Source organism: Solea solea, chromosome 10 (genome assembly GCF_958295425.1).
Source record: "Solea solea chromosome 10, fSolSol10.1, whole genome shotgun sequence".
NCBI classification, from domain to species: domain Eukaryota; kingdom Metazoa; phylum Chordata; class Actinopteri; order Pleuronectiformes; family Soleidae; genus Solea; species Solea solea.
Window position 1 is genome coordinate 22,402,729 of NC_081143.1, and position 142,617 is coordinate 22,545,345.

The 142,617-nt window shown below is 40.6% G+C and overlaps 7 protein-coding genes across 8 annotated transcripts; 3 read left to right on the forward strand and 4 right to left on the reverse strand.

The window, feature by feature from the left end:
* Nucleotides 1-10,803: 10,803 nt before the first annotated feature.
* krt15 (keratin 15) lies at nucleotides 10,804-12,998 on the forward strand. 2 transcript variants are annotated; one of them, XM_058640207.1, is made up of 7 exons: nucleotides 10,804-11,366; nucleotides 11,531-11,613; nucleotides 11,716-11,872; nucleotides 11,959-12,120; nucleotides 12,210-12,335; nucleotides 12,450-12,670; nucleotides 12,773-12,998. In XM_058640207.1, exons 1-7 carry the CDS (start codon nucleotides 10,881-10,883, stop codon nucleotides 12,870-12,872), a joined length of 1,335 nt encoding a protein of 444 aa, XP_058496190.1. In that variant the 5' UTR covers nucleotides 10,804-10,880; the 3' UTR covers nucleotides 12,873-12,998. The 2 variants fall into 2 exon arrangements, with proteins under 2 accessions (XP_058496190.1, XP_058496191.1); XM_058640208.1 differs by having other exon boundaries at nucleotides 12,450-12,685; nucleotides 12,773-12,926.
* Nucleotides 12,999-15,714: 2,716 nt separating this feature from the next.
* On the reverse strand, nucleotides 15,715-19,018 carry krt98 (keratin 98). The gene is made up of 8 exons (XM_058640209.1): nucleotides 18,642-19,018; nucleotides 18,120-18,202; nucleotides 17,840-17,996; nucleotides 16,887-17,048; nucleotides 16,675-16,800; nucleotides 16,105-16,325; nucleotides 15,977-15,987; nucleotides 15,715-15,867 (listed from the first exon to the last, which is right to left on the reverse strand). Exons 1-8 carry the CDS (start codon nucleotides 18,978-18,980, stop codon nucleotides 15,770-15,772), a joined length of 1,197 nt encoding a protein of 398 aa, XP_058496192.1. The 5' UTR covers nucleotides 18,981-19,018; the 3' UTR covers nucleotides 15,715-15,769.
* A 16,665-nt stretch (nucleotides 19,019-35,683) lies between these two features.
* Nucleotides 35,684-38,735, forward strand: krt94 (keratin 94). The gene is made up of 8 exons (XM_058641376.1): nucleotides 35,684-36,194; nucleotides 36,540-36,622; nucleotides 36,737-36,893; nucleotides 36,990-37,151; nucleotides 37,288-37,413; nucleotides 37,983-38,203; nucleotides 38,301-38,314; nucleotides 38,397-38,735. The coding sequence occupies exons 1-8, from the start codon at nucleotides 35,766-35,768 to the stop codon at nucleotides 38,444-38,446; spliced, it is 1,242 nt and encodes a 413-aa protein (XP_058497359.1). The 5' UTR covers nucleotides 35,684-35,765; the 3' UTR covers nucleotides 38,447-38,735.
* A 5,194-nt stretch (nucleotides 38,736-43,929) lies between these two features.
* On the reverse strand, nucleotides 43,930-55,705 carry smap1 (small ArfGAP 1). The gene is made up of 10 exons (XM_058641086.1): nucleotides 55,420-55,705; nucleotides 53,705-53,838; nucleotides 52,609-52,694; nucleotides 52,425-52,500; nucleotides 52,228-52,290; nucleotides 52,051-52,126; nucleotides 49,757-49,887; nucleotides 48,771-48,978; nucleotides 47,713-48,050; nucleotides 43,930-44,615 (listed from the first exon to the last, which is right to left on the reverse strand). The coding sequence occupies exons 1-10, from the start codon at nucleotides 55,535-55,537 to the stop codon at nucleotides 44,481-44,483; spliced, it is 1,365 nt and encodes a 454-aa protein (XP_058497069.1). The 5' UTR covers nucleotides 55,538-55,705; the 3' UTR covers nucleotides 43,930-44,480.
* A 374-nt stretch (nucleotides 55,706-56,079) lies between these two features.
* Nucleotides 56,080-61,224, reverse strand: cenpk (centromere protein K). The gene is made up of 10 exons (XM_058641087.1): nucleotides 61,131-61,224; nucleotides 59,741-59,842; nucleotides 59,587-59,643; nucleotides 59,239-59,302; nucleotides 58,961-59,007; nucleotides 58,764-58,846; nucleotides 58,497-58,595; nucleotides 58,037-58,172; nucleotides 57,867-57,920; nucleotides 56,080-57,128 (listed from the first exon to the last, which is right to left on the reverse strand). The coding sequence occupies exons 1-10, from the start codon at nucleotides 61,131-61,133 to the stop codon at nucleotides 56,973-56,975; spliced, it is 801 nt and encodes a 266-aa protein (XP_058497070.1). The 5' UTR covers nucleotides 61,134-61,224; the 3' UTR covers nucleotides 56,080-56,972.
* Nucleotides 61,225-67,945: 6,721 nt separating this feature from the next.
* Nucleotides 67,946-69,487, reverse strand: lbx1b (ladybird homeobox 1b). The gene is made up of 2 exons (XM_058640705.1): nucleotides 68,971-69,487; nucleotides 67,946-68,433 (listed from the first exon to the last, which is right to left on the reverse strand). Exons 1-2 carry the CDS (start codon nucleotides 69,296-69,298, stop codon nucleotides 67,946-67,948), a joined length of 816 nt encoding a protein of 271 aa, XP_058496688.1. The 5' UTR covers nucleotides 69,299-69,487.
* Nucleotides 69,488-114,242: 44,755 nt separating this feature from the next.
* Nucleotides 114,243-128,314, forward strand: slc2a15b (solute carrier family 2 member 15b). Its single transcript, XM_058640198.1, has 12 exons — nucleotides 114,243-114,378; nucleotides 115,637-115,735; nucleotides 119,279-119,439; nucleotides 119,523-119,647; nucleotides 119,886-120,031; nucleotides 120,394-120,526; nucleotides 121,134-121,321; nucleotides 123,346-123,456; nucleotides 124,634-124,735; nucleotides 125,445-125,520; nucleotides 126,863-126,990; nucleotides 128,075-128,314. Exons 1-12 carry the CDS (start codon nucleotides 114,334-114,336, stop codon nucleotides 128,312-128,314), a joined length of 1,554 nt encoding a protein of 517 aa, XP_058496181.1. The 5' UTR covers nucleotides 114,243-114,333.
* The last annotated feature ends 14,303 nt before the right edge of the window (nucleotides 128,315-142,617 follow it).

A 142,617-nucleotide genomic window follows, 5' to 3' on the forward strand; every position in this document is an offset into this window, starting at 1 on the left:
ATAGTATGTCGTCCAAAATGGGAGAAAAATGTCATAGTTAAGTATGTCTTCCAAAAAGTCACCAAATTGTCATAGTATAGTATGTCGTCCAAAATTTGACAAAAAGGTCATAGTATAGTATGTCGTCCAAAATTTGACAAAAATGTCATAGTATAGTATGTCTTCCAAAAAGTCACCAAATTGTCATAGTATAGTATGTCGTCCAAAATTTGACAAAAAGGTCATAGTATAGTATGTCGTCCAAAATTTGACAAAAATGTCATAGTATAGTAAGTCGTCCAAAATGTCACAAAAATGTCATAGTTTAGTAAGTCGTCCAAAATGTCACCAAAACGTCATAGCTGAGTATGTTTTCCTAAATTTGTCAAAAATGTCATAGTATAGTATGTCGTCCAAAATTTGACCAAAATGTCATAGTTTACTATGTCGTCCAAAAAGTCACCAAAATGTCATAGTTTAGTATGTCATCCAAAAAGTCACCAAAATGTCATAGTTTAGTAAGTCATCCAAAATTTGACAAAAATGCCATCGTATAGTATGTCGTTCAAAAAGTCACCAAAATGTCATAGTATAGTATGTCCTCCAAAATTTTACCAAAATGTCAGTATAGTATGTCGTCCAAAATTTGACGACATCCAAAACGTCGTCCAAAATGTGAGAAAAATGTCATTGTTAAGTATGTCGTCCAAAAAGTCACCAAAATGTCATAGTTTAATATGTCGTCCAAAAAGTCACCAAAATGTCATAGTTTAGTATGTCATCCAAAATTTGTCAAAAATGTCATAGTATAGTATGTCGTCCAAAATTTGACCAAAATGTCATAGTTTAGTATGTCATCCAAAATTTGACAAAAATGTCATAGTTTAATATGTCGTTCAAAAAGTCACCAAAATGTCATAGTATAGTATGTCGTCCAAAAAGTCACCAAATTGTCATAGTTTAGTATGGTGTCCAAAATTTGACAAAAATGTCATAGTATTTTAAGTTGTCCAAAATGTCATAGTTTAGTATGTTGCCCAAAATTTGACAAAAATGTCATAGTTTACTATGTCGTCCAAAAAGTCACCAAAATGTCATAGTTTAGTATGTCGTCCAGAAAGTCACCAAAATGTCATAGTTTAGTATGTCATCCAAAATTTGACAAAACTGTCATAGTATAGTATGTCGTTCAAAAAGTCACCAAAATGTCAAAGTTTATTATGTCGTCCAAAATGTGAGAAAAATGTCATAGTTAAGTATGTCGTCCGAAATTTGACCAAAATGTCAAAGTTTAGTATGTCGTCCAAAATGTGAGAAAAATGTCATAGTTAAGTATGTCGTCCGAAATTTGACCAAAATGTCAAAGTTTAGTATGTCGTCCAAAATGTGAGAAAAATGTCATAGTTAAGTATGTCTTCCAAAAAGTCACCAAATTGTCATAGTATAGTAAGTCGTCCAAAATGTCACAAAAATGTCATAGTTTAGTATGTCGTCCCAAAAAGTCACCAAAACGTCATAGCTTAGTATGTTTTCCTAAATTTGTCAGAAATGTCATAGTATAGTATGTCGTCCAAAATTTGACCAAAATGTCATAGTTTAGTATGTTGCCCAAAATTTGACAAAAATGTCATAGTTTACTATGTCGTCCAAAAAGTCACCAAAATGTCATAGTTTAGTATGTCGTCCAGAAAGTCACCAAAATGTCATAGTTTAGTATGTCATCCAAAATTTGACAAAACTGTCATAGTATAGTATGTCGTTCAAAAAGTCACCAAAATGTCAAAGTTTATTATGTCGTCCAAAATGTGAGAAAAATGTCATAGTTAAGTATGTCGTCCGAAATTTGACCAAAATGTCAAAGTTTAGTATGTCGTCCAAAATGTGAGAAAAATGTCATAGTTAAGTATGTCGTCCGAAATTTGACCAAAATGTCAAAGTTTAGTATGTCGTCCAAAATGTGAGAAAAATGTCATAGTTAAGTATGTCTTCCAAAAAGTCACCAAATTGTCATAGTATAGTATGTCGTCCAAAATTTGACAAAAAGGTCATAGTATAGTATGTCTTCCAAAAAGTCACCAAATTGTCATAGTATAGTATGTCGTCCAAAATTTGACAAAAAGGTCATAGTATAGTATGTCGTCCAAAATTTGACAAAAATGTCATAGTATAGTAAGTCGTCCAAAATGTCACAAAAATGTCATAGTTTAGTATGTCGTCCCAAAAAGTCACCAAAACGTCATAGCTTAGTATGTTTTCCTAAATTTGTCAAAAATGTCATAGTATAGTATGTCGTCCAAAATTTGACCAAAATGTCATAGTTTAGTATGTTGCCCAAAATTTTACAAAAATGTCATAGTTTACTATGTCGTCCAAAAAGTCACCAAAATGTCATAGTTTAGTATGTCATCCAAAAAGTCACCAAAATGTCATAGTTTAGTAAGTCATCCAAAATTTGACAAAAATGCGATCATATAGTATGTCGTTCAAAAAGTCACCAAAATGTCATAGTATAGTATGTCCTCCAAAATTTGACAAAAATGTCAGTACAGTATGTCGTCCAAAATTTGACGACATCCAAAACGTGGTCCAAAATGTGAGAAAAATGTCATCGTTAAGTATGTCGTCCAAAAAGTCACAGTTTAATATGTCGTCCAAAAAGTCACCAAAATGTCATAGTTTAGCATGGCGTCCAAAATTTGACAAAAATGTCATAGTATGTCGTCCAAAAAGTCACCAAAATGTCATAGTTAAGTATGTTGTCCAAAATTTGACAAAAATGTCATAGTTTAATATGTCGTTCAAAAAGTCACCAAAATGTCATAGTATAGTATGTCGTCCAAAAAGTCACCAAATTGTCATAGTTTAGTATGGTGTCCAAAATTTGACAAAAATGTCATAGTAAAGTATGTTGTCCAAAAAGTCTCCAAAATGTCATAGTTCAGTATGTCGTCCAAAATTTGACAAAAATGTCATAGTATTTTAAGTTGTCCAAAATGTCATAGTTTAGTATGTTGCCCAAAATTTGACAAAAATGTCATAGTTTACTATGTCGTCCAAAAAGTCACCAAAATGTCATAGTTTAGTATGTCGTCCAGAAAGTCACCAAAATGTCATAGTTTAGTATGTCATCCAAAATTTGACAAAACTGTCATAGTATAGTATGTCGTTCAAAAAGTCACCAAAATGTCATAGTTTAGTATGTTGTCCAAAATTTGTCAAAAATGTCATAGTATAGTATGTCGTCCGAAATTTGACAAAAATTTCATAGTATAGTATGTCGTCCAACATTTGACAAAAATGTCATAGTATAGTATGTCATCCAAAAAGTCACCAAAATGTCATAGTTTAGTATGTCGTCCAAAATGTCACCAAAATATCCTAGTTTAGTATGTCGTCCAAAATTTGAGAAAAATGTCATAGTATAGTATGTCATCCAAAAAGTCACCAAAATGTCATAGTTTAGTATGTCGTCCAAAATGTCACCAAAATATCCTAGTTTAGTATGTCGTCCAAAATTTGAGAAAAATGTCGTAGTATAGTATGTCATCCAAAAAGTCACCAAAATGTCATAGTTTAGTATGTCGTCCAAAATGTCACCAAAATGTCATAGTTTAGTATGTTGTCCAAAATTTGAGAAAAATGTCGTAGTTTAGTATGTCGTTCAAAATTTGACAAAAATATCATAGTTTAGTATGTTGTCCAAAATTTAAAAAAAATAGGTTTGGTCCTTCCCAGTCAAAAGTTTCAAGTTTTAAAGGTTCAATCCACCCAAAATCGGCAGCAAGAAGCAGGCACGAGAATTTTCTTGTTAATATTGTATCTCCCCTGCCAGGTAAGCATCCTCTAGACCTGTCACATTAATATGTAAAAAGTTTTTTTATTTGCCAATATGCCCTCCTAAAATGTATTCACTGAACATTTAATAACCTAGAATGTAATGTTACCCATGTCCACCAGGTGTCACTTTTGTATTTCTCTGGAAGAGCTGGGAGTCATGTCAGAGTTGGATAATTTCCTAAAGAATACTGAGCAAGTAACAATTGTTTTTTAACTTACTTATAAAAAAGCAATGATTTCCAAACAGCACAAAGACACAAGCCATTTTCTTTTTCAATTGTTAACAAGAATAGGTCAATACTGAAGCCATTTATTCAAAACTTTTCATACAGTCTGCACTACCAACAAGCATCTTGGTCAAACTATTAATGTCACCACCGAAACTCCTTCAAAATAAAACTTGTTGGATAATAAATTTGCAGCAATTCTACATCAGGAAGAACAGGGAGCATCAGATAAATAACAAACTTTTATTTTTAATTTTTCAACCTTTTTTTTTGTTGATTTTATTAAAGCACACGCATAGTTTGTCTGAATTACCACATCGATGCACCTTTTTTGCATTTGCAATTTTTGAGTCTTGTAAAATTTAGTTGCACCCTTACTATAAACCTGCCTTAATCCAAGTCTACAGCCCTAGGACTTCCTGTCTTTTGTTTCCCACACATTCCTGCAACTCATCTCTTCTCACCCAACCTGTCTTCTGTAAAGGGTTGGATGAAAAAAAGAACAACTGGAGTCTGTAAAATCTAACTGCACATACTGTAACTGCAACCAGTAACCTGCATTTACTCTCATTGTACAGATTGTTCTTGAATATACTCATCGGGCTGAATACCAGTCAGTAACAACACTCAGGATTTTTGAGTGCATAACTGAATGCAATTAATAGTAAAAAATAGTGTTTTTATTATTGATGCCATCTTGGAATCCTATGTATACATTTGTGAAGTTGCCCCAGTCTTTCTGAGTTGGAAATCCGACCTTGAGGGAGCATTCCAGTTGCAAGTCTAGGAACTTGGACATTCCTACTTCTGACTACAATGCACTGAAACCACCACAGGAGGATTTGACATGGTCGTTTTTTCAAGTTCTGCCTATTTATACAAAAGCAAAACAACCGAGTTGATAGAGTCTACATTTTTACGATCTCCACATTCTGCTGTCACATCTCTAGCGCTCTCACCAAAGTGAAGGAGTGGCACTGCAGAGTGTGTGTGTCGGTGTTTGTTTTGTGTCTTCCCTTTAGATAATTTCATGCAAAAAGAATTTGTGGTTAGGGAAAGCAAACTTTGTGACAGACAATGTGGCGGCATTGCTGCTCCCAACAAAAAGTATCTATCACACACTAAAACTAGTGAGTCTATTCAGGATTTTGTTTAAACCCAGGTAAAGGTAAATGTGCAACTATTTTTTTGCATCTTTTACTTCGCTCTCTTTTTAAATGAATTGTTTAATTTAAAGTTCTGTCCCAGGTTTTCGCAAAAAAACGCTAACGCTAACGGGCTGGAAAATGGAGCAGGTGGATTTTCCAGCCCGTTAGCCTATTAGCCTGCAGCTGCAGCCACTCAAGAAAACAAACTGCTGTAAAAACAAAACACGTCCTCTGGGAAAACACAAGCAACCCTAACCCTAATGGTGTGTTCCATTTACACCATAGGTTCAGAGTTCCGGTTGAGAAGAAGGAAAAAACACAAACTTATCTCTGGTTAGCCATTGTTAGCAAGACCAAGAGATAAACCTGAACAGGACTATGTGCATGACTGACTTATGTGAAACAAATAACACACATTCCCCGGGATCTTGTGTGTTCACTGATGCTAAAGGGGTGTAAGGGTAAGGGAACTAGAAAAAGTAAAAAAAAATTTCCAAGCCCAAACCCAATTGGCCGTTTGCAGCAGATTATGACCCATAGTTAAGTTTTTAAAATAGGTGCCCCCTAGTGGTCACAGACGCGACACAAACACACAAACTAGTGACAATCAAAGTAGTTGTTTTTCATGACTTTTTAAGTCTTTTTAACTGAGCTACAGTTCGGCACTGTTCAGTTTGATTCTTGTGTCGGACATCGCACTCATGACTCTTCCAGCAACGACACTCTCTGACCAATCAGTGGCCGGCAGTCTGGTGACGTCACATTTTTGTATCGGCTCAGCTCGCTTGGAACCTCGCCAGAGCAGCTAAAACAAGCACCAGGCACCAGGTACTATCCCTAATAGAAAAGCAAAATAAACTGTGCCCAGCCAAGTTGTACTAGAATTGAAAATGTGCCTTAACACTAATTAAGTTGAAAAATACACATGTTGTATATCTCCTCCCACACCTAGGGTTGTTTGAGTTGGAGAACGGTTTTGTTTTTACTATTGACACGAGTGGCAGCCATCTTATGTTCGTACTGATGATGAAAAACAACAGGAATACACAATTTTAAACCTTGGATTAAATAGGTTTTTGATCAGTGGGTATAACTATAAGAATGACCCATGTTATTGGCCAGCATTGCATTTGAACATAAACATTTCTACAAATAAATAAGTTGTGGTCCTGACCACAGACTGTATATAAAAAGTGGACATTTCTGATTTCAAAACAACCCCGATTGTTTTGAAATCAACAAAACAATGTTGACTAATTTGGGGCCCCTTCAGGTGATATCCTGACATTGCACTGCTCTCTGTAGTTCGACCTGGTGTCATTGCTGTGGGGCTGTATTGATTGTCAGTAGGGGACACGATTTTGACGTTATATCAGTGAAAGATTAACTTTACCTCCTTTTTGTTTGAGCTTGTCAAAAAAAAAAAGAATAGCTAAGCCACCACTGACTTACACTGTTGTGAGACAACACATGGTTATTACATAGGCCACATACAGAGGTATAACCCATAAATCTGCCCAGTCCTGAGTCTGGAATGATCTGCGCTAGCATATTCTCAATATCACTGCGTCGGTGTTGCATGAATTCAGGGAAGGGTGTGTGTCAGACTTGCAAAAACCTGTCTGAGCTTGTAATAGAATTAAAAAAACATTCACACACACACACTTAAGAGAAGAGGATCACTGAATGGGCTGGTGAGTCACTGCAGTGCACAGTATCTCATGCACAAAAGATAGAAGAGTGAGATATTGTTTAACGATGGCTCAAACATGAGCATCACACCCCTAGGTAAAAGCACACGTGTCTGGTTCTCAAGTCACGCTGCATTTTGAACATACTGTTCCACCTTTCACCATAAGCTGCAGGTATTTGTCTATGAGCCGCTTTATACTTGGATCCAAACGGACCTGTTGCACTCTCTCTGTAAGATGAAAAGTGGTTGCAGTGTGTGACACAATAAACATGTCAAACAGATGTATTGATATTGGCAGTGTTCCCACAGGTAGGAACACCCACACATGCCACATGTGTTGTGTAACGGATGTCAGTCAATAGATACCGGGGATAAATCAATGAGTCTGCAGAGAGGAATTGATTTTAATTCTTCTGGAAAGTGGAACGCTTATTGAACCTGTGTCAGTTTGCAGTATAATGGAGTGTTGCCATTAAAAACACAAAGACTCCATTCATACGCGTGTGTTGCTGTCCTGCACGTCAACAATCAGCCAACAATCTGACTGCAGCTGGTGCAAAAATAAACAACTGAAGAAACCTTCAAGCTGTTTTTAGTAGTAAGTGAATAGATAAGATGATTCCTTTTGGCATTTTGTTTGCATGTGCGTGTGCGCATGGAATTTTCCTCCCAGTCCCAAAAAACATGCAGAGGTTAACTGAACACTCTGAACTGACTGTAGGTGTGTATGTCAAAGTGAATGGTTGTTCGTGTGTTGGAGTGTGGAGTACCCCACCTTTCACCGTGTGTCAGGTGGGATCTGACGCATCACCCTGCTGACCTGCACAACAGTGAGACCTGATAGTGTGGCTCAGGTTCTCGAAACTATGAAATGAAAAAAAAAAGAAGAAGAGTTTAAGTACTTTGTCAAAACACCACAAATCTTATGCAAGAAAATTAAACAAAACACCCAGATCATGTTCTTGCTGCTGGGACAATACACAGCTATGGCTATTAGAGTCTGAATTCTATATTATCATGAGAAGTCTACATGATGTCATGTTATACTGTATATTCAAATGCAAAAAAAAAAGTTACTTTTGTTCTTGTTTTGGTGAAGTGTGTTTTTTTTTTTCTTTTAGGTACCAAACTAGCACACCCCTACAATAAAACAAATGCTTGTCATCATGAAAAAGGAGAACAAACACATGTTTAACCAGTAACAATAATTTGAGTTCCTTTCATGTTTAATGGAGCCAGGGACATGTTCAAGTGTAAGAGAAGGTCACACCCTTACTAAAAAAAGCCTCCATATCTTCCGCCGCCGACTAAAAACACATTTCTTCTGATATGTTGCTCCTCTTCCTCCTTAAAGTAAAGTAAATCTTTGATTTCTGTGTTATCTGATTTGATTACATGTGTCTTTACATGTGCATTCTGAATTCAGGGGGCTGTTATTAGAGTGTTCCAGTGGCAGTGGGAAGCCATTTGCACAAGGCTTTTTCAGTTTTGAATGGTCTGTCTCATGTTTGATCTTTACCAAAACACCACATGTCGTGTTTTGCAAACAGTGACGCTGAGAATGGGCCTATAGTCGTGCAAATATGGGGTTGATATTTTTCTCCCAGTGTGTTGAGCTTCAAATTCTGTGCATGGGTATTTTCTTGCAAAACTCAGTCATTTCATCGGTACAATGAGAAACACTGCAGAGAAAATGAATGCACATGAGTGAGACTCATTAGTAATCAGGGCGTTGCATTTTTAAGATTAAGGAGAACAAGGGTGTGCAGAATGACACAGTTTGTGTTCAGAGGTTTGCAAAGCAGCAGCTCAATTGAATTCAGCAGTTTGGAGTCATGTTACTGTTATTTGAAGTTTTCAGAATTGTGTGCATATTTTTTTCAAGGATGTCTGTGTCTAAAATGGGGGAGAACTCTAATTAACTCTTTAATAAATGCTCTGTTTAGACAGGTTTTTTCCATTACTACTGTATATCAAAACGTATATACAAAGGCTATAAGGATGTGCATTATAGAGTGTTGAGTATGTTTTTTTCAGCACATCCTGTAGGCAATCTGATTAAACTTTTTATTTTATTTTATATAAACACGCAGCAAAAATTACTCTAATTCAAAATCAGATTTAATTTGGAAATACGTCACATTTGAAAGTTCACTTGGCTCGCGACTTCTGCACTGGTATCACTAGTTAACCAAAACAATTAATTGGTACAATTAATCAAAAGTTTGACTCAACAACACATAAGAACATAAAAAAACACATCTTATAAAATCTGAAGATGTGACCTATATAGGAGTTGTGTATTATTCCAACAGCAATTTACCAAGGGTGTGGCACAGATCTGTGCCGCGTGAGAACTAAGGGTTAAACGAAATGTGGGAAAGTCTCGCAGCGTTCATCAGTTTACTGAAAACACTGCTGCCTGACGGCATAATGTGAGTCAAATCTTCTGTCACATCTTGTCTAAAAAACCTTGTTTTTTTACTGCTTATAAACCTACATAGTGAAACAGACAGTATGGGGTAATAAGATAAATGAGTTTCAACCTCACCAACGCTGCCACACCCATGCTGGGATGTGTGAGAGTAGAAAGTGAAGACTTGTTCTGTGGAGAAGGAAACATTAAAAACTGAGATTACAAGAGAAAAGTGAAGAAAAATCAAAGATATTTAATAATGCTTTATTACTGTTTTGCTGACTTTAATATTTATCCATACGTGAATAGTCGCTACTTTTGAGTAAAACTTAATGAACAGTGCTGCAGCTGTGTGTTGAGGTTGGTGTGTTTGTGTCAAAATGCTTTCACCAGAGAGACGAAAATATCCGCACTCATCTATAACTAGGGTTTGAAACTAAACAGTAACTTTGCAACATAATTTATAGCTTTTTAGCAAATGCATGAGATGAGTTTGCGACCTAAAAATTGAAACAAAATTGTATTACTCCAGGCTGGCTGTGTGCACATCATGCTCAAGTCATTTGTTCATTGAAACAGCTCTTTGTTCGATTCGACCACAGATAAACTGTATGTAATGTTACAAGAATAAAGCTACAAGCAAAAGATTTAATCAACTGGGTTAAAAAAAAAAAAGAACATCTAAATTAGTCTTCCTGAAAGAATCACTGTGGTTAGAGGAGAAGCAAAGGCAAAACAAGGAAGAACTTGTACTTGTTTGGGCTTGATGCACATGCCGATGTGCAATGCCAAGAACATGTAGGCACACCTGGAGCTTTCCAGCAGTGCTCTGCCCAGTCTTGAACAGAGCCAGGTTTCAACTGACAAATCACGAGAATCAGAGAGAAAAAAAGTGACTCAAATCCTGCAGGCTCTTGTTGCACAATGCAAAAGAGAGAGAGACCGAACCCTAACCCTAGCCCCAAACTGTGAATAACATGTAAACTGAATTACAACTAAGAAACGATTTCAAGCAAGATCATTTGGAGAGTAAAGATCAAGGTGTGTGAGAGGAAGTGAGCTGAGAGCCTGAGAGTCAAGTGAAAAAAAAAAAAACCTTAGATCACACTGATGCATTTATCAGTGTTTACCAGGCTTGTTGCCTTGGTATCACAGCCGGTTTTGCCAGTATGTCAGTCTCAGTCAGTTCAAGAATTATGGCTCAAACTCAAACACACACCACCCATATGTCATGATCTGGATTTAACTGAATAACTAACCTGAGGTAACACATGTAACAGGTGTGGCTGTCTCTTCATTCCATTTAAGGTTTGCAAGAATAAATGTAGGATTACTCCAACATTCTCCTCCTGGCTGTTGAATAAAATTGACCTAAAAGGGCGTGCGTGTGTGTGTGTGTGCGTGTGTGTCTTTTAGGTAACGCCCTCTCTATAGCTCTGCATGCCACCACCCATACTAGGTGCAGCAGCCTGGTGCAGGATATAAAGAGGACAGGGACAGAGCTCTGCATCTCAGTCCATCTCCTCTCCAGGGAAAACAGATCTAGTTTGCAGTCTGCCGAGACTACACCAGCCGTAACAATGTCAAGAATGTCTACCTATGGTACGAGTGGAAGCCTGGCCGGAGGCATGGGTGGAACCATCATGTCACGCAGGAGCCACAGTGTGTATGGAGGTTCAGGTGGTACTGGGGCTAAAATCTCCGTGGCCAGTTTTGGAGGAAGAGCAAGTGGTGGAGGCTACAGCTCTGGTGGAGGCTTCAGCTCTGGTGGAAGCTACAGCTCTGGTGGAGGCTACAGCTCTGGTGGAGGCTACGGATCTGCTGGAGGCTATGGATCTGCTGGAGGCTACGGCATGGCGGACAGCATGGACATTGGGACCAACGAGAAGGCCACCATGCAGAACCTGAACGACCGTCTGGCCACCTACCTGGAGAAGGTGCGCAGTCTGGAGAAGGCCAATGCTGAACTGGAGCTCAAGATTCGCCAGTTCCTGGAGAGCAAAACCGCTCCAAGTTCCCGTGATTACTCTGCATTTGAGGCCACCATTGCCGAACTGCAGGGAAAGGTATGTCACATGACTTCTGTCACCAGAATATTACACCGTTATTTACGTTGCAAGGCAATTATTATATGATTCAATTGTCTACAGTGTTAACTGCTCTTGTCCTACATTGAGTGAAAGACTGGCAGTGATTACGTAAGATGACACCTTGTTTTTTTGTCTCACAGATCCAGGACGCCACCAGTGTCAACGGAGGCATCTATCTGGCCATTGACAATGCAAAACTGGCAGCAGACGACTTCAGAACCAAGTATGCATCAGGATGAGAGGCAGAAAATGAAGAGAAATAAAAGCAGTGTATTGTATAGTTACAATGTATACATCAATATTAAGTGTGTGATCTGCCTCACAGGTATGAGAATGAGCTTGCCATGCGTCAATCAGTGGAGGCAGATATCGCTGGTCTGAAGAGACTATTGGATGAACTGACACTGGCCAGATCAGACCTGGAGATGCAGATTGAAGGCCTCAGGGAGGAGCTGATCTTCCTCAAGAAGAACCACGAGGAGGTGAGTTCCATACACAGAACATCTGAGTGAAAACGCATTGCAGAAATAAACCACATCCAGGTCTAAATAAACTGTTTATTCAATAGGAACTGGCAGCCATGAGAGGCCAGATGAGTGGACAGATCAACGTGGAGGTGGACGCAACGCCACAGCAAGATTTGAACGCTATTATGTCTGAAATCCGTGAGCAGTATGAGGCAGCGGCTGCCAAAAACCAGAGAGAGCTTGAAGCATGGTTCCAATCAAAGGTACGACTGGACAAAAATCTGTTACAATTAATCAACTTTGTTGATGTAGCCTAATGTATGACACTAATGTTCTCTCATGTCCACTGCAGACAGAGGTGCTGAACAAGGAGGTGGCAGCCAGTACAGAAAGTATTCAAACATCAAAGTCAGAACTCACTGAGCTCCGCCGCTCTCTACAAGGCCTGGAGATCGAGCTACAATCACAACTTAGCATGGTAAAAGAAAATCTCTACTCCTCTTTACCAATGCTTCCTTTACTTGTGTGTATTTTGTCAGGTCATTGACTGTGCCTCTTCTCCACTTGTGTTCTCCCCTCATTCCTCCTGCAGAAAGCAGCACTGGAAGGCACATTGGCAGACACAGAGAATCGGTACTCCATGCAGCTCATGGGCCTGCAGAACCAGGTGACGGGCTTGGAAGAACAGCTGATGCAGCTGCGTGGTGAAATGGAGCGCCAGAGCCAAGAGTACCAAATGCTGCTCGACATCAAGACACGACTGGAGATGGAGATTGCAGAGTACAAGAGGCTGATGGACGGCGAGGGTAGCAGGTAGGCGCAGAGAAGGTACAAAATATCTGTCTTAAAAAAAAGAAAATGATTGTATCAATGTAATGGTTTTAATGGACGCGCTTCTCTTCACTTTCACAACAGTGGAAGTTCCTCTTCTTCAAGGACCACAACAAAGGTTATGGTGGTCACAGAGGATGTGGTCAATGGAAAAGTGGTTTCCTCTACTAGGACCACCTCATAATCTGTTCCACGCAGCAAAAACAAGAAAGGCAACACCTGAAAGCCACAAACGAAACAGCAGAAACAAACACATCCTTCACATACACATGTGAATGCAATAAAATGGCTTTCATTTTGACAACTACAATTGGTTTGTGTGGGTTTTATTCCGAATAATGTGACGGTGACCGTTTCCTTGTTTTGAACTTGCTCATGTGTGACGTTACACGTTTTTAACTTGATCCTAATAAGGGTTGGTGTTGAGTGTTGGATGACTCTGAGATAAGATTATGTTGACAAACATGCGTAGAATGATAGCTTAGAAATGTTGTACCAACCACAGTATTAAGAGAGAGAAGAGAGAGTGTGAATTAAAGATAAGAACAAGCATTAAATGTTAATATATATATATATATATATATATATATATATATATATATATATATGTTATTAGACAAACCACCTTATGTGCAATAAAGCAGTTACTCTTGCAACAACATGTTAAAAGTCTGTACTGTTACCTCAAAGCAAAGAGGTCCTGGGTTTGAATCCGTTTGATTGGTATAGCCCACATTTACAATATAAAAATAGTCGTATTATTATGGACATATATAATAACAATAGTGGTACTAAATATGGAATTATGGATGTCAGTGATGGGGGTAGAAATGGGTGTCAAGCAGGTAGAACCAGCTGGAGAAGGGTTGTTTGCACTTTACTCAAGAATTATGGTCGCAAACTAAACGGTAGTAAGAGGCACAGTCAAGACTCTCTCTTTCTCTCTCTCTCTCTCTCTTTCTCTCTCTCTCTCTCTCTCTCACTCTCGCACCTACGTCACCCAAGTGTGTTGTGGGTTTTGAGAATGTCCCAGAACCTAGCGTAGCCATGACTCACAGGGACCTACAGGGGGCAATGGAGAGCACAAGGACCTTAGGGAAGACAAGTCAGTGAAAGGCATGATTAAACATGACTTTAGTGATGAATACAGTGATGAAGGGGGAGAGGAGAAGTGATGACACACTTTCTAATTTCAGTGTGTCATCACTCTAAGCCTGTGGCAGCATCACACGGAGAGTTTTTCGTGTCTGAATGGGCAGCAAACCATAATGGATGAGTCGTCGAAATCCATTAGTGACTCAGGGTGGGTACATGGTTTCCTTTTTTTTAGCTGGTATGGTTAACATTCACAAAGGCAAATCTCATAGTAAACAAATGTCACGTGTGCAGAAAAATCTGTTGCAATTGGGACATCATAGACAATCTGCATGTTAATTTTCATTTGCCTCACCACTCTGCTGATGATGTCCAGGAGGAACTGGAGCAGTGGATCCAGTGGTCCAGCAGGAGCGTAGTGGCTACCACCCCGAGGATCTCATCCACATTTCCCCAGTGAGGAGCTGAGTTAGTGCTGTTTACAGTGTCCATCCTACGGATCTGAGAGGTCCCAATTGTCCCTCCTTTGCAGGTAAGCACCCGCAACTCTCACTTTTCAATCAAAAACATTTTCTACTTCGTCTTTTTTTGTCTTTTCCAGAACTTATTGAAACATGTGTTTTTATCACATCTCAAAGTGAGAATGTGACACTTAAGTTGAAATTTCTCTAAAACTGTATACATTAAAAATGTCTGATTTGATCAATGTGCTGAACACAACTTTATCAGTCTTGTTCAAAACTAATGGAGAATTCTCTTCATACAGTTGCTTTAAGTCCAGTTATTAGGCCTTAATATGAGGATTTTCAATATTTACATGTTTTAATTTGGAACCCGGATATCGGTAGCCTTATCAATCAGCTTGATTAATTGGGTCACAGGCTTTTTACTTTAAACCCCCCCCCCCTGAAAATTCTGCATTAAATAAGATTGACCATGGACATACCTATGTCCGATAGCTTGACCGCAGTACCTTTGTGCATCTCTGGTGTTGGTATGGTAGGGTAGTAACAGAGATAACGTTTGGGATGGGCGGACATTAAACAGAAGAAATGGTATAAATGGTCCTAAACCCATACGGACACTCCAGGGTTCAGTTCCATTGGACTTAACCTTCAGGAACTCCCTGCATTCTAAGAGTGCAGCATTCTAGTTTATTAGTATTCTTACCTCTTTAAGATACAATGGTGCCTGTAGGCGAAAAGCAATATTTGCTTCTGCAAATGGATGACCATTTCACCATGGGCATTCATGTTTATTTACTCTGGAGGGGGACCTGCAAGTCAGCTCCCCCCGGCTGTACATTTGGTTAGCTTTTTTGTTTAAAAACTCACACTACACAAAGTAACAAGATATTGTTTGCAGTTCAAGGTGTGGGCTATAGTGTCAAGAGTTTTTAGTTCTTCAGTTTGCCTCTGAGATAAGTTGATGGGAAAGAGCAGAGGATATTAAAGTTTAGCTGACAAACACACAGCCTCAGCATAGCTGCTGTTGTAACTGGCACATTTGCAAATACTAAATGAAACATAATCCCTCTGGCTCTATGTAGACAACACATTTCAGCTTCACCTTATCTCTACTCACTTTATCATTGTCTACCTAACATTTTGATATCAACCAGCTTGATGCTAATTTTGTTATCATGGGCTATCATGTGTTTCTTTATAGAGTAGATTGATCAGACATATATATATATATATATTAGATACATTATAAAAACTGATTAAAGCAACTTAAAAAAACAACAACCCCTAAACATCTAGTTTTAGTTTAGACCTCTGGTCGTCTAACATCTCACATGGTGACTGTGACATACAGGTGAACTTCAGTACACAGTACTTGTTGGGTGGGGCCAGATATTTGTGCAAAACAGATTCACGATCCTTCAGTGAGGGACAAAGGTGACAGAAAATGATAGAGTTACACCACACTTGTATTTGAACTGCAAGATCTTTATTGGTTTTTGTAAAATATTCAAAAAAACCTTCACTCAATATCATCCACGTCCACATCAACAGTCTTGCTGCTCTGCACCACCCTTCCGTCCACGACTGTCTCCACCACTGTGATGACCTTTGTGACCACTGGAAAAAAACAAAGAACAAACCGTGAGTCAAGAGCGAACGTCAGACATTTGAGCCTTTGTGTTTTTTCAATAAGAAAATAAAAATATATGTGGATAAGTTCTCTTACCTTGTTTTGTGCTGTGATGAAGGGAAAAAGAAAGGAGTAAACATTAGTCTGGAACATGTACATGATACCATGAAAGGTTCTAAATTTGAGTGGAACTTTTAACTGCTGTTCCGTCCTGGGTGTCTCACCTGTCGTCCTCTCCGTCCAGCAACCTCCTGTACTCTGCGATCTCCAGCTCCAGCCGGGTCTTGAGGTCGAGCAGCATGTCATATTCCTGCTTGTTGCTGGCAATGGAAGCGTGGAGCTGGGACAGCTGAGCCTCCAGGGTGATGACAATGTCCTGGAGGCTTGCGAGCTGGGCTGCGTAGCGGGCCTGAGTCTCTGCCAGGGTGTTCTCCAGAGAGGCTTTCTGTTGGGATCAGAGGAAGCAGGTGATTAAAAACCCGAGGACGTTACACGATGCCAGTAAAAGAAAACTAGTTGTGGATAAACACATGTTTATCCACAAATATTCGCTAAATGAGGCAGTACATATTATGGATAAGCTGATTTCACAACCTGTTGAAACCTGTTTATTCAAACATAATAATGAGTGTTTACAGTCTTTTGGATATGTCAAATTCACTGTAGTCCCCTGATACTCTTGGGATGTGGAGGAAGGGTGGGAGGTTAGTTGCCTTCTACACGCTCACCATTAGATGCCACTAACTCTCACACACGGAATCTTTAACTGTAACCATGTTTACATGTTGACGTACCATGCTAATATGTGACTGAAGGTCGATCTGAAGTCTCTGGATGGTGCTCTTCAGTTCTTTGATCTCTGTGTGTGACGTCACCAGAGTCTCTGTGCTTGTGAGAACCTCCTGCTCCACCGATGCAATCTGGGCACAAAACAGCAAGTGTTACCTCACACGGGTTAAAACGATGAGTTAGTCAACTTAGAGGGGAGAACATTGTAACAGCTCACCTTGGTCTGGTACCACGATTCAAGATCTCTGCGGTTCTTGCCGATCATGCCCTCGTAGTGTTCTCTGATTTCTGACATGGCCTGGTTCAGGTCTACAGAGGGTGAAGCGTCCACAGACACGTTGACTTGGGCACCGGTTTGATTCCTCAGCAGAATCATCTCCTGCATAATTTAAAGGGGAAACAGCTTGAGCGACTGGTGTAATAACAACAAAAACAATTATTTTTATTGTTATTCTAGTAGCAGTTCCATTTTTAATGCTCTGATTGAACTATGGTTTGTAATTGTAGATCTTACTGAGTGATACTTGTTTTGTCCTCTGTTGATATGGTATCGTTTACTTATCTTTCGTTATATTGGGTCATATTATGTTTATTATGTCAACCCCTTTGAAATAGAGATGATACATCTTAAGGGATTATTCTTAATAAAAGAATTTCAAGTTGCAGTGTATGCATTCATTCCTTTGGCTTCTTTCATGTCTGTTAAATGTGTGTGTGTGTGTGTTTGTTCAGCGCTTCTTGTTATGTGTGTGATGGAAAAGCAGCAGCAGCAGCAGCAATGAGCTAATGGAAGAGGAGAAGAATAAGAGGAAGTGTGCAAAAAGAAAAGGTGCAGCTTTGTGAGAAAAGACCCGCTGTCAGACTTGTTTACACAAGCTTTAACTTGACACGGGATTTCCTCAGTGTTAGAGGTCATTTGTGTAAATGATGGCCATCTTAGGGAATGCTCACACTGAGGAGCTGTGTATTTACTTCCCTGCTGCAAAGATGAATGGTGTTGAAGTTAGACTTTGTCAACCAGTGTGGTGACATACTTAAAATTCGTGTGCATACATGTGCAAACATCCATCGCGTGGGTGTTGGCCTTTTGTGTAGTCGTACAAAACATGATAACAATTAGTCATTTACTGCTTGTAAAGCAGTTGTCAAAAACCAAATGCTCATTCTCACCTCTTCGTGGTTCCTCTTGAGCATGATGAGCTCGTCCTTCAGTCCTTCGTACTGACTCTCCAGATCCATTCTGATCAGGTTCATGTCGTCCAACAACTTCTTCAGTCCAGCAATGTCTGCCTCCACAGCCAACCTCATGGCCAGCTCGTTCTCATACCTGATGTGGGGGTGGAAAGTCACATCAGGTGAGAGAAGTTTGGGTAGGATGTGAACTGTTAGACATGAATTTACGACAATGCAAAGTTTCATTGGGGGATAACAAGGAGGAGAGTACACTCACTTCATTCTGAAATCATCAGCTGCCAGTTTTGCGTTGTCAATGTCCAGAACAGTTTTGGCATTCATTCTGGAACTGATACGAATCTGTAAGAAAGAACAACAAAGCACTTGGTAAGGAAAGTTTCAGTCAACCTCGCGTTTCATACAGTGTTCCTCTACACATCATCCTGACTGATTTGGGGAATTTAAAGAGTGAATTCCTTAAAAAATAGTTTTTCGAAGACATCAGTATGTGTGAAATTGTCATTGTCACCCAATTTTGGTCGTACATAAAACAAGTAGTGAAGTGAAGTAAATGAAGTAAAAGGCTGTGTAAACTTGAGGTACACAGCTCAATGATAAGTTGATGAGACACTACTGTAAACGAGCACTGCAGTCCTTATTTACTTCTGTGACAGCACAAAAACAGACATGGCCTACCTTCTACTCACACACCCATGCTAAACGAAAAAAATGCCAACATCGGTTTGATGAGAGCAAAATGAAACAGCACTGAAACACCACCATGTCTCCTTTTTTTTACCTTGTCCTTCAGGTCTTCAATGATGGCAAAGTATTTGGTGTAGTCGTGGGCAATGATGGTCCTGCTCTGGTACCAGTCTCTGATCTGCTTGTCCAGACGCTCGTTCTCCTTCTCCAGGGTGTGCACCTTCTCCAGGTAGGTGGCCAAGCGGTCATTCAGATTCTGCATGGTGGCCTTCTCGTTGTCTCCGACGTGCATGTCCACGCCGTCAGCCAGGTTGAAGCCTCTAGCAGATCCAAGGCCCATGGCCTGGGATGAGGAGATACGGGTGCCACGACCGCCTGCTCCACCATAGACACTCATGGTCTTCTGGCCGTAGGATCTTGAGATGAGAGACATATTGGATCTGGAGTTGATCTGCAGTTGAAAGCATGACTTTAGCCTCCTTCCTTTTATAGCTGGCAAACACAGAAAAGTGGGAAGGGCCAGAAAGGATAGTTGAATGAGAAGAATGCAACTGACATGTTCCCCCGTTCCTCTAATCACTCCATCAGTGTGGGTGTGGTGAGTACTGGGTAGGGGTACAACCGCCCATTTTTCAGGTTCAACTTGTGAGTCCACATTTTCTTTCTCTCAATAAAGGGCATTCCCCGACTACTATACAATCAACTTTTCATGGCTTAAGTCATGTAACTTAAGCCATTTGTGATAGCAGTTGGCCTTGTTTGGCAGCTTTCAGAGCAGGTTTAAAAACACACTTTCCCCCTTTTTGACCTGTGTGGTCACTGTGGAAAAAACATGCAAGGATGTAATGTTCTGTATGATCAGTGAAATTAGAATAAACACACACACGTACGCACATAGAACAGTTTGAAACGATGCATTCCTGTGGAAGAAACAACTGAGCTCACAACAGTGAGAAAAGTGGCACGTACCGGTGAGTTTTTCACCTTGGTGAAACTTGGGGCCAAAGGTTGAGGCCAAGACATTTTTAGGTTATATTTGTCTTGCCACAGATGAAAAGATCATAAACAATTATATTAGAATGACCTGTAGAATATTTCACCATCATCGTGCTTGTGTAAGTTACACAGGGAAACATTCTGAGCTATCTGTTCTGGTTTGGAGGGGAGAATTGAGAACCTGTGGAAGTATTGTCATGAAATGTGGTTTGTGATTGTTGTATAATGTGTTTTGTGTTGGACCCATCCAGTAATACATTCTTCAAGATGAATTGGACTGACTCTGATTTGCTCTTACCTCCAGTGTCATGTGTTTAATTTTCTTGTTTGTTCAATTGTGTTTTTCCTGTGTCATTGTTCATTATGTACTTTCCTCTGTCGCTCCTTTCCACCTTCTCAAACTCGTGTGGTAAACTGATCTTTTAAAACACGGCAGACACGTGAATGATCAACCAAACACAGGAATTTGTGGTATTAACAATTCAGGTACATCCACTAAACTCTTTCACAACATGTCCCTCGTGTCATACTTATGACCTCCATCTCACCACAAAACTGTAAGTTGTGTGAGAAATATCATATTGCACGATAATATCTTCAACGCACTGGACACTCGGTGAATGTGCTGGTTAAATGTGCAAACCAGTGCCTCATTATTTCTTAACTTTAATACTGAAAATATCCAAAACTGCCTTAACTGATGTTTCAGTGAATAACGCAAAGCAAACTGTATCTGATTGGACTGCAACATAGTGAATGGTTAATGTGTAGACAGGTACAAATACGATGGCTTCACTACACTGTAAATATCTAAAACTGCCTGAGGTGATGTTGAGAGAATTATGTGGGTGGACGTTGGTGAACAGGATGGCTTTAAGGTGTGTTAGTTTGTGGACAAATTGCCTCATACAGTACATTTACAAAAGCACAAAATACACATGAATTGTAAACAGTGAGATAAGGTAAAAGCATCAATAAATACAGTTTACTCAGTCAAGTCCTACTCCAGATCCTGGGGGATAAATAATTCAGATTTGCTGCTTGATAATCTAAACTTGTCTCATCACACATAGAGCGTATCAGGCCTCCACTGCAGCATCCAGGCAGACTGTGACATGGTTTCATAATCGTTTCTCGCGAGTCTCTCACAAGTATCACCTCATTAAAATGTACCAGAAAGCTTTATTAGTTTAAACATAATTATTGTGCGTCCTCCTCATCCTTGAAAAGATAATGATCCGGAATCTCTTTGAACGGCAGGCACGAGGCGGCTCAACCGCCTCTCCGCTTATGTGTCACACCGCATCACTCAGCGGCCACACTGATAAGGAGGGTGAGGTCTGAAAAAGCAATGACTGATGGTTTGTGACACTCGGAGAATGTCGCACTGTTGTTTAGTGAAAAACATAGTAAGATGGAGCAATGCATGACACCTTTTATTCCCATGACACATGAGTCTACAATTCGAAGAATCTCAGACGATTCTTCGAATTGTAGACATTTACTTTTCAGTGAGACAAACTTGAATTTTAGGTCGAGGAAAGGTGCTTCAGGTACCAGGGCAGGAAATATAACTATGTTAATGATCCATTCTTTTTAGTGTCACAGTAAGACAGAGGACTTGTTGCACAATGGCAGGGATTTATGTGTGTAGTTTTATTAGCGAGACAACCAGGAAACAGTTTGCTGTTGTAGTCAGTTTATTGTGTACTTACTTTTACTTAAGTATGTTTAATTTAAGATTATGCACCTCACAGTGTTTTAAAACACCTCTGTGACTGTTGTTAGTGTTGGTAAATAAAATGATGGCCCACAGAATTGACTATTTATGCCACCTTGCATTGCATTGTTTAAAAATGGGTTATGGTGTAGTCTGCACTAAAATGACACATTTTACCACACTAAATGTTTGTTGACATGTTCATTTTTGTCATTGCCCTTTAATTTGTCGATGGTTTAAGAACTAATTTTTGATTTATTTCCCCTCTCAAGAAAAATTTACATTTTACTCCAAGTAGATTTTCAATAAGCCGTTTTTTTACTTTTTCTTGGGTGGATTATTATACTTAAATTATTTAAGTTTATTATACTTGTTCTTTTAACCTAAAAAAAAATATTGTATTCTTTCCATCTCCGCTCACAATTATCCAAATTATCTGCCCAAAGAACAGGTCTAGGTCCAGTGTGTGAAATTATGGTGAATTTATTTTCATTTGGCAGCAGTTGAAGATAAAAAAAAAAATTATAATTACCTTTTTTTTTTCTTTCTTTAAATAAATGTACAATTGCCTGATTAAATTATTTTTCTATGAGCCTTTTTATAAAGTTCCATTGCACCTTTATTTGTACAGAGAAGATCCTTGAGATGAAACTCTCATCATGAGATCATTTGCAACAAATTTTGGCAGAATAAAAAAGAATGAAAACATACAAGCTCAAAGAAAATAATACAATTAACCACCCGCCATCATGCAGAAAACGACGTTGGAGGTGGAGCACGAATATCAATTGAATACCTTGTGTTTTCAATTGATATTCGGCCACCGTACAAGCCCTAATAAAATAAAATACAATTTGAAAACAATTAGTACTGGAAGAAGGCAGGGCGAGGGAAACATGCTAAGAGAAGCATGAAGAGTCTTTGAGCTGGTGTCTTAAATGTATTAACGGAGACCAGTCGGTGTAGTTTGAGTTTTGTTCTGGAGGTTGTTCCATTCGACAGGTTTGTAAAATGAAAAGGCACTAACTCAGTTTTTGTATGCGGGACAGACAGATTTATGTATTTCTGTGACTGTGTATGATAATGGTTTTTCACTTGTCTGTGATAGGAGGGGAGTTTATTACAAATATAGCTTCATAGATTAAAAATAGACAGTGTAACCTTTTTTTAATTTTTCAAAACAAAGCAACTTTCACCAACAAATGCTCGTACATTTTAAATTCCTAGTCAGATTAGTTTTAGGGTTTTTAGATTAGACTACAGGTTTACAACACTGTGCTTTTTACTGTATAGGATGTTTTACACATCGGTCTAATACTCTGATGTGTAACTGCTATGAGAATCTTTGACCCCCCACAGTCCTCACAGCCCCAGCAGCCTGCAGGTCATGCAGAAAACTGATCAGCATGATCGGCTTGTAGAGCAGGTTTTCTTCCACTTTACCTTAATCCTTTTAAACATTTTACAGGACAGTTTAGAAATCCTCTTTTGTTCACTGGGACACAGAGACAAAAAAGCTGCTCCTCACGCCTTCTCCGTGCTACTGCGACACGTTACAAATTTTTCCTTGTAGCTCATGCGATCAGCAACAGCCGTGGTATGTTTGCATGTGGTGAGGCATTTAAGGCGTACATGTACATTTTTCCACGACAGTCCACAAAAATAACTGCAATTTGTACGTTTTATTGCACAGAGAAAGTCAGCCGATTTGGCAAAGAGGTGAAGTGAATCAGTCCAAATGATCTGGTGCGGGAATATAAGAACCTGAGGGTGTACTGTGTCATGCTTTGTTTGTTTGTTTGTATTGACACAGATTGAATGTGCTATTGTGTGCAATATCCGCAATATTTTAACTCCATAAATGCACTTTATACAGCTGCTGCTCTTATCTATTTATTTTATCTGTCATTTACCTATATTATCATTATTTATTGCTTCCGTTTTATACAGTTTGTGTCCATGTTTTTGTATTTTATGTTTTCAGTTTTTAATATGTGCCTTGCCACTGAGAGTGTACCAGCTAAATTTCGTGGTGGAAGCACAATGACAGTAGAACTTCCTTATGTCCTTATGTCATTCATGTCAGTGCACAATACACTAAGCATACATGTTTTTATACAAAAAAGAGAGGACAAAACAAAACAAAACAATACAATACATGGAAATGTAACCAAAAAAGGCTAAATCACGTCATATTTGTTCAAGATGTGAATATAAATGACTTTTTTAAATGTTTTAAGATGTTTGTTTGTGTTTTACAGTGATACACTGGATACACAAGGGTTACACTACAAAACATGAAAAGCCAGCTTTACTTCTTTACAATGCAAATGACTTTAGATAACACTGAATATTATGCACTGTGTGGAGCAGGTGAGTCCTCCATGTGACGCTGTTTACTGAGTCTTCTTGTGTACATTCTGTGTAAAACTGGTTTTGCATATAGTGAAAATGAATAGTGATGCACTGTAAATTCCTCTTACCCTGCCGTGTCTTATCTTGATCTCATGATTTACAGCTTGCTCCATGTTGACTGGTGCATTTTTTTATTTTTTTTTGCATGTATATGTTTATGTGTATCTATGTGTTTATGTGTGTGTTCCTACTCGAGCCTCGAGGCCGGGTCATGTTTGTAAATGAGAACTGGTTCTTTAACATTTTATCTGGTAAAATACAGGTAAATGAGCAGGTGAATGAATGATGAGGACAGGTGAATGATGAGGACAGGTGAATGAATGATGTGTGTGTGACCTTTGGCCCATTTTGACTGATACATCATGTTTTTACATATTTTATTTTGTCAGCACTTTCATTTGCCTTCAAGCAAAAAACATTATTGTGTGTGTGCATGGCTAATGGGATGTAGTTGTTGTAACAACAACAACAACAACAATAATAATAAAAATACAGACTACTAATTAATATACTGTATTGTGCACCTGACATTTAAGATAATTATTTTTCAGATTATTATTATATGTATTGAGGGAGACAGTGCTGCCCTCTTCCCTCCCTATAAAGAACACTGTCTCAGAAGGACAAAGATTATTCTAAAGGAACCCTCTCACCACAGTTTCCTGTTTGACCTGTTGACCTCTGGATGCACTACAGGTTTATTAAAGCCTGGAAAACAGGTTCAGAGACAGAACCACCTTGAATTTACACATGAATTAACATCTACTGTGCATATGCTGTGCAATGTGTGTTTAAACACACATGCAAAATATATATTTTTTTTAACTTAACAGCTGCTTTAACTTAAGAGCCCATTCTTTTTTCTACTCTGTTTCTTATTTGTTTTGTTTTTTTAATCCTATTTTACTCTGTTTTTTTTTTCTTGTTGTTTGTACATGTGCACTTTTAAGGAAGTGCTCTAAATGTCTTTGTATCATGTATACAATGACAAAAAAGGAATCTTAATGCTTAAGGGATAAAGGTCAGTGTTTGTTTTGTTTTGTGTGTTTATTTTGAATTAGCAGTTAAATATCATGTTGTCCCACCATACGATGTACATTTGTATATGGCCATGGATGTGCACAGAATAGACTCCAGGTGACGCTCAAGCACAGGCTCTTTTTTACGCTCTGACCAGGTAAAGGTCCCTTTTGAAAGAAATGTTTTTCCCTAATGTTGAACTTTATTTTAAAGCTTTAAAACTTGAAAAGTTGCATTGCATTCTCGCAATAATTGTTTTTTTAAAAGTAATTTATAGAAACTTGTTGAGTAAGCCTATTAAACATCTGCATGAGTGTATGGTTCTTGAAATAAATAAATATAAAAATACATTTACTGTATGTGGTGTTTATATTGTGTGTTTTATTTAATGTATTATGTTGGTGTTACTTTGTTGTATTGTATCGTATTTTCACTTTATTTTAAGCATGTACAACTTGGTACAACACAACAGTTTCAATGTGCTATATAAATACACTTTGACCTTGACCTAATTACCTTAGATTCACCACTGTAAGTTGTTTTTTCTCAATTAATGACTATGATGGGTGTGTGCCTTTTCACTTAAACTGTGTGCATATCAATGCATTGAGCTATATTCTGAAAGTGAGTTGCAGTGAAGATGCAGGCGAGAGCTAAAGGAAATAAAAAAGCCCAAAGTTGTGTCACAAAGAATGGTGCAACACCATTGGATTTGCACTTCCAAACAAGTTCAAGCACGGCACCCTTTACGCTCAACACCCACACACCCACAGAGAGGGAGAGGGGGAGGGAGAGAGAGAGAGAGAGAGAGAGAGAGAGAGAGAGAGAGAGAGCGGGAGAGAGAGAGAGAGAGAGAGATCAAAGTGGACACACCTTTTTTTCCTTTGCTAACCAGAACAAGAAGTGCATTGTCTCTTTCTCCTGCTCACTCGGGCAGATTCCTTCAGTTGACACACACACACACACACACACATAGATTCTGCAGCACTTTGTTGTCAGCAGACAGATTACAGATATGTATATATATACATACAGTATGTTCTCTCCCACTGAAAAGTAAGTTTGTGTGTGTGTGTGGAATGTGCCCACAACATCCTCCACACTCATCTAATTACCACGTCCGTCGAGCAGGTTTCAACTATGTTTGTCTGCATGAACAACATTACTCCAAAAATAAAGGGTGGATTTTGATGAAACTTTTCCGGGGCTGACGGAGATGACGGTGAATGTGGATTCATGATTATGATTTCGTTGTTAAACTTGTACAGAAGTGTAATGCTGCCACACCAGCAAAATAAATACACATCAGTCCGTAACGATGTCAGAGAAAAAAGTATTATTCGGCCTTCTTTAAATTAGCAACTTACATTCCTAAGCACAGACCTAACAACTCAGTATAGACCAGTTGCAACTGGCAAATCATAAAGGCCTCTAGGCATCCGTAATTTGACGACAGAGTGTTCTTTATTAAATCTTTGTTGAATCTAACATAACTGGGGCAAAGGACCAGACATCTTGACCTGACGCCGCTCTCCTCCAAACCAAAGATATACCTTAACTCTGAGATTCACAGGAGAATGCCAGAGGATGTTTGGCATTGTCTCAGTTCTCTCCAGATCTGAGCTGTCTTCAATAAAGCTTCTCTGACTCCAGAAACTCCATCTTTGGTCGTCTCACTTGATCATCAAAATCTCCACAGGAATACACAAGAAAAGACAAGTGTGGACTTGGCAAAGGTTTTGCACAATTTCTCTCGAAATGTTTCTTATAGAAATGATGAATCAGCATCAGGCAACTGTCACACAGGGTAAAAGAACTAAAACACAACATCCATTATCAACATTATAATAAAATAAAAAGAGCAAAAGAAAGCACAATTGCAAAGAAGTCACTGAGTGACTGTGACGATCTTCAGCTCACTGTCAACACGTACACACAGACAGTTACTTGATCATCTTTGCATCGGTTCATTTCGCAGTGCTTTTGGAACGTGGTGATGTCATTGTTTGACTCTCGACTGTGGTGGATCTGATCGCTAACTAAAATAGATAAGAGCGATGATGTCACTTGTTCGCACAGAAACTTTCACAGGGAGCTCCCCCTCCCTTTGCTTCCCTTGGGCGTGGCACAGTGATTCACTTTGGGCCTGCGACAGAACGTGCTCAGTCTCCACGGGGAGCAGTGTGTGGACGATCACTAGATGGTGCCATTCATCAGAAAATCTCCTCCTCCACTCACACATCTGTGGGGCAGGTTGGGTTGGGAGTGGCTCTGTGACAAACACGTGGAGAGAGACGTATCTGACCTTTTTTTACTTTGTCTCCAACGTGACTTATAGCTTTCGTTCTGTATTTATAATTCTCTGTAGCATAGGGAAGTTCACAGTGGAATGAAGTGCATGTTTGTTTTGTTCATGTCCAGAAGGCAGCTTTAGTTTAATGTTGTTCACACGGAGTTAAAGGTGCAGAGAGTTAGTGAAAGCATTTACCCAGGACACTTACACTTCATTTGTTCTGTGTGAAATTCCATGAAGGTGACATCATATGACTCCTTTCTTCACGCTTCATCACAGTAGGTCTATCACTATCACTTTATCTGAGGATTGTGATGCAGTAATGATAATAGATTATTTTCATTTATACGGCACATTTAAAAACCATCCATCCATTTTCTACCACTTTATCGTCCACATGAGGGTCACGGGGGGCACTGTGTGCCAATCTGAGCGGACATAGGGCGATAGGCGGGGTCACATCCTGGACAAATCACATTTAAAAACACAACACAACACACATTTATAAAGAGGTTTGACAAACTTGGCAGAAACAGGTCACTCAGGGACAAAAACAAGGGAAACACGAACACATCGTCTGAAACACATTTCAGACGATGTCAATATAAATAAATGCAAATGACAATGTCACACGAGAGCAAGAGAGTGGGAGTTAAGGGGAAGACAACAAAAAAGGGGTAAAAGGACTAAAAAGAGGTTTGTGTAAAAATAGTTTTAGTAATTTTAAGGTGCTAAGAAATGTATTGTGTTAAAGTGTGAAGTGATAAAACTGAAGTGATCTCATCTCAAAGACAAAGGTACGGTGTTACCAAACACCTCAACAAATCATGTGAAGATTCAGCGACATTCTCACATCATGGTCTCTAAATGACCAACGATCAGAGTCACCAGAAACTGAAAACACATTAAACCAAAATAACTTTCACTGATGATAATTAGGGAGAATGGGAGGGGCTTTCGCTGCATATCATTACCCTTTAAAGGTGTGGTTGGTGATCATTTTCTGGAGCATTTTTTTACTGTATTGCTTAAAATCCTCTTAACTCCCCAATTGTAACCAATTACTTAATGCACTGGCACAAAAATTAAAAATGTCTGGCCTGTAAAAACAATCTTATTGAACAGCCAGGACAAATTCATTGGGTGGTGATGCATCAATCAAACGAGCATCTGACCCTTCCTCCCCCCGATGCTCGTAGCCCTCCCTGTGCACTAATCGCACATGCTCAGAAGACAACGCCAGAGACAGTTGCAGCAACGTTATGGCAGAAAAGGTGCCAGCAACAGGTGTTGGCTGCAAAAGAAAGACTCTTTGAGGTTTTTTGGGGAAAGCTACTGCCAAGAAAAAGGCTGATGCAGAGCGATCCAAGACCAGAGTGAACATAGGTGCTACGTTTGAACGGTGGTGACAACTGAAAGCCCAGAAAGGGCTGCAAAGGGATGACATGGTGGTGCTGTTTCTTCCGGACAGGTAGTCCAAGTAGACAAAAAACATTAGCGCCACTAGCAAAAGGTATAATTATTATTATAATAATAATAATAATAATAATAACAATAATAATAATAATAATAATAATAATAATAATAATAATAATAATAATAATAATAATAATAATGATAAAACAACATCTAAAAGAAAGTGGAAAAAAAGGGTATTTTAAAACATAATCTCTAAAAGGCAGATAAAGACACATTTAGTAATGTTTAGTCAGTAATGAGGTGCAGAGCCTCCGTCAGAGAAATGATATACTGGTAAGTTATCGCACACTGAAGACTCACATAGCTGAGCAGAATGTGATAACGCCTGTGCAGGGGTGTGGCACATTTTTGAGGCCTCTCCACACAGGGTCACATCTGTGTTTCATTGCAGCTCGAGCTGCTCTGACTTGCACCATTACTGTGCATCTGTCAGTCTGTGTCTGGCATTACAAGAGGGAGTGGGTGACGATTGTGCAAGAAAGAGCTGATTAGCCTTTCACACAGAGTGGATTCAGCAAATCTCATATCACCTTGGAACAGATTGACAACAACATTTGGTTCTGTTTAGCCTTTGCTGGCATTGATTTATGGCATTTTTTTGGCTTATTCTATTTTGTATTGTATTTCATAAATGGTAAATAGTTTGTATTCATGTCACTCTTTTCTAGTCTTTACGACCACTCACACCCACTTTACAATACAGTTTTACCATTCACCTGTTCACACCCACTCACTATGTGCAGTCACACACCCATCATACCCACTCACACACTGCTGGCACAGGCGTCAGGAGCAACTTGTGGTTAAGTGTCTTGCTTAAGGACACGTTGCCTTCTGTGCATAGACTAGTGGAGCAAGGGACTGAACCGTCAACCTTCCAGCTGAAGACAACACACTCCACTACGGAGCCATATTATATTTTTATTTAATTAATTACCTTTCTTGCTGATTCTATTAGTCTCACTGCTACCACGAATCAAATCTAATCTCATCTCATCATGTAGACATTCATTATTTCAAGATAGCCAATTATCTCCAAACTGGGTATTAAGGCAGGTTTTATATCTTTAATTATTATTATTATCATAATATTATTATTATCTTGTCCAGCACCCAGGGCCCAATGGCTCTTCCTACCACTGTCATCACAACTTTCATACAATGTTCCGCCGTGTAGACTCATGTCTGACACAGTGACTAATGTGATGAATGTAAAAAAAATTGTGCAATGTGACCACAGCGATAAAAGTACACATGGCCTGCGTCACACTTTCCACTTTTCTGTGATTGTAATTGTAATTTTCATCATCCTACAGTACTTTCTGGTCCAGGTAGTGATGTTGTCTTGTTTTGGTAAAAAAAAAAAGACAGTAAACTAAAAAGAGTACAAATGAAGAGAAAAAAAAGACCCCTTGGCCTTTATGCTGACTCTGTGACATGTGCCAGGTAAGTGAGTGCTAGGTACATGCCATCGTATTATGACATGCAATGACAGACAAACTCTTCATTACGGAAGTGAATGACTTGTGAGCGACATGAGAACACCGGCCACCTCTCATTCCCACCAACCACACACATGCATGAAATGAATGACGAGTGCAAAGTTACTCTTCTGAGATCGGGTGCAGGAATCCAGACCGTCCAGAGCTCAGAACAATCCAGATTTACACCAGAGCAGTGACTCATACAGTCTGAGTCTATGATGCCTATAGTTGCTAAGCTGCAAACAAACAGTGGATGATAGGATGCTGGCTTGAGCCCATTGTAACATCAAGGTGATATATACCTAATATTAGAAACAGAACAGCGTGGACTTCCTTTCATCCCTCCTCAAGCCTTCAGTCTTTGTTTTTGCACTGAACACAAACCTAGCAGGACAGAAAGAAGTGTGTATTGAGGTGTTGTTGTCTGGCTGCCTCACAGTGTAAATCACACAGGATTTGGAGACTGATTGATGACAGTAAAACCTTTAATTAATGCAGTCAAACTTGCCTTTCTTCCCGTCGCAACTTGAGACCGCAGCACAGAAAACTATCATTAACACAACGCGACACCTTTGCATGACTCATTACACAAGAATTAACAAGTTGCACTGCAACACACAAACAGCAGTTCAATAGGTGTAGAGTCCTTCCTGCAAATCAGTTATCAGCACAGAGGCCTGGAAGGAAAAAAAAACTAAAGGTTGCAGCCTTTTTTTTTTATAGAGGGACCTTATCTTTATTAATTCTTCACATATCTCAGTAAGCACTTGGATTTGAAGGGGGGAAAGGGTGGAGTGGTATTTCTGCCGAGTTTATTACCCATAATGCATAAAGAAAAACTCCTAACAAAAGACAGGTGGAGGTTTATAGGATATATTACAAAGACTAGAATATATTATAGAATAGGAGAATAAGAATAGGATATTGAAGAACTGCTTATTTAGCTGAAGATATAAGAGCATGTGTGTTTGTTTTAAGTTAGTGCAACTCTTGCAGGCCACTGTTTGTATTGGTTAAATATACTCAATACTTTGTTTTTAGGCCTGCTCAGCCAAAAACCATGACAGATCCATATTCTGGGCCTAAAGCTCTGAGTGGAATTTGTAAACACACGTGTAACTTTTTCACCACAGTGAATAACATTACAGTATATCCTAAGACAGGTTCCATTTATATGGAAGCCTAAAACTGCCACAGTTTTTCCACTTTAATGAGAGAGTTTGTTGTCCTCGTGGAGGATTCAGCATCTGCCGTCTGAATCTGAAACAGCAAAGTGCACAGAATTATACTGTAAAAATGTGCAGTCACAGCCCAAGGCATAAGTGAACTAAGCAAACAATAGCGTGTGCAGAAAAGGAAAAAACAACAACATATTAAAGAAATCTAGATATATTTAGATAACTCAAAAGTCTCATGTTCTTTGGTTTTATTTTGCACATCTGTTCTAAGTTTTGAAAACCAGAGCCATTAAGCTCGTCTAAAGTTCAGTATCACCGCACTTAGTGCTTCACTTGTGATTTCACTGCCCTTTAATGTTAAAAACAAAACCAAAACTGCACTCATTAGGAGTAACACATTTACATATCCAAGTTACATTTGTACCAATAATAGTCAAGTAGGTGGTGACAGGGCCCCAAATAACATTCAGCTCAGGGCCCGATAAAGACTTGGAGACAAGAAACGTTCTTGTTAATACGAGAAACCACTCTGTGTGCTTCAAGCAACACAGAGAAAACACAGGTAAGTTTCCTGCAGCTTCATAGAGGACACTTTCTCTATCAATCATGTGCATGATTCAGAAAGTTGGTTTGTAGTAAAAACATCCATTTGGTCTTTAACCATGGAGTCATCACTAAGCTTTGGCAACTGAAGAGTGCTTTTGTTTCCACCATAATGAAGACACAGCCGTGCTTGAACAAACACCTTTCTGTCCATCCCTGTTTGTCTGGACCCAAGGATTCAACTGCTTTGTCATGTCCAAAAAAACTAAGTTATTTTTGCAATGAAGCTCTTCTCTACTTTCCACTTGGTTTCAAACCTTTGTCGAGCATGATAACCACTACACCACAGAAACGGCCTTCTGTATCCATGAGACTGACACTAACTCAATCACAATGCACTGCAGCCTTGGTGATAACAAAAAAGATTGTAAACAATTTTGAGGTCGATGTAAAAAATTGCTGCAGCTGATTAACAGTTAGTGCTCCAGGTACAAAGACACCAGTGACTGAAGCAGTCTTTGTCCTTCCTCTGCATTCCTGGGACATGTAGCGGCACTTTCCAGGGTTTTGTGTATACCCCCGCCCCCCTTAAGCTCAAGTGGGATCTTTTGTTGTCTCAGTAAAGGGTCTCAGCGTAGAGGAGTTCTCTGTTTTCATACTGTGACAGGTCTGGTAAGACTGCACTTAACAGCGATCCAAGGCTACAGAAATACACAAGACATGACTAGATTAAGTCCAGCTGAGGCAAGAGTAACCCAGGACCCTAAAAGGCTCTTTTTTTTTTATTTGTTTCTACTCTCAGACCACAAAAGGCTTCAGCAATTATTTATAAAATCATAACATGTTACACGTTAGGAAGTTACTTCCTTTCCTAAAAAGGAGTTTTCCTGTGACATTGGGATTCATTTTTGCATCAATATCTGTTAACTGTGAACTACATGAACATCAGTCCATATCAAAACAAACACTTTTATTTTGAAATTCTGTGAAATGCTGTCACAAATGTTGTTAATGCAACATCCCGATGGATTATCGTGATTTTATTTTTAAGATCGTTCATCGCCCACCTTGACTGAACAGTTGCTTTGTTATCAAAAAGTTGGACTTTACTGACCAGACTTTGCTCAGTGGCTCCCAGGTCATTTGAGTTTGTGACCCCTGCTTTTCTTATTTCAACATTTTGGGAAAAGGTGCATTTGCCTGCAGAGTGTAAAATAATTGGTTTGATGCCACTCTTTTGTGTCTTTACGCTAAATATGAAACTAGCTTAGACTGAAAATAACCTGGTGCACTGAGTTTCTATATTTTTAGATATAAGATGATGACTGGGCTACACAAATTTTACGACTGTTTATTCAAACAGTCTCATAGCGACACATACAATCTTGACCTTTTTTACTAACATCTCCAACAGGAGCTGCCACATGTAGCCCAAGGTGTCATTAGGATTGTTTTTCAACTCATCTATTTAGAAGAGGCTTAAGAGTGAGGAACCACATACAGTTGTGAAATGAGAAGCTATTTCAAACAATCCTGGTTTTGGGAGTCAAGTGCCAAGTGACATGACTCATGTTGGAATGATGCTATGACTTAGGTCAGCATGCCGCATAAAGTGGCATGACAACATTTCTGGTTCTAAAAGTGAGGCACATAACATGAACACTTTACTTTGACTCCCAAGGTTCATTTAGTCAAAAAAACGCAATTCTGTCACAGACGACAGAAAACAGAAAAGACAATGTGACGCACGAGGCCCAGCACACACCAGCAGCAGCAGTTACAACTTCACCTCTTAGTTCCTGCTTCCTCTCCATAGTTACAGTTTCACAGGCTGATGGGTAAAAATAAAACTTTTGTCCTCATCGGAAGAGACTGAATAGCGACTGGATCTCATCAACGTCACAGAAAAAAACCGAAAGCTATTTCCAAAAACACCCAAATCTTCCTTTAAATATATAAGTTACTTACTTCTTAAATTGATTACAACACGGGGTGTTCACCAGCTCACCTGGTTGCTGTCAGTTCACTTAACTCTCTCTCTCCTACCTTCACACTATGATCTGTCGTGTAAAATTAAAGGTAGGGTTGGAGATCCTGGAAAAACAGTTGGATCAGACTTTCCTGCGAAGCTACGTCTCCAGAGCACAGGAACGCGTAATTAACACAGATTCACGAGAACTGCGCAGCATCTGTAACTTTCTGTACTTTTTGGTGACGGCACATTTTTTGGATACAAATGACAACTTGATGATGAAAAACAACAAATACTCCCAAAAGATCACAGAGACGTAAAATTAACCTAACTGTCCAGTGGACACAGCACCACCATGGCATCACTTGGCGGTAACTTTCCCCAAAAAAGGTCTTTCGCTTTGCAACCATCACCTGTTGTTGGCACCTTTTCTGTTATAATGTTGCATTATGACAGTATAAGCGCTGGCGTCGTCTTCTGAGCATGCGTGACTAGTGCACAAAGAGGTATACGTGCATAGAGGGGAGGGGGGCAGATGGAAGTTTGATTGATGCATCACCATCAATATGATTGGATGCTGTTTTTACAGACCTGTCCGCTCCACAGCTGACTGACATTTTTCTGCATTCTTTAATTGGTTACAATTGGGTTGTGAAGAGGATTTTAAGCAATACAATAAAAAATGATCTCCCACCCTACCTTTAAGGGTTAAAATGAAAAATAAGAATATTTGAGAAAAAGTTTTCCGGTTTGCGTGAAAATGTTTCATGAGATTTTCTACATGTGTTCTGGGAATAATCCTCTAATTTGGATTAAATCCATGTGTTTGCTTTACAGTGAGAATGTATATATTTTACATAATAACACAGTAATGACGAGCGACCAATCCCTGGTCATACACACACACACACACACACTTCAAAGGAAGCATGATTAACTTCTCCCTCTCAGAGGTGAACCCCTGTGCCTTCAACCCCCACACCAAAACACACACACACATACACACATTCTTGCACAGTGAGGACACTCATAGACATGATGCATTAACCCGCCCCTTACCCTAAACTTAACCATCACAACTAAAAGCCTAACCCTAACTTTAACCTACTACAATTAGAAACCAACATTTCTAAGTTTTTTGGTCCTCACAAAGCCATACAAGAACACACACACACTCACTCGGTACCCGACCCCCAGCTGACACCAGATGTTACAAGAGCCCAGATATTGGCCAGAGACCTCCTCCGAGATAAGACGGACGCGCCGTGTGCACGCACACACACGCACACGCACACACACGTACACACACGCACACACAGGATACAGGAATGAGGGGGGATGTTGTGCATGAAATGGCGAACAATGTGTGGCAGGAAAATCCCTTCACATGGGTTTGACTACAGATAGGAAAAACAATCATGGTTTTGTGATCCAACTTCTCATGCCGCTTCTCAAGTCAGCTATGATTTTTATTCATTTCCTGCACACTTGATCTGGGTGGCTGCAACTCCATGTACGTAACCAAGTGCCAAAGCTTGTAATTCAAATCACTCAGCACGTCACCATTTTTCTCAAAAGCATAATCGTCTTTGAGTGTTATAATACATGTTCCCATTCAAGTGTTACTCTGGTGTAAGGGTAACGTCTGACACTGATGAAAGATATTATTTGCTGGGTGTAATTATTGACTTATGGCGGGACACTCGCACAATAATTGCATCTTTTGTTTGTACAAGGATAGAAAATGACTCGTGTGCTAACTGCTTGTATTGCTAAGAATGATTGCACATATATGGAGTGCACAGTACCAGAGAGATCCTCACAGAACCACATACACTCACACATTACATAATAGTTCCCTCACAGGAGTGGAAAGAAACAAAAATCTGGTCACTGAAAGAAAACAAATGGAGGTTCTGCTGCTCAGCCTGTGGTTAAAGTTTAAAGGAAAACCCCCTCCTTCCTTCTCTGCCTCCCTCCTCCCACCCAGGCCCGCCCTGGTCCAGCACTATATCAGGAGCCTGCCTTCTTTATCAAACTCCACAGCCCTGCCAAAGCCTGCAGCAGTACAGTCCTTTCTCCTCTTGTCCTCTCGTGTCCAGCAGACAGTCGTCCAAGATGTTTGGAACCAGGAGCATCAGACAGAGCCAGAGCTACAGAACAAGTTCTGTTCCCATGAAGGCTCACAGTGTGTCTGGGCTCAGCTTTGCCCCACGCATCGCCTCCACCTCCGTGCGCACCGTCTCCTCTGGGTATGGAGGTGGCATGGGGATGAGCGGCGGTGGCATGGGCATGGGTATGGGCATGGGTGGCGGTGGCTTTGATCTGAACAGCGCCCTGGACCAGAGCTCCGTGCATCTGAACGAGAAGGCCACCATGCAGAACCTGAATGACCGTCTGGCCTCCTACCTGGACAAGGTCCGCTCTCTGGAGGCGGCCAACTCCAAGCTGGAGATTCAAATCCGAGAGTACTACGAGCAGAAAGGCCCTGCAGCTGAGAGGGACTACAGCAACTACTGGGCCATCATCAACGACCTGAAGGACAAGGTATGTATGCCAATCTCCACAGCCGAGACACCAGGAGACTCAAATGTTTGCATTGCGGTTAATGATTATCAAGGGAAGGCTTTGAAGGGTAGGAATGTAACCATTTAGCTTTGTCATGTCATCGTTATGACATGACCATTGAGCCGTAGCTAGTGATTGTACTATTTCTATACTACTTTGATGAAATGATTGTGCATGTGTGATTTCTCAAAGAAGAAAGTGTTTCACTGTAGACACATGTTAAGTTAGTTGTGCAAACCATTTAATGCAACTGCACCACTGCACCAATCCGACTGATTTGTTTGCCTTTATACCAACTACCATTTTTGCTGTTGTATTTTTCAGATCAATAATGCCACCATCCAGAATGCTAACATCCTGCTGCAGATTGACAACTCCAAACTGGCTGCTGATGACTTCAGGACCAAGTAAGAAAGAATCTGCTCACTCCTGCTGGGCTGCATCTAGTTAATGCCTAAGGAGGATGAGAAAATGTAGCAGTTGATGTTCACCATGTATTTTCTGTTCTCTTAACCTTTTAGATTCGAACATGAGCTGATGATGCGTCAGTCCGTCGAGGCCGACATCGCCAACCTGCGTCGTCTGCTTGACCAGACCACACTGACAAAGGCTGATCTGGAGATGCAGATCGAAGGCCTGCAGGATGAGCTGGCCTACCTGAAGAAGAATCACGCAGAGGTGACTTTGAGACTGGGAGCCTGCTTTAAAAGTCGGAAATTTGGTGTAAAAAAAAAGATCCTGAATGCTCACTTCATTCTCCCATTGGTTGTTTAGGAGCTGGCAGCACTGCGCTCTCAGTTAACTGGCACAATCAACGTGGAGGTCGACGCCTCGCCCCAACAGGACCTGAACAAAGTCCTGGAGGAGATCCGTGCCCAGTATGAGTCCATCACTGACAAACACCGTCGCGACCAGGAGGCTTGGTTCAACGAGAAGGTGAAATTACCCACACTTTGCAAATGCCTGGGTCTACACCCTCCACACTCCAACCTGTAATTAAACATAATCTTGTGTGAAAGTCAAACAAGCAATCACTAAGACGTGTAACTGCAACTTTATTTCTCTGCTCCAGTCGACAGTCCTGAGCAAGGAGGTGGCCATCAGCACAGAGACAATCCAGACGACCAAGACAGAGATCAGTGACCTGCGGCGCACACTGCAGGGCCTGGAGATTGAACTGCAGTCTCAGCTCAGCATGGTGAGAAAAAAAAACAAAAAACTCCAAACCATCTGTTGGCATCTCACAGAGTTTTCCTTATATGAGCAAAAATCCCCCATCCCTGTTTTGTCAAGAGAGTCAGCCAGTGATAGAGGATTGAAGAAGGGTGTTTTACTAAAAAAGAGAAGGGAGGGAAGGAGAGAGAGAGATAAGAATGATGGGAGATGGAGAGTAAAAGAAGGGAGGTGTCTCTGCTGAGGAACATATTTCAGACATCTGCTCAAATTCTGAAACACATAAAAGAGTGTGAAGAAAAACTGCAGAACTCTTGAACTGGACAGCTCAAAAAGTCCTACTCCCACCCACTTCTACTCCCTCTGCCATGCCCAGCTGGAGTTAATCATTTAAAACTCCCTGCAAGAGCTACACGCTGCTCCTGCTTAACAGTAAACACAGCTAGCAGCCAGAGTGGCACTCACAACGCTAAATTATTACTTTTAAAAAAAGGGAAAGTAGACATGCTTTTGTGTCTGTCTGAAATACATAATTCTAGGTGTGGCTGATGCATGTGCATGAACTGAGTTGTTTTCATTTGCCCTCTGGAACAGAAAGGGGCGCTGGAGAACACGTTAGCAGAAACAGAGAACCGTTACAGCAGCATGCTCGCCAGCTTCCAGAACACAATCAACATGCTTGAAACAGACATGGCCAATGTGCGCGCCAGCATCGAGCAACAGGGTCACGATTACAAGATGCTGCTAGACATCAAGAGCAGGTTGGAGCAGGAGATCGCCACCTACAGGAGCCTGCTGGAAACAGAGGAGTCCAGGTAGACACTGTGATACAGGAGCATTGGAATGATGCTGATGTGATTATTTGGAATTTGGAAATCTGACTCTCTCTACCTTTTCTCTCCCTCATCACAGACCAATTGGTTCAGGTACGTGATTTTAACAATGACATGACATCACATGACTCCAGTGTGGTTGGTGTAATAAAAGAACATTTTTTGTCTTTTACAGGCGGCTCAAAGACCACAGTCACAACCACCACTGTGCGTAGTTCCAGCTAAAAGGTCCAACCGGCAGAACAAGCTGTTCTCAGACACACGCAGACACAAACACACACGCCGAGTAATAAAAGCTGTTACACGAGATGAGTGAAACTGTACTGATTAAAAAAGAAAAAAAGAAAAACGAGATTTGTCCAGTGAAGTGAAGAGAAAAGAAGAAAAAGAAAGAAGAGAAGCCTGTGTTAAAGTTGATGTATGAAACATTTGTCATTCAGAAGAAGAACTGTCTGATGCTGTGTGTTTGTGTTTGTGACCAGTTTGAAGAAATAAATCTGCCGATGAACATAAATGTGTTGTTTTGTGCTTTGCTTTTTGTCTTGGGAAAAAAAAGATTTTTCTTCCCCCCCCCATAAAGCCACTCTGTTTACAAAGTTGTCATGGCAACCGCATTACATTCAGGGGGTGGGATATGAGGAAATGTTATGTTATGTAACAGGAGCTGCTCAGGAAAAGGGTGAACAATGGCTAAACAGCTCCAGGGTGGAAAGTGTGAGGGTTTAGGGAAAAGAGAGCTCAACTGATGCGCTCACAACTTTAAAACTACCAGAGGAAACTTTCAGAAAAGTTATGTGAGCAAACACAGTGAGTGGCCCAGAGAGGTTTCTCAAACAAGGCACACCCCAGCGGCTGACTAATCTTTGCCCTAGGTTTTTCAACAGCATTACATTAAGTCTGTCACCTAGTGACAGGAACACACATGGATCAGGGCACAAAACCTGAGAGGGAATGTAAACACTAACTAAACAAAGAGAGTCATTGTGGAAACGGCTGCTATCTGCACAAGCACTTTGGCCCCTTTTTATGAAACTCCTATCGATCGTGGCTGATCGAAGAGCAGTCCTTATAAAGGTGAGGGTGGACTTCCATCGGCCTGTGGTGACTTCATGAATGTTGTGAGAGTTGAAGAACTGTGTGTATGTGAACGAGAGGAGTCTTTGAGCCTTTGCATGCTACACAGGTCAGCAGTGACAGAGAAATCCTGTGAAGAATTCGTAATTCTCCCATGATGGTGTAATGTTGGTTTTGGAGAGGAGGGAGTTCATGGGGAGGATCAAATTGCAAAATCCAACTCCCCTCTGTGAAGCCTCACTCACCCATATTTGGACCCAGTTTGCTGCACATCAGTGTCTCCTGTAAAGTTACAATGATAGCTGATGACAAAGCCCTTCCAGTAATCCTTGTAATTAGATAAAAAAAAAAAAAAAAAGAGGTTTAGAGAAAGACGACGCAGCAACATCAGACCCAGATTTACCCAGATATGTGTTAACCCCTCTGGGCCTGTCTATAGCAAACTGTAAAACTGTAAAAATGTTCTTTGAAGACTTCACTCTGTGTTGGTGGTTTTCGTTTCACTGATCCTCTGAAGAAGACACTATAAATAAATGTCTCCTGTGCAGGAGTTGCCCACATATGGATCCGGAAACATCAATCACAAGACATGAGAGTTACAGTGGGAGGATTCATTTTTAATCAAGTCAATCTTTTGGCTCTAAAGCAAAGCAAGTGGGGCCGACGAAGAACAGACTGTGGCTACACACAACTACAACGACCAAGTGGTTGGTTCTCAACTACACTGTTAACTTGCTTTTACTGGGCTCTTTGTATGAATGATTACTGAACCACCTCCAATGCTATTGAACTGAAAATGGGAGAGGTTTGACTAATTGCTTAATTTGCAGCAGACCCTTAACTTGGCACAACATCGGTACAACGTTATAAAAAAATAAAAGTTTTGGTTAATCATGATTGGTAGATGAGATGAAAAGAGGAAAGAATAGGCCGACTGTCTCCACGTGGCCGCACAAAGGAATGAGAGCAGAAGCAGAGCCAATTTGCCAACAGTCATTGCAGTATTTTCTCCCCGTCTTTGGCTGTTTGCCGTTCAGGGCCTACAGCCTGAGGCCTCGGCACAAAGTGAGGTCACTTTGTGATGTTACACCCTTGATGTCATGAAATACTTCCGTTTAATTTGATAAGTGGCAAGATCACAGTGGGAACATGAAAGCCACCGTTGATTCTCTCTCTCTCTCTCTGTCTGTCTTGATAACCGTGATAGCAGCAGGAACTTTTCCATGATGCACGCAAAATTCTGTTGTGCAACCACAAACCCAATATTCATCTGTAAACGACGTGTTGTTGACAATTTAAAGCAGAGCCGCTGCACATGCACACACACACTTTACTGGGGACCAAAGTAGCTGAATGTTGCTGTTAATATCATTTCCATACTTTGTTTCCTCATCTTTAGGAATTGTAAAGTTTTCAAATCATGGGAAGATGCATAGGTGGGAAACAGACATCTCGGCAGGTGCAGGTGTACTCACGAGTGAACGGGTAAACCACTGATGAAGTGAACTGAGGGTTTTTAGGAATTATGTTAACTATAGCTGAATAGAAGACTGGAGAGAAACTCTGTGTTTCACTGTAACAGCAGCCAAAGCTGCACTGAACAGGGCAGCGTTATCAAAGGGGAAACACTCACTTCTTTTTTGAAGTGAAAAAGTGTTGAAAGTCAGACTTGAAAGTAGGTCTACTGTGTTTCCACTGTGGCATTTTACAACTCCAATTAATCTTGCATATCAGTGAAATGTTTAGTTAAGTATTAGTCATATCTGCAGCAGGCAAACCCAGAGTCTGAGGTCTGCATCAGCAGGAATGCTGTTCAGGGTCAGAAAGTCCATTATGGGTCTGGAGTGAGAGTGAGTGTGTGTGAGAGAGAGAGAGGGAACATTCTTCTTCACTTGGCTGGCGGACTCTATTCTTGACCAGTGTTAGGTTTGACACACAGGCTGAAAGGAATGCCTTGCCTCTTTGCTAAAGGCCCTGGACACTGCATGGCATCAGATCTTCCTGTGAAAGCTCCTGTGTGTCCAGGCTGCAGCGAGCCGTATACTGTAGGAACAGTTGAGAGTTAGAGAGTGGAACAAGAGCCAAACCATCTTTCAGGTCCTGCCAAGCGCTTACTTGTCCTGTGCAAGCATGACCAGTCACTGTCAGTCCTTTAACACTATTTTAAATACAGTTTAAAGCAATGAGTATTGTCTTTTAGTGTAATGTGGCTGTTGCTGTGGTCGTGCAGTGCGGGGTGGCTGTTCAACAAGTACGACGGGTTTGAGGAACCACACCCTACATACAATCACTAGAGCTCAAGGATCAGGATGTGCCTACATGGGCGGGGCTCTCGGTGCTTACAACAGTATTATAGTATCTGTGCTGCATGCTATTATAAAAGAACAAGCTTATACTTAGTATAGGTCTGATCTCGGTGTGGAGACGTTTCTTTCTTTCTTTCTTTCTTTCTTTCTTTCTTTCTGTGGTGAGTGCAAAACATGATTTTTGTGCAGTCACTTGGTAAGCCTCCCATGGGCTGGGTGGATGTGTACTGGAACATATCCCAGCATGCACTAGGTGGAGACACCCATGTGTTTAAAGAAATGCGTTCTGTTGAAAGCCCCATTTAGGAGCGTAAAAGTGAGAGCCAATGCTCGGTTAATAGAAACACAGATCAAAAGTGCTCGGTGGCAGAGTGAGGCACATTTTCCCTACAAAACTGCTACTGCTGATGCTCCTGTAGCATGACTCTGATTTTCCAATTTTTTTTGTGAGCCCGTGGCTTGTAATAAACTTCAACAAAAGGGCATTCATAGCACCGGTTGTAAAAAAATGTGGCAATATGAACCTGATGTTCAGTATGAGGTAATGCCACAAAAACAGCTCAGCAACAAGCACATATGGTGTACTGTATACCTAAATAAATAAAGCCAGGGCTGCTACCAATGAAATAAAACAGAATCGAAATTTTACTTTATAGTAAATTCACATTGGCAGTAAACGGTAAGAACTTAAAGCGTGATCTTGACTCTGCATGTCGAGGTGTAGGTCTCTACAGCGCCACTCCCTTCTACAAAGTTTAATACAACACTGCCCCCAACTGCTGCTCTTCACTTTACAGTCTGACTTAAATGCACATTAAAATTACCATTAACACACAGTGAGTGAAACCTGACATTCATGGCGGAAAACCCAAGTCCTTGTCTGCACATTCTCAACATCACATTCGTCTAACAATAGACACAGAAACCAAGCATAAAGCCACTTCTCTGCCATTTCAAAGTAACCTAGGCTATCAAAATAACACACCTATGATACAATGGGTCAAACAGCTGGCTGTGCACACACCTCGGTGCTTCACTGTGAACTCAACAACCAGGTGTAAGAAGTGTAAAAAGGCGACCAGTGTGTTTGTCTGAGAGAGGGAGTGGTGGAAAAGGGAAGCGGAAGAGTAGTCTGTAACCACACCTGCTGTCAGGACAAAGTGTAACAACCAGATCTGACTGAAGAGAAGTTTTTATTCAAGCTTTCTTTTTGTCTCTGCAAATGTTTTTGCTGTGTTCATGTACCAGTGTAAAACTTGACTGATTTTACAATGTGCAGGAAATACATAAATCAAAAGAAGCAATAAATCTGGGATGTTCTGCAAGTTGTGTGTGTGTGTGTGGCTTTTTGACAAAAGTTTTTCGACATAGTGTTTAACCAATTACAAATAGCTGCAGACAATTGCCCATAATTAGACTCCTAATAAAAAGCTGAGATACACCTGAAGAAAGACAGATGCTGCACCCTGTGACAGCCAAAACCACACAGCAATTCATCACACCTGGAATTAAGTCAGCGTGCAAGCAACTGCCAAAACAAACACGCAACATTGTTTCCCAACACCTTGGCAGCTATCAGAAAAATCTTACAAATGTGCACAGATTTATTTTAGTTTTATTTATGGATGAATTGTTAAATGCCCTACAAGCATTTCACTCTCTACAATCGCCTGCGTACGAAGAACAGAAATTCTTCATGGACCATGATGTCACAGCCTGGGTGCATGAAGACGTTTCAAGTGCAGTGTTCAAATCATTTTGGTTTGGTTAGGTTTGGGTGGGATTATGAAGCATTTCGCAGTGGGAGAACAGTGCCATCTAAAGGTTTGGAGAAACGATTGCTTACAGTAGGATGTAGGTGTGTTGAACTCACACGCACACACACACGCACACACGCACACAAACCTGGTGCCTTGCTCATGGGCACCCAAGCCATTGACCCACACCGTGATTTGAACCCACCAGCAGTTACAAGCAACCAATTCCTTTGCTCTTGGGTGTCCTGAATAATTTTTTTAGAGCTATGGGGTGTCGGGTACATGCTCAGGGGTACTTCTTTTATGATCTGGTAGGATTTGAACTGACAACCTTCCAGTTACAAGCCAGGTCCCATCTTCCACTTGCCATGGGCTTAAATGTAGTCTGGCTGCAGCAGTAGGACTTAGCACCTCAGTGGATCAGGAGAGTGTGAAAATAAATAGGCACAAGAAACCATGTTCTCCACCAACGCACTGAACGCACCAGTGAACCTGATCCTAAACAAAACCCCAGTCTGTTTACACCTGACATCAAAACAAAGACCCTGATAGAAGACACAGCAAAGCACAGTATTTATTATCACTTTAATTTTTATAGGGGAACCACAAGTACTTTAAAAGAAGGTTATACAGCGCTGTACATTCGGGGAGTAGTACTGACCGACTCCATAGTCACACAGTATCTTCTCCCTTTAAATACGATTCATTTAAATGTTCTATAATCTTATCATGATACAGTGATACAATAAAAGCTTGTGTAACTGGTCCTGCAGCTTTCCTGATATGTCGATATCATTTTTGTTGGGACTATTTTCTCTTTGTAGTTTCCAAAAAAGGAAAATTAAAGTTATGTTCAAAAACCATGTGACAGGCAGAAACTGCCAGGCTGTAATCCTGCACGACTCCCAATCCACTCACACAATAGAGAGAAAGAGAGACAGAGAAAGGGAGATGGGGAGAGAGAAAAAAAAAACCAAGATACAATTTTTCATGTTCTGAAGGCTGGTCTGTGACGGAGATGGACATCAGTTCATAGCGAGGGACAGAGAAGCACAAGATATACATTTGCACTTTCTGTGACTCCAACTCTTACTCTGCCCAGCCATCGACCCGCTTGAGGGCTCACTTCCATAGCTGTGTGCTCATTGTCTGGCCAGATCCAGCCGCTGCCCAGCCACCCATCGCTGCAGTCTGCTGACCGAAGGTCATCTGACCACCAGCACCATTCAGAGTCAAACCTGACATCTGCTGGTTCATCTGAGGGTGAGAGGCAGAGAGAGCAAGTGTGAGCAACACTGCTGGATGAACATCAAAGAAACCTGCGATTATTGATTTATGACACCCAGCTTGACTTGAATAATGGCAAGACTTATTGAGACATAATAACCTGCATTAATCACACTGCACATCCACACTTGTTGCCATTCCAAGTTTCAGCTGAGAAAATATTCAGCTCTCCAGGTAACGCCATTATTGCCACATTCCACAGCTTGAAAACTATGGTGCTCTCAGTAGAAGGATGAAGTAAAATGTATCTATCTCTGCTATGACTTACTATGAAACATCACATAGAGGAAGGACATTTTAAGTACTTGTAGTTGACCCATGTGTCGTCTTCTTTTTTTTATTTGACACTAACGGTTAATGACTCGCTGTAAAAGAGCAAACACAGGGATGCAGACGACACAATAGGGTAACAATTCCCACGATGCCACACTGCTTCCCTGCATCATCAAACTAGGTCTTTTGTTGTTGCCGTGATTAAAAAGAACCCACAATGGAGGAAAATTTGTAACGCAATTCCTTTCAACATCCCTGATATAAATCATTTTCAATAACAGGACGCACAGGAGGTCACGATGACCTTCAAGTGTGTTTTGGCCGTTGTCACCATGGAGATGCAAAATATTTTCAAAGCTTCTTTTTGCCTTCTAGTGGTCAGAGTTTGGTTTGCTCCACAAACAAATCTCAAGTTCAGATATTCTGACATCCTGTCTTGAGCTACATTGACAAAAATTAAAGTTGATTAATTGTCCAACCAGTTAATTTGGTCTGTGCTTCATTGGTCTGTGTAGATACAGTACAGTACAGTCTCAAACACGTTTTAAGTTTCTTTCCTTTCTTTGTTTTTGGTTTGGCTTTTATTTCCTGTTCTTTCTTTTGTAATGAGCACATGTGGTTTGCGTGTGCATTTGCTCGGTTTACCAAAATAAACAAAGTAAAAAAGAAACTGTTGATATGTCCTATGCAGTAACTGCTTACATTAAGAGTTTTACAGGGAATACAAAAATACCTTTTCCTAAACTAACTAGGAAATGATGTTATATATTATGTTATTCACGCAGAGACACATAATTGTCTTTGTGAATGTAATGGTTTCTGTTTTCATGGATGTTCCTGGTAATGTTCAAAACCTACTTGGAGATACAAAAATGATTTGCATCACTGCTCCACTTCTTTAAAAAAATAAATTCAGGTTTGTGCTGCCATCTAGTGGTTGTTTAACACCAAACCAACACAGTGTACAACATGACCTCTAACAATGCACCATTATACAAAAAATCATCGCAGCCGAGTGTGGACACATGTGAGACTAATCACAACCATTATAAATGCCACAGACTAGATTCAGAGTGTGTTTTATGATCAATATCCATCTTTTAAATGCTGATGACCTGGTTATTTTCAGTCCATGCAGCATTTATTAAAAGGTGCACTCACAGTACAGGTAAAGATTATGACATCAGATAGAACAGAGAGTCAAAGGCAGACAGGACAAGAAATGACTGAGCCCTGCTTTTTATTTTTGCGTGACTCTCCTCTCACAACGTGCAAGGAAATAAAAATACCTCGTCCATTTCATCACTGAGACGTTGAATGATGACAGAGCTGTTTATTGACAGTGCTGTAAACTTCATTCTCAAGCTAATACGCTGTGATGTACATTTTTAATGTGCTTTGTCAATGACAACCGTTCATTCTTTAGGGCTTTCTGCACACCTATGTACACTAGGAATGGGGCAGATTAACCAATAAGCAGAGACAAGCGGGGGCCACGGAATCATCAAAATACATCTTTGCGTGTCCGTCCATGACACCTATTCTGTGTATTTATTTGTGAGTTAATTAAAGATGTTAAAGTGGTTAATTGGTCAGCCTGCTGTCTAATTGCATCATGTTGTGTTAAATTGTACTGGGGAGTAAATTGTATCACATCTGTAGATGCTACTTATGATCCTTTAATTTATCTGAGCATTGGCTTTATCAGTTTATCAATATTTGTACCATATCAGCCGCAGACCAGAGATGCACAACCCTAACGTACACACACAGTGCATCTTTGGTGTGAGGAAAGAGTCGAAGAACCACTATCTCCACCACATAGAGAGAATGTATGCAGGAAAATAGTTAGGACAGTTTCACCATAGATACCACCATAACCACGGTTTTGTGATTCATAAATACTTCCTTCATGCAGTCTGTGAACCACAGACATCCACATGAAAGTGTCTCGAAAAGCTAAATGCTGTAGATATTAATAGTTGTTATTATGGGACGTATGAGGAAAAGCAGTATAAAGAAGCTTGAGGTGGCACACGATGAGGCATCAAGGCCGCTGCTTCAGGTTATCAGGTGGAAGAGCAGTTTTGTGAGTCATGTGAGGCACGTTTTAATGACTTTGTATCTACGCAACACACAAAGCAAAGCAGTTCCGTTTCGGTGTAGTGAACTGAATCATTACAATCAGTTAATTAAATATATTGGTTCATTACTTCATGCATGACCGGAGCACAGACTCCGTCTGACACGGTCACTGAACTAAAATATGGCTCATGATCGGCGGCTTTCAGCAATGCTGTCGCTACATACACCTCTGTTAAATATTGAGATTTTAGAGATTTCCTTTGCTAAATGTTGGTTTTTAACACGTTTTCAGGATTTTTCAGTAAGTCTTTTGTGGCATTGTTCGGTTTGTTTCCTGTGTAGGACGTCGCGCTCATGACTCTTCCAGAGACGACACTCTCTGACCAATCAGTGGCCAGCAGTCGGTTGACATCAGACTTTAGTATTGGCTCAGCCCACTTGGAACTTTGCCAGAGCAGGTACTTAAAAAAAAAAGCACCAGGTAACAGGTACTATCACTAATGGAAAAGCAAAATAAACCAGAGTAAAAAAATAGCATCATAAAGGCTTTACCCAGCCTGAGGAAGTGCTGATTTCCATATTCATCCACGCTCGGAAAACTCTGGGCAGATGCCAATATATGAATTGTATTTTATTAATCATGTGGTATATTGGACCCGTATTACTATTTTATTTATTCTGTGGTAAAGTAATAAAACTGTCTGCATACCTGACCCATGTTCCACTGAGTCTGCTGCCCAGGCTGGATGGCGTACATGCCCTGAGCAGGTAACATGCCTGCAGGCATCGCACCGCCCTGTGGTCCCATCATTCTTGGGGCCATGCCCATCACACCTGTAGCAGGTGCATTTCCCATGAAGCCATTGGGCATCGTCATGCCGACCATCATTCCTGGACTGGGCCCCATCATGGCTGTCCCGCTCTGAGCCATCATGGCACCCATGACTGTGGTGGGTGGCATGGCCGTGCCCATGCCGGGGAAGGCCTGATAACCAGCAGGGGCCTGGACAGGAAACTGCATCTGGGAGGGGCCCATGAACATGCCAGCTGAAGGGGGAAGAAGACGGATACGCGTGTTATGCTGTGTGAGAAAGAGTGAGGTTGGAAAATATTTTGCTATGCGAGACTAGATATTTGAGACACGTGTTTGTATTTTCGGCAAAGATATTAGGAGACATTTATGGAATTGTTGATGTAAAATGGGCACATGTTATTACTTGCTCCCTTTGGACCTTGCTAAAGGACATTCACAGCTTCCTTGGTGAGTTAAATGTTACCTCGAGAGACAGGAATGTCGGCATGAAAAAAAAAAAATGTCCAGGTACAGGCACTGATTCAATCTGTAGCTCGGGAAAAACAGACAGTGTCACTGAACAACTGCTGATAAACAATAAAGGTGGCCTTGAGTCTGTTCATAATAATCAAACCAAGCTCTTAGATTTTTGAGCTTCTTAAGTGTGAAGTGTCTCTGGTTTCTTTGCTCCATAAAACAAGACAATTGAGAACATGATTATTTCAAGGTTTGGGAATGTTTTCTGACATTTTATGGACCAAACAATTAATGCATTCATTGAGAAAATAATCTACAAATGTACTCATTAAAAATAATCTTTAGTTTAAGAAAAATATTAGGGGTGTTGTTTTTGGCCTACGCTCACCTCTCCGTGTAAAAATGTAGTAGTTGTTTTAAAGGGAAGTTACAGAACATCAACATGATAAAGCTTCTGCTTCTGTTTTTGAGACTAGTGAAGCATGACACTTCCTTACCAGGCGGCTGTGGGTGGGACATGTTGTTAGTTCCATAGAGGGACAGGATGGAGTCCTTGGACAGGGGCTTCTTGGTCATGTCGTCTGTTTTAGTGGTGCTGCTGCTGTCACAGAACAGGTCAAGTTCTCCCTGCGCCGACCCCGAGCTGGCTCCTACTCCTGCTGCTGGAGCTTGTGTCGGGGTGCTGGCCGCGTTACTAGAGCTCACCTGGGGCAAGGGAAAGAAATCCAGGGATGTTCAGACATGTTTTTATTCATTTAAACAAAAAAGAAAGAAAGAAGGGGAAAACAATCACCTGTTAAAACCTATAATGAATTAAAAGTGTTCTACCTAAAGGACTGCATAGAAAACAATCTTCAGCAATCATGTCTTGTATAAAAAGGCTAATAGTAATTAAATCTCCACCTAACAAAAATTAATTCTAACAGTACTCGCTGTCCCAAGGCAAATGATGATTTTGCTGCCTGCCCACTTCGCTATATATATATATATATATATATATATATATATATATATACACATATATATATATATACACACACATTTACATATACACACATGTGTATGTATATATATATATATATATATATATATATATATATATATATACACACACATTTACATATACACACATGTGTATATATATACATACATACATATGTGTATATATATATATATATATATATTCTCACTGTATATATATATATATATATATATATATATATATATATTCAAACACCTTTGTTGGAAATTATGAATGAATGAAACTCATGTACAAAATCATTGGTCTGTGCTTCTTTTCATTTGAGTTCATCCGAGTATCAGTGTTGCTGTCTTGTGGCCGCTGGTAAGTGTTCAACAACTTGTTTTTATTGCACACTTAATTTCAGTTTTGCAAATAGACCATCATTACAATTCAACCCTGCTGAGTAATATTTAGACGTTAGCACTAAATTAGGACTTGGGAGTTGCTACTCAGTTTTACCTGAGGAAACTGAGCTGCGGACGTGGACACAGGGAGGGGGTTGGATACCATGGGGCCGAATATATCCAGGTCATTGTTGTTCTGGCTTGTGCTCGTGCTACCATTGTTAGCTGATGACGCAGCTGGTGTGTCTGTGACAGAAAGGTGAAAAAATAAAAATAAAAACCATACAACACTAGGGAAAACAACACTGTGAAAACTCAGCATAACTCATGATTTTCTACCTGCATCCACCAAGAACTTGTGAGAAATCATAAATAAAATAAAATCTTAATACACAAACTACTGTGAAAAGTGGTTTGAAACCAAAACAACTTGTGCGTTAATATGGGTGTGTTTATTTATTTATTGAACTGCTTTTCCCTCCCACAGATGCACAACTGCCCGCACAGTGAGAATAATATTTAGTACAGTACAAAATGAATCAGCTTACCCCAAGTAGCTCATCGGCCACAGAACAAAAACAACAGTTAACATTCCACCCAAATAACACAATACCACTCTATGCCATTCAGTAACGTACATTTTATCCTCTTATCACTCTTATCTTAAATGAAACTGCTGAAATGAAGTGATAAAACAATGGATAAACAATAATCTGTAGTTTTACCCATATATATCATTATGAAAAGCTACAAACATAGGCCAAACGTTTGATAATATATGACCACATAACTACCACATGGACACTGACAGACTTGGTGTAAACCTACACTAAACAAACCAGTAGAGCTGAAACGATTAATCGTAGAATCGATTATTAAATTAATCAACAACTATTTTGATAACCGAATAATCGGTTTGAAGCTTTTTTCATGATTAAAACAATATTTTCCGATTTAAGCTTCTTAAATGTATTTTCTTCATTTCTTTGCTCTGGATAACAAATAAATCATTAAAAGTCAATGATTTTGGTTTGTGGACAAAACAAGGCATTTGAGAACAGCATCATTTCCAGGTCTGACGAACACCAATTAATCGATTATGAAAATATTCGTTAGTTGCAGCTCTACAAACCAGTATTTCCCCTCTAACTAGTGTTTACAACACCAAGACTCACTACTTTTCAATTGGACTGCCACACTTAAACACACAGGTCAGACCAAGACAAAAGTCAGAGTGACGGCTAATACCAGTAATCTACTGTGCTGGTCACCATAGACACATATCATAATGTATGCATCAAATTACTTCAAAGTGCAGGATAAAGAAGACTAGCTCCGAGTAATTCTGGACTCATTTCACAACGTATAGAGCTCTCTATTGCAGAAATGACAGAACAATATTAACCCTGGTCCCTCTCCTTGTCTGACACCTTTAATAGCCAGAACAAGTTTTCTTAGAAAGTAAATCCACAGAGTCGCCTTCAGCTAGACTCCTAAAACAACATTCTGCCAAGACTGAGTGCCTTGTTACTCGCTATGTCTATTGCTGTGTTCAAGTGGAACTTGAAAACTTGCGACAATGACATACACGTCGCGTTGGGGACATCCTGAACTTTCAGAAAAGGGCATTTCCTGTGGTAAAATACAACACAGTGAATGAGTATGAAGTCACTCATAGGTCTTTTTTCCTGATCTTGAAAGGCATAATGTTGCATATTCCAACACTGATCCTCCAAAATAAGGCATCAACAGCATTTACATCTAGATTTGCATCAACAACAAGAAACAAGAAGTTACTACTATGTCTCTAATGTTGAGTCAGCAGCTGCAGCACTTCCTCAAGCTGACAGTAGTTTCCTGCTACAAAGTGTATAGTGCAAAGCAGCAGGATGGGTTGCATAGTTTGCATTAAGATCAACAGACTTCTTTATAGCTCAGCAAACACCAGATTCAAAACCAGTAAAAGTGGCAAGATGTTTAGTGTTAATACTCATCAGGCTAACATGTTCACAGTGACAACACAAGCTGCAGATGGTAATGGTTACAGTTTGGCCCTGAATCCTGACCCTGAGCCAGTGTCAGAGCTCAATGCAGTCCTGCTCTGCTGCGTGTGAAGGCACAGTTTTACACAATCTCAGGTACAACATGATATGGGTGGAGACTTTCTGCATCCACCAAATACACAGCACGATACACTACACTGTTGTTTCTGAGGTAATAGAGACTCATTAGTTGACATTGACATTTACAGTATGTGGCACATAAAGTCCATAAAATGTTAGCACCAACTCAACAATTTTATGAAGTGATTCATTAAGCATCGTAAACACAAAACAATTTTAAGCGAGGGCCATTTTAGCCCGATTCCACAAACACACATATTTATAAGGTCCATTTCCGACTACTCACCAAGGCCTAGTAGGTTCACAGAGGGTTCTGAAGTCTTTGAGGGACTGATTTTAGGAACTGGCCGAGGTTCTTCACTCTATGAATAAATTAGAGTTTTAATAAGCAATTTTAATGGAGTACAACAAACTGCAGCTAAGCGTGTTTAAACAGCTCTACTAATGAGTGTAATTGTGATACCTTGTTGTAGGATGACACCTTGCTCCCTCTGTCTGTCTCTCTCTCTTTCTTGCTATCTTTTGGCTGAAAACACAAAAGGAACTCAACATGAACCACGGGTGTACGCAAGTGCGAAAAGCAATGATGGACAGCTGAACCAGCTTTAAGTTCAAATGTTACGTTTAAGCTTTAAGTTAAACATGTAAGTCTGTGCATACACTGCTCCCATTGGTCACATTCTTGCTGTAGTATTTCTTCTTCTCATATTTATCCCTGATAAAGAATTCCACAGCTCTGGGTCAGAGTTAAAGGAAAAAAAGAGGTGACAAACAAAGCTAAAATGCATGACTTTCAAATGTACGTCCATTCAGTGTAAGTGGGTCTGCTCGAAGTGAAGGATACTGGTCTGTTTGAGGTCTTCTGAAGCTATCTGGAAGGTTGGCCTCGTAGAGCTGCCTGGCCTTGGTGTTACCCATGTCCTGTATACTCTGAAAACAGTAAAGACAGAAGAGTTAATAGGACCACAGACGATTTTCCCTCAAGGCACGCTGAAATATTTAAAGGTCACCCCACTGAATTAAGACACGATTGGCTTGTTCATCATCAGCAATGCAACTATGACAGTAAAAACAGTGTTGCAGTGTTTTCTGTGGTTCCAGTGGAGCTCTTTGATATATGGGAAAATAACCCTAATGATGTTATCAAGGTTTTTGTTATCTTGGCTTGAGCCCTGTTGCAAACTGGGGGGCTTTAATGCAAAAGATGAGGATGTAAACCAGATGAAAAACAATATTCACTGTGCAATACGTTTCTGGGAGATCACCACATGCAACACCACATCAAAATATTAACTACTCAATATTCTAATGCATGGACAGGATGTTTAAGATGTGAATTATCATTACTGAGATAATTAACAGTGGAGTATAAACCTTGGGTTAAATATGCTGCATAACATGCATCCTAAATTGCAGCCTTTGCAATTTGATTATATCAATTTTGAATTGAAAATGGTGAATTATTCAGCCCTAATGCAACTTTTCATGGATTCTGTGTTAAAATGGTTTATATAGTAGCTGGGATATAATAGTAGCTTTCAAGTTTCACAGTTGTAATTATGATGTGGATGTTAATGGTTATTTGTAATGTGGAAACTGGTTATTATGGTGATGTGCAAACTACATGATGCAGCTGTCTGAAAGGCTATCAGGTTACAGTATGGAAAAGGAGAAGGCCATGGTGTGATTGGGAGTGAAATGTAAACGGAGTCAGCTTCTGCTGCACAACTGGAAGTACCACTCAAACTACTACTTCCTAGTACAACTACTGACATAGTTCAGAGGCACGGAGGCATAATTACAATGTGACAGATATGCAAAGCAAAAGGAGGCTGACTACACTTTTGTATGTCCTATAAAACAAAGATTTGACACCAGACTTATCGTAAACTAAGGCTCTGATAAATCATGACCAATATATAAAATCAACCACACAGTACCTGGATTTGGTCTGCGGTCCATTGGTCCAGGTTGACAGACTTCACTCTGGATATATGTACTCCAAGGTTCCTGTGGATGCCAGCACATCGAATGCAAATAAATACTCCCAGATTCCAGGATGCCCATCTTGGACCTAATAAAAAAGGGGGAAAAAGGGGGCAGATTGTGGATTTTAAAACAGAGAGATTTTTGACAAAAAAATCCAACAAAGTAAATAACTATTACTAAATAAGTAATAACTTATTTACACCTGTTCTACTGCTAATTAATTAAAATATCTAATTAGCCCATCACGTAGTAGCAACGCAAAGCATTTGGGCATGTAGACATGGTCAAGATGACTTTGAAACTGAAGTTTCAACCGAGCATCAGAATGGGACAGACAAGTGATATACGTGACATTTGAGTATTTTTATTAACTGCAGGGATTTTCATGCATAATGATCTCTAGCAGTTCTCTGGGTAAAAAAATACCTTGTTGATGCCAGAGGTCAGAGGAGAATGGCCAGACTGGCTTGAAATTATAGTAAGGCAATAGTAACTCACACAACTTGTGTATACAGAGGACCATTACTGAATACCCAAGGCATCAAATCATAAGACACCAGTTTGCATGGGACAATAAAAGCATGGTTTTTAATGAATTAATGACACATTTAATAATACATTCATGTAATTATTTAATGGTGTATTAATTTATTACATTTTGGTACTTTTAATCCTCCATAACACAGAGGCTAAGATATGATATATATTACAATACTTATTTTAGGAGATATTTAAGTCTCAAGACTACCATCACAGCATTTGCTGCTGTATCAATATTCTGCCATATTGTTGTTGTTTTTTTGGCACAAACCCAATTGGTAACACTATAATTATTGTATATTTATATGTATAACCATAATAATACTATTGCTATATGTGTAGTATTGTAGACTGCATCCACTTGCATTTGCAATTTATCCATGTCAGTTTCAACAGTGTTTGTACAGAAAAGTAAACCCACAGAAAATGCTCCCAAACTGTCAAACGCCTCCAACAGGTTGTTTAATTAACTGTTAAAGCTAGGGATGGTACGACACCACAATACCACTTTTTCGTGTACGATATGACACTGATATCACAAACTCCAAGTATCTGTCGATGCCAAAATGAGTCCAACGCAGTCATTTTTCAACTATGAACCTGTCAACAAAACGTGTGTGCTACTTCAAAGACACAATTCTCTTTCTCTGCAGCAATATTCAACCAAGCCAGGCGTATCCTTGTGTTGTACTGAGAACAATATACTCCTTTTCAAACATGTGAGAGATGTAAATGTGTTGTCATTGCAAATGTTGAAACGTGTTTGAAAAAAACAAACAAAAAAACTACCCATCTAAGAGTGACAATACATTGAGGAGCTCAGCTCGAGACGACAAACAAATTGCCACAGTTTTGTGTAACAGCAGCATCACAAGAAGACTGAGCTGAGGGAGAGGAGGGCGCTTTTGTGGCTTTAGAGAAGTTAGCTCGCTAGTTAGCCACTTCATTTAGCTTAAGGGGAAGACATGTCAGCTGACTAGCCTGAGCCACTAACAAACTAGCGGGTTAGCCTAGCTAGGCTAATCAACGCATATGTTTCATGTTGCTAAGCGTTAGCGGTGGATAGCTGGGGTGAAACAGTAAACTTTGAAAAGAACAAAAAACAACGACAAAAGGAGCGTCTCACCTTTCGCCTCGCAGTCGGCGCAGTACTTGTTGTCGTCCTCTCTCAGCAGTTTGGACAGGATGGCCTGGTGCTGCTCGTTCAGTTTCTGGGCCTTCTCTCTCTCGGAGCGGGTCGTCATGTTTGCGGCGGCTGTGGTCGCACTTTCTTAACTACGAAGACTGTACTATAATCCGTCTTAAATGGGAGTATATGAATGTTAAAAGACCATAATCAAAGGACTGGACGACTCCGAGTGGTCTATGAAAACACCCGGAACCGGAATCTTTCTCCGCCCACAGGAATTCTAGAGTTGACGCGGCGGCGGCTCCGGATTGGACGAGAGTGGTGACGTGGACTGACGCACAGTTAAAATGTGTGTGCGTGAATTAAGTTCTACACTGTCATCAAAAATTAATCATCTGCACTCAGTCAATCCATACTTCCTATTGATAATGTCTGAAATGCATTAATCTCCTGCTGAAGACCAAAACGAGCATCACAGTGAGGAAGAAAGGTGACTTTGAACATGGTAATGTTGGTGGTGTCAGACAGACTGAGCTGAGGATTCCACAAACTGCTGATCTACTGGGATTTACACACACAAGCATCTGCAGTGTTCAGACATAATGGTTTCAAGAAGGGGGGGAGCAGAGGGGTATGCAAAAAAAGCCTTGTGGAAAATCAACTCCAAATTAACTTTAATAAAACATGAACATTTTCAAGGACGCAGATAAATACTAACAGAGTACATTATTGAATGATGGGTCGAATAAAGACAGAAAATATGTAGTCAAGAAAAAAAATAGTCAACTCTTTTTGTACATTAATTAAAGTCTACATTTACAGGTTACAGGAAAAATACTTTTATCACTTCATCGTCTACTTCTGCTTTAACCTCGACATGCGGGTGGTGGGGCCACTGAAGCCAAACCTAGCGAGAGATAGAGACGGAGGCGAGAGACGGGGATATACTCTGAGCAGGTACTAGGTCGATAGTCCATCACAGGGCCAACATGGAGACGAACAATCATTCACTCTTACGGGCTATGTAGGTTGTCCAATTAAGCGCAATGCTTGTTTTTGGAGTGTGGGAGGAAACCAGAGTACCTAGAGAAAACCCACACACATAAGGGTAGAACCTTCAAACCCTCGGTCCCGATGCTGGTTCTTTTTGCTGCAAGGCAACAGTGCTAGCCACTACTCTACCACGTGGGCCCATCACTTCAACCATATAGTTTTCTTATCCATGGTTATTTTATATTTCTATACCATAGATACATACACAGTGCATTGGGGCTGCAATGATTGATGGATATACGGTTTAATTACTGAATTAAGGCGCACCATTTCGATTTTATTTTAAATAAAAAAAGAGATTTGAGGATGTGTTGTTTTGATTGATCAGTAATAAACATTATCATGAGCTGCATTCCTACAGTATATCACCAGCCTTGTTGCTTTCCCAGCACATTTTGCCTTTGAAGCAGCTCACACAAATATACACAACGACCGCACTGTACAAGCAGACTTCAATTAGGAACTAAGTGGTGTGTGTGAGATGGTTAATGCACCAGCTAAAAGAAGGTTTCCAGGCGGAGCTTAAAGTTATTCTCTTGGTGCCTCACTGCAACCCCATAGCGAAGGAGCATCTCCACATACGGTGGCCAGTATGTGTCATCGATGGTCACATAGGGGTCATGTGGTGTGTTCAGGGCCTTGTTCATGAGCATCTGCAGAGCAAAACAAGACAGGGGTAGACTGGGGCAGCTACAGTGCAAAATTGCTATTTTTCACAATTAGAATACTGTATTACTGTAAGAATATTATTCTTCCAATATACAATGTTTATTTCTAATGAACAGTAAATTAACTGTACCCTGCCTCTCACCCAGTGTTACTTACTTACAGTGTTAGCTTGGATTAGCTCTGGCGTGCCCCACATAAAAGATACATATGAATACATGTAACCCCATAAAAATATGTAGTCTCCAACAGGTCTAATAGGATGCTTTAAAAAAAACCAAACAAAAAAACAAATTGGGTTTGTTTGGACTTTGATCTTCCATTACTGTCCTGCCAGAAAAACGAAATCCTTTTAAGTGAAGCTTAATTTGTGTTTGAGTGAAACTGTTGTCTCAAAGGCATCCATCATCAAAATAAAACATCACAGAGAAAGCTGGTGCCTCTTCATATTACCAGAGCTAAAATATTAGACTGTTTAAGTAACACAACTGTAGTACGTAGGTTTAAAACAGAACTGAATGCACACTACATTCAAGTCATTGCCAAATGAGTTCACACAGTGCATAGCAGTGTTTTGTTTTTGTGTTGCCTGGGGACATTCCCACGTCACACGCAGGAAATTATTCAAATTATGTCCCAACTCACGGAGGCAAGATGGAAGGCATCTAAGCCAGCTGTGTGTGTGGATGCTGTAAACGCTCATTGTGTAGTGCATGAAAACTTACCTCCAGAATCTCATTAAGGGAAATCAAGTTTTCACTTATCTCCGCGTCAATGTTCTGAAAACAAAAAGAAAGCAGTAACAACACCCTTCTTTTTTTTTTTTTTTTTTTTTACATGTAAATAGGCTGTAAAAGTGGGTGGCAATCACCAAACACAACACAGGTCACTGCACCTTTTTCTTCTTGTTTGTACTGGATTCATTCTGAGGTAGGGGAACATGCTTCTCCAAGATGTCCCCCAGACACTCCATCAACCTCCCCTGGTAGGTCTTCATTTTCTGGATTTTTTCCTTAGTGTCCTGTAATACACTGTGGAATGCAATTTTTTGGGGCATTATCTGTCCACTTCACATTTCTGGGTTGGTTTTTATCATGTTTTGTTGCCTCTGGGGATACAGAATTATGAACTATTCAGTAGCAGCACGTTTTGTTGAACATAACCAACCAATTTCCTCTCTCGGGTATCCAGGTATTGATAGGGTCAATTTGGAAGTTGCACTTTGAAGGAGACACTTTTGGATCCACTATCACCACATGGACTAAAAGCTCACTATGTTCACAGCTTCGTCTATAGAACATGCTGTATAACTCATGACATGAATGAACCATCTGATCTAGTGCAACCACTCTCACCTGTGCTCTGATAACGTCTCCTTTTCCATTTTAAGTCGTTCCGCATGTTCACTGGCAGCTCTAAGCACCTGTTTCTTCTCCTCCAGCCACTTCTGTTCACTACAAAAAGAAAAACCACAAAGATCACATCCTCAGTCCAAACATGCAAAAACAAACAAATAAAAACATGTCAAAGGCATCTTCAGTCACTTCTATAATACGCTCATGTGCCCCGAGGCAGCACAGTCAGTTAGTGAAAGCCTGCAGTGTAACGAAAGGATTACGTACAGTTCTTTAGTTTCCCTCAGTTTGTCTCTCTTTGCTTCATAGCAGGAAAGAATCATCTCAAGTTCAGTGCACAGCTTGAGCATCTGCACAAAACAAAGTGAGAAGGATGGATTGCATAACCCCAACGATGCATTTAATTATAACACTTCATTGACACATATTCTTCAATGCCACACTTTACATTTTAACATACATACCTCTTCTTTCCCAGCTTGAAACAAAACTTCCGAGTTTGCTGCCAGCACTGAATATCACAAATTACGTGAACTCGTTAAAATGCACATTTAACAGCAGATATGAAAATTGCATAATTAATTGGAGTTAAGAGGCCTAGAATTGCAATTTGACATGGACACATGAAATCAGTTAGATGATTAAACAGTGACTGATTTGGGGTATTTATGCATTCAGATACATTACAGGTACATTGCATGATGGTTTCAGCTCACATCACAGTGTTAGTGGGGGGACTTACATTTAGGCTCAACCGCCAGCCACTGCTTCAGTTCAGCTTCTGTTACCACCAGTCGATTTACTGACTGTTATAGATGAATATACACATAGTAAAAACAGACAATATTGATTATTAATTTAGCTGACAACCAAAATAATTGTTAGTTGCAGCTCTAGTTATGAGCATGTACTGAATTGTAGTTTGGACTAATAATGGCTGAACGAAACAAAGACAATCAAAACATTTCCTTGGCCGGTGGACATTACGATAAATGTTCACCGTCATCTGAACTGTACATATCTTCAGATTTTCATGTGTGATCTGTGACTTTAGGAGGATACAGTAAAGAAATAAGTCAAGTCATCTCACCTGTTCTTGTGGCTTCTCACAGAAATCTGGTTCACACAGTATAATCTCATTCTGCAGCTGCAACACAAGAGACGGACCAGTTTTACAGTTTTACCTTAAACCCAAGGAACAGTGTGTGCACAGTGTGGATCATGAGAGGGAATGGAGAGATTACCTTCTCCAGCTGAGCAAATTGCTCCTCACACAGGTCCAGCAGCTCTGACTGAGCAGCCACTGACAGATCTGCTGCAGCCTGTCCACCCTCTTTCATCTCAGCCTTGAAATGCAAACACAAAGACTCAGAATCGCTTCTACCTACTACTTCACCCAGCAAATTCGCTTTGCATGCTCCGATGTAGTGAAAGGACTGATTTTGATTGTCTTTGGGATGGAGGGGTGGGCCTGCATTACTCTTCAAGTGAAGATTTTTTACGACCACAATTTGGGCTGAACAATTTATCGAAATTTTATCGAAATGGCAATACAGCCTACTGCGATTTTCAAATCACAGAATGTGTTTCAAAATATAATTTTAGATTAATTATTGTCTCGATCCATACACATCTTATTCTACAGACTGAAGAGAATATCTTTGTTTCTCACAGATCTGCACAAAGTAAATTTGCAATTCCTGTCAAAATAATCGTAATTTGATATCTATTCTAAATCGCACCAAAATTTACCAGAATGTCTGCAAATCACTGGTAAGATACTGATGCTGTTTCTTTTCATTTCTTTAGTGTTCTAATGTTGAAGCAACATTTTACATGTTTCAAAAGGCAATACAGGGATGAGTCAATTCAGTCGCATATCAGTTTGATACTGGACAAAATAACTCAATCAGTTTTGGAAAATTAAAAATAAATAAAATGCAATGCAATCAAAAAAAAACTCTCCATAACACAGAAATGCTTGATTAGGCACACACTGTAAAAATATAAATTAAATCATACACATTTTAGATAGATAGATAGATAGATGTTACTAAGTTGGAGCATCATGTTCTCAAAATGACTGATAATGAGAATTCATTGTTATTTTTTAAAATGTTATCTTCTGTGCCAAATGTAATACAAATATGTCAAAATAATACATATCTTGAAACTTGCATTTGGGTATAAAGTCAATATTCTGAACTTAAGTGTGTCCAAGCGGCAGCTACTTACGGTTGAAATACAAGTATAACAATATTATCCGACACAAACACTGGTACTATCAATATAAAATGGTCAGAAATATAAACGAGTATTGCTTTTACCACACTAACTAAAAGTTCTAGGAAAGGAGATAGTAGGAACGAATTATACATTAAGAAAAATAGCATTGTGCACAACGTGAAGGTAACATTTTCTTCGTCGTCCCAATTCACAGGGAAAACCTTCAACCACTATATTGTATTGGGGGATAGATTTGGGGTTACCCGCGTACATATCGGAGAAGTAAAAACGTATTGTTTTACATAAACAATGTAAATGTTTCTAACTATTGAATATGAAAATATCATACTCTGCATTATTATGCGCGTATCTTGACCGGAACTCTTGTCAAATAACGCGTATTCTTACCATAATGTGTCAAATTATCTCCACTGAACGACCCACAACCACTGGCCACTCCTTTTCAAAATACCGCCAACGCTGATGACGTCAGAAATGCGACAGCGCGGGTGCTGAAGAGCGCTATTGCTGCGCAGGTCTGCGCAAGAGCGCTGCATGATGTTTGTCAATGAATTAAGAACACTTCGTGTGGCTCTGTTGCAACGTCGGTTAAAAACAGGTCAGTCACAGTAAAACATCATGTTTTCTTCAGATAAAACACATCTGGTTTTTATTCTACATACACACATTATACACAAAGTTGATTATTACATTAACAAAGGTTTAACCAAGCAGGATGAATGTTATATAATACAAAAGAACCACTCTGCAGTTTAATTAACTGCATCAAATAATGCTGTTTGAATGAGTTATTTAACCAGGGAAACCAAAGAAAAGGCTCATTCACACTTTCCCTGCAAATACGCACAAGATACACAAGTTCAAGTTTTAAATGAAACTGTAAAAAACAAAAACATTCATAATATATAATGTTGTTTATTGATGATTTAAACTCGTCCAGAGAATAGAAATAACACATATTTTATAGATTTCTGTAAATATACAGTATATATACAATATGTAACAATATTATTTTTCTTTCTCTTGTGTTATGTTTTTTTCCTGAATTGTGGACTCCAGGGATAGAAGCAGTGCTGTAGGGCCACTGCTAATGGGATCCTATAAATAAACAAATACATACTTACATCAAGGGCCACATGTTGGACGAGTGGCGAGCACTGCTGCCATGCTGCAAAAAGACCCTGGTTTAAGAACCAGTCCGACTAAGGGCCTTTTTCCAAGGAGTTTGCCTGTTCCCGTTTGTGTGTGAGTGGCTTTTCTCCAATTTCCTCCCACAGTCCATAAACATGCAGAGGTTAATTGGACACTCTAAATTGCCCCTAGGTGTGAGAGTGAATGTTTGTCTCTGCGTGTTGGCCCTGTGATGGACTGGTGACCTGTCCTGGGTCTACCTCACCTTTCACCCTGTCAGCTGATTGACTCCAGCTCCCCCCGACCCTCATGTGTGAGAATAGAGCGGTAGACAATAAATGAATGAATGAATGAATGAATGAATGAATGAATACTTACATGATGACATAAATCTGACACAACCTGCACAAATGCAAATAGGGTAATTTAGCATGTTAACCCTTTTTGCTCCCTTGGTAAGTTACCACAACTCCTTATAAGGACATCCTGGGGGATGTTATATGGGATGTTTATTGGTCACATGTTTAGGCTTTAAATAATGCGTTTTTTTTGTTGGATCAAAGTTATGATTCATTTTAGTAGTAGTGATATAAAGTAGCAATACTTGTGCAGAAGTCACAAAATAGGCCTTTTTTTCTTTTCTTTTTTTCATAAAAACGATCCAGGTGAACTTTGACTTATTTCCAAATTTCAAAAATTCTATCTGATTTTAAACATTTTGCGTACTTTTTGCTCAGGTGTGTTTATATAGTTTTTTTCATCAGATTGTCTAGTTGTGCTGAAATAAAGGATATAAGTCTATAATAAGTCTATAATAAAAGCAGCTGGAATGCTCTGTTTTCTAAGGGTTAATAAAAGGGTTACACTTTTACTTTATCACATTTTCTTGAAACATAAGACACATCTTTGGCTAATTGAGTGTGGTGAATGAGGTTCACTGACGCAGAAACACCAGCAGGTGTCACTGTTTGCCTCTGTGGGTCTGAGTTTATGGTCCTCACAGTTTACAGTCTTCACCTGCACCTCCTCCTCCTCCTCCTCCACCCGCCTGTTTTTTTTTTCCATTTCATTTTGTCAGTCTGAACACTGACAGTTTTTTCATCACCACAATGTTTAGTCTGACACTTGATTTAAAGGATCAATGCGTCAGATTTGGACGTGCCAACAGGACGGGCATCTTATATCATTTCACTTATTTAACAACCTCGCTTACATTCATTTGTCCATTTATCATAAGTTTTTTTACACTATGAAATTAAGTTATCCATCAGTTAACTTCATCTCAGCTCAAAGGGTAGAACATTTTTGCCTTTTTTTTATTTCATGCACTTGACAATGATGACACTTACATGGCCTTTAATGACGTGTCATTTTTTGGGTAGGAATATAATTTGTTTTATTTTCAAGTCTATTTAAGTTTTTAATTCACATCCTTGCTGAAAAAAATACTGAGTTCAGAATGCTGGTGCAGTTTTAAACATATTCATGTTAGACCATCAAAAGAAAAAGCTGCTTCTCCTGAAAACTGCAAAAAATATCAGTTTAAGAAAGACTATGTTTTCCACACCCTTCGCCTTGTGTGACTTCTCACAGAGTCATTTAGAAGCTGTCTTATCATATTTAACCATTCTTTATTATAGTTATTATTATTATTATGCTGCCTCTTCAAAATATTAATCATCACACAAACTGAAGCCAGAGACTTGAAACACAGTGTCAGATTAACAATCACATCAAAAAGTGCCAATGTACGTATGATTGTTTTGTTTCTGCATTTTTTTTTCCACTAACCAACCAGAAATAACTTTATCTTCTCTTGAGCCACAGACTCAGACTTGGATTTGTTGTTGTTTTGTTGCAACCACATTAATGAGTGCATTTGTTAGTGCATTTGCAACACAATTAAAGGACCAATTCAGTCCAAACTGATTCATCCTGCAGCAAAAAACTGGAGAATATCATTGTGTTACATGGCCTGGTTTTCCTGGTGTAAATCCAAGCTCCATCCAAAAATAAAAGAAAAAAAGAAGAAGAAGAAAAAAAATCACATAGCCTGGATTATTTGAATGATCAATTAGAATTTGATTAATATGCAAATTTGCGAACAAACTGTTCCATTTGAGCCTTCAGCGCAGCCTAATTAATCAACAGTTAAAGGAAATTAATACATACATCAATTCTGTCAGGAACATGCTTAGTTCAATCGCCCGTAAAATTGAAGTTTGAAGTATTAACTGGCTCCACAGGAAGGCTATGATTAAAACTCTACAATTCAGCTCTATTTAGATATATAGAGTGATTTAACTCCAGGCAAATATAAAGCCATTTACAGATCTCTCCTCTTTTTTTCTTTTATATATATATTCAATAATAATAAAATGATTATTATTATTATTAGAAATAAATTGAGGGGTTGTTTGAGGCCTATGGATATACATTATTTTGAAATTTCCTGCAAAGACTGAGCTAATTAAGTCTGTGAAACGCTTAAATACTGTCACTCGGAGAGTGTCTTGATGACAGTGCCTTAATTTACACTTTGCACCTGAGACTTTTCCACAAGGTGCAAATAATAAAAGAGAGAGAGGGAGACAGAGAGAGAGAGGAGGGGAGAGAGTGAAAAGGGGAGGGGAAGAGATGAAAAGAGAGGGCTGCACTATTGTTTCAGTAGGGACTCATGCATCAAACTTCAATTTTCCGCACGATTGAAGTAGTGATTTTTTCCATCTTGAAGTGAAATACTGAAATACACTTAAGACCTCCAGATTAATTACCACGAAGTGGTCCCTCAGACTGTAGTATTACTTATCGCTGGGCCCGCCTGACAAGCCCTCATAAAATAAGCAAGTGGAATCCATAAACTTAGCCTGCCTTAACACTCTCTCCCTTCATAAATATGCTTGATTCAGAACAGGCTGCACAACACACACACACACACACACACACACACACACACAGAACAGACAGTGTTGGAATAAAGTAGGATACACTTTAAAAGAGTCACAGTCTTCTTTGGACGTATAGCTTCACAGTCAATGGTCTCTGCTGGTTTAACAAACACTAACAATTTTGCCTAATAAGTTATTGACACTAATAATAATCATTTTAAAAGGAATAATGGTAAGATAGTGTCTGCGTCTTATCCCCACTCATTAATTTTCTACTTTTTTTTACTACATTCTGTACACACTTCTTTACACGTATGTATATATGTGTACATATAAACACATACATACATGTGTGTATGTGTATATATAATATATGTACACACACATACGTTTATATATACTATACACACACATAGGTATTCATGTATAACTGTGTGTGTGTGTGTGAATATATATATATACACACACACATATGTATATCCATACATAAATACCTATGTGTGTATATATAAAATTAAAATATATATACACACACACACGTCTATATATATACATATATATAAGCGTATATATATAATATACATAATATCTTAGTGTGTATATATATATTATATATACACATATGTATACATATATAAGTGTATATACACACACACATACACACGCACACATACACACACTCATATGTGTATATATGTATATATATATATATATATATATATATATATATATATATATATATATATATATATATATATATATATATACACATAGCACACACTGAGCCTGTGTCTCTAACCCCAACTTTTTCAGGTCAATTTAGGCAGAAGTTTAAAAAAAGAAAAGCAAAGAAAAGCAAAGAAAAGAGTAAAACCAGATCAAAGAAAACCAAAAGAATGAAAGAGCAAACACTATAAAACATTTCACAAGAAGACAGCTCCACTTATCGTTTCCCTTAACAAAAGAGGGTTAAACGGGAGGTTGCCTTTTGAGTTCCTCTTTCTGGACAGTCCCTCTTTCTCTCTCTCTCTTTTTCTCACATCACCATGTTTTCAGCTTCATTAAACTCCTCAAAGACAAAAGAAATAAAGAGGCAGGAGCAGCCGCAGAAGGGGGGAAAAAAGATGGGGGGGGGGGGGGGGGTTGGGGTTCGAAAAACAACAACAACAAATAAACAAACAAAACAAAAGAGCTCCCTAACCAGACTTTGGCATAAACGCCACAGTCTCAACTCTTTATGGCTCCCTACTTAACATTAAAAACGCTCTCGACAAAATCCATTTCTTGTTTAGAAAACGTTCTTGGACAGAAGTCAAACATATTATTCCGCCGCTAAAAAAGCGGAGGAACACAAGCGGCTCACAAAAAAGGGGCAGTTTCATTGTAATTCATTGACTTGTTCAAAACGCCAGCCAAAGAAAGGGGCGAGACATTAATAGCCGCAGATGCCCTCATGAAGGGAGAGTCTATATGGCCTTTGTTCGCGCCCAGTTAAACTGTTTAAAAGGAGGGTTAACTCAATCCATCAAATTGTCTGAAATTGTGAGGAAATTTCAAAAACCATATGGCCTCCAAACGTTTGCGTCCTTTCTGTGCGGTGGGACACACTTGTCTCAGTATTGCTGCCTGCGGGGGACCGGCCCTGCTCCTTTGTGGCCCGTCCCATCAGGGAACGCTGCTCATTTGTCCCCACTTTTCATGCTTTACGCTCAAAATTACGGCCCAGTCCCGCAGAACAAAAAAAGGTCTATAAAGGCTCGGAGAAACTGGCCCAAAAACTCTGCGGTTTTGTGGCATCCTCCTTCTTCTTTTCTCCCCGCCCCCCCCTTCGGCACCAGATTTGTGTTTCTCACATAAATTTTTGCCACGAATGGAGAAACACGTCTAAGGGTCAAGAAGCCACGATACGCATTTAGGCGGTGAAAGGGGATGTGAGATTCCCGGCCACAAAATGTTTAGAGCATCACAGTAGAAAAGGACACAAAGGGGACAAAATAGTTCAGAATAATAACTCTAAACGGGCCGCTTTTCATGCGCTTACACGCCTGGATTTGGCAAAGAGAGCGTGTTTCTGGAGTTACATTTAAAAAAAAAAAAAAAACCAGAAAAAAAAACCCTTTTATAATATCACAATTAACCATCGGGGTCAATTCAAGAATTACAACATAAAAGGAATATTCAGAAAAAGCCATTTTATTCCCATAGTAGCCTATATACATTACAGTCTGTGCATTGGTTTTTCAAATAATGTCCTGATTTCAGAAAGGCACTTACAGGTGTACAAAACATAACAAATTTAGGCTATGACTGTAAATCTATTGTATCCAAACAATAAATCTAAAAAGTAGCCTTACAGCTCGTCAAAAACCACCGCAGTGTTCGTTAATTGTTGTTGTTGTTTTTTTCTTCCTCTTCTTCTTCTTCTTCTCCTCGCCATCGCGTGAGCATTCCCATTAAAAAAAACAACAACAGCAACGCACATACAGGACTGTGAGCGTCCGAGTTTGCCTTTCCGATCATCATCATCATCATCATGCACTGCAGCATCGGGACGCCAAATATGAAGTGAAGTCAGGGTGGGGGGGATACAGTCAGATGATGAGGAGGAGGGAGGAGGAAGAGGAAGAGGCGGCAGTGACAAAACTGACACAAAAGCGTTTAAATAAAAAAAAACAATAATAATAGAGTCAAAAATAAATAGATTATGATCACAAATCAAATCATGCATTCACATGCAAAAAAATAACAAGAAAAAAAAACAACACATGGGGTGTGTGTGTGAGAGAGAGGACAGCAGGCCCAAAAGCAATGAAACAGGTGTGTGTGTGTGTGTGTGTGTGTACACAGTGTAAATAATAATAATGATAATAATAATAATAATAACAATAGTCATGTAATGTTGGACCATATTGCTTTGATTGCATGGAGTAAGAGTTTGCTGTGAATACACTGTAAAATACCACTGCATATTTCTTTGTTCTGTGTTCATGCTTCACTATATGAATAGTTTTCTATCTGTGCGCGGATATAAAAGTCATTACATTTTGGTACATGTTCTGAGATATGGTATACAATATAAGCAGTAAGTTACAAGTCCTCTGTGGGGATTTTTTTGTTTGTTTTGTTATTTTTTTTCATAATCGTCTTTTGTGTTTCTCCACTTCTCAGCCCCACGCTGCGCCATCAGTCATCCACGTCAATCTCCACGTCCTCGTCCTCCGAGCACTCTTTACTCGTTGTGTGGTCCGAGAATGGAGACAGCGGCGACGTCCGCAGTTTCTGGGAGAGCTCGTGCTCCTGCTGGCCGACCCGCGCGGGGGACTCGGGGCGCGGGTGGCCCAGCGTGCCGTTGGCGCATTTCTCCAGGTCCGCCAGCTTGGCGAGCTTGTCCAATGGGACCTGGCCCAGGGCCTTGGCCGATTCCACGTCGGCCTTCATCTCCTCCAGGTCCCGTTTTAGCTTGGCCCTGCGGTTCTGAAACCACGTGATGACCTGAGCGTTCGTCAGGCCGAGCTGCTGCGCGATCTGGTCCCGGTCTGCGGGGGACAGATATTTCTGGTACAGGAAGCGCTTCTCCAGCTCGTAAATTTGGTGATTGGTGAACGCCGTCCGAGACTTCCGACGCTTCTTCGGGGTGGTTCTCTGTCCGAACAGAGTCATCCCGTCCCGGCCTGCAGTGAGGAAGAGGAGGAGGCAGGGTGAGAATCACGGGATTCAATTCACGCCTGCAGGTGCGTGTGGATTTATCTGCACCGCTGCAGTGTGTGTATGTGTGTGTGTGTGTGCGCGTGTGTAAGTAAGTGTGTGCGTAAAAGTGACCATTACGCAAAAAAAGTGAAGATGATCACTGAAACACTGAAACCTTCTTGGCCCTTATGGGAACAAGTAATTACAAGAAGATTACACAGACACCACTGGGAAATATTGAGCAGCAGACACACGAGGCCCTGATAATATTAAAGATATAAAAAAAACATGGCGATTTATTTCGTTGAAGAAGAAAACTAACGCCGGGTTTCTTCCATAAATGATCGCAAAAGGATCAAAAACGTGCTCTGGGTATGAAAGAATTAAAATAACATTTACATAAATAACAATAACATAGTTTTTATTTTCTACAGGCCCTTAAATAACATGTGTTAAATAACTACAAATGCTATAACTGAACATTTGCTTGCGGTATTTTTGAGGCATGGATTGAGATTTACCTTCCGCAGCCTGTAAAACGCTGACTTCCAGCCCCTTGAAGGTCTTGCTGGCGAGTTCCTCCAGCGCGCACAGCGGCGACGTCTGGTTGAGTAGAGCGCGGCTGGACAGAGGGATGCTGGACGGACGGTGCTTCTCCGAGGACGAGATGAGGTGAGCCGTGCCGCAGATCGTGTAGCTCCGCTTCACGGACGGCTTGTTGAGGATGTCCTCGATGCTGAAGGGGGTCAGCGGCTTGTTGGAGTTGGCAGGAGGCGGCAAGTGGTCCAGTGGACTTCGCCTCCTGTTTTCCACTGCATCACATTTGGCCACCTCTTTGGATGTCATCATTAGGCTTGTGCGCAGAGTTTATGCGGGACTTCGTTGAAATGATCAGCGGTTGGGGGGTAAAAAAGGGGTGAAGTCACATAACAGTTGGGAGGTTAGAGGAGGAAAGGGGGGAGGAAAAAAAAGAGGAAACAAAGGTGCAGACAGAGGACGAAGAAAAAGAAACTCTTATTCCAAAAGTGTGTCTCCTCGGGAGCAGCAAGTCCGCAGGAGTGAGATGCCTCCCTGAAAATGGCGAGGTCCACACAGTTGACGATTACTAACAAGTTACCGTCGATTGGTAGGTAATCAATTATCTCCAGTGGCACTTTCGCCCTCTTCCTTTCACTCTTTGACTATGTTGCAGTCCAGTGCAGGGCTTTTTGCGACTGGGGGTGTCCCATTAATTAGGACGCATGGCTGGAAGGAGGAGGAGCCCGGCGGAATTATAATGCTTTGTGCTCTTATCATCTTTGGTCTAATTTAGTCGTGTGGTGAGACACCAGAATAGGTATATGGGGTAAATGAGGGGAGGCAGGGAAAAGGGGAGAGAGAGAGGGAGAGGGAGAAAAAGAGGGGAGATGAGGGAGAGAGAAATCACAATCCGTAGCCTACTTAAGCGTTTTTACGCGGAAAAAAACTTTCAGTTTCAGCTCAGCAGCAGCAGGTGCTTCTGGTCCTTGATTTAAAAATGTGTTTTGGATTATCCGGAGGTTGTCACCAAATAAAAGCCATAGTCATAGTCAGAGAAGGATGTTTTTTTTCTTCTTCCTCGAACCCAAAGCGCGTGGATGATCCTTTGTTTTGTAGTGAAAAAAAAAAAAGGTAATGTAGAGATGCTGGCTCATATATCAGCTGTGACGATCAGCCTCCTCCTCTGGGGCGGGAGAGAAGGAGCAGCGTGCGTCCCTCTCAGCGACGCCGGGTCCGGGCCATAACTCAGGCGAAAGAGCTGCTGCTTTTATATCATCCGAGAAAATAGTTCATCTCCTCTCACACTCTCCCCGCGCGTCCTCCAGGTTTGACATGATGGCTTTATTCTGGTGCTGTGGCGTAAAAATCAACGACAGTTTGTTTTATTTATTTATATATTTATTTTACACGAACGAATTTTCAATGTAGGACTTTTAAAATATTATTATTATTATTGATTTTATTTTATTAATCGAGGAATGTAAAAGGAGAGTAAATACGTTTTTTTAAACATTCGATTTCAGTGTTAATTTCTTAATCTTTTATATGTGTAATTCGAACAGGCCTATTATTGTTATCATTATTATTCGATTGTTGTTAATGTTCTTTTTTATATATATTATTGTGTATTTCTTTCGTTTGTTTACAGTCAGTAACACCGTGATTTTACTGTAGTTTTACGCCACTGATGAGCAGTGGATATAAAACATCAAAAATGATGATGATTAGAGAAATTCACAAACGTATATTATTTATACTATATTTTATTTATTTCAATGTTTCGGGTCTTATTGCTTTTTTAATTTTTTTTTTATTTAAAGATCATGTGACTGTTATGTCAGAAACCTTCTCCACAGTGATTTTAATTAAATTCAAGATGTATTTTTCTTCTTATTATCACAGTTATAGCTGTGTCTGTAGTGTAGTATAATATGATCCAATAAAGATATTTTGATTTCGTTAACATCTGTTAATTTTCTTTACTATTACAGCTATAGTCTGCACATGTAGCACCTTTATTTTATCCAAACATTTCAACTTGATTTATGTTTTTATTATTATTATTTTAAATGAGAGAGAGAGTGTGTAAAGTGAGATCTTTGCTGGTTTTGTTTCCAGTTTAACTTGATCATGGTTATAAAAGCAAAAAAAAAAAAAAAATCAGACACACTTAAGCTAGCATACTTAACATTTGCTCTGTGTGTGTGTGGGGTTGGGGGTGGGGGAGTGGGTTATATCTAATTTCAGGATACATCACGTGTTCCTCTCAGTTTTAAAATATATATACGTATATATTTTTAATTTCCACATCATTTCTGCACACTTTGTGTCTGTACATAACCAAAATCCTGCAGCTGCAGAACTTTATTTTCCCCTCTATGCTACTTTGAAAACTAATGTTTCACTCATATTTGTTTTTATTTTCAACAACAGTTGAATCATCATTATTTTGTAGAAAAAAAAACAGATTGTGTCTCATTTAACACAGATGAGAATACACACTGAGGGGAAAACATGTATTAAATGTGATAATTAAATACTATAGTATAGTCAAGTAAATCAGTTTTAAATATTACTTAACTTAAATCGTGTGCACGTTTCTTCACTTTACAAATCACATGAGTGAGTGTGTTCCCATGCAGGCTGTGGAGGATCATGGTGCTGAGTGGTGCAGAGGCCTGTTTATTAAAGACAGATATTTGTAGTAGTGTGACATCATCTCTGTGTCTGCCTTGCCAAGGTCAACGACATGTCCTGCTCTCCTCCGGTTGCAGGACTTCATTTCTTTTTAAGATCCTAAACTGTGCACTGGAGAGCACACACACACACATACACACCATCACACTCTCTCCCTTTACTCACATTTGAATGAATGCATATATGAAAGAGGTTTAGCTAGTTTTTGAAGATGAAGCAGGTGATTTTGTAAGGATTTATATCCGCAATAAACCCTAAAACCTTCTGGAGGAGGAATCAGTCACATGTATTCACAGTGTCCTGTAGTCTGCATGCTCGGACATTCATAAAACAAAGTATCTAGAGATCACGACACCTCTTTGTCTCCACAACCAGGTGATGATTTAGGCCGGTTTTCCCTTCACAGCTGCACTGTGTTGGATTAAAGTGCCATCCTGCGATATTCTGTGACCTCACGCAGGACAGCGCTCACTGTGAGGCTTGGACTGTGATTGTAAGCTGCAGGGGGAAAACTGTCCACATAGTAGCCATTTTGTGAGTCTCTTCCCCCCACCACCCACAAAGATGGGTGTCATGTCTCCCTGTCTCCCAAAGGTCTGCCTGTTATCACACATGACACCAAATACAGAGAGAGAGAGAGAGGAAGGGAGGGATCGTCTGGCTCAGATGTGTCTCTCTCTGTGTAAAACATGTACTGTATAAATCACACGTCATTACCAGAGGTCACTGGCTGAAGGAACACCATTGGACGGTTTCATATAGCGAGGGCCAGTCTGGTTGGAGGAGAGTGGATTTATCTGGCAGTTGGATGTGTGGCAGCCATATTTTATGTGTCTGGAGATGTAATAACAGGCTTCATGACAAATCCCTGACGGGCCGGCTTTCCCCTCCTGCCTCACAGTGCTGTGCCCATAAGCAGCGCCATTATCACTGTGACCGCACTGTGCTGCGCTCTCTACAGCGCCACAAGCTCTTTGCTGTGACTTTCACAAGGGTCTCATTAAAGGGTCAGTTCACCAAAATCACCACAAACATGACCATGTTTATTTACGTCTGTCAAAGCCTGGACAGCTTCTGGTTTTGTGCAGGTCCTTCACCTCTGACCACTTGATCATGTGACAATATGGTGTCACCACAGACATTTGCAAAGAGCACATCCAAAATAGAATATAACAAAACAATGGGTTTTTTTTTATCTTATAATTAAAAAAATAAAAAATAAATAACACAAAGAGGTGTTTTTGCTGTAACAGTAGCAAATAATTGGCAAATTCACATGGTGAAAATTTAAAATTTTAACATTTTTGAAAATCAACACCAACACCTGAAAATATGAGTGGTCAAAAAAATACACATTCTTTGTTTAAAACATAAAATTTAACTACTTTAACTAAAACAAAAATGAAGTTGTGCACAATGTAGTTTTGTGTAGAGGTCTCTTTTAGAACCTTATTACTAAATTTTAACTGCACAGGTTCCTTTCTTTGAAATGCAAGATAAAATATGTTTATTTTCACATAGCTGTTTAAAACATGCAGTGAAATGCTTTGAATGCCAGTCTCACTCGACGCAAAACAATCAAAAATCTTGCATAAAATAGTTAAAATGAGACTAGAATTTGACTAAAATTGAAGTAAAGGGAAAAGAAGCCCAAGTTAAAACAAAACACAGAGTTTAGAAAAACAGTCATGTGCAGATGTTTTGTTAAGATTAAATGTCCAAGTATAACATAGAAGAAAACATAAATATTTCAGTTATACAGGAGAGCATGCGAGTAAAGTACATTTGCCACATACAGGATTTATTTGGGTGAACTGTCCCTTTAAAATGTATCTGCACTGATTCCTCCAAACTAAGCAGCAGTGGGTTTCTTTCAAAAAGTAAAAAAAGGTGACTCTCTGAGCACAGACTGAGTGAGAGTAAAGTTTGTGGGACACGCCAGTCCATAAATCACAAATCATGACTTTATCCCCGTGCAGGAAAAAAGCAAAAAAACAGGTGCACCGTCTGCCAGGAAACACAAGAAGCACAGAAGTTCCCCCATGGGGTCTGCGTAATGCAGAGTAAGTCTCTCCTTAAAGAAAGCCTTTTTTATGGTCTCTGGCTGTAGAGATAAACTCACTGACATGGACACTGCAGCACAGAAACACTCACTCACCGAACAACAGTCTGACAACGACTGACAGGCTTATTTATTTATTTATTTATTGTTTTTTATTTATTTATCCCCCCCCCCCCCCTGCCTCGTGATGGTAATAAAACCTGAACCTGGTCAGATGTGCTTACTGCGTCGCTGTCAGTCGTTGTACCTGCTGGAACAGTTGCTCGTGGGCTCTGCCAGCCCAGTAACAGACTGGCTTCACGCCCCTGATCATACTGGTGTGGTTTGGGGCCTGTACACTTGTAGTTGGCGAGGCCTGAACATACGCGGTTGCTAATTTACAGAAAGCACACACTTTGAAAGTGCACATATGTGGCCACTGGAAATGAGTCGTGTTTTCTTTTTTTTTGATCATCCTTTCCCAATCTGTTGTCTTCATTTAAAAGCGATCAGTTAAGCAGCAGTTTGCACACACACACACACACACGCTCTCTCTTCCTCCGTGAACAACTCGCCTCCTTTGCCCTCTCCACGCTCAAAGATCCCTCCACTGCACCGTGTGTGGATGCCACAACACGGCACCGGATAGATGCTTCATTTGAATGTGCTTCCTTTCTCATTTACACTTCACTATAAAACACAGTAAGCAGTGATGCTGAAGGATTGTGTTATTTGGGAAGGCCAGGGTGGAAAAGATTATTCACCGCCTTTGGTAATAAAAACTGCCAGAGGAGAACTGGGGAGAATTATGACAGCAATCCTTTAGTTTTTGTTTGTGGAGGCTGTGTGAGTGTTTTTTTTCTTATTATTTTTATTTGATGTAAACACTTACAAAGGAGGATAAAGAGACCTTGAGGTGGGAAAACAACAGAAAATCAAATGTGTAGTGTAAATACCAGCTGCATTGCTGTTGATTACTCTTATGTAAAATTATAGATCAAATTGTATTTTTGATTATGACTTGTTACTCACTGTTAATAAAAGCAGTACCGGTGATAACCTGTTTTATCCACCCTGTGATCTGAAATCAGGTTCAGGGAAGGGCGCGCGGTGTCACCGCCTTCAACCGAATCAGAGCTTATACTGTTCAAACATGTATTTAAAATAGGATAAGACCACAGGGCCACTCTAATTACATGAAGTAGCTTTGGGTTGAGTTAATTCAATGCCCATAGGGGTTTTTCCAATATGGCCGCATGGGAACAAAATGCTGACAGGTCAGCTGTTCTCTCTGTGAGGAGAGGAATGTCTCCTTTTTTCTTCTCCTCGCTCCCTCGTCCTCACTCCCTCCATCCCTTGTCAATTATTTTCCACTCTTTTCTTTTCTCACTCTTCTCTCTGTCACATCCCCACCCCCCCCAACTCCCCAACACACAAACACACTGAAGCACACACACACACACACACACACTCATGCACACACTGTGTCTTTGAGAGATGGCCTCTGTCTTTCAATTAGCCTGCAATGGCCCTCTTACAAGGCTGGCGTCTGGTGAGTAAGGCCCGCAGCAGATGCTGCCGCGGATTGGCCGTTCATCTGCAGCCTGCAGACTGTATTGAACACTCATTAGGGTGGAGCTGACTATTCATGACAGAAGAAGTGCCTTTGTGTGGGAGGAGGAGATGCTACTACATCAGGTTATGTTTACTCTCTTGTCCTCGGCGGGGTTTTTACTGTGCAAAGAGGGACGGACGGGGGCTCTGATTAGGAGGATAAACACATAATGAAGTGTGACTGTTTGACACTCGTCACTCGCGATGTGATTTCTTTATTTAAAGCTGCAGTGCGTCACTTTTGCTGATTTTTTTGCCGTTGATGTCATTCTGCTTCTGTTTAGTCTTTGTGAGGAGAAGTGGATACTATCATAGCACAGGAAGTGCTATCCCATTGATTTTCACCTCAGAAACTTTTCTTTATGTATTCATTTGTACACCCGATTATGCAAAGGTTTTCCATTAACTCCTCCTAACATGTTTGCACTTTACTAGTGTTATGGCGTTAAATTGAAAGATTTTATTGAAGGAGAACAACGCCTGAAATCTGGATTCTGGCGAGCAGCGTGCCGGGTCGGATACATACTGTAGTGGAAAACGTAAACTTAGTTCGTTAGCTGTAGGCAGGTTCCTATGGGCTTGACTCGTAGGTACTGTCACAATTCCTCAATCACCAAGGCAAGGAAGAGTCAAGTGAAGGTTTTGCACCTTTATTTCCACTTGCCGTGCATCCAAGTTTAATTTCTACCCTCATATATCCAAGCCTCTCTCGGATGAATGACGATCTATAGATTGAACAGTAACATAACGGTCAAAAACTCTTTTCACACCAAACCTAGCACAGCTTCTAACGGACACGTCAACCGACACAAAATGCTCGATATCTTCCAGCATCTATCATAGCTGTCAAAGGAATCACAGTTGATCACAGTGTCCATGTTACCCGTTATCGAATAAATTTAGTAAGTTTTAATAACATCAAAGGTTCACAAAGCATTAATCCTTTAAACTAACCCTAAACTGAATTAACTCAATACTGTCTCCTGCACATATAGTTAGTAAGATTTGAGATAGTGTATCCAGTCTGAATGTGTGAGTAAACTAAACGTTGGCTGAAGATGAGAATTTTATCTTGCACAACAAATTGAACATAAAATGAATCACTTCATGTGTGTCGCGTTAGAATGTCGCCGGGTGACACAAGATCTAAACACCACTAATACTGACAGAGAGAGAGAGTCATGTGGAGCTGAAATAACACAGAGCGCATCACAGTTGACACGTTTGCGCAATCACACTTTTTATTACCGCAATTACGCAGCGGTTCGTGCTGTCGGGAAAAATTCCCGCATTTTCTGAAAGCTGAGAAGTTGCACGTCAAATCCAACGTGTGGTTATTACGGTAATTTCACTCGCGCTGTTGCAGGAAACTGTCAAAACAGTGCTTTTGTCACCAGAGAGGAAAAAATGCCTGTACATAAGTTCCCAGTTTTTGGCGTGTTTCCGGACATTGAGACAAAAAGTCAAACAAATGTTATTTTTACATAAAACCTGGTGTTCGTGTACAACTACAGTGTTTTTACTAAACAAAACTTTTGTTTTTTCTTCATTTTAAAATGTTAAAACACTATTTTAACATGCGGTAAATTGTAAATAACTGCATTGAAAGTTACTCTGGGAAAATGGGCAAAATGACTTACTCACATGACATTTTTTGGCACTTTTATGGTTAAAATAAGCAAAAACACATTTTGAAGCTTAGGGTTAATCAGAATTGTGTGAACATTTGACAGTGGATATATATGATTATAACAGATATTTATTTATATTTAACAGTTTTAAATTGGATTTCTTGCTATGGTACATGTTATCATGTTTATCTCAAATATTGTAGGTCATCTCTGCTACTGGGAATCTCACAATCAAAACCATTTGAAATAAATAAAAAATAAAAAAAAGACCCAGTTGATCAAATCAAGCAGCAGTGTGGAATTGTTGGAGTAGTTGTCTTGTGTAGTGCGGTACTAAATATTTCCTTCCTCACTCTGACATTTCATGAGGAATTTGCCCCCGTTTTTAAAGCACAGAGGGGAAAAGAGAGCGGATGACGTCATTAAAGGGCGACCAAAATGAATCCATGCTTCTAATGGATTTAAAGGAGTGTTGGACATGTAATATACAACATCACTGTTGGATATGTTAATGCATAAATGTTACATATGATGTCTTTAAGGGAGAAAGACGGGAGGAGCAGGCAGACACTGGGAGCCCCCTGTTGAGCGCCAGAGCCACAAGCCTGTCTGTTACATTTGTGTATGATTTGTCGACTCTCTGTGGGTCCGTTCATGGAGCACCTGGCAACCCTGCACAGAGGAATACGGTGGCTGCCATGACCATACACCAACACACACACAACCATATGCCTCCATTGTCATTCCAATGAGCTCAGACAACATTCACTTTCCCCTCCTTTCAGCAAACACTATCAATACAAACCCCATGTGGAGGGGCCCGGGTCAAGAGGGAGACTCACTACAAAGTGGCTGCTGACACACACGGAGAGGCACAAGCAGGCGCGCACACACACACACACACACACACACATATACACCCTGCTGCCTCCCTCTGCTCCTCCTCCTCCTCCTCCCCCCTCCCCTCCTGAAACCCCGTAGGCTGGACTGAGGAAATGTGAATTAGCTTCATCAATGCAGAGGTTAACATTGCGCAAAGACGATATTGACCTCTTGTTGTATTCTTGGTTTGATGTCTTTCTTAGGGCCAAATGCTTATGAATAAAAATGGCAAGGGGAGAGGTTGACAAAGGGATTTGTCTGACTAATGCCGAGGGAAAACCCCTGAGGGAGAGCCTGGTTAAGCCCAACACCACTGAATCCCCCCTGCAGTATTATCAATCACAGAGCAGCTCACGCAGCATTGTTATTGTTTTTGCCATAATTATATCAGAACAGCTTTCATTTGTCTCTAATGAAAAGTGTCTGCATTCATCATGCTAATGCAGTGACAGCATAAATATTACGCACATGGCGACCTACGGTGCCTCCTTAAACATGCGCCCATTTAAAATATGTGTGGGGAAACATATGTGATGCCAGGTCGTGACTGTGTAGTAACAAAGCAATTTAATTTCTCTCTAATGTGTGGGATCAATGCAGCCATTTTACGGGCAGACGTGGTGGTGTTTGGGTTTTATGTAATGCTATGTAATATGCAGGAGCCAAATCTATGGAAATACATTTTCATGAAGCAAGCAACACTTCATGAATGGAGCAAATAAAATGAAGCACAAAAATAAAATACACAAATTGAAAATAAAATATCGATTTAATCATTCAAATATGTTACATTTTGTTTTTTTTGTAAAAAAACTTTTTGTTTGCAATGATCAGAATGACTCGTTTGCGCTCAATGATTTGTTCTTAGCGGCGTGGTTTTTTTGTTTGCGATTCAGACCATGGGCGGCCTCAAGAAGCTGCCTGCTGATTGGCTACTGCGTTTTGGGATGACAGCTCAATGGACCGGAAGTCGCCACGAAGGCCTTGGAGCCGCTGTCCATCTCGTCAAATTATAAATGTTAGGTACCAACAATTATTTTCGGATGTTGACGGGGAAATCTTGGGGAACAAGTTCCAGACGGACAGCGACTCAAAGCCCGCGACTACTTCCGGTCCATTGATCTGTCGCTCCAAAACTCAGTAGCCAATGAGCAGACAGCTTCCTAAGGCCCGCCCATGGTCAGAATCACAGACAAAAAAACATTGTGCAAACAAAAACCCAGGGAGCGCAAACACATTTCTGATCATTGCAAACAAAAAGTGTATTTTTAAACAAAGAAAATACAATACTTTTGAATGATTAAATCAATATTATATTTGTGTATTTTGATTTTGTGGTTCATTTTTTTTTGTTTGTTTCAAAGTGTTGTTTGAAACAAATCTAATTCCATACAAATCGAATTATTCTGGGATTTTTGCTCACACAGGTGAGTTTTTGTGTTTTTTTGGAAGCAAACAACTTTTGATTGTATCTGAACAATGACTTAGTTTTGATGAAATGATAATGGATAAACGAAAAGTACAATTTTGACACTATGTAATGTAATATCGGCCACATAGGAGTTACTGGAATATTACACCTGTGACCATTATTAATATTAGACATGTCGTGTTTTAAACACTGTAAATTATTCATATTCCTAACCTGGAGAGAAATATCTCACACATTATACTACAAAAGTTAGTTAAAGTAATTATGCAAAAAAAAATGTCTTTCTATAATTAAATAAATGATAAAGAGCCAATTACATTTGGATTCTTAGAAAAGAAGATGGAGGGGAGGGGGGGGGGAGAGAGAAAAGGCTTAATCCAGCATTTCCTGCAAACGGATTCAACAGAATCAGCACTAATTTTACAGCCAGTCTAAAGGGGCTTTGATGGCGTCGTCTATAAAAAACAGTTAATGGTAATAACCTTTGGTAAGAACATAAACAGTGGAAAACCCGGGGCGAGAGGGGTGAGGTAGGATCCCAACCTTTAACCCTGGTATAATTGAAAAGCATGTCAGTGCTGCTCGGTTGGTTTGTTGAGCGCGGACGTTTGGAAATGAGAGCTTAAAAAATGTAGCTTTGTGTGACCGTGTCCCGTGTGTGAGTGAAGATGCAGGTGGTCTGTCTTTTTTTATCCCTTCTTCTTCTTGATTTTTTTTTTGTGTGTGCGTGCAAACAAATTAAACACTGCACACTCCCACACACACTCGCCACATTATATGCTCCACAGGGCCGGGGCTTGTCTTTATGAGTTTATTAAAAGCGTCTTGTTTCATATCATGCTCTCGCAGCAAAGAACCATATACCCAATATATCATCGCACTGTTATTGTAGGTAATTAAGTCCAAAACTTGGTGTTATACAGCGCCTGTTGTGCATAAGCAAAATTGACCATTTTAATTGCAAAGGAAATATTTGCTCGCAGTTTATCTAGCGTGAAAGATAGTATTACTCTTCTTAATACTGAAGGAGGAGGAGGACCAAGAGGAGATAGCGCGGGCATTCATTATACTAACAGTCCCCCTTTAAAAATGAATGGTAATGAGACACAACAGCTATTTACTTTGCTTTAATGCTGTGGCAAGTGGCAGTGAAAGCGCCCTCCTCCCCTCCCTCTGCAAAAGCCCCCGCTGCTGCCCAAAGCTTTTTAAATCTTTGGACTTGTTACACTGCGAAATACAACACAGCATAAAAAATTTAAGAGATATGAGTCGAGCTCAGACGAATCCACCTCGCGCTGATTATCCTGCTAATCAGAGCAACACAGCATCTGGTTTCTATTACTACTACTGCTACTGCTGCTGCTAGTACTACTGCTGCTGCTGCTGCTGCTGCTTGTCACTCTCTCTTTTTTTTATTATCTTTACTGTTTATATGGACGGGGGAAAAAATCCACAACATCCTTATCTGTCACTCATCCCTTCTTTATTCTCCTCTTCTTCACATCCTCCTGGTTTTTCTTTTTTTTGGTCTTTGTCTCAGTGCTGTGCAGTATTTGTCACGCAGAGCCTGCATCCCTCTCTCTCTCCCTCTCTCTCTCTCTCTCTCTCTCTCCCTCTCTCTCTCTAACAGATGAGTGTGGCCTGAAGGAGGAGTGCTGCCATTCATCCAGATCTGTGACTGTTCCTGCCGTTTAAACCCGAGCAGGCTCGACTAATGCCCCTGCCTCACTTCTCTGACGCGCTGCTGCTTTATAGGCTTTGTTTGAGGTAGCACATTCACCCCCCCTCCATCCCCATCCATCTTTTCCATATTTTTCAACTCCTAATTGTGCCCACCCCTCCACCCCACCACCACCTCAGCTTAATTTCTGTCCTCTCATCAGCTACTTTTTCCTTCTCCTGTGCTTTCATCTCTTTACCTCCTTACAATTGCTTTCTCCATCTCCCTCCTCCTGTAAAAAGAAAAAAAGAGCACACACACACACACACACACACAAAGAGCGGAAGGAGGGGGTGTTAGACGTGAAGTCAGTGGCGTTGAGCCGAGGAGGACACACTCCACTTAGATAAATATCCCCATCGCTCTGAGCAGAGCCAGGGAGATTTATTCATCCGCCGAGCTGGCAGAAAATTGACTTGTTTCATGGGGGCAGGCTAGTGACGCATTGCCATGAGAGGCAGAGAGACAGGAAAGGAGGGAGTGAGGGAAGAGGAGAGATAAAGGATGACAATGGGGAGAAGGCAAGGCACATGGAGAGGGGAGAGAGAGAGAGAGGAGGGAAAGGAACACGGCGGAGAGAAATGAAGGGGAAAAAAAAACGGGGAGAAAGAGTAAAGCGATTTAGGGAGTGGGGAGGGAGAAAAACGATAAAGAGAGATGAGAGAGAGTGATGTCCCTCCCCTTGTACCAGAGGATAAAGCCAGTCGGGTGGTGAAACAGTGATGAGGGAAATGGTACAGCTGACATTTATATAAGAGGATATTGATGAAGCAGAGACAATAGCAGACTCAATCCACTCCTCCTCCTCTTCCTCCTCTTCTTGCCTCCCTTCTCTTGTTTACTACTTTTCACTCTTCCTCTGCTCGTCTCTTTTCCCTCCGTCTCCTTCAACTCTGTCTGTCTTTGGACTGACAAAGCGACGTTATTGGCCACTACATCCTCATTGAGAGAGAAGGGCCACAACCTTGGGTGACTTAAGACTACAACCGACAATGCATCACAGTGATAATCTCTTATTTCCTCCTTCCCACCGGCACCACACACACACACACACACACACACACACACAGGTGTGTGTCGCTATGCTTTTAAGGACTTGCACTGGCGTCCATTCATTTGGAGTGGGCCTAAACAAAAGCGGTATCCCTAAGCTTAACCATAATCACAATTCACAATTCAAATATTAGCCCTAAACTTAACCAGATCCTCAAAAACATTAGGTTCTGGACCAGGTTTTTCGTCTCTGTGAGGACTTCTGGTCCTGACAAGGTCAGTGTTTATGCCTGAAAAAGGTCCTAAAAAGGTAAAAAAAGAGAAGAAAATACAAGCACACACACTGGTCTGCGTGCAGCAGCAGCAGGAGCAGCAGGAGCAGCAGGAGCAGCAGGAGCAGCATCGTCCCTGAACAGGAAAAACTACAGTGTTCCTGTGTTTCATATTGCATCCATGCTAACACAGCAAATGGAGAGGAGACAAATGCTTCCTCCCCTTGGCTTTTCTTGAAGAGGTGTTGTGAATAGAGCTGTTACTGTGTGTGTGTGTGTGTGTGTGTGTGTGTGTGTGCGTGGGTGTATTTGTGTACGTGTATTTGTGTGTGTAAGTGCGTATGTGTTCTGGGAGCGATGGGGCATGGAGGATTTCTGCTTGTATCAGCACCTGGGCTGCACTGAGAGAGAGGTATACAGGGGAGAAAGATGGGGGAACTGGGAGTCTGTGTGTGTGTGTGTGTGTGTGTGAGAGAGAAAGAGAGGGCGATAGAGAGAGGTAAGGTGGGGGTGGCTAACATGGAGTGGAGTATAATTTAGTTGCACCGAAGCTCAAGGCTCATGTCAACCTTGGATAGGGACCCAGGATGATAATTTGAATTGGGAATTAAGTCACCAATCAATGGTTATATTTATGCTGAATCAGTGGTTTATTAATGTGAGAGAACTCAATCATCTGATTGTGCATGTGTGCTTGTGTGTGCGTGCATATGCGCAGGTGTATTTTCCTCCAGTGTGAGAACTGGCCCCTCTTCTTCTTTCTGTGTGATTACATGCAGATGTTTTATGCCATATTTATGTGTCAATGGAGTAATGCACTTTCTGCTGACGGAACACATCGCCCCAAAAACTGAAGTGCAATGATTGGTTTTGTCTCAGCCCCTTCGACCGAAGTGATTTAATACCGTTTGTGATCTGCCTGCTCAGTGGTGAAGGTTTGGTTACAGACAAAAACAACAAGACTTAATCATCGGAAAGAACGTGGTAAAAAAAAACAGGCCAAACAAAAATGAACTGCTTTGTTTAGTTTCATATAAAGTTCAGTCATGACTCATTCACTACAAAGTAGCCGTGTCACACTACGTCCTCTGCCTTTGTTCCTCAAACACAACAGTAATAATTCCCACGCAGCTGAACGGTGCCACTGTGGTTTCAAGGATAATAATCACCTTCGACAGCTGAGGTTATTTGGTTTTTGGACGCTTTTTGTCTGTTTGTAGTAAAGGGATTTTGGATGAAATTTTCTGGGGATGTAAGTTATGGCCCAATAAATGATTAGATCGTGATGCTGATTAAGGACACAGATTCAGGATTTCACTGTTAACCTTGTGAGACAGGGGAGTGACATGAAAACTGTGTGCGGCCTGTTTTGTGCCTTTTATGATTTTGTTTGATTTTAGCCAGACCTCATCAGACGAAAGCCATAGTTTAATCGTCATCTCCTCTGTTCCTTTGTTAACCTGGTATATACTCTCTCTCTAGCTCTCTCTAGCTTTCTCTAGCAAGTAAATGTGGTCAAGGGACAATTTTTTTTATAAGCAATTGAATATTTGGACCAAAACATCGTATCTTCATAAGGCAAAGTGCCTTAAAACGTCTTCAGTCAGAAACAAAAACACACATTTGCTGCCTTGAGCTAACACTAATGTGGACGCTGTCTCTAATTAGCAGCTTGTTACGAAGACAAATGCAAGATATAAGATTTGTACTGTTAATATTTATTGTGCATCGTTTCAATTTTAAGAATTACTACTTCTTCTTTTGGCCTAACACATGCAAATAGTTATTTGATGGACATTTACTGCCCAAACCTTGCTGTCACCATGACAACAGCAGCGTTTTTCATTTTTATTTTTCAAACCAAACATTTAGTTAACCATCAATTATATCAACATTGGAATAGGTTCATATTTTTTCAGAATAAAAGCGCTGAACTCGAGATATATATATATACATATACATATATATATGTACATACATACATATATACACATACATATATATATACATATACACACATACACATATATATATACATACATACATACATACATACATATATATATATATATATATATATTTTTGGAGATAAGCAAATAATTGAATCCTTTAATACCTAAGCCTCAAAATGTCTGCCTAGCCTTTTTTGCTTATTGTACCAATAAAAGGGCCAGAAAATTTCCTCTGAGTAAGTCTTTTACGCATTTTTCCAGAATACTTAGTACTTTCAACACCTGGCAGTTATTTACAATTTTTTTTTATAAAAAATGCAATTTGAGTGTTTTCCTTTTTTTTTTTGAAAAAACACTGTCCATGAACAAGAGATTTTGCATTTTAATTTTGAAATTTAAACAGTATAAAATGTATTTCCATTAAACTTTTTTGAGTATAAGTCTCAAAATTAGATTTTTGATAAAAAAATAATATGCTCTCTGCTCTGTTGTATATGTCAGTGAAATTACCGTAATAACCACATGGTTGGCTTTGAAGTGCACGTTCTGAGTGTTCAGAAATCATCGAATTCTTCCGATAGCACAACTCGTTGCGTAATTACTGTAATGCAAAGAGCGCTTCCCCAAACCTGTCACCAGCAATAAGATCAGATTTGTTAAATCATCTGCCGGGCCTGATACTGATTCAGGTGGGCCACTTTTGGCCCACGGGCCTCCAATTGCTGGCCACTGCTGCTCACAGTGCAACACAGGTTATATGTTAATAAAATGAACAGGAAAACAGTACAACTTGGGTTCATATCGTAGTGCACAATTGTTCCTCAAACTGCTGACCTTGCAGTCACAGCAGATAAATCAGCTTCCTTTGTTGTGTCACGTATCTGCAGCGGGCCACTGACAAGTGAAACTGGATACAAATACACCGTGTATAGCTCTTTACAAATGAGCCCAGCCTCAGTGTATCAGTGTTGAGGGTGGATTTGTCTTTGATGTCACAGCGGTGGTGAATTTGCAGGCCCCCTTTTTTGTGTGTGTGTGTCGAAGGGGTTCTTTTCAAAACTTTTAATTTAGGTACTTTTCCGTGCAGACAATGCAGCACCCACCATGTACTGAAGTGTGCTACCAGCCCAGCACCAAACACACACAACCTTACCTCTGATCTCATCTGGCACAACAATAAAACAGCCTCAAACAAACACTACACCCAACACTTTCATACAACCTCAGGTTTTCTTGAGTGGCTGTAAGGTGTGTGTGTGTGTGTGAGCGTGTTTGTACCTCTGGAGTCTGGACAAATGTGAGTGGCAGCCGTGTTGGAGAGGCACCGTGACCTTCTCTCTCTGGACTGTAACTCAATCAGAGCTCAAGGCGTGACACCATAACCCTGCGTGGCAGGAAGCGGCCTGGCTGCGCCGCTCTGCTAATGCCTTCACTAACGGCCGTGACCGCGCTGTGCTCATATCCCCCCCAGAAAACATATCTGCTCCACGGCCAGCTCCTTCACCAACCAGAGATAAGCCATGCCTTTTTCCTCGCGATTTGCCGCAAAATGTGTGTTCAGGACGACAGGTTCACAGGTTAACTTTTCTCAGGTTACAGGTTCATTAAGGGAATTAATGATGCGTCTGTGGCAGCTGGATTAAGAGAGTATCTGCTTCCCTTTCCTGACGTGCTCCCTGAAAAAGCCCTTGGAAAAACAATGTGTGCTATGTACAATTATCTTTAAATGGCTTGTAAAAACGGACAATGGTCGCTTCATGCCCTCGGTGTTGATTTTTCTCAGGCTATAAGACGGCTTTAGGTTAGGTCACTAACACTTGTAGATGTTTAGATAAGGGGAATTAGCTAATCTGATTATGTGGAGTTGATTACAGGCTCTAAATGGTGGATGCTGGCTGTGTTTCATCAGCTGCTGAGAGGAAGCGCACAACTTGTGTCACTGTGCTTACAATCACCTGCATACTCCCCCCTGGGTGTGTGTGTGTGTGAGAGAGAAAGAGAGAGAGAGTGAGGGTATTTCTGTGCTTGAAAACACCAAAAAAACAAGTCATTTGATATCAAATCACAGAATCTAATATTCAGAAATATCAATCACAATTATTACTAATATTCATACTAATGCTTGTTAGTCTAAATAAGTCTAAAAAGACACAGAGAAACAATTAGTCTGTTAATATTCAAAAAGCAACAACATTTCTGTGACAATGAATGAACATGGCAAGAACATATTGATCATAGCAAAGGAAGTATTTTTAAATCAATAGTATGTGGTTCTATAGCGAAATATGAAATGATAACTGGAATTATCGAGATCAATTTCGTTTTAAAGCAATGTTAAAGAAAAAAAAATTGCCATCCATATAATTAATAAGGCTCGTTATTAAAATGTTTTTTCATTCCCTAATGCAGGGGTCTGCAACCTATGGCTCCAGAGCCGCATGTGGCTCTTCACTGTCTCTGCAGTGGCTACCTGTGGCTTTGAAAAAACTATGTTTATCTTTATATATCTTTCTTTCTTTCTTTCATTCCTTATTTCTTACAAAGTGAATATTTTAGGGATCAAGGCGATACATGAAAGTGGTTTAATATTAAATATGTTATCTCCATTTTATGGCTCCAGATTACATTCCTTTGGGTGGAGAAGGGACACAAATGGCTCTTTTAATACTAAAGGATGTGAAATGTCATCATGAATATGTATGATAAGGTAAGATAATCCTTTGCATTGTATATTTTAATGTTGTAAATGGCATGTAAAATGTATTTCTATTGTTGGAGTTACACATGGAACACTGCAAAGATACATTTTTAGAATGGTCCATTGCATGGCTTGTTTGTAAGGAGTGGTCGTGCATGTGACTGTTGCATTTCTATCATTTCAAACCTGCCTCTCTCTCTCTCTCTCTCTCTCTCTCTGCTGTGTTATCCTCTGACCTCTGGCATCAACAGGGAACATTTGCCAGGAGAAGCACTGCTCACTGGATAGTTTCCCCCTTTTTTTGGACAAATCTCTGTAAACCCGAGAGATGTTTGTAGGTGAAAATCTCAGTAGATCATCAGTTTCTGAAATACTCAGTCAGACCCAGCACATCTGACACTGACAACCATGCCACATTCAAAGTCACTTAAATCACATTCATTCACCATTCTGATGCTTTTCGGCAGGTCATCTGTCATCTGTCTACATGCCTTAATACATCTTGCTGCTGCCATGTGATTGGCTGAACAATGAGGCAGTTGAAATGATGTACCTAATAAAATGGCCAGTGAGCGAGTGTATGTACAGTGTAATATCTATGCTCTTTGTATTTGTATGAGCAAATCAAAGCACTGCTACTACAACAAACAAAAGCAATCTGCATAAAAAGAGTGATATCATAGGAAATAATTGAGGTTTGAATTTGTGGGGGATCTAGTTTGATCGGTGGATGAATACGTATTGTTTGAGTGTGGATTTACAGCAGCGGGAAAGTGCTTTATGGCACCGACTCCACATAAACTTCACTGGAGATGTTCATCATAATAAAAGAACACGTCGCCCAGAGCAACAGTGTCATTCATTCGTGGGTTTTATTAGTTTGTAGAGTGGACACACTAATGGGGACATAGAGTATGGCACGGACACGCAGGGTTTGTCTACACATGAATGATCCTGTTATTTGCATTCATTCATTGCTTTTTCTTTGGCATTTTTGTAATTTGTTAGAAAAAAAAATTACAATTTTAACAGATTTTTTTTTTTTGACGTTAGTCCATATTTTTATCACTTTCAAACACTAAACTTTGCTCAGCTTCATCCTCGTTCAGCACTCAATCATGAATAATTAAAAATTAGCCATCAATTATTCTCAGGTATAAAAAGACACAAGCCCTTTCTGTGACATTATGCATGTATTTTATGTGAAATGAAAAAATCAGGCCGCTTGACTCATACATGTGGCAGAACAGGTGCAGCTTTTCTAACAACAGCAGCCCATTTTCTCATCTCTTCTCCCACAGAGTCAGAAATCGTGAGAGTAGGCGACTTTTGTCTTCCAATGAGTCGAACAATCGCGCGACCCTGCTCGTAAACGCTGAGGTGCCGTGGATAAAAGGAAAATGTCAAGAATTCACGTTTGGAAGTGATGGAGAAGTCTGGTGTGCTCTTGTGTGTCCGTGTGTTGCATGTTATTTCAGACCGCCGTCAGGTTTTTTTTTTTTTGGTGGACACACATGCAAAGCTCTGAGTCAGATTACATGCGGCGGTAGCGGTGAAAATACATTGGGAGATATGCGGAGCTGTGCAGGCACGCACTCACACATACGAACACACATGAGCGCCACAGCAATGTGCTCTCTGACACTCTTGTTTATTATCATGGCTGGAGCTGGGGAAAGAGCTTAGTCGCAGGTCAGAGGTTGCGGTGGTGGGATTTCATGGATAACACAGTGATCGGGCCACTTGTGAGAGATCGTGGCCCCACAGAGGTGCAAAAACAAAGTAAATCCCGAATGGACACGCTGGACAAACACAAAGGAATAACTCAAGCGAACATCAAGAGATACACTTTGTTTCTGTCTTTCACCAAAGAAAAGTCCTGGTGGCAACTGGCCACGATGGCACAGATCACAATCACCTGTCAGTCACCCTGATGGTAAATGCTCTGTATTTACATTGATGACCACTCAAAGCTGCTTGACACTACAGTTTTGCCATTCACCCATTCACCACTCACACTTACATACAGTGTATCTAATGCAGCACATTTCCTATCGATCATCTTTCATATCCATTCACACGCTGCCGGCACAGGACACATCAGCATATAGACTAGCGGAGCCGGGAATCAAACCCACAACCCAAAAGACGACTCGCTCTACCACTGAGCTACCGTCGCCCCTGATGTCCGCTCATATTTTCCTTTAAACAGGAAGATAATTGCGATTGAAGAATAGCTGAAACGAAACTAGCGACTTTGAGACATTATCAAGTGGGATATAGACAAATGTTCCCGTTTTCAGACAGAGATATTTCTGCAGCCAGTGGAGTCGCCCCCTAGAGGGTATATAAATTATTATTACTTCCTAGATAACTTCACACGGCAAACCGGGAAGTAATCTATCTTATTTTAACCATAAAAGGCCAGAAAATGTCATGTGAGTAAGTGCTTTAGACAATTTTTCAGAATAACTTTCCATATCTGGCAGTTATTTACAATTTACTGCATGTTAAAATACTGTTTTAACAATTTAAAATGAAGAAAAACAAAAGAAGTACATGAACATGTTAAATTGAAGTTAAAATGAAATTGGAACAGTATAAAACATATGTAAAATAACAGTTGTTTGAGTCTTTGTTTTAATGCCCAAAAACAGGCCAAAAAAATGGAAACTTCTGTCCAGGCATTTTTCCAACTCTCTCCTCTCTGGCGACAAAGACGCTGATTCGCTGGCTTCCCGAAACAGCGCGAGTGAAATTACCGTAATAACCACACGTTGGCTTTGACGTGCAACTTCTCAGCTTTCAGACACGGTTGGAATTTTGCCGCGTAATTACGGTAATGCAAAGTGAGTCGTCTGCTATACGCTCGGTGTGAAAGGGTTAAGTCTGCGCATACGACACAGCAGCACGTCACAAAGTACGAAAAACAAGTGCAGAAAAAAGTAAAACTGTTAATAATATTTACAGCTCATATTTCCGGTCCCTGTTCTCCCGCAGATTTGCATGCGTTTGAGCTCTCCATTTGTCTTTGCCAGTGAACACAATTTAATATTAGTATAAATTACAAATGGAAGACTGATGTCCGGGACAGATTTTTCTTGCGGGAAGTTCAGACTCCGCCAACATTAATGTCCCCTGCCACTGTTGGAGGCATAAATCTCTTTTTCCCTCTTTTTGCCTTGAATCATATAGGGATATTGAATTACTCCCCTGCTCCGCACACATAGAGGCATTGTGCATTACATTGACTGATAAGCTGTCACCAGCAGTTTAACTTAGAGACATTCAAAGAGTAATACACCAGTTGAGGATAAACTAACCCCAGTCCCCTTAGAGTAAGCTATGGTGCTGTCACCGTGAAAAATACGACGGGGGCATTTCATATAACATGCAGCATCTGGCATCTGAAAATTGAGGAAAATACCTCTGAACAATGCTTGGTTTATGGCCGTTTTCACACCAGACGACAGTTTTACCCTTGATCATCAGGGGAACCTGGGGATCAGAGAACCACTGCACCATAAAACGCTGACATACAGTACAAGTGTCACTGTAATCTTTTAACTGTGGAAACTTAAGTCATTAATGTATTTTGTTTTATTGTCAACACTAATTCTGCGCACACGTGATGGATGACATCTTTGCCATATTTATGAGAGCAGCTAAAGGGGCTCTTTTCATGCTACAATCTGGGGGACGGCCATTAACGGTTGCAGTTGGACCAATGGAAGCGGGCTGTCGCTCACTTGTCGTAGTTGGCCGGGGAGCGCGCCGATCCATCACAGCAGGTTTGGCAGCAGTGAGGCTCGTGGTGCTGTGAGCCACAGCGCTTCAGGGTGGTCTGTCCAATTCAACATCTGCATGAGACACTCGGGCAGAGCAGCTGTGCACGGGCCTGCCTCTGTTTGTGTGTTAAAGTGCTGCATTGTTATTGTCTGGCCTCTGAATGAGACTGGAGACAATATTGCCCCATTAATAAAGCATTGCTTAGATTAAAGCACGAGGGGGGGGGAGAAAGTATAGAGAACACTTGTGTGGGGATCGAAAATTCTCTTATCATTTTTTTATTCAAGTATCTTCCAATTTTCTTTTTTTCCTCTTGGAACTTGATGGTTGCATAAGAGCAAAGGCTTATGAAGCCTGTGTGAATATATTTCCAAGCTGTGCCAACTTAACTCGCGCGGCACAGACACATCCTGCAAAGGATGGAGAACATTTAGAAGAAGTTATGTAAAAAAAAGACTGCTCGAATTTGCCCCGTGTGTGATTTTATTTGCACAAACAGGGTCTCGATCTTCCGCGGCAGGAAAAAAAAAAGGGGGGTGGGGGTTTGGGGGGGACAAACCTTGACAAAGGTTGACAACTGTGCATATTAAGCAGAGATAGCAGGTTTTTGTCACGACATCAGTGATAAGTCATGCACGTAGAGGACTTATCTTTTGAATATTTCTGCAAAGGATGAATTTGGTGTCCTTAAATCCAAGGCACAGTGTGACAAAGAGCCGCTTAAAGGTACGGCCATAAAAATGTGATATAGCAAAGGACTGCCACTGACTGAGAGGCTGAGGGAGGACATAAACAAGACGGATGCCCGTCCCCTTTAATATAACATAAAGACTGAGCTGGAGAAAATAAAACACCCCATTGTAATGAAATGCATTTACTGCAGCGCAGGCTTGAAATCAGGCAGAAGTGAGCGCAAACGTCAAAAGAGCTCTCCTGTTGAGCAGAGCGGCAGAATTAAGAGGCCTGATATCTAATCCATTTCCTGTGAAACCGGCGGTGTAGGGGACATCAAAGAGAGTTAAAGGGGATTCAGTGAGAGCTATTGGAGTGGCAAGACGGTGAAATATGGCACATTTGGTTTCTTCTCTCCCCCGGCACTGGGCCTTTGGAATAATTAGAGCCTAATTCTGTCTAATTAACGGACTCAATTACTCCTGAAGAAAGCTCATCAAAAAGATGGCGGGAAAGCAGAGAGGAGAATGGTAGTGTTTTTTCTTTAATTAATGAACTGAGTTGAATAACGGCCATGGAATTAAACATTTCCCCCAATGTGTATGAATTGCAAATTGGAGCATCGTTTTTTTTTTCCCGAGACAGGAGCCCAGGGGCTAACGCTGCTGTCAAGTAGCTCTGTAAAAAGTCAAAGCGCCGATGCAGCACTAACAAATTACTTAGGATTACCATCTTTAGCACATGCGGAGGTCCTAACGAATAGCGATGAATTAATATGCCGTCTGTGTTCCGGGGCTCCCATTGGCTGCGAGTTTCACTGATCCTGAAAGAGCCAATAAAGCAGGCACCAGCGTGAACTTTATGGAACACTTTTCTTCCTGTACAATTGGTTGTCTGTCGATTGCATATTTCACGTCCTTGAGACGTTGATGTAAGTCTTGTTAAATTACTCAGCTGAGATGGAGCTGTGCATACACAACTGTTTTCAGGGGTTGAAAACTTTTTATGTGCTATCAGGGCCGTGTGTCTTGTGTGTGCGCGAGCGTGTGTGTGCGCACACAAAGTGCTGTGCTGTGCTCAGCAGCTTTAAAGGCCCAAGGGTCGGCTAAGCTAACTCACTGCCTCAGCACTCTTCCGCTCAGCTCCTCAACACATTCGCTGAGGCACCGGGAAACAAACTTAAAGGCCCAACATTATCGCCCATATGTAGACAAGGAGAGAAACACAACAGCACAGGAGACATTTGTTTTCACCCTTAATGTCTAATTGAGAGGATCTTCGTCTTCACATTAGGTAGAAACGTACATCTGGCCAGGACAGTATTTTCAACATGTCATGCTTTTAAAAATATATATATATAGAATGTTTGTGTTGCTCTTTTGTGTCTGTATTCCTTTTTTCTTTTTTTTGCTGAAATTGCCCGGAGAAACCTCTGTAGTTTAATTGTTCCCATAACTCAAGAAATGGAGGTAGTTGAGCCGAGTTGAATTTCTGCTGAATTTAAAAATGTATTCACGTCGACGCAAGCGCTTTAAACTCTGTTACAGTACAATCGAATCCCAGTCATCTTTCTTTGATTCTTGGCTGTTGTGCATAAAACTGAAGAGATTGAAGAAAATAAAAAAAAGGGAACCTCAGCAAATACACACAAAGAGCCAGAGTCTCAGACTATATTATAATATTGCTCATAATGTTGCCCACCTGGTAGTAAACTGATTAACTTTAAGTAACAGTTGGTGTGAGTGGGATCCATAAAAGATTAAAGAATACTCTTTAATGTGTTGTTCGTTTAATGTAAATAGGATTAATTAACAAAGAGCAGAATATACAAATTCACTTTTAATCTTTTTTTTTTATCTGTTAGTGTAAAAAGTAAAATTTCCGTATAGTCTGCAGAAAATCAAACACAGTCCTGTTACCGGTTCATCACCAGAAATTCCCCAATAACGGTGTGTGAAATAATTTAATTGCACAAAATAACAGAAAATTATTGTAAATTCATAATATGATGAGGTAGACTAAGTATAACCACTTATCATTATATCACCCTGTATAAATGTCACTATACATTAATATTTTTACATTACACTTGGAGACACAATATGAGTAGATTTATAATTATTTACTTCAAAACAAATAGTCACAGAAGTCACAGTTATTACTATTATTCATTCACTAGGGCTATCACATTAAGTCAATTATTGAGTGAAATCATCCTTTTTACTTTAATATCACATATTTATTTATTTCTGAATTAAAAGTCCAAGGGAAATTACAGATATCACAAAAAAGGATTTCTTGCATTGCATGTTTTCCCTTGTTTCTTTTATCCCAGAAAGATAAAATCTAAAGCCTGAAATATTTATGACTTCAGAGTAACACTTAGCTCAGGATCTGAATAACAGAGTGAGGGGGTCCTGCCTCAGGATACTCTTTGCTCTACCACTTTCCAAACAAAATGAAACATAAATAGAGAGAAGGCAGAAAAAAAAAATGAAAAGCTGCCGTTAAACTTCTGAGAGGCATTTTCTTCATTTGGTGTTAGATGTGCCATGACATGCCTTGTTTACATTTGGAATTGGGAAAAGAGGACTTTCAGATCATCCAATTAAAGTTGTACCCCTCCAGAGACCCAATGCCCTTCCTCTCCTCAGCTTATTGGGCAGCACCCACTGAGAAAAAGCATTTGAGTGCATTAACAGTAAATGAGGCCAACTTTGTTTTGTTCATTAAAGCTCCATTCTGAAGATGGCAAAATTGATAATAGGCAGCCGTAAGTATTACCAAATTTGCACTCTTAATTTGAAATGTTTCATATTTTGGGGGGCGATTGGTGGTGGTAATTGAATACATCCATAAGAAGAAAAACAGATATTGTTACGGTTCGACTGGCAATATAAAAAAGACGTATGATAGCCTGCTATTTCAGCACTGTCTCCAATGATCATCGTTTAGGAGCACCTACTGTGTTTTTAATATCCTGTAAATCTAATTAAGAAGCAATACTGTGGTTTTGGGGTTGTGTGCAAACACGTATCGGCCCAAAACACAATTGTGAAGGTAGACCTGAAATTAGAAGGAAACTAAAAACCAACATCTAAGCCCTCATAATTGTTAATGTCGAGATGATAAAATCAATAACAAGGAGTGTTTATTCGTTTAATCACCTTCCGCTCACTTTGTTTGAAGTATGGACATCCCTCACGCCATTTTAAGGCAGCTGATGAATAGTTAGCAGGTAGATGGAGTATTCCTCAACCTAAACACATTTAAAACACTTGAGACAATGCAGATGGCTAGGGCTTCCCATCTGTTAAAGAAATGGTGCAATCTCAATCCTGAGGGTTGTTTCACTTTTAGACTGAATAGCATGTGGCAGGGCATAAACAGTATCCTAGCTTATAAAAGGCTTCGCTGGTTTTACCATTTGTAATTAGCAAAAAATAAACACCAGTAATTCGCCCCCTTGTAATAGCCTACAAGAAGTCATTAGTTCATCACATTAGTTTGTAAAGTTCAACGATAATTCTGGACGGTGGAGAGAGCCAAACATAGCTCTGACTGATAATGAGGCTCAAGTTAACCGTGTGCGTGCGTGTGTCTGTGTGTGTCTCTGTGTGTGTGTGTGCATGTGCACGTGCACGTGTGTGCAACTGTTGGCACTGAAAAATGTTATGACGTAGGAACCGGTTTGTTGGCAAAAGTGCTTTAAGAAACTTTTTTTTTCTCTCCCCCTACCTTATTCACACTCGACGACACAGAAGCAAAGACACACTAACAAGCTCACAGATACTCACAAAAAACACAAACACACTCGTACACAAAAGGGGCAGGTTCCACTGGGGGGCATCCATCTTATGGTAAGCACAGCTGAACCATTAACCTCATTAGTATAATGGTCACACATGAGTGGAATGCAGCCTCCATGCTTCATGATGGCAAATTGATGCTGATACACTCCTAATGTCGCTTTGATAAATATAGGCAGGAACAGGGAACTCACACAATACTGGTATATATCATTGTTAATGAAAAGAAACAACTGCCGCCATTAAAGTCTCCTGGCTGCTGATGGAGGTCTGTTTACCCACAAAAAAAATAGGTGATTTTTGATCTGTCGAGAAGATAACGTACAAACAGAATGTGATTAAAACGTGCACATAATGTGCTCAAATGTACGTAAACAGTGAATCCTTTAACCCTATAGAGATTCTCTGCTGCATTCACAGCCTTTCAAAGCCAACCGTGGTCCAGAATATTGAGTCAACTAAGAGCCTTAGAAAGACAGTCAGTGTGTCCACGGTGTGGTGCACAGACCGTCTGCCATGACGGGGAGTGCGTGGCTCAGGCTGCGTCCCAGTGTCCTGCAGGCACCCTGTTAAAAATGTCACTGCAGGGAACGAAATGGCCACCCCAGGGCATCATGGCCCCCTTTTTTTTTTTTTTTCACGGAGATGGAGCACAAATTGCATCCTGGCAGTCACGATGGCGCTCCAAATGTTAGATTTCAGTATCATTTCCTCGGCGCAGTGGCCTCAGAGAAAATAAATAAAGAATATGTTTATAAATATAAATACATTCAGAGGCGGCAAAACGTGTCCGATAGGGCAGTAAATGATAACACAGCGGGGAGTCATGTGGAATGTGTGTTTATCCCTTTGGAAGGCAATGACCTCTATCCCTTCTGACATTTACCCGTCGCCCATCCCCAGTCAAACCCCAGTATGTGTGTGTGTGTGTGTGTGTGTGTATGTGTGCGTCTTACTACTTTACAAGAAGCTAACACAACATGCCCCCGAGTGGTACCTTTTCCAGCTCGAGCCATAAAAACCACCAGCTTCAGCAGAATTTGGAATCATTCAGGATGAAACATCGGCAGTTCGGTATTAAGTGTTTTTGATAAATCACTTTTATGAGGAATGCTTGGAAAACAAACCGTAGATAAACTGCAGTGGGCAACGGCAAGTGAATTGCAGGAGAAAAATGTCTCCAGCACATTTGGATAGACATGTTCATTAGTCTTGCTTACTAACATATGGCATGAGGATGAAGCAGCGCTGCTGCTGCTGCTGCTCCAGTGAAATGTGTAGCTTAAAGATGCTAAAGCACTGGCTTCCTATAGGGAAACTCAAAGCAGACAAACAAGACAAAACAATAACAGTGGAGCGTGACATGGTGCGATATAGGTACAGGAAGTTGTTGTAGCACATCTCCTATTTGGTCTTTTGCCAAAGCTCCAGTTTGGGTCGGATCCCTGAAGCGTTAGCTTCGCACGTTCAAGCTGTTCCAACAGCCTGAGCGCTAACGGGCTAATGGGCTAATGGCTAATGGAAAGACTGCATCATGGGCTCTGTCTCAACAAACCTGCACAGTAACACGACACATGGCAACATGGCAACACAAACAGCGCCATCATTAATGGATCTGCGGGAAAACCAGAACTGGACAAATAAACCTGTTCTTGCAAACATCTGTCCAGCTCATTTTAATTATGCTCCACACAGTCCATCAGAACGCCACGGAAATGTGTCTGAGCTGAATTATTTACTTGTTTACAGTTCCACGGTTGATTTTGTTATCACTTCACAAGGTTCATGAACAACCTGGACACCTGTAAAAGGAGCTGAATGACACCGTTGTGGTGGTGAGAGGAGCTTTTGTGCGGATGTAATGTTTATTTTTGAGCACAAACGACGTTGCACTGTGAAGCACATTTAGAAAACTGGAAATACTGCTACGTTGGGGTTAAATGGAATGATTTCTTATTTTTCCACCATCAGCTTTTGGGCTAGCCTTTCTATAGCCTGAATGATGACGCTATAACCTATAACAGTAGAAAATAATTTACTGTTATCTTAGAAGCCATTACTTTTATGACCTTTTCACTATTTTGTGTCGACAGAGGGGAGAAAACTTGAAAAATGTTTGTTATTCATAACCAGCAATGATACATTTACTGCAAACATATAACTCCAGCAACACAGATTACCATAACCTAGTTCTAATTCATACAGTTTTCATTTATTTAAAGGTAACGGCCGATGTTCGTGAGTACGTATGACATCTCCTGAAATCTCTTCGAAATTCCTTCACTCATTCATCTTTTTCGTGGACTCAATCATTCACATATTCAGTGGCTCCATGAGATGAACACCGTTTCTCTGCACTCAGTGAGTGAGTGTCCTGGTTAAGTTGTCAGTGGTGTAAACTACTGCTATCTAGTGGTGTGAGGGTCCATTACACTGCAGGTGGAGGGTGTTTCTCCCACAGATGACCAGTCACCAGCGCTTCACTTTGCTTTGCTTTTATCTTGTGTTGTATGAGTTGAAATCAGTAAAGTAAAAATAAATAGGGTAGAGTGTCTTTATCTTCTTAAAATATATGCTATCTGCTTTCTTTTCTTTTCTTTTTCCAGTAACAGCTTTTGTCAAGCATTCACATACAGACAGAGGACAAACTGTATTTACATTTACTTGTTTGGGTTTATACCTTTTATCTAAAGAGATGTGTATTTTCATGACATAATAATCATTACTAAAAAAAGATCCATTCATGTTTAAGACAGACTTCAGATATATTCTTTAAGAGTTTCACCAGGACAATCAAGTTTTCATTCAAACGTTGCTAAAGGCCAGTGCTAATTAGTGCACAGAAACTGTGTTATCTTTTTCTTCATTTAAGGTCGAAAGCAAAAATCTTTAACGTGAAATTACTAAGGCTTTTTTTTGTGTTCATATGGATCATTAAGTCAGCACTCTGCAGTGCCATTAAAGCACCAAATAAAGGGAATTTATATGTATATATATATATATATATATATATGTATATATATATATATATATATATATATATTTTTTTTTTTTTTTTTTTTAAATATATTATTTATCCATTCATCAGATTTCAGATTATTGGAAAAATCCATGCCAAGGACTAGTGAAGCTGTTTCGAAAAAACCTTCCTGCAACTCTTTATCTGCCCTTATCTATGTTTCATATCACTGTGGTCTACTCTTTTTGATGAAACATCTGGGAAAGACACTTGATCCCTGATGTAATTTCACTCGCTCCTAACTCTTTAATCAAACACCGGTGCCAGTTATGCTGCAGGATAAATTAAATACTAGTTAGTTCGCTGGACGGCGGCACGTATTGGATTTCATTACTCCTCTCATAACGCTTGCAAAAAAGGATTCTTTCAACAAAAACCAAACTCTAAAACCACCGCCACTATTTGATACCCTTCCGATCACCCATGCACCACTACAACAAACCCCCCCCCCCCCCATCCACCCACAGGGACATCTCTATTGTCGCCCTCCCTTCCTGTGTCCCCCCCCCCTGCTCTCTAACTGAAGTGTGGCGGGAATGAGTGATGAGCCAGTGTTTGGGTTAACGACAGGGATGGGGTGTTAAACCTTAAGTGTTTAATTAACCCCACAATAGGCCTGCCTGTCAGCCTGTGCCCATTCCCTTTTGATGAAGACTTCATGTGCGCACACACACACACACACACACACACACACACACACACACGATCACAGGCAAGTGTGCATGCTTATACAAATTCACATGAATACACTCAGGCACATAGGCCCCCTTGGCAGGTGCACGCAGACACACACACACACACACATTCATATATATATATATATATATATATATATATATATATATATGAATGCACACACCAGCCCGGGAGGAGAGGACGAGGGAAGGGGAGTAAAGTGATAATGCTCCGCCACAAACGCAAGATTGCTTTTTTTTTCTCCCTCTCCTTCTCTAAAGTCCATTTTCTGGGTCACTGCATTGCATTCATTACTGTCTTTGAAGACATTGGCCTGGGAAGGAATAATGCTTCCCTTTCACTCGCACTGAGAGAGAGAGAGAGCAGAGAGTTGTGAGCACCGGAGTCAGGGCCAGAGGCCTGGGAGGGCGGGGAGGAGGGCGGGGATGCGGTAATATGTGACATCTTTATCTGGTTTTAATTTCAGTCATAAATATTGAATGCTTTATTTGCTCATCTGCAGCTGCCTCCACTCAGTTAGTGTTTGTGTCTCTTGTCTTTTCTGCTCTGCCAGCACACGCCATGTTTCTTATACGTTGTAGCTCGGGGCGAGAGCAAAAGGATTAGGTAACGATTTTTCCATTTTCAAATGAACTCCAAAATGGACTTTGGCCGAATGAAACACTAAAAAAAAAAAAAAAAAAAAAAAAAAAATCCAGCCTGTGGATCCCCTCCAGAGTGAATGAATATGAATGAAGCGTGATCTAAAATACTTTTGTCTCAGATCTACATCCACAGACAGGGAGGGGAAGAGGCTATCGGCCGTTCACTGAGAGGGTGACACTGACATAGCGAACATTATGGGAGTCATCTCATCCCTCGGGTGAATCAATAGGTGCCATATGACAGTGGCTCACCCATCAAGTTGTGTGGTGACTGGGGGTCTTGCTGGAAATTTGCTTAAAGCCTAGGCCAATTAACTTCAACATGACAGATTCAGGCAGCCAATGAGTGAGCACTTTGCATTCTGCCGCCTGCCCAACTCTGACAGTACAGAAGGGAAACCTCAGCTGTTAGACGGATGGTGAGCTGCTTTTGTGTGTCGTCCTGCATGAGCACATGCATCAACCCTTGTACATTTGCGTGTGCGTGCCAAGAGGAGTTGTGTGTGTTTGTTGTGTGTGTGTGTGTGGGAAGGGAGGTGGTGGTGGGGAGTAAATCTGCAGTGATTCAGGCCCTGCTCTCGCTCCTTAATGATGATGTCAATCTGTGAAAATGCACGCACACATTGGAGCTGTCAGGGCCTCATCAATCAGAGAGGGGTTTGTCAAAGGAGCGCAGGCCCAGATTAACGAGGCGGGGACAATGACGACGGGCCATTTGCATAGAAAATTACCCTCATCTTTAGGAAAGTAATAGCGCCAAAGAACAGAGGCTGACAATGGGGATGTAAGCGGGCGTTGTCGCAGCAGTTATAACAGAAAGCAAGCACTTTGATCTCTGTTTTTGTATTTAACTCGAGTGCAGGAACATAATTACAACACTGATTATTTCATATTTCACCACGTTCACTCTTGAATACAAAACAACAAACTTCTCCTTACAGTTCGCCTGAGAGTAAATTGATTTAATCGGCTTCAACAAACTGAGGTGCCTTTGTGCTCTTCACTGCAGACTCCATCCTCAGACCTCTCAACAGAGGTACAACTTTAGCACAGCGCATGCCCCCTGCTGTCCATTTGCTTTCCTGCCCAAATGAGACAGTGATGAATCAAGTGGGTTTTAGCTGCGTTTTATGAACTCCTCCAAGAATACACGGCGAGTCCATCTTTAGCCGCAGTTCCAGTGAGAGCTCCTCCCCTCCCAGCTTGCTCCATTGTCAGGCAGGGGACACAATGGTTAAGGCTACATATTAACTCGCTCTGTTGTTCACAGCCATTTGACTCTGTAGCCATCTGGCTGAATTGGCTTCGCTCTCTCAGACAAACAGGACAGTAAGGGTCAGGTCACCTGCAGGGACAGGCCAGAGTACATTAAGGCATAATAGCTGAGCTCCAATGTGTGTGTATTGTGAGTGTGCATCAAAAGGAGAATTGTCTCTGTTGATCATGTAGAGAGTTTGTTGTGCGAAGCAGAGACTATGAGTTTGTGTGGGTATGTGTGTGTGCATGCATGCGTGCGTGCCTCAGTGCCTTTGTGTTTGTCTGTGTGTAAAGGAAGGAAATAAAATGGAGAATTGTCCCACAGAGCAGCTATATATATAAGACACTGCAGACAAAATTCCAATTCTGAAAATCTTCTGCAGCCCAACAAGATCTTCAATCACAACTTCAACCTAGATCAACTTTTTTTTTCCTTTTTGCACCTGAAAGCTACGACTTAAAGCGTTCCATATGATCCCCCACCAACTGTAAGAGATACGTAAGAGCCACAACAGAGCCCTAACAACCCAGAGAAACAGGACTTATACAACCAAGGTTCCGAAGGGTTAAGTAGTAACACAATATTCACTCTGTAACAATTTGGATCACTTTTTTGAAATCACTTGTAACTTATCTATATTTCCAGTAACTTATCAAGGACCACATGCAGTACCTTCATGACCCAAAAGGAGTCCGTGGCCCACACTTTGAGAATCACTGATGTAAAGTGTGTGTGTGTGTGTGTGTGTGTCTGTGTTGGCACTGCCCGAGTTTGTGTATAAGTGCATGCTGTAACTTTTGCACCTGTGTAAGAAAAGAAAGTGGCTGCACACAGTTTGTGTCATTGTGTTTGTCCTTTCAGCGCCACAAGAGAAAGTGTATGTGTGTGTGTGGTGGCAGGGGGCCTTCCTCAATGAGCGAGAACAGGACAGTTAAGGTGTCACCGCCATGATGGAGAGGGTCCTCCTTCACAGGAGGCCAGCAGCTGCCAGGTTTTCAGCAGCTTGCACCATGGACTCCACATAAGTTAGTGGTCAGAGGTTTGGGTAATGTGTGAAGGAAAAGGCATGGAAAACATGAGATTTACAGCGGAGGTCAGGGGTTGGAGGTCAAACTGTGGAAGGTCAGAAGGAGCACTTTCTCTCTTTCAGACACACACACGCACACAAACTGAAGCACTGATGAAAGCTCGTGTTGAACAGCGTTTTAGAGCGTGCGCTTCACATTTTCTCTTAATTCAGACTGATTTAGAGAAAATATCTTTTTGCTACTTCTCATACATATATCGCAAACACAATAATATTATTTATATATATATATATTTATATATATATGTATACAGAGAGAGAGAGATAGAGTCAAAGTCAGCTTCAGTTAAATATTATTCATAGATTTAAAACAAGCGAGTGTCGAGTACGACCACATGACATCAAATTACTAACACAAGGACGACAAGAACATTATCCAATATATACCTTTAATTATTATCTGCTGATTATTTTCTTGTTTAGTCAATAAAGTATGTTGTACATAAAATGCAGAAAATGTAAAATGTCGATTAGAGTTTCTCAAAAAATTTAAATTCAAACTGATTAATAGATCATCAAAGGAGTTAATTAATTCAATAGCTAAGCATGCAATTCAGAATTAACAATTCCACTTTGGACCCAAGTGCAATACAGCTCACTGGAGAGTGTAGGTAAAAGTCCGGTTCAGAAAACAAAAAGCAGCCACAAGAAAAGTTATCCACAAAACAACAGACACACGGGTAAATTAAAACTAACAAGCAACGTAATCTGGCAGGGATTGACAGTATGAAAGTGCAGAATATAAAGTGACCTGAGGAAACAAAGAAAAAGTGTCACCAGTACAACACAGGTGAGTGCAATCAACAAACGGGAAACTGCAGGAAGTAAAGACCGAGCGGAAAAACAAGACGCCAATAAACGCAAGACAAAAACAAATGTCTTTAAACAAATCAGAATAATGTGCAAACAAAATCTAAAAGTCCAAATAAATCAAAGAACCAGAAATGAATCAAAAGGCTGAGGTTCAAGGTTGTGACAATTGTTGCAGCACCAAATAAAATACAACTAAAAAAATATATAAATAAAACATACAACAATTAAATTGTAGCCTTTGAAATGTACTAATTGCATAATTCCAAATTCTGATTTTGATAAAAAAAACATTACTTATTCAGTCCATGCCAGAATGTTTTAATTAAGAACTATAAAGTCACCCTATGCTGACTTTATTTTTTTAATTTTAATTAATTAATGACACAGTTTTATTTGTAGTATTAATTTTAGTTTGTCTCTACAAAGTTTTAAAGGTAAAACAAACTAGTATCACTGTTTCACTGAGGTCTGATTAGAAAACGACTCGTATGTAAAATAAAGTGGTCTGTTCCTGATTCAGTATCCTGCATCTGAATCTTTATTTTGTTGCCCAGATCGAAATATATTGAGTTTAAAATAGTAGAATCACTTGAGACAAGTGTAACATTTTAATTGAGGATAACTCCTATTTTAGATCACTCCAAAAAAATAAACATTACAGGGAGCAAATCAGGAATCAGTGTCTTCAGTTGCAGTAACAGCTATTTGTGTCGACTTGTTTTGAAGTAAATAAGTAAATCTAATATAATCCCTGCCACCTTTACAAGCCAAACCAAAAAAGGGCCATGCTACAGATTTCACCTCTGTGACCCTTTTTCTGTTCAAAAAAATACAGCAAGAATAAACTCTTGAATCCTTTTGTTCTAAATGTTCATGCTGACCTTTAAATCTACTCAGAGAAAAGTATCTCCACAAACTGTGTTTAAGGCCACTAAATAAATAAAGAGCCTCATTAATCACCTCTAGATCAGAGTAGACACTTTAACACCCTGACAGTCGACTTGGCATCCCTCCTTATTACACTGTCATGGACCAATAAACACCTGTGCCAGCACCACTCCACCAATCAAACATCTGGCATCTGCAGGTCGTTAGGGACGACGACGAATCAGATCCTTCGCTCGCACAAAGCGGGGGGAGTCGGCACAGTGCCCGGACCCTCCTAATCTCACCAATGGGAATGCAGCACTCCTTGTAATCCAATTAAAGGAGCGTAAGCGGTTTGTTAGACACTGTGTGTGTTAATGTAAGCACTATCCAATATACTCTGGGCTGGTAACAGCATGGCTGGGGATACACTTTGGTCCGTGGAACATAGGAGTAGTATACAGCTGCAGGGGCTGCTGTGGTAATATCAGCATCAGCACATTTCCATGGTATTTGCTTTGGCCTTTTGGAGTCTCATTTGTACCATCTCAAACCAGGCTTGTGAACACAGCAGAGGGAGGGGGAGAGGAGGGCCTATAGCTCTCAGAATGATAATACTGCTGACCTTTGGTTGTTCTTTCTCAGGCCTGATGACGAAGACAAAAGAGATGAAGTACGAAAAGGTCATCCCACAAAGTCACTGACCAAACCTGTGGCCGGCCTCCAAATGTGTGTTGTATATATTATCAGTACTTTCTGAAATGAGGATGCAAGTAGGGACCAAGTGGCAAATGGCAGTGGCTTCATTTATCAGACTGTGATCTCCTGTCGAGATGCTCGACTATGCCGATGCCATGTTGAGGTACCATATTGGACCAGCTGTCAGTCACATGTCAGTGCCCACTCACATGTGTATCATGGGCTATCAAAGAATTACAGTATAAGACCTTTTTGCAACTAGTGGAGTAAAACATTGATTAGAGTTTCTCCAAATTTTAAATTCAAACTGATTAATCGAGCATCAAAATAGTTAATTCATTAAAAAGCTAAGCTAATATAAACAATAATAATAGACAAGTGCAAGGTTTAAAATGAGCATAAAGACATTTGCTGCTTTTGTTGTCACTCCAAATAATAAAAAAATACTATCATTATTATTAAAAAATATTAATAAAAAAAATACTATCATTATTATTAAAAAATATTAATTAAAAAAAATATAGGGAGCAAATCAGGACGCCCCCTGGTGACTATTCAATATAGTCTTACTTCCTGATTAGTTTCACCCGGGAAAACGGGAAGATCAGTCTATGTTGACATAAGGACAGTGATTTGATTGTTACTCAGCCCCATTCACTGTGTGACTGTACAGCAATGCGTCTAAATTGCCATTTTACCAAGAGTCATTTAATCACTGTAAATTTGTACCATTTAGATGTAAAGATTAGTTTTTCACCCTCACTGGCACCTCCTATTTCCTCAGATCCAGCAGCTGCACGTGATCACTCTGCATCTGACATGCAGGAACTTAATCATATCTTCTTTTTTTCCCCCCCTCTTTCCCAGATGCACTGGATTGAACTTAATTAGATGCTACATCACCTCAGTGAGGGGCTGCATGGCAAATCTTATTAAGAAAAAGCAGTGTGTTTCTCCGACGCTCACTGATTCTTTTACATCTTGGCGTCTGTGGGAGAAAACCCCGCCGAGGCGTATTCTCCAGCCCCTGTAACTAATGACAGCGTTGCCCAGATCTGACAGTGAGCTGTGTCTGTATATTGTGCTTAATATCATAATAATAATGAGAGCAAATTAGAACAATCAATTTCCATGGCCGGTTGTTGATTGGAGGAGGAGGTGGAAGTGACAGGTGGTGATCCATCATCCTATGCCAGTCACATTAAGGAGAGCGCCGAGGAGCAGGTGGGCTGGGCCGGAGGCCAGCGGCAGCCAATGGGAACAGACAAGAGGGGAGGAGGGAGATCCATTACACCCAAATCAAGTGTTAATGTAGCTGTGAAGCGGGTAAAACAGAGCAGAGAGGAGAGGAGAGAGGGGATGACAGGGCGTCGGTGAGACTTATGACTGGTTCAAGCCGACTCCTCACTGAGTGTGTGTGTGTGTGTGTGTGTGTGTGTGTGTGTGTGAGACTGTTTTTCAATGTTGTTTTTTTAGCTTGAATCACTAATGGGGTGGGGGGCGGGAGACCGACTCACTGACATGCGATGTGCATTCATTTTTCGTTATTGTATCATTTCATTTTGGTTTAAGGAGGAAAAGAAAATCGAATTTATTAACACAATCGCATCACGACACTTGTAGAAGAACTGAAATTGAATTGAGATAAAAGTATATGATCGCAGCCATAATCCCTGATAATCTCATAAACACTAGTCTAAACCAAACCTCACACAAAATGCACAGCATTTGATCCTTTGTCTCAGTCCATAATCACAGTCATAATCACAGGCATCATGAAGTGAAGCTCACATCCCACAAGAGGTCACTAAAATCTCACTTCCCTCCGCTCTTCCACGGGCACCGTCTCTTAAATATTCACCATCACAATGAACACTCATGCGTCGCAGTCATGCGACCACAGCGTATGAACCTAAATAAGCATGTGAAGGCGAAGAATCAAAGATTTCCTGCCATCAGCTGCTGACCTCACTGCAAACACAGGGAAGATAATTATAGCCGTGGTAACAATTGTGGAAATAATTAGCACAGAAGTGAGGCTCGTTTGATGAGAGTCACTCCACCTCATGCTTCTTAAATGTGTCGGTGACGCGTGACCTCACACACTTCTACCCAGATACACACTTCATTTCCCCTGACATGTGTTCATCACACACACTCACTAACACAGTCATCACTCAGCAGTTAATGTCCCAGGCTCCTGTTGGAGTGGCTCAACTACACAGCCAACTGTTCAATTATAAAATATCGGAGGAATCAACACTGAGCACATTTCCGCCTTTTATCAGTTCAAGTTGGACTCTTTCTCTGTAATCCTATTTCTGCTAAACGATGGCATGGGGCGAGTATATTAGATTTCATCAGCAGCCATCAATCATGGCTGCACTTAACACGATCAGCTCCCCAGTTTATTCAGGGCGAACAATGGGGGACAGGCACGTCCCGCCTGCAACCGAGTAAATGAGGAATTTAAATACTGCACAAGAGACTACGGCGGCTCGGAGGGAGCTGACTGATTAAAGGCCACAATATCTGCCGATCTACGCAGATGATCTGTCAACGGGATGCAAGAGGAGGCTTATTGAAATAATGGGCTGCTAATGTGAGGTTACTCTGCACGCTGCGCACACACACACACACACACACACTCACACACATTCATGCTTGCTGCCGCAAAATGCCTTTTCCACTCTGTGCACGCACGTGCACAAGCACGTGCACACGTTCCCCACCAGACCATCTCCTACTGTTTGGTATTGATGGGTAATTTATCAAAGGACATCTCATTCTCTGTTGAGAGAAGACTTAATCATGTAGTCCCAGATCCTGACGACGATCCTGGTATTTATCCCTCTAGTGAGATCTTTTATTCATTTATTTTAAGTTTTCTTTTTATTGCCAACATTCGGGGTTATTTTTCACCCAACTCCGGTGCTAATTTGTAGGACTCTGTATGAGGTAAGAGATGGACCGACGCAAAGGTCAACACTGCCTGCTGCAGTTAATCTATTTTTAGCAGTGGAGAAAAGAGTTTCTGGTGAGGAATGGATGGAATGAATAATAACGTGTGGGCAATACTTACATACACTATACTCTTTATTATACAGTTAAAAAAAAACAGCCACTTTATTAGGTACACAGCCCACCTAATAAAGTGGCAGCAGTGACACTCTGGTCTGCTGCTGTCGTCCATCTGCTTCAATCTTAATGTCGTTTGTTCAGAGATGGTTTGCAGAAAGCTTGGTTGCAATAAGTGGATATTCGAGTGCCTTTGACCTCTTTTGACATCAACAGGGCATTTTCTCCCAGAGAATTGCTGCTCACTGGATATTTTCTCTTTTTCTGGCTCCTTTTCTGTAAACACTAGAGAAGGTTGTGTGTGGAAAACCTCAGTAGAAATGTAGCAAAGCTTGTGCGCTACAGGCAGTCATCGAGAGTTGCACCACATTCAGGTGACACGCCTCATTCACCGCAGTACATATCAAACGTACCCTTCCAATTTGGTGGTCTATTTGAACTGCTTCACATCCCTCCCTCCCTCTCTCTCTTTCTCTCTTTCTCTCGGCCTATCATTTCAATTTTCCTCTATTCCACTAGTGCTGCCTGTTTGTCATGATTTACAAAAATGAGGACTCACATGTGCAAACAAATTAATTATACAAAAAAATAAAAAACAAAGTAAAGTAAAACATAAGTGGCGGAAATGAAATGGACCAGAACACAGCAAAACTTAAATACCAAATACCAAAGAACTCCATGGACTGAACTGAACAAAGTGAACTGAAACAAATGAACCAACAAAAACACTGAGGAGCACGAGAGGCAAGACAGGAAGTCTTTAAATCCGAAGGTCCCCCAATTGGGGGGAAACAGGTGAGCACTCAGTGAATTATAGTGGAATACTGCACTAAACATGAAAGAATTTAGTGATATTGCACATCAAATTAAACAGCAGAGACTGTATAAACCTATTTTAAATGTGACAAACACAGCTCAAATAACAACTCAATCAATTACTACACCTCTGTGTCAACCCACTCGCTGCATTTCTGGACCTAAAACACTACGACATGTTATTCAGAACACACAACACACAGCTCGAATGACAGCAGAGACTCCAAGGATTCTGAAGATATACGTCAAAGCACTCTACACCCAAGCAGCAAGAGAGATAAAAAGCCAAAGAATAAAGACAACGGAAATCCTCCGCCGAACGACGGCTGTAAAAATTGCTCTTACCTTTGATGTTTCTCTGTTAAAAGTTGATATTCGACTTCCTGTGTTACACTCAAATCAATCAGGGCGTCTCTTATGGGGGAAGCGTTACAATCTCATTGTGCTGCAGCCTGTCAAAGTCACATGCTGGCTTTCTGCTGATTCTGATTGGTTGACAGTGCTGTCAATCACATTTTGGCTACGATCCTATTGGCTCTAGTTATTCAAATCTCACTCAAATCGGCCAATCCCTCACGGAGATCCAGTCTTGCTACTGGGATACAGCTCAGTGCAGCCACCTTGTGTTCATTTTTTGAAATGGGAAATATATGGAGGCCTGATTGAACTTTCAAACAAAGCCATAAACAATTTTATAGAACACTAGTAATGATATAAAAATGAAATAAGTACCAAAAGCGGCCCAAAGTATTCTAATAGACCTTGTGGTTTTATGATTTTCAAGCAGAGAACTACAAAATAGACGTAGGGCTTATTAACGAGATACAAAATACAAAATAACGAAAACACTTGGAGAACCCAGAGGTCATGACATTGTTCTTCAGCCCCACACCAGCATCCACCAGTGGGCTCTGACAGGAGGGTTGAAGAGATTTGCTCATCACTCATGAGTTGTCTGACTGAACTAGAGTTTCTGAAACACCCAGACCAGCCTGTCAAACATCCATGCCACTTCCTCAAAGTCACTTAAATGACCTTTCTTACAGTTCTGACGCTCAGTTTTAAGGATCCAAGGATTCAAAAAGAATTGTCATATGCAAAAACGTGTTATCTCTGCAATGAAGTTATTTCTCCGTGCCACCATACCTGATCACGGGCTGAACAAGAAAAGGGAAGAGAGTCTACATTCTTAAATGCATTGCGTTGCCAGCATGTCATCGCCTGATAAGTCATTTGTGTTTATGAGCGGTTAATAAAGTGGCTGTGAGTGTACATAATACATGAAAGGAATTCTATAATTCTTTTCTTTTATTGAGTACGTCTGTCACAGCATCAAATCCTCATCCTTCATCTGCAGATCCCGGCGAGCAACAAATGAATATGGACCTGACATTGATTTTTGCTCTGTCAGGAGATACAACAACTCAGATGAAGTGGTGAAGTGGCTTTTCCTGATGGCGTCAACACAGCATTAAAAGATACCCATTAAAAACACACACGATGTCCTCATAACACGCTCACTCATTCACGTCTCATCCGAACATTTGCCATGGTTTGATTGAAAGGAATTTCTTTCTTTGTTGATTCTTATGGTTGAAGGAAGCTTGTCATTCTGTATAATCTGCTGTTTGTACGTCTTTTTTTTGTATGTAAGACATTTTCACGTCATGCAAATTGTCTATTGTTAAGCTTAGTAAAACTGTGACATTCTTGACCACGTAGAGTAGCTCATGTCCACCATCTTATAAGCAATGTAATAAAGCCGCACTAATCAATGTTTTATGTTCATAAGTCAGATGACTGTGTGATGTGAAATGTGTCACTTTATTGCCGTGAACTCACAGGGAGTTCATCCGTCCACTCTGCAGTTCCCAGTGTTCAGCTCTGCAAAGCTTTTTAACATCTTTTTTGCTGATTGTTTTGGTTCTGGTTCCATCTCAAACCTCTCTCTTCTCTTCTAAATGTAATTTCCATCAGCAGAGAGTCTTTTAGGCTCAGATGAACCAACTGCTCACAAAGCACCCAACAATAGGAAAGTGAGCAGAACAATTTGTGAACATGTTGGAGCGTTCCGTGGCAAATGAAGCTGATATTTCCCACAGATGTTGTCGTCGAAAACACTGAAATACAGATCGTCATCCAGCTCTGCAACACATTACTTTCACCTGTTTTTCCTCCATTATTATTTCTGCATTGTTTCTTGTGAAATCCACGACAATGTCAGTTTCACAGAGACTAAAGTCCACCCCCACATGAGAGGATTTTCAAATCTGACTTTTGAATGCTTTTAATCCTGAGAAAGCACAGACTCGATGATCCAGTCACACTTGGCGTTTACTCAAAACCATTTTATGAGATTTTAAGGGATTTGGGATCTCACAGAAATTTGCTCGACTTACTGTGACTTAACATAACATAAACAGACTGTCGTTGTTGGCCGGTAATAGGGTTTTGTGTGTAGATGTTTTGTTCTGAGAATTTAGTTACCGTTCTCAACTAAAGTACGCAATATCAGTTTTCCGGTCAACTCGCTCTCATTCTTTATTGTGACTATGACCGAAATCTGGCCAATAATCTTGGAGTGTGGGGGCTGTTCTAACCCCACTAAAGCCGCGTTTCAACTGAGTGCCGTACAGTATGTATTTTTTTGTGAATGCTAATAGGAATAACCGCCCCCCAACCATTCCATTTTTCACTACCCTTCTCTTGGGGTAAGAGTGTAATGGTACGGCACAGGTGGAACTAGACCCACGACATTGGGGCGATGGAAAAGCGTCACTCCCTCGCGACCGTGGTTTCTTCAACGCCCGCAGTCTAAAGCTTTGACGTCTCGTTGAGACAAACCAAATCAACAACTTATCGACGTGTGCATGCAGCCCACAGGCGTGTTGTTTAAATTCTGTCATCGCAGTCTTATACGCTGATAATGTGTTTGTTATAAAGTGTTTACATCATGTTGTGCTGCCCCCAAGTCAGAAATATGAGTAAAAAAAGATGATTACAAATGAATTTATATACTTTACTTGGTCTCTGTGACTTTCTCAGTGACCTTGATGCTAATCCAAAATATCCCCAACACACACTTTAAGTCCTTAAAGTAATTAATTTGGTTATTTTGGTGGTTAGTGAGTGTTATAAACGAAACACAGAAGGGCAAGAACATGCTATACAAGAGTTTTATTCTTCTGACAACAAGAAAACTACAACTAACAACATGAAATATAGACTTTAGACCTATCTAAAGTATAGTGTCGTATTAAAACTAATAAGCAAAATGCTTTGAAAATAAATCAACAACATTCATGGCAAAGTTGAGTCATGCCTGATCATGTCTGAGGTCACATGATGTTAAGGGTTGTTTCAAAAGACTTTGTTATATTAGCGTGTAATTGTGCCGTTTAATAAGATACACCGTCTTTGTCTTCAAACGTTTCACCCGGTGTCACCTAAATATTCAACAGCGGAGCAGCTTTAGTCCACAGTCTGCTGTGGGTCGAGCCTGTGCTCGCAGCATAATTGATTTTTTACACAAAAGCCCCATGATGCCGCAGACATTTCACAGTGATAGAAGTCATATGACACAGAGGCCATTTGATTTGCGTGATAGTCTCAACTTGGGGCTCAGGTTGTGGAAACCGGAAGAAAATAATACACAGACACATTATGGTGATTTCCTTAAAATCATTGAGATCCATGCTCAGCTCTTCATACTCACAGTCATGACATGTATTAGGAGTAACACATACAAAACAAACACAAATCCCATCTTCAGAACCAATAAGAAAAGAGAAGAAAAAGATTACAATGAATCCTAGAAATGTAAAAGCACAAAGGTTGAACAACAAAATGATTCAGCCATGTGTGTCAGTGTTCAGTGTTCCAAAGGTTATTCAAGTAAATTAATGACAACACAATCAAAAAGGAATATTGATGTGCCGTTTATGATAAAAAAAAACCCCACCTTAATTGTATGATAAAATGAAATGAATTCATCTGTTGAACAATGTTACTGAAGAAATGAAAACATGTGGAACATTAAACAAGTTTAAACATATCTCTAAAAAATAACATTTAATATAATGGTGGACTTGTCTGGAGTGACTTTTTAACTTTACATTTTGGTTTGTGGTTTGGTTTTTTTCATTTTTGGAAGGAAAAAGGTAGGGTGAGAAAAGTTCCATACATTATCCTACACCCTTTAAAACACTACTAAGAAATGTTTATTGTAACATTTTACTTCTTTTACTGTGTATTTCATTTGGTTATGTTGTCACGTTTGAGTAAATAAACCAAACATGTACAGCGGAGCAGAGTCATGTTTGTCGGACTTCAAGCAGCAGGTTCATAGATAAACTTCTTTCAGTGCAAATGAAAATGTTCATTTATTCTATATATTGTTGTATTCATGCCTTTATGGGGCCCTAAGCTGAATTTGATTTGATTTGTACACACATGCACTATGTGAGCAGCTCCAAACTAAAAGCAAATAACTTAAGATAAACACTATTTAGATCTCTAAATATATCAAAAGATATCTAGATTTCATTAATGTTAGAATGCTTTTTTCTCCACACACACTATGGAGGGCCCCCTGATCACCGGCTAATCAGGGGGCCCCAAAGCAGCTGCTTATTTATTCATTTGTTTATTCCTTGGGTTTCTGTCCTTCGTGTGTAGAAAAACTTTATTTTTTACCATGAAAAAGTCTTGCAGTTTACAAGTCATGTGTTAAGCAGGAGACACTGTGACCAAAGCCCATTTATGTGAATAAATTCACATTATACACCTGTATAGAATGATCTGTGTTTCTCGTGGAGAATAAATACAGAGAAGATAATATTTTTTATATTTACACTTTAATTTAAGGTCTTTTTAAAAGAGTGGGACAACATTCCCAGTGCCTCAAACAACTACTTAACTCCTATTCGGTGTATGTCAGTAGTATATATATTAAAGTGCAACCACATTCAGGCCTTGCATATGTACAAACCCTTAGATAAGCCTACAAAAAGTTTCATTAACACTCCTAGAGCACCAAAATGTGTTCATAAAAAAGTGAAGCTCATTTTTGGTCTTAAACCAACATCAGTCCTTTCCATAATTATCAAATATTAATTAATTTCATTCATAAGTTTTTGTCATGATGTACCTTAATTTTATTGTCTAAAAAAACACAATAAATTAATTATTTTCAATACACTTCATGGGTTATTTTTGGTTTGTAGACAGCTATATGTGAAATATTAGCAGAAATATTTGTTTATATGCATTATTATTATTTTTGCAATGTCATAATTTATAAAATTAAACTTTTTAACCCTTAAATTGGCTAGTTTTTGTCATGGTGCATCAAATAGTGATGTGAGTGGGTTTCAATAAGCACATTTTGGTGTGTAGGTGTGTTAGTGTGAGTATTTTAGTTAACCTTGTTTACGATGGACTAAAAATAAAACATACATGAACTAAAATGCACAACCTGGCATACATTTTTTTTAACAATATACATGAAAAAATACATGAAATGTTTTTTAATTATTTGGAAACAATACTATTATTATTATTACAGAAGAGGATTAGGGTAAAAGAAATGGAAAAAAATTATTACAAGCAAACACAAATGTAAAAACGGTATTTGCAATTACAGAGGGCTACATCTAAAAAGATTTTTGAAAGAAAGTAAAAAAGTCAGAATTCTAAATTTATTCTCAGAGTTCATGCAATATTTTTTACTTCTACATGTGGCCCTAATATTCTTCTGTAAACTTTACACTGTCATTCTCAATGTGTCATAGAAAACCTGCACAGGTGATGATGTGTGTGTTATGATCTTCCACCTCCGCTCCAGCTTGAAGGTTCTCCTGGACCTCACTCAGCCTTTTGACCCTGAGGGTATGACCACCCCTGGAGAGATGCCCCCTGGACACAGTTCATAGTCTATTTACCCATCACTGTGCATAATGCATGTAAGATTTGGCTCATGTGACCATGGATGACGAGTAGGAGGGAAACGATCCACGAAGTGTGACTTCCAAATTCCACCCATCCCGCACGACACGCCTCCTCTGTGACATAAGAGCGTGGCTGTGGACTACAAATGTGGGATGAGTGAGTGGAGAGTTTGTCAAAAAGTTGTGCACATGAGCTGTTCCTTATCGCAGACAAGCAGGAATTATTTATTTTTCTTAAATGGCGGAGGAGCTGTTAGTGGAAGGTGATGCAAAGGGTAATGGGGTAAGTTTTATTTTATTTTTTTATTGAAAAATGTGAAAAAAAAAACTGTTCTCTTCGTTTCCTTTTAGTCACCAAAAGTTTGAATTGGTTATTATCAGAAATGTAGTTGTTTTGCCAGGATTTACCTCACAAAACGAGAAGATAAAGCTTCTAAAAAACAGTTGACCAAAGTGCTGCCGTCTCACATGTTCTATGTGCTGCCGTCCGACAGATAATACGTTTAAATTGATGATGACTGGGCAGCATTGTCTGCTATGAGCTATTCCTAATTATCTAACTCTTTCCATCAGGGTGAAATTAGGTTTCTTTAAGGCATCTGTGCTGTCATTGTTCAGAGGGTTCCTTCTCACTGTCTTTATATTAACAACATCCTCTATGTTCACATGAGCGTGTTTCTTTTGACCCAGAATGTTAGTTTACAAACACATGTGTGTGTGTTTGTGTGTGTGTGGGGGGGGGGGGGGGGGGGGGGGGGGGGGGTGTTCTTCCCATGCTTAAAGGTGAGGACATCCATCTACCTTTGTCTACCTTGGGGAGGGGTGTGATCCAATGGGCCCTGTGTGTGTTGGAATTTAGGATGGCAGCCATGAGAGTAGCTTCAGGCCGTTCCTGGTGAAAATACACTGAGACTATTTGAACACAGAGTATGGCTCATGTGATTTAGGGAAAAGGGGGTTAACAGACGCGTGATGAATTCTAACAGTTTGTAGGCCACCCCTGTGCCGCGTAGAAACTTTAGTCTGAAGCTAACTTTTCTCAAGATGCCGCACATGATTTGTTAGGACCTAAAAAGTGACATTATATTTGCATTGCCTTAAAAGCTGTTCTTTAAAGGTGACTGACATTTTTCATTTTTGTGCCAAATTTTAAGCAATACAGTAAAAAAATGATCTCCCACCCCACCTTTAACGTTAATATATACACAAATGTCCATTCGAGTCAAACTATTGTCAAAGGAATTCACACAGTGCTGATTAGTCCTTTCAGCTCCTATTTCTCAGTACAGCTTTGTTTAGATCTCTCTCTTGACATTCCTGTAAAGTGTGATGACTGCAAACACAAAATATTCACCGGTGTATACACACAATACGCTCCCTCAGTCAGGTCTGATAGTTTTGCATGACAGAGTCCGAGAAGGACAATGTGACATTATTTCTGCTCACAAAGACGAAACAGAGGCAGAATACTAACACCAGCAACAACAAAAACTGCAAACGTTTCCCTCACACTGTGTTTTTCTCTTCATCTTTTCCCTCAGCAACTCACAAGGTCACTGCTGGCGGTGGCTTTCCTGTCCTCATTCGGCAGCTCCATGCTCTATGGCTACAATTTGGCGGTGGTCAACTCCCCTGCACAGGTTTGAGTCACTATTACACATCTCATCGTGCCGATAATCAACTCGCTGTCATCATCATCATCAACTCGAGTGAAATAGTTTCTCCGTTCTCCAAGTTTGAATGAACAGTGGGGCGAAAATGGGAAAATGGGAAGTTTAAACTGCAATTTAGATGTTAATGGACACAGAGCTTCCCATAAGCACTGCTCTGCCAGCCAAGCAGCCGTCTACTCAATTCAGTCCAGTTAGCTCTATTATTATATTCATTTTATCTGTGGCTGTGGAAGTGCAGCAATACAGAAGAAAGATGACAGGAAAGAGAAAAAGACAATGGTCACTTCATCAAAACAATACATTCATATGTTCTGTTACAGTGCACGTGTCACTAATAAATGATCAATCGTTATTAATTCAGGTTGTCCTGAAATAAGTTTTAAATGTTAACAATTATTTACAGACATGCTGGTTTACGACAGAAACTGAAGAGGAACATTTTTTTTTATCTTTCGAGAAAAAGTAGTACAAATATGAGAATAAAGTCCTAATATTAAAAGAGTCATAATTTTATGAGATAAAAAATGGAATTTTCCGAGAATAAGTCTTAATATGAAAAAAGTCGTAAAAGAGATGATTTTCTCCTCGTCTGTGTTTGTGATTCTTTCTTCCAAACAAACTTAGTTTCTTGCACAATCTTTTCAAAGTCCTGATGCTAAAGATAATCTGGTGCTGATGAGACAAAAGTATTTCTTTATTTATGAAGCCGAAATCAAAATGTAACTTTGAAATGCTCCGTGTTTTTTGATCTTGACACAGGTTGCAGCTGATCATCTGAGATTTTGTTAGAATAACAATCCCGACATTAAAGACCTTAATCTCATAATATTACAACTTCATTCTCTGAAAGATTACAACTTTGTTCTCATAATATTATGACTTAATTCTTCAGTTTGGCTCTATACTCCATCGTACTGGCTAAAGCGCTAAATCTAAAATCTAATGCACAACACATTTACAGTCAGGTAAACATGTTGAGGTGTCTGTCTTGGCCAGGACACTCTTGCAAAAAGAGATTCTTAATCTCACTGAGTTTCATTCAAGGTTAATTAACGATTTAATGAAGGCAGGAAAATGCATTAAAATGTGCAGCAGTTAAGGCGCCGGCAGCCCCTGAAGGTTGGCTACTTTTCCCCCACTGCCACTGCAACTCTCCTTGATCCTTGTAAATCCCAGTTATCATAGTAAGGTCAGACGTTTTGTTCGCAGTCATGTGGAGTCATGTGGCCTCCGTGTATCAGATGTAGAAGCTGCTGCGTGTCTCACCGTGTCATTGATGTTCTGTCGTTTTTACCAATGATGTGCTCTGTTCCCTTCCTCCCATGTTGGATTTGTTGCAGTGGCAGTGACTAAGCTCTGCACTCATTCCTGTTTGGCCACGCATGGCTGGAGCATGGGAGCTCTGGTGCCACGTATTACGCTGGTTATTAGGCGATAGCTGCATCTGCTGCAGCTGGTCGAAGCTCGATAGATGACTAGACGAGCAGTGGAAAGATTAGTGTCTCTCGTTTAAAGCTATTAGCTGATGAGTAAGATGATTATTGGATTGGACTGGGAGCTGAAATGTGGATGTTTTGAGGATGGTAATAGGTCACGTATAAGCATTTACTAGTGATTTTGTGTCACCCTTTAGCACCAAGAGTATAGCAGACAACACGTTTGCACACAAAATTCCAACGGTTTCTGAAAGCTGAGAAGTTGCTCGTCAGTGTGGTTATTACGGTAATTTCACTCGCAGTAAATCAGCGTCTTTGTCGCTAGAGAGGAAAGAGTTGGACATTGAGACAAAGACAACACACAAAATCTTGTGCTTGTGTACAACTACAGTGTCATTTTGGTTTTCCTTAATTTTAAATAGTTAAAACAGTATTTTAACATGCAGTTAATTGTAAATAACTGCCAGATATTGAAAGTTATTTTCAAAAATGGGTAAAAGCACTTATAGGATCATTTTTGTGGCCCTTTTGAGGCTTCAAGAAATAAGTAACACATTTTGACAAACATTCAACTTTGATTAAAAAACTAATACAACTAAGAAAAAAAAAGCCAAAAATACAAATACATTCTGAAGTGGTTGATAATGTGCACAGTCACAGATGTTTCTTCACCCTCGATATAAGGGCTGAGAACAAAAAAAGCATCTGTCGTTCCATGAATGTCTAGTTTGAGACATGTGAAAGGTTGAAGTGGGAGGAGTCAGGACGATCGAATGTGAATTTCCCGTAAATGTGATGTTATGAACTTAGACCAGTGTTACTGTCATGTGTTTGACCATGTAAAGAACTTCTCTGGTACATGCCACGCAGTACCTCATTGATTTGTCATGTTCCCACATGGAAAAATGGACAAATCCTGCAAATGATTCACCAGCCTGACTGTTTTTCTCTCAACATTATTGAAACACTTATATCTGGTACCAGAATATCTAAACCTTAACACATAAACAGCTGAACATCAAAAAATAGCACATCATCACATGAGGAAGGTGTGACCAACCACGGCTAATGAACAATGAGTGAAACAGAAAATTGATTTTATGAATTCATTATTACTGTTTACTATTTTAATGTGAGAGGATCAGTCATGCCTCATCCACTTAATAAGATTGATATTCCTGCCAATACTGCGCTGCTGCATATTGGATCTGCGTTTCCCTCAGTCCAGCAGCACACTTTGATCATTTCATAATCGTGTGTTGCATCAGCACCAAACTCTCCAAGATAACACTTTTCATATATCATGGAGCAATGTGTACATGCAGCTCATTAAGGAATTGATGAATTAAAACGTTGCTCTTCTTCTTCCATCATTCATCTGTCAGAATCAGTCATTCCTTTAGATTATCTCTTTCAGTTTTTTTAAAGAAAGAAAACAAATGAATTAGATTCACTTCACTGGCATCTTCACTGTCAGATAAACCTGAATGAAATCTGATGCTGGCTACCGTTGTTGACTCTCTTTGATTTGATCCAATATATGGCCTCTTTCTTTCTCAGCAAATCAGTATGACTTCCGCAGTGGACTCTAATTGAACTTCATCCATCCATCCATTTTGTACCGCTTCATACTCCCCATGAGGGTCGCGGGGGGCGCTGTGCCAATCTCAGCTGACATAGAGCGATATGTGGGGTCACACCCTGGACATGTAGAGAGACAAACAACCGTTCACTCTCACACCTATGGTCAATTAAGAGTGTCCAATTGACCTAATCCCCAAATCTGCACGTCTTGGGAGGAGAACCTGGAGAAAACCCCCACACACACGCAATGCAAGTGCTAACCACTACATCAACCGTGTGGCCCCTAATTGAACTTCATGTCTATTAAAAATATATAAATAAATAAATGACATGAATAAGATGCATGACAATGGCTCTGCACCGCTTTCCCCACTGCAGTTTATATCCGACACTGTGGAGAAAAAAATAATCAGTTCCAGAATTTCTCTGTGTAATATATTTGGACAATCTTTAAAATGCATTTAAATCCTTTATTGTTTTCTTCCAACAGTACATCAAAGCATTCTACAATGCGTCGATTACAGAAACCCACCACTGGACTCCAGATGAGAAGTTCCTCACCATCTTGTACTCCCTCACTGTGTCGGTGTTTGCCATCGGTGGCATGGTGGGGGCTCTGCTGGTGGCCAAACTAGTCACCAGATATGGAAGGTCAGTGTGTGTCTGTGTTTGTGAATGTCGTCCCCCTGTGTCTCTGCAAGACAGTTGACTAAAAGCTGAGTGTGTCCAAACAGGAGGGGGACAGTGGTGAGGTCCAGCATGCTGGTGTTTATAGGAGGAGCTCTGATGGCCTTCAGCAGAGGGTGCGGGTCACCTGCCATGGTCATAATTGGCCGCTTCATCACAGGAGTACACTCAGGTAGGTCAAGTGTGTCACACTCGTCCTCAAACCAATTTAAGTACATTTGTGTGTGTAGATACAAAGCTGCCACAGCACATTACTGAGACCAATATTTGGCGATCGTATTCATAAATCAGTGCTGATAGTATGATAATATGTCAACAATCTCATTCGTGTGTTACCATTAGGAAACATTAGATAATAATTACAAGTATACATAATAATAAACATTGTTATCACATGTGTCTTTCAACAGGTATTTCGCTCAGCGTGGTGCCAATGTACCTCGGCGAGATTGCGCCAAAGACACTACGAGGTTTCCTGGGCCTCATTCCCAGCATCCACATTTGTCTCGGGGTCTTCATTGCTCAGGTCCTGGGGCTCCATGAACTGCTGGGAAAGGTACTTTGACCTGTGGCAGTTATTTTTAGGCACAGACTACGGCACAGACAGCTAGTTTAGGCAGGCTCTTGCCAAAAGTGGAGAGATTGTGATCCAGAAATGAGCAGCAGCAGCAGCTCAAAGGACTGAAAACTCTGATGCTTTCTATCTCAGCTTGAATCTCCTCACAGAAGTGAGCTTCACATTCTGTATGTTATTGAACTTGATCAGGTGATGCTCTTGACATCCAACCACCTATAATACATCTGATCAAGAGGGAAGGACTTAAACATCTGCTGCCATGACATTAACATATTTTACTCTCACGGCACAGTGAAAGCAGCTGATGGTGTAGTAAGGTGTCTTGTCTTCTCTCCATACAGGAAGAGAATTGGCCTCTGCTTCTGTCCCTCGGGATGTTCCCTGCCACTGTCCAGGTGATGCTGTTGCCATGGTTCCCAGAGAGTCCACGCTACCTGTTGATAGACAAGGGAAATGTGCACGCCACCATCGCAGGTCAGAGAGTGGATCCTACTTCTTTCTCTCACTCATGGAGTAAAGAATGTGTCACAATGCTTTTTTTCTCCTGTTCCACTTAAGATCTAATATGCGACATTCTTCATCACGACATATTAGAAAACAAATAACTGCCTAAAAGTGACATCACACTCCTGTGTGTTGCCATCAGGGTTTCTGTTTTGGGAGCTGATCCGGCCATTGCCTTTGATTCCCACAGGGAACACTAAACCCTTTAAATAAATATGCTGCATTCAATTGTTTCGTTTACGATGTTTAGGAGATGGAATCGTCCGAACACTCCCTATGTCAGCAAAGCCATAGACACAGAGAGTAATGAGACGCTCGGTCGTGGCAGAAAGTAGGTCAAAGCGTCAAGGCATAGCTAAATTCGACTTCCAGAGAAAGTTTATTTTATCGTTGGTTTTAGACGATCATTCCCACGATGGAGAAGTCTACAAGAGACAATATTGGTCAAAGCTTGCCTGGACATGTAAATACTGCAAATGTTACATGCCTTACATATTGGACCTTGAAGTTCCATGTTGTTGCTATCTTTATATCTTTATCCTCACCTCTGAAAAGCATTTGTTTTTATTTTCCTCAGCCCTAAAGTGGTACCGCACTAAAGGAAACATCCAGGCGGAAATCGATGAGATGCAGGAGGAGCAGCGCTCTTTGTCCTCCGTCCAGAGCGTCTCTGTCTGGGGCCTGATCAGGGACCGCTGCGTCCGCTGGCAGGTCATCAGCATCATTGTGGTCAACGTCGGCATGCAGCTGTCCGGCATCGATGCGGTATGTGGAAGAAAACATTTTTGGGCCTGTTGTCTTTTGTGTTGTGGTGTGTGTTACCTCTTCAGGGCCAGCTGTCCACAAAGAGACCAAAACCCGGTCCTAATGAGGTGGAACCTCATTTTTAATGATGATTATGGTGAAATTTTGGTGAATAATATTTTGTTGAGGTTGTCCAAATGAATGGCAGCGCAGTGTCCGAAGAAGAATAGCTCCACAAACTTGTGTGTGTGTGCAGTTATTATAAGAGAGTGAGAGCTCCCAGAGTCCCCAGCTGTGTATGCATTTGCATCTCTTCCTGTTCATACATTACAATCCCACATGCAGTCACTGAGCGACTAAGCAGGGGGCAACAGGACCACGCCTCATTATCTCCTGGTGCTCACTCTCTCTCTCTCTCTCAGTGTTTCCTCCACATAAGGAGAGCCATCCACACTCCCTCAAACACAAAGTCAAACACATCTTTGTACTCATTGCTCCATGTGGATGGAAGCTCTAGGCATGCTGGCTCACATGCTAGCTTCATTTCCCAGCAGGGTTACACCCTGCCGAGTACCACGGCCGCAGATGTTCCACACAGAAACACTGGAAGGCTTCATGCAGAAGAACCAGAAAGATCTGTGTGTAATAGAGCGGTGTTTCCCAAACTTTCTGAAGACGTCACGACCCGAGTCGCTGTATTGATCGTGACAGAGAGCAGATTATGTGCAACATTTCTGACTATTTCTACACTGACTATTCCCTTGAATAGAAAACCCATCAATTTCCAAGAGATGTATGTAATTTTATGTTTATGTTTGATTGAATAATTCTTCAGCAAATCAGCAAATTGATTTAGCGCCAGCAGCTAGACTGCCATATCGGACCTAACGTGTCCAGATAATTAACATTTACAGGGCACTCATTGAAATTTGGAGGATTGGTCGATAATTAGAGGATACAGAAATCTAAAATGTATTATTTTCATGTAGAAAATCAAGGTCCATGAAGATGCCATACATTGTTCCTTCCCCCTGAAAAGAGTATTTATTAGAATATAGAAGTAAAACACAAGTAAAGCTAAAGGAACACTATATGAACAGTGGTTCCCAATACTGGTCCTTGGGGACCCCTGTCCTGCATGTTTTAGATGTCACCTGACCATAATTAGCTTCTGAGATATACATAACCACGGATGTAGGAGAAGCGTGAGCTGTATGACCATTCTTTTTGCCTTTCGGAACTGCTTCAGAGCTGTTTTGGATGTCAGCGTAAATTACCAAATAGTTTTACTGGTGGCTAAACGTAAGAGTTGAGCTGCTAATTCTTTGCAATGTTGCTGTGGAGAGGAGCATCTTTCTGCTCTGCTTATCCTACTGCCACCATGGATGGATGGAAGCAGATAAGTTGGCTTAAACAGGAGCAGAATGCCTTTAAGGTGCCTCCCTCTGACTGTGTATTGGGAATATCATGATTAAATATGCATACGTGATGAGATTAGCAGGAACTAATGCATCCATGTTCTACATACACGCAATGCAATAATCCAATTAGCATGAATTTGTACTCTCAAGACAAGTCATAATCTCCACAACTGATGACGATGTTTTCCAGTTATTCTTCTAAGTTTCCACTTTAAAGACAGACCAGTGTGTATGTAACACCACACACACACACACACACGCGCGGTCACTAAATCAACAAGACAACATTCAACCACGCCGATCACGATCTCGTCCACACCTCATCAATGATGGATGTTGCATCAGCAAAGTGTGATTAATGAGCGTACGCAAATTAATTTCAAGGGGAGAAGTTGTCAGGAGTTCATACTGATGGAGCGCTCCGTCTCAAATGCATGAATGATGGTCGGCCTGATGATGATGATCACTCATGATCATCATCATGTGTGCGACTTCTTTAGCTGCTTAAGAAAAGAAGAAGAAGAAAAAAGACAAAGCATCTGTGTATTTGTGTGTGTGTGTGTGTGTGTGTGTATGTGTGAGGCATTCACGTCACATTAATGAAATTATCATTGTCAATTTCAGATCTGGTACTACACAAATGAGATATTTAAAAACGCCGGGATCCCAGAGCCTCACATTCAGTATACAACAGTGGGAACTGGTGCGATCGAGGTCATCTCTGGAGTTCTGGGGGTGAGTTCATAATATTATATTACTCCACTTCAAACAGACTAAAAAACACACTTTTATATCCACGCTTTTGTTTCATGCTTGTGTTTGAAAAGGAAAAAATTACTCTTTTTTATATATTGTAATAAAGGATTCCTTAAAGTTATATGGGTAAATATACCTTTGGCCAAGTTTCCAAAATGTACTGACTGTTTTTTATATCACTGTGAATTTAATATTTTTTTGAGTTTAAGAGAGAAAACGGTGAACACAATTTGACGACAGCGTCAGAGGCGCTTTTTTAAAACAGATGATCATAAATAATCACTTATTTTTCTGTTAATTTTGCTTCACAATAAGTGCTTTCTGTTGTGTTGTATTTGTATTAAGGCTCATGAAGGGAGGGGTGTTCTCAGTGACAGCAGTTTATTAATCAGGGGTTCAGACGTGTCCTTGAAATCCTTGAAAGTTTGTGAATTTGAGAAAAAAAAAGACATTGGTCATTGAAAGTGTTTGAATTTTGTGCAAGAAAGAAGTTAAGTTAATATTTACTTAAATGAGTTAGTCTCTCTTGTTTGTTACGACGCCACCTACTGTTTCATGCCCTGCATTGCTTGATGTACGAAGACTTTCTACGAGGTCTACGCAGAACAAGTGGTTGTGATGTTATTACTAGCGGTGTTGTGGTGGACACTGTCCACTGTCTGTCTCCACTGTTGACGTGAGATTCCACACGGAACAACGAGCGAGTAAAGTTAACCAGAGAGAGAGAGAGAGAGCTAATTATGTGATTATGTCTGGGAAATGCAAATTCCAAGGACAAGCACTTGTTTTACAAGTTGCCATCCCATCTTAAGCTGTGTCAGCACATTCAGTCTTTGAATTTGAGGGAATCGATCCTGGAAAGTCATTGAAAAGTCCCTAAATTTGATGTCAAGCAATGTGTGGGAACCTGGATTAACGTCTTGGTATCTGGCACTGGTCCCTATATCAATAAATACTGAATAAAAAAATAAAGATCCGACTTCAAAAAGATCTTAATACTCGATATTTTTCTTTCTTTGACTTTGTGAAATGATCAGGGACATTAATTAACATCATTATAATGAGGCTTACAAGATCACAACAGATACTAATGTGTATGCTGAGAGGATTAAAAAAGAAAAAAGCCCATTGCACTCACGACTCTTTGTCCTTTCAGTGTTTCACGATCGATCGTCTGGGCAGGAAACCTCTGATGATTGGCGGCTTCCTCTTCATGGGTATCTGCTGTGCAGGGATCACTGTGTCTGTCCTCTTCCAGGTACAGTGTCGTCCTATATATGTCCAAAAATATGACCTTCATTTGCATACAGTTCAATGCTTTTTAAGGGGCTTCGACTAATAGTAATGCACAGAAACTAAAATCAGTGTTAACATCAGCATTGGTTTCTCTCTCAGTCTGTGTTTCAGTTCATTTTCAGTGACATTTTTTACATCGTCTTTAAAGGTCCAACAAACAGAGTTTGTCCATTTGCCGATTAGTTTCCCGGAATTAGAGACGTTTGAAAGTTAGTTAAATGTCTTATTTTCATTGCTGGCTTTCACCTCTTGACACATGAAGTGACAGCATTACACTGTGTTCAAGAACATACCCACACATTTCAAATGTAAAACTTGGTTGTGTGTTATTGTTATCAGTTTTTAATTTAACATTTTTCCTTAATCTCTGATGACGTATCATGGACATTTTATGACTTGTGAAATAATACATTTCTTACATATAGCCCCTTTAAAGCAATTACGCACCTATACAAACACACTTATGGGTCGTCTGTAAAGCTATTTCTGCCAAATAAACCCTCCTCAATGTTACACACTGGGCCTTTAAGGATATGGATGTAAGAGTAGAATATTTACTGTACGTGTAATTAGCCCCACGTGCCGTTAATTAATTAATCACTCATGTTACGCATGTATCCATAATGATAAAATGAACATCAATGATTAACCGTGTTGTTCTCTTCTCACAGGCGGAGCTGTGGTTCATGCGCTACATCAGTGTGGGCTGCGTTGTTGGAATAATCGCTGGCTTCTGCATAGGCCCAGGTACGTGTCTTTGCTCAAACCAACCTCTCAGTAGTAGTAGTGGTAGCAATAGTCGTAGTGTGTTCGTTGCTATTTCAGCAACAGAAAACACACTGCAAACTATGCATAAAGTGCACATTTAAACCACAAAGAGCAACATGAAGTGCTAATTCAAACTTTTCCACTTCCACATCTCAATGACAGCAACATTCCAGTGTGTGAGGTAACACTGCTCTCTGCTGGATGCCAGCACAATAGCAGGCACCCAAACCTAAAATCCCCCCCCCCCCCACTGTAAAGAGATATTGTTTTTCATTAGTCTTGTAAATTAGGACATTGGAAATGCCACACTACATCTATTCCCACCGCCGTTTGTACTTGTGTGTAAGTTGAGGAGGAGTGAATTAACCGGCGATAGTTTACAATGTTGGAGCCATGTTGACTGGACCTGTGAGGATGATGAATTAGAACAAATCTAGTTTATATTACATCATCAGTCAAGCCGGCAAAATCCATACTTTGGTACGCGGACAAGTTTCTCTTGCCGCAATTAGACTTTTAATGGCTCATTGTTCATAAGCTAGCCGTGATGAATATGATTTGCCTCGCACGAAACCTTGCATGCACAATGAAGCCCCTCCATACGTAGCGCGGATGTTGACAAATTATGGCCTCGTTATTGGTTTGATGATATTAAACCTTCCTCCACGCAATTATCATGCACAGATAATGAGGGCATCACTCCAGAGCTCGTCATCACAGCTTTTTACTAATGTATATTTCTCCTTCACAGCTTTGACTTCTAACAATGAAGAATTGTGTGTTTAGGGCTGAGACAAAACCTCATGGATCCTACATAATGTCAAACTAATGAATTGCACTGGTCTGAGCGACTATTCTGCTTCTTGTGGTTCGTGGCGGTGGAGTTTTGCCAGCTTGACAAAACGCCTTCCTCTCTTGTCAATCTTTGATTGCTAAATAATAATGAACCCATAATGAAATGCATACGGAGAAAAGGAGCGCGGTATAACAGCGCTGGGGCTTGAGGATTGTTTATCATTTCCGTTTGTGTTGTGTTTAGTTTGAATGACTGCCAAAGAATAGTCCTGCGTGGGATTATTGATAAACTAATTGATGAATGAAGACTCTGAAGTTAATTTCACAGCACCCAATAGATTCATGCAACTGTACAGAGTGATTAAATGTGATTTGTATGGCAGCGGCTTGATAGGCTGTCTCGTTAGATCACACCAATGGATGAACTGAATGCCGAGTGAACCAGGATCATGTTTTCCTTTGTCACAATGTGTCCTCATAAATAATAAAAGTTGTTGTTCTTTTCCCCCCCCTCACCTGTGCGTAGCTGGCGTGCCGTTCCTGATCACGGCCGAGCTGTTTAAACAGTCACACAGACCGGCTGCCTACACTGTGGCTGGATGTCTCAACTGGTTGTCCAACTTCACCATCGGCTTCGTCTTCCCCTTCCTAGAGGTCAGAGCAAACTTCAATTCTCCTCTTATATTCAGTGACAGTAAAATAAACAAGTAAAACAGTCTTTAGCTTAGTTATCAGTCCAAAAACATGCAGATTTGGGGATTTAGGTGAATTTGTTACAATTTCTTAACAAACTTAACATGTGGTGGCTCCACTTGCAGTGTCACACACAGTGCACACAGGCTGAGTAGAGGTGACTCTCCAAACACCAATAAAATAACCAAATAAAACCACAGCTTTGCTGCCCTTCATTATCCTCAGTGTCAGAGACAAACAGACCCTCAGATCGAGCGTCTGTCCGATGATGTAAACCCACATAAACTCTGGCCATGGATCTTCATAAAATAATAATTTTACACAGAACACAGATCAGATCATTTTTTTTTTTTAAAAGGTAATGCAGAGGTTATACCTCTTAGGGAAATTAAAAGGTGAGCCAGAACCTGGTACAAAGCACTGTTTTGTTATGATGGACGTGTAAAGCTGAACATATCCAGAAAGCGCAGATGCAGCTCAATGACAAGTATTTGCTGTGTATCAAAAAGAAAGCTCTTAACATAACACATCATCTCTCTCATTTATTACACTCCAAATTTTAACCAGTCTCCTTGAGGAAGGCATTTCACGATCCACAAAGAAATGTCTATAAGAAAGCTTTTGTACAAAGTGCAATTAAATTGTTCAAAATGATAATAAATAATAATAATAATAATAATAATAATAAACTGACATTGTGTTTTTATGTGAAGCTATAGACAATTTTCCACACAGTGGACAATACATTGAAACCATAAGGTGTTTGCTATTTAAAAACTGAAATTGACAACCTTTTGGCTCAGATTTGTCATTATGTCAAACATGATTACACTCACTTTGATCCTCTTTTAAAAGAGATAGACTTAGAGATTAATATCTTGGCATTGGCCATTTGATAGTAACAGCCTCACTTTGTTGACTTCAGGACGGTTTATTTTGTTGTCATTTTGCTTCCTTTAGACTTTTACCTCTTACTTATTGTTTCTTTGATCAAGCGTTGGCGTTCTTTTTAATCACCGCTGTGCTGCATCTCCTTCCTCTTTAGCTTGCTACAGGCCCTTACTGTTACCTGATCTTCTGCGTGATCTGCTTGGGAGTGGCCATCTACACCATCTTCATCATTCCCGAGACCAAGAACAAAACCTTTATGGAGATCAGTCAAATGTTCGCCTCCAGGAACAACGTACTTGAGGAGGAGTTGACGTCCAACGGTCATTTGAAAATGGCTATGATGAACGGATACGGGACCCTTTCCCAGTATGATGAGAAGTACGAGATAGAGTGAAGGAAAGAAGAGATGGACCTACGTGTTAATGATGGTTTCTTCAACCACTGTGTCCCAGGTAAAAGGGGCCACAAGTGGATCTGCTGCTTCAGATGAAATCTTTGTAATTTAAGACTTAGATATTTAAGTTATTCCTGTTTTTAACAGTACATTTCCAGTCAGAGAATCTCCTGCATTGTAAACCAACAGTAACACTGTCATCTGTTCCTGGGCAGTCTCAGTTTGAAGAGAAAATCATCTTTCACTGGTCTTGAACAGAACAGGTTTCAACAAAAAGCACAAGGCAACAAAAAGATGCAAAAGAGGTCAAAAGGCAACTAGTAAACGATCTTAAATAAGCTCAAGGACACTTCCTGGTCAGCAGACACAGGAAACACCCAGGCTAAATACACAGGTGGAGGGATAACGATGTACAGGTGAAACACATCAGGGCGGGGCAGCTAATCACAGAGGAGGGAAACTTTACAGGAAGCAGACACTGAAACGAGAGGCAATGGTAATTATTTCAAAATAAAACAGGAAACAGAACACGAGACTACTCAGAATGTTACAACCTCACGATATGAGACAATCATATAATGATGCATCACAATATCTGTCTGACTAAAGAAAAGAAAACCTCTGTGAAAAGTTAAAAGTGCAGGATTTGTCGTCGTTTTCTCCCGCCATTATCCCGCTGTAAACTCCCTCTTCTTCTTCTTCAGCCGGGTAATTTTTCCCTGGCGTACTGATTATCGTATTGCAAAAGGTAGGACAACGATATATCATCAAATCCATATTTTGACCCAACCCGAGTATAAAATGGACAGAAACTGATCCCCTTTTTGTTGTTGCATGTTTACACGTTCAATCTAAGGTAAATGTTGAATGTTCTTTTCTTGCCTTCTTTCTTTCTGTGAGTTTTGTCTCTTTTTTTTTTTACACAAGAGCGATAAATAATGTGGCTACTGTCGTAGTCTTGACCAAGCACGTGCGTATACATGTTTAAAGCTTGTTATAATTTATCAATATTTCACATCAAATTTGGCTTTACGTTAAGTTTATGCAGGTGTTTTTAACCGACCCGTGTTTTACAAGACCACTTTGTATAATATATGGTGACAATAAGAGGTGTAATGTGAAATTAAGACTATTAAAAAATGTGAAAATCAGTTTTTTGGGTTTTGGTTTGTTCTGTTTTTCTGCTGTAATAGGTGGTGACCTCAACAATTACAAAACAGCAATTTCTGAGCCGCCACAACAATTTAATGTTTACATTCACTTCTCTGTGGATATGCCAATAACTGGATGTCGTCTCCATAGATGGAGAAGCAGAAAAAGCACCATCATCATTGCCTCTCTCACCAAAAACAACTAATAGTCATTCATCATCAAACTAATACACAAATGAAGTAATTCCCCTTCATCAATGCAACAGAAAACAATGAAAATAATAATTTAATAACATTTTTATTCCAAGTGAACTACAGCTGAAGTCTGACACAAAGGCACCGCTGTCTAATACTTTATAACTGCTTTATACATCGTATCTAATGGCTCTATTAATGATTAATGTGGATAATTATGGTTGATAAATAATATGCAAAGTCTTAAAAAAAACAGGTCTCACCATGAGGTCCGTTTAGCAGCTGTAATATTACATAGTCGATATAAGCTATTAATTAAAACAATTCACCAAATTTACAAAACAATGTATCAAGTGTTTCGCTCTTCTCTTGATAACAATTTGATCATAATTATTTTGTCTGTAAAATGTCATCAAGTGGTCTCGTGCTCTGCAGCTCTGATACAGGAAGTCTCTCTCTGAAGCGTTTATTAACATGAATAAAACAAACTTTTACATTTTTCATGTAGTTTTTATTCTAAGGATGTGACGCTGATACCTCCTGATGTGACCGTTTGATAGCCCGTGGGTAAAAAACCTTAATGTTTTACACTGTTATTGTAAGAAACTACAAAACAGTGAGCACAGCAGCAACTCTCCATTATATTGATCTAATTTATATAATTGTTTATTAAACATAGCCTTTTCTCTTCTTATTATTCGCACTTTTGCTCTCAATATTCTGTCTAAGGTGTAACATTATAGACGATTTATTGGCAGAAATTGAATATACTTTCAGTTAAGTATGTTTGTTTAAGTGTATAACTGCTTTTTTAAGGTTTTCATAGCTTTTAGAATAAACCTTAAAAACCACCAAAAGGCCACCATCTTGTGCCACAATGTTTCTACGGCAGCCCATTATGGACAAACCAGCCAGAGCGTGTGTTTTTTGAGTTTTTAAAGTGGAAGCTTACCATTCAAACAAAGAAAAGCAACATTATTTCTGGTGTATGAAGGCCACCATAGTTCACCTCAACGCCAATTGGTCATTGCGATTTTTTGCAAGAGTTTGTGGGATAGATAGATTTGTTGCGTTGCTGCGCAGCCAATCGCCTGGCCAAGGTGACTAGCGCATATGTGCATTGACTTTGCATGTCACGTCTGGTGTGAACACAGCATTAGAAGTGACTAATAGCGCTTTTCCATACAGTTGTAGTAGGTTGAGTTTTGCTTTTCCATCAGGGATAGTACCTGGTGCTTTTTTGGTACCTGCTTCGGTGACGTCAACGGACTGACGGCCACTTATTGGTCAGAGAGTGTTGTCACTGGAATAGTCATGAGCGCGACGTCCGACACAAAAATGAAACCGAACAGTCCTGAACTGTATATCAGTTAAAAAGACATACAAATCCTGAAAACATGCGTTAATCTCCAATATTTAGCCAGGAAATTTCTAAACACTCAGAATCTGGTGTATTTAGCGACAGCACTCCATTGGCCGAATCACAACCCGTTCAGTCGTATTTTAGTTCAGCGACTGTGTCAGACGGAGTCTGTGCTCCGGTCATTCAGGTGGTGCAATAGTCGTGGAAAACGGCGTGCCTCGTACCAAACCGAGCACAGACGAGTCGTGCTAGAACTGTATCATTTGAAAAGCGCCATAATTCTCCCACATTTCACCTTTGAATTGACCACTTTTCCCACGTCACTCCAACTGTAAAGTGTTTGCATCATATTAGGTGACTGCACGTCTCTGCCACTGTTGCAAATTCACCACACCGTGTCATGCTGTCTGGCAAATTTGGGAGTCGTACAGTGTCAAAGTGTTGAAGGATGGGAAAGTGCCGCTGTGCCTTTAGGCTTGCTGGTGCATCTGTCAGCCCCTGCAGAAGAGCCCGGCAAACCCCCCCCCCACCATCCCCAACTGAAGCAGAAAGGATAAATGTTGTCACTTCTCTGCTTGTCCTCACACCACAGAGGAAGAATGTTGAGCAGGCCGGTGTTGGAAACATAAGCACATCACGTCGTGATTGTTTGGCGCAGTAAACGTGAGCAAACTGGTCGATGGTGGGGTCAACCTTTCGTGCTGGCGATAAGCCGGTGAATGACAAATGTGTAGACAGGGAGGGCCACAAACAGTGACTGTGTGCCTGTTCATATGTATCATCACTCCCCAACAAAGGGCTCCTTATCACTGAGACTACAGTATATTTCTGTGGATAATGCCACAGTAGTGTGCACATGTGAAAACACACGCAGGCTCACTCCGCCTCGGGCAGGCAGAGGCTATAAATCAAACAAATAGCATCACAGTCTGGCGGAGGAAGCATTCCAACAGATAAAATGCTCTCCCACACAACAAAGCCACACTCACCGCGTAATTAATTGCAACAAATTACCTCTTCCTCTCCCTGTCGGCCCCCACCTCGCCTCGACAAGCGCACTACACGCTCCTGAGCGCGTGTGTATGTGCGCGCGCGCCATCCGGGCACCAGTGTGCACACACAAACACACACACTGGCGCACACGCAGGGCCCCGCGTGCGCGTGCCTCTGCACCCTTCATAAGTGCTTTAATGTGGCTTATTGCAGTGTGCGGTCCCCTTAGCCGTGGAAATATTCGCTTGACGGATGTGCTTTGTCGCCGGCGCTCCCCGGCGGAGGGCGGCTGTCAGGGAGGAGATGATAACATTAACAGGGAGGCAAGGCGATGACAAATGCCTGTTATCAGCGAACGAGGCCGGTGACAAATCGAACGGCAGCGCCCAGGCAGCCCCGGCGCGGCGTAATAAAAAAGAAGATGGATGGCACACGCAGGCAGGGCCTGCGTTAATGCGATTTCCACTGCTCTCCCTGACTCCCAATTAAGGCTGGGAGGGGATGGGAGGGAGGGAGGGAGGGAGGATGGAGGCAGGAAAGAGATGGTGTGTCTTTTCAGAGCGGTAACAGCTAAGAGATGAAGATGAGGGGAGGAGAGGATTGTGGGTGCCAGAAGCAACACAGAAAAAAAGAGATTGAGCCAGATGTAGTGGTATGAGAAGACGATAGATGTCGGGAGTAAAGATGAAGCAAGTGACAGGAACAAAGGAGAGAAGTTAAGACAGAAACATGCAGCTTTAAAGGTTCAGTGTGTGTCTAATGGCAGGACTGCAGAGTGCAACACATCAAGGACTCCTCTGCTCACTCTCCGTCTGTGTAGTGTAGTGTAGTGTACACTTCTGCCTGATTGTGGCTGCTTTGTTTGTTTGGGCTTCTGTAGGAACAAGATGGCGGAATCCATAAAGCAAGGCCCCTGCCTAAAGTGCATTTAAGGCTATGGATGCTTTTTATTTTAAAGCAATTATAAACAACACATGTATGGATAGTATATTGAATTTCTGCCAATAGACCTTCCTAAATGTTACACACTGGGCCTTTAATTGTCTGCAGAGCCTGTCTGCCCCCCCCCCCTCTCCTGCTCCCTCTCTTACTCACATCTCAATGAGGGCCACGTCTCAGAGGTGTAGGGTTGTTATTTGCTTCTGCGGCCAGGTGGAACATCATTAGAGTCTGTCTAACAAAGAGTATGGTGGTGCATTTGAAAAAAAAAAAGAATCCTCTCTTTTTTACCCTTGATTATAAAATGTCACGGGCAGAGACTTTGCCACCGACAGTTTGCAGCAGCTTAGTTAGCAGTAGCAGGTGCATCAGCGCTGGTCTGGTCCTGTCTGCTCCTGGGGTTTTCTTCTGGCGCACGGTTTCAAGGGCTGCTCCCTAAATCAGCTCCTATAAAAACAGAGCTGACAGACAGCCTATGGCTTATAGGCAGACAGAGCTATAGAGATGAGCTACGACTCTGTCTAAGACGGCTGTTCTGACTCATCCTGTCCAAGGACCCAGATGTTTTCTCGTTGCTAAAAGGATCAGCGCAGGATATTGAGAGATTGCCTTTGGGATGAGGGGGCATCTGTGCCCCCGAATACCCAAGGGCCACTGTTTTGTCACTCTGACAGTGTTTTATAAAAGGCTGAGGAAGCTCAGAAGGCCACAGAAGCAGAGGCCCATATATCTTTTGCTATTACATCCAGGCTAGGAAGAGAGGGTTGAAATGACAATGAAATATGGCCACAGCTCAAAGGGAGAAAAAGAACAGGGTCTAAAGAGGGACGCCTGAGACTCCTCGGGAGCCTGCAGGGGCTGTGCTCCAAATCGGAGACAGATGCACAGCAGTCCCAGACACTAACCCTCTGCTATACTGCAAGCATTCAGAGGTGAAAGGAGGAAGATATGTGGTTCAAGAGGGAAGGCCTTGGAGAGAACAGCCTCTCTGTGCCTGTGTTGATATTAGTCTGAAAGAACAAGGAGAAATTAGAGCCCTGCAGGGGAAGGAGCAGTAGAAAAAAGAAAGGAGGAGGAGGAGGCAGCGGCAGCAGCAGCAGCAGCAGCGATGAAAGTCCAAACTCGGCAAGGACCCTTGCATCATTAAGTTGTCAAGCGGACGGGAGGCCCCGAAATATGACTTGGAGTTATTGCCGGGGCCGGGGCTGATGATATAAGAATTACAGTACATGGATCATAGCCGGATCGATAAGTAGACAAAGTCATTATGGAGGGGCTAGAGTTCAATGCCTCCCTGGGGCTGCGAGCGAGGACAGAGGGCTTATATTTATCACCGTGGCAATGTGTAACACACACAACACACAGGTGGGTAGCTATATTTTGCTTGTTGCTCTTACTTCCAAAGCTATCTGTTCCGGCTGTATTGATTGTTGAAGTCATCTGTGGGTGCAGCAGAAAAAAAAAAAAAGAAAAGAACTCCTGTACATGCAACTGGCATTTTCCTATATCTGTCAGCATGTTTGTGCTCCTGTGAGGGATGTGCGCACACGTGTGTTTACAGGTAAGCTAAAAGGCTGCGGTGCATGCACATCAGTCAGCAGTGAACGTTTGTCCTTCTCCGCGCCTCTGCCTTTGCAGCAGAGGGAAGCAGAGGGATAGGGAGCACAAGCAGGGCAGCATCGATTCTCTCTGTGCCGAGAGAAATTAGGCATGAAATTAAAGCTCCCATCAAAGGCCAGGGCTGGCACTGTCACCTGATCCAGCACTATTTATAATCCCGGGAGATGATGATGATGATGTCTCTATCACACTGATGATAACAGGACAGAGAGAGAGAGGGAGTGAGAGATGAAAGTGGAGAGAGAGAGAGACTCTCTTCCCCTCCATCCACAGTGCCACTGACCTGCCATCATTTATACTGCCAGGGCCCAAGTGCAAGGTTAGCGCCAGCCTGAGCCCCCATAAATCACTGCTCTGCTGGACGGAGAGAGGCTGGGGTCGAAGCCTCTTGCAGCCAACCTCTGCTGATGAGAGAGTATTTATAGATCAGCAGGAAGAGAGCGAGGGGGGGGGGGGGGGGGCTGGGAGAGGAAGTGTGAAGATACAAGGAGCAGGATGTGTGCGTATAGAAACACAGAAAATGTTTAATCCAAGAGTCTTTATTTTTGTGCGTTGCGTTAATCACACATTTAGCTAAACGGAGCCCATCGGCTGCAGTTATGCAGAGTCATTTACAGAGAGCTGACGGAGGCTGCAGTCTACAGTAGGGGGAGCCACTTAACCACACACCAGAGCCGTGTGGATCCACTTTACTGCGTCTCTCACATTAATACTGTAATGACTAAATTACCTTCTCACATAACAAACAAAGACGGACACACATCCTGCAGGTGGGTGCTTAAAGGTCCAGGGTGTGAGATTTAGGTGGAATTATTTCCATTTGGCAGAAATGGAATGAAAAGCAAATGTCAAATGTCCGTGTTTTGTCCACGAACATAGAGTTTTAATGATTTCTTTGTTATATGAGGCACAGACAACAGGAAATATTCGCATTTAAGAAGCGGGAAAATTACAAAGCTTCTTTCTAATAATTAAAAAAAAAACTCAGAAGAAGAAGATTATTTCAATTATCACAATTGTTGACGATTAATTTAATACTCGATTAACCCTTAGTGCTCGCGCAGCACAGATCTGTGCCGCAGGTGCACACATGGTAAATTACTGTGGGAATAATACACAATTCCTTATATGGACATCCTGGGGGGTGCATTTTTTTCATCTTCTTATGTGTTGTTGATTCAAAGTTATGACTCATTTTATGTCACATTTTCGTAGTGCTATAAAGTAGCAATAATAGTGCAGAAGTCACAAAATAAACCGTTTTTCCTTTTCTTTTTGTTCATAAACTGTGACGTATTTCCAAAATTCACATATTCAATTCGATTTTACTTTTTGCTCAGGTGTGTTTATAAAGTTGATGAAAATGTACTTTATAAACCGAGTTTCATCAGATTGCCTCGGTTGTGTATAAGAGGATATAAGACACTCTTTATTGCATATTTTTATAGCCTCTGTATAAACTGTACGTTTAAACATAGTAATGGAAAAAAGCAGCAGAAATTCTGTGTTCTAAGGGTTAATAATAAACACCTTTTGAGCTTTAATGATAATTAAAGACTTTCAGAAGTCCTCCACACTTATCAGGCAAGAGTGAGGTGAGAGATAATGAACTGCTACACACAACTTCACCAGTAGATGTTGCTAAATCCTACACACTGTACCTTTAATCTCCATGATCAAAAGATAAAAAAAACCAAAGTGTCCAGTCACATTCACTTACATGCCGGGCCTGTGTTTTGACAGCAGTACTGCGAGTCCAGCATGGTGCTCTAATGACCAGTGGACAAAGATTGTCCAGGATAAACACTGGCTTTGGTCAACCACAAGATGACTGGGTGTCCCTGTGTCTCACGTCTTCTCTCTCCTCTCCTCAGTCCTTTGCATGCTGGTTGCATGGCTGACGACGTCTCCAGTGAAAATCAACTGTGATGCTGCACCAGATTTTGAAGAAAGAATGACTTAAATCCTGTCAGTGCTCTTGTGATTGTAGTTTAAATGTTAAAGTTTAGTGCAGTGGTGAGCAAACGCAAAATAATGAAACTCACAAGAACAGGCTTGTGATTGGTTTAAACCAAAACGGACAAGGTTTAGGGAAAGAAGGCCTACAATCTTATCATTGATTACTAAACACTTTAAATATTGAAATATTAAGTATTTAAAATGAGAGAAACTAAGTTACACTGATTTCCCAAGTGTAAGCTGCAGCCCTCTAGTGAGTTGTCCAGGTACTACAGGCAGACCAAGAGAGGTCGGTAAAGATGTAAGTTATTGTAATTAAATTTAAAATAACCTAAAATATTTACAATCAGATTCAATAACTGAATTTAATAATCAATGTTCAAGATTTTTCTTTTGCTATTTTTCAACATAGTCATCTTTAACGTCAGAAACACTTGGTCCGTCAACGTTCAAGCTCCGCTAACCCTCTGTGGAAGAAGTCTGCAGAAAGTCCTCAGCAGCGCGGGTGACTTCATCCTCAGGTGTCAGGTCGGACGAGTTCAGTGCCCGAGGCAACAGTTCAGACTGACATCTGGCCTCTTCTGCCACCATCTTGTGCCTTTTTTCAGTTTCCTGATCCCGTTCTGATTTTCAAAGGATGTCATATGGTGGCAAACGTTTAAGTTTAAGGTTTTTTTTCCGATTTTATAGCTTTATAATACACAGTCATATGTCCCATAAGAGGAGTTACACCCTTGTTTGTGGGTGAAACCGAGCCTTTTTTTGAGGGACACCTCGATATCTCTTGTAAGTGGTGATTATTCACATTTTAAATCGTTTTATTAAGTTTGGAAATGGCACAACATATGATTTGCAACATTTCTGGATTCAAATATCTAAAAACATATTTTGTTGAGTAGGGAACTTACACTCTTTAAATCTCTTATTTTTATACAATGAATATTTTGGTCGCCTTTTAATGACATCATTGATTTAACCCAGGGGTTTGTGACCTTTAGGATTAAAGGGCCAAATAAAATTATTATGGAGCCGCAAAACCTATTTGACCCAATGAAAATGAAGATAATAATATGTTTAAAGGTTTTTATACATATATACTATAGATACTACTATACTAACAGTTTGTTGCATTTATGAAATTTAGGAACTACAAAAAGAAAACTGTTGATAATTCATTGCTATTTATACCCAACTTCTTATAAAGTGGAGAAAAAAAATATAAAACACAGAATTATATAGACCTAGTCCTTCCATTGTCTGTGGCAAATTAATGGAATTAAAATCCACCCGCTTTGAAATAAATGAAGCAATATTTGGACTGTATGTAGTTCATGCAGATAAAATCTGCCTGGCATAAACAGGTATATGGATCCAGAGTCGAACAGGACTCCACATGTGTTTGTCAATGTTAATATTGCATTTTGATGTGGATTGAATGTGACATACAACATAATACTACATAAACTACTAGGAGCCACCATAGCCGGGCTGAAGGGCCACAGGTTGCAGACCCCTGGCTTAACCCATATGAAAGAGATCAGAGTGAGAGAGGAAGTATTCAGTACTGCTAGTTAGTTTTTTGTGTGTTAATGAATTGCAGCGTAGTCATTGCTGTTTGCTGGTGTTCTGCCACCCCCACACTCTCCCTGTGAATCTAAAACGCACAGCACAACAATCCCCGTGATCCCTCCGCTGCTTCCCGACGCGATCAAACTAAATCTGTTGCTATTGTTCCGACTTTAGAGACCTATAGTGTGAGAGATTACATACTCTGAGCTTATAGTGCATGCAAAGGCCTCAACCACGGGTGTCTAAAGTCACAACCTGTCCACCCGAACCCCCCCCCCCCCACCCTCCTCGGGACATGAAGGTCACTGTGGCAGATAAGAGGAGTGTTTGATCGATAAGCACCGCCCGCCCCTCAGCTCACTGACAGCTCCTGTCAAGTATTCAGCGGGACGTGTATCAAATGGATCAACCGCTTTACCCCCCCCCCCCCCGACATCACCACCACTGCCATCAACACCGCTGACCCCCCCTTCCCCCCCCACACACACACACACTTGATAGGAGAACTGTCACTTACTGCCACTGTCACATACCAGTCAGGTGCTGTCAACACACTGATAATGTGCCAAGGAATTTCACCAGGACTGTTATCCCAACTGTATGGGGGAGGGTGTGCGTGTGTGTGTGTGTGTGTGTGTGAGACTGCCCACTGTGACCCAATTTTATGGTCATCATTTCAGATGAAGCTACAGTTACAGCTGCACACGTTTTGATTGATTTTGCAATACTCTGTATCTTTTGTGTGGACCAAGGTGCCAGAAGGTTAAGAGTCTGGAACCGAAGCCGCATGCAATCATCGTATGTGGAAAGAACCTTAGCATAGCAGAGTTATGGGGGCTGGAAACCTATAGTTTCAGTTTTCTTTTTCAGACGCTCATTGTTAAAAGAGACTCTGCTACTCTGCGTATATGTCACCGGAGGAGAGGTGCTCCTCAGTGACCCGCGTCGCAGATGTTGGAAGATGGAAGAGTCTTTTGTGTGAAGTCTGAGAAAACTATGTTTGTGTTGTCCTACGCTCGGCACAAGGCCTGCATTCTTCGGTTCTTAACACATCGACGACTGTGTCCTCAAAGTGAGACGCAGCAAAGCGGGCCACAGGCTCCAGGAGCCGGTGTTTGTGTGTCTTAGAGCCGGGGGGGGGGGGGGAGGTTTAAAGGGGGTGACAAGGAGATAGTGTCGCTGATTGACACGTGAAGAGCAACCGAAAAACGCTCTCCCTTTGGAATGTGACAATCTCCCAGCGTCCCGTGTTGCTCCGTCGTCTGACGGGGAATCGTTAAAAGCATTCCTGGCCGTTGGGGTGAGGGTGGAAAAGAGGGTAAAAGGAGACGGTCTGGTGGCAAAAGAGGAGTTTGTTTACAGCTGACATGCAACACTGCGACTCTAAAAGATAAAGATGGAGAACTATAAGAAGACACGCAAATGCTAACAGCTTATTCACAATATCACAGTCCAACCTTCCATTTGTTGGCCTTTTTTGCTCTTTTATAACAAGTCAACTCCAGGATGGAGGGTTTTCAAGAGAGTTCTGTGGTCACACCACTACACCCCCTCCACCAACGGCAGCTCAAACCCACCCACTGAGGCAGCCAAGGTGCTGGTGGTGGTCGCGCTATCGTCCGAGGTCTTTCTGGAGCAGCAGGTTAAACCGACCACACGACAAGGGCAAAAGGCCCCTGCTTACAAGCTCTAATTGGTTCCACAGGTTGCAGAGTACAGAGGAAAGAGGGGAGCGGAGGAGAGGAGGAGGGGGAGGAGGGGGAGCGTAACAGCAGGGAGTGAGGGACAGATAAATGGTAGGAGAAGAAAGAGAAAGGGAGAGAGGAGGGTACAGGAAGGAGGGATTGGGCGGCGGCGGTGGTGGTGGTGGTGCGGAGGACAGAAATAGAACCAGAGATGGAAAAGACAGGAAAGTCACAAAGAGATAGATAGATAGATAGATAGATAGATAGATAGATATCTAGATAGATAGATAGATAGATAGATAGACAGATAACATAAGTGTCAGATTTTTTATCTTGCTTGTAATCCTGATGCAGTCTATGTCGCGGTCGCGACGTGTCCTTTTCCCACCGTCTTATCTTTTGTCTTCTTTTGTCTGACCCTTTGTTTTTGAGAAGCACTTTGGCTCAACTCCTGTTGTTTGAATGTGTTATATAAATAAACTTGACTTCACGTTTACGATGTTGTGGTGCAGTGTGGAAAGGCTTTTGTGCAACAAGCAAGCGCGAGCGGAGCACAGTCTGTTCAAAAGTGTCCACGCGATCGATGCCACAGTTTGTTTTGAGACGGTTCGCTCAAAAAAGTGACACGTCGAAAAGTCAGGCGTTCATTAAGAATGAAACCGTGAACAGAAACGTCTTCTCAGTCTCAGTGTGTCCAACACAAAGGGGACAGTGCGGATTCTTCTGACGATGTTCACAAATCTTTTTAAAGACTGTTTGTTAAAGCAGCATCTGTGTTTGTATTTATTATGATGCTCGGCAGAAAATGCATATGCTGTCTGCTCACAAGTGATGAAGTGAAGAGGTCCCCCCCCCCGCCCCCCCCAGCCTTATGATCACGTGTCCATCCCTAAAGGGGAAATAGTTCAGAGAGCTTGAAGGGTCAGGAACAGAGCAGCAGCATCAGCAGCTGGAAGACCTTGATCAGAGTTATTGTTATTCAGGGAATCTTAAACCTGGACCTCTGGATTAAAAGTGACACTGTCAGCGAATTCGATTTGACTAATTAGACTTGGACATGTGCGGGGTTCCGCTTACTCAGAGCTAACTTCTGATAGGAAAACAAAACTGGGAAAGGTGACTGCAGGGCACGCTTTCGTTAAGAAGAAGTGAATTAATATTTCACGCATTCCACAATAAAATCTAAACATCACATAAGGTTTTCTTATTGACATTATTTGTTTGCACGGATACGCTCAGCCCGGCGGCTGGTATACAACACACAGCACCAGGCCTAAAGCTGTGATGGCATACAGAGGTAAAATCTGGAACTGTTCAACAGATGAAGGAGTGACTTTGTGAGTCCCCCGAGTATTTAGCGCTTTTTATACCCCGATGAGCTCTCGTCTGTATTATTGGTAGTTATGAAGCAGAAAATGGTATTCCCAGAAAAATCACCCTGGGTGCTGTCACACTGCAGGAAATCTTACAAGTCATTTAATCTTGTTAGGACTCTTAAAATATATGTTTTTGAAAAAGTTGAAAAGAGAAAAAAAAACCTTCAGATGGGGGGGGGGAGGAGTTTAACTAATATCTATTTGCAAAATACAGATATTTAATATTTACTGGTGTACATTTGTTTGATACAACAATGAATTAACTTTTACACTTAACCCTTCAACACTAAACACACTTTGCATTACCGTAGTTACGTGACACTCTGTGCTCTCGGAAGAATTCCAATAGTTTCTGAAAGCTGAGAAGTTGCACGTCAAAGCCAACGCGTGGTTATTACGGTAATTTGACTCGTGCTCTCTCAGGAAGCCGGAGAATCAGCGTCTGTCGCCAGGGAGGAGAGAGTGGGAAGAACACCTGTACATAGTTTCCATTTCTTGGCCTGTTTTTTTTTGCACGTTGAGAGAAAAAGACTCAAACAAATGTTATTGTAAATATGTTTCATGTTCAAATTCGACGCGCAAAATTTGTTGCTCACTTACAACTGCAGTGTTGTTGAATTGTTCATTGTTAAAAAAGTATTTTAACATGCAGTAAATTGTAAATAACTGCCAGATCCTGGAAGTTATGCTGGAAAAATGGACAAAAGCACTTAGTTACAGGACATTCTCTGGTCCTTTTATGGTTAAATTAAGCAAAAAAAAAGGCTCTTATTTCAGCTGCGTTTCAAAGGTGAATAAGAACAAAGTGACTCTAGATTTCAATAATTTGAGACACAAAATAGGATTTCCTTGTTCATATAAACTCCCCCTCACCTCACCTCCCCTCACCCACCCACCCACCCCAACCTCACCATCATGCATAGTTCATTCTTTTATGGAGCAGGTCCAATTTTACATCTCCATGACATCTGTCCTAGACTGTCTAGACCACAGCAATAATACATATAAATTCCTAAAAGTGAGTGGCATTCCCATTCGATGTAAATTGATCTGCTGTGCGCCGGGCCAGGGCAGAGTGAACACGATCATTGTCATTACTCCTGTTATATTTGAGGGAAGTTTTAATGTTAAAAACAAAGTTCTTTGTACATGACACTGCAGCTGCGAAATATTAGGTGAAAAGTACCAATTTACAATTTAAATATATACATATCCCACATTTCGTCCACAAAAAGATCACCAGAAAACAAAAGTAAAAATCCTTTTCACTTTCCAGAATGTACACACCTTCGCCGCCGTTACAGTTCAGCTGTAATGTCTCAGCTATCATCGTCCAGACGTACCGAAGAGTTTGTATTACAGATATTAAAATGGTTGTGTTCATAAATGTGTCAAATACGAGCAGGCGTTTACCATGTCCTTTGAATTAAAAAAAGAGCCTGGTAAAAGTTGC

What these genes read in the sequence shown, in the direction of transcription:
- krt94 (XM_058641376.1), top strand. Translation starts at nt 35,766, where the DNA reads ATGTTTGGAACCAGGAGCATCAGACAGAGCCAGAGCTACAGAACAAGT. An exon ending in TCAACGACCTGAAGGACAAG is followed by an intron (nt 36,195 to 36,539) that starts GTATGTATGCCA and finishes TGTATTTTTCAG; the next exon opens with ATCAATAATGCCACCATCCA. An exon ending in GCTGATGACTTCAGGACCAA is followed by an intron (nt 36,623 to 36,736) that starts GTAAGAAAGAAT and finishes TTAACCTTTTAG; the next exon opens with ATTCGAACATGAGCTGATGA.
- lbx1b (XM_058640705.1), bottom strand. Translation starts at nt 69,298, where the DNA reads ATGATGACATCCAAAGAGGTGGCCAAATGTGATGCAGTGGAAAACAGG. An exon ending in CGTTTTACAGGCTGCGGAAG is followed by an intron (nt 68,434 to 68,970) that starts GTAAATCTCAAT and finishes TCCTCACTGCAG; the next exon opens with GCCGGGACGGGATGACTCTG.
- krt15 (XM_058640207.1), top strand. Translation starts at nt 10,881, where the DNA reads ATGTCAAGAATGTCTACCTATGGTACGAGTGGAAGCCTGGCCGGAGGC. An exon ending in AAGCATGGTTCCAATCAAAG is followed by an intron (nt 12,121 to 12,209) that starts GTACGACTGGAC and finishes TGTCCACTGCAG; the next exon opens with ACAGAGGTGCTGAACAAGGA. An exon ending in TACAATCACAACTTAGCATG is followed by an intron (nt 12,336 to 12,449) that starts GTAAAAGAAAAT and finishes TTCCTCCTGCAG; the next exon opens with AAAGCAGCACTGGAAGGCAC.
- smap1 (XM_058641086.1), bottom strand. Translation starts at nt 55,537, where the DNA reads ATGACGACCCGCTCCGAGAGAGAGAAGGCCCAGAAACTGAACGAGCAG. An exon ending in CCGCAGCTCAGTTTCCTCAG is followed by an intron (nt 48,979 to 49,756) that starts GTAAAACTGAGT and finishes CCCTTGCCCCAG; the next exon opens with GTGAGCTCTAGTAACGCGGC. An exon ending in CTCAGTGGAACATGGGTCAG is followed by an intron (nt 44,616 to 47,712) that starts GTATGCAGACAG and finishes TCTCACCCTCAG; the next exon opens with ATGAACCAGCAGATGTCAGG.
- slc2a15b (XM_058640198.1), top strand. Translation starts at nt 114,334, where the DNA reads ATGGCGGAGGAGCTGTTAGTGGAAGGTGATGCAAAGGGTAATGGG. An exon ending in TGTGCACGCCACCATCGCAG is followed by an intron (nt 120,527 to 121,133) that starts GTCAGAGAGTGG and finishes TATTTTCCTCAG; the next exon opens with CCCTAAAGTGGTACCGCACT. An exon ending in AGCTGTCCGGCATCGATGCG is followed by an intron (nt 121,322 to 123,345) that starts GTATGTGGAAGA and finishes TGTCAATTTCAG; the next exon opens with ATCTGGTACTACACAAATGA.
- krt98 (XM_058640209.1), bottom strand. Translation starts at nt 18,980, where the DNA reads ATGTCTCTCATCTCAAGATCCTACGGCCAGAAGACCATGAGTGTCTAT. An exon ending in GCTGATGATTTCAGAATGAA is followed by an intron (nt 17,997 to 18,119) that starts GTGAGTGTACTC and finishes CCCCCACATCAG; the next exon opens with GTATGAGAACGAGCTGGCCA. An exon ending in TTCAGTCACATATTAGCATG is followed by an intron (nt 16,326 to 16,674) that starts GTACGTCAACAT and finishes TGATCCCAACAG; the next exon opens with AAAGCCTCTCTGGAGAACAC.
- cenpk (XM_058641087.1), bottom strand. An exon ending in CTGAGGGAAACTAAAGAACT is followed by an intron (nt 58,596 to 58,763) that starts GTACGTAATCCT and finishes TTCTTTTTGTAG; the next exon opens with TGAACAGAAGTGGCTGGAGG. An exon ending in GAGACGTTATCAGAGCACAG is followed by an intron (nt 58,173 to 58,496) that starts GTGAGAGTGGTT and finishes TGCATTCCACAG; the next exon opens with TGTATTACAGGACACTAAGG.